This window comes from Ursus arctos, unplaced genomic scaffold (assembly GCF_023065955.2).
Source record: "Ursus arctos isolate Adak ecotype North America unplaced genomic scaffold, UrsArc2.0 scaffold_9, whole genome shotgun sequence".
NCBI classification, from domain to species: Eukaryota; Metazoa; Chordata; class Mammalia; order Carnivora; family Ursidae; genus Ursus; species Ursus arctos.
In genome coordinates, this window is record NW_026623111.1 from 60,065,557 (window position 1) to 60,209,735 (window position 144,179).

General features: G+C 36.9%; 1 protein-coding gene across 3 annotated transcripts; it reads left to right on the top strand.

Moving 5' to 3' along the window:
- The first annotated feature begins 2,626 nt into the window (after window positions 1-2,626).
- On the top strand, window positions 2,627-111,463 carry MRPL1 (mitochondrial ribosomal protein L1). Of its 3 annotated transcripts, XM_044388142.3 has the most exons (11): window positions 2,756-2,863; window positions 18,884-18,995; window positions 28,840-29,098; window positions 31,859-31,942; window positions 33,312-33,383; window positions 37,054-37,165; window positions 47,238-47,344; window positions 84,671-84,752; window positions 99,435-99,479; window positions 101,779-101,822; window positions 104,859-111,463. In XM_044388142.3, the coding sequence occupies exons 1-10, from the start codon at window positions 2,824-2,826 to the stop codon at window positions 101,811-101,813; spliced, it is 948 nt and encodes a 315-aa protein (XP_044244077.1). In that variant the 5' UTR covers window positions 2,756-2,823; the 3' UTR covers window positions 101,814-101,822; window positions 104,859-111,463. The 3 variants fall into 3 exon arrangements, with proteins under 3 accessions (XP_048067910.1, XP_026365689.2, XP_044244077.1); XM_048211953.2 differs by lacking the exon at window positions 104,859-111,463 and having other exon boundaries at window positions 2,627-2,863; window positions 101,779-103,150; XM_026509904.4 differs by lacking the exons at window positions 101,779-101,822; window positions 104,859-111,463 and having other exon boundaries at window positions 2,627-2,863; window positions 99,435-99,625.
- The last annotated feature ends 32,716 nt before the right edge of the window (window positions 111,464-144,179 follow it).

Sequence of the window (144,179 nt, forward strand, 5' to 3'; positions counted from 1 at the left end):
ACCCAGGCCTACTGGATCAAAACTCTGGGGGATAGAGCCCAGCAATCTGTTTTAACAAGACTTCTGGGTGATTCTGATGCATACCATTGAAGGAGGAAATGTTATCGAGTTCCTTATTTTTGTCCAATGAGAGAATCCATTTTCAACTTGAACCCAGAATGGGAAGTGACTCTTCTTGCAAAGGAGTTTCCAGAACAACTGAAAGATGGTTGAAGAAAGCAAAGAGCACAGATCAAGGGAACTATAGGGCTAGGCAAATAATCAAAAGCTTTTCCCAGGAAAGTTAGTGAAGCAGGCAGGCAGCTGGCATGTTGCCAAGACTCCTGGAGAGTATAAACCTTCCTAGAAATCAACTGGGAAAAGTTGCGTTAAAGTGAACTTTAAGGAAGTGCATAAACAACAGCCTAAAGACTTCCTGCAAATACTAATCAAAGTTCTGATATAAAGAATGTGACATCCTAGCACATGTATCATACATGTATCAGCATGTATTATAGTAAGAATTTAGCAGATAATGGAAAAAAGGTACTAGTACAACTTATTCATTTTGCCTCTCTGGTTAAGAGCTCTCACTGGTTCCTCACTAATGACAAGTTGTAGCATTTAATGAATGTTTACTCTGTGCCAGGTACTATAGTAAGTACCTCAATAAATTATCTCACCAGCTCTGTATCCCAGATAAGGAAACTGAGGCCCAAAGAGGTATAGTAACTTGCCCCAGGTCACACAGCTGGTAAGTGATGATACTGAGATTCAAACCCAGAAAGTCTGGTTCCAGAGCACCATTGCTTAACCAAGAGCTCTACTGCCCCTCTTTAGAGAGAACTTCATTACATATTAAATATTTAGAGGCCTGGAGTTCCCATTTTAGAGTGTGGATTTTTGTAGTTTTTAATAAGTCTCAAACTAAATAACCTCTTTACATATTGTTATATACGGATAACTGAATTCTGGACCCCATCTGACTAATGCCATCCAGTTCTGGTGGCCAAGTGGGCAATCAGAGAAGTTGCACCTCTACAGGACATGGCTTTAATACGGCCACTACTACAAGCATACTACATGTTACTCTGAGTCCCAATATTAAGTGTTTAAGTTATCTCATTATAACAGGAGGCATAAAGAAGTACACAGATGGGGGCCAAATGACCCTGGGTATAGAAAACGGGAATTGTAGAGGCTAAGGAAAAGCACCTTTAATCACCTTTTTTTGTCTGAAAATGGATTTGGTGGACTTGCCCCAATTCTTGAATTTACCCTCAAATGAAATTAGTCTTTTAAAAAAGATTTTATTTATTTATTTATTTGTCAGAGAGAGAGAGAGGGAGAGAGCGAGGGCACACACAAGCAGGGGGAGTGGCAGGCAGAGGGAGAAGCAGGCTCCCCGCTGAGCAAGGTTCCCCTGCAGGACTTGATCCTAGGGTTCCAGGATCATGACACAAGTGGAAGGCAGACGCTTAACAGACTAGCCACCCAGGTGTCCCTTGAAATTAGTTTTTAAGCACCATTAGAGCAATGGCTATGTTGGTTTTGTTTGCTGCATGTATGCATAGCCAACCAAGCACACTGCTTGACACATGTCAAACAGTCACATATTTGTGAAAAGGGAAGAGAAAAGAAAAGAAGGAGGGAGAAAAGGAAGACAGTTATAAAGGTAGATTCAAGTTCTTTGAGTGTGTGTGTGTGTAACAGTCATAAATGGGTATGGAACCTTTGAAGTAATTGCTTAGGTGTTAATTGGACAGGGGAATAAATTAGAAATCTTATTCTTCATTTAGTTGGGTACAATATATACATATGAAATAAATCATCTGGAAAATTCCTACTTTGATCCAGTCTAACTTCTCATGGGTAGCTTCATGGAGAAGGGAGCTCCAGTGTGTGTGCGTGTGTGTGCGCGCGCGCACGCGCGTATGTATGCGAGCGCGCTTATAGATGGACAGAGGGACGTTGGCGGTGTGTTGAGGCTGGGGAGATAAGCTGAGGCCAGAAAGAAGCTCCAGAAGCAGTTACTGGAGGGTTTTATTTAAACTGGGTAGAGATATAATCTGTAATAAGATTTTTTTTAGATTAAACTACGCTGACAACAGCTGTGACGTAATGGAAAGGATACTGATATTTTTTTTTTCAGTCCTAATAACCTGTGCGCAGGTCTCAAGACCTGCCATTTTAATACCAGAAGTTATATAACTTTTTTCAAGTATTATTCAATTGATCCTAATGGCCTAGCTTGCCAGTAGAGGGAAAATGTAGAGCTGATTAATATTACGATGAGCTTAAAACCACGCTGATCTCGCGTTGAGATGAAAAGAAAGTTTGTTAGTGAGTGGGGCACCCGCGTTGGGTGGTAGTGGAAAGTTTGGGGATTTTAAAGTTTTTGCAAGGCTGGAAATGGGGCGATGGAAGCTGGTGAGATTCTTCAGATTTTGTTTTTCATGCTTCCCTGGATACTCTCTCAATATATTAAAATTATCGTCCTGAGTACATACGAAGACTCAAAAAGGAAATAAAACAGGGCAACACCAACAGGACCGTCTATTCCACGAAGCGCAGATTTCTCTGAAGTTAGTTTAAACTGCCGTACCGGAACCACGAAACACAGGGTCCTAGCACGGGAGACTAGCACGGAAGACTGACTGTAACACCGCCACGGGGCACCCGCCTCGTTCGCGGTTCCCAGCCGGCTTGAAAGCCTATTTTGGTTCCCGCCCCTTTTCCTCTTGCTCTTTCTAACCCTTCCCCCTCTGCCAATTCCGGAGCGGAACCCTTTTTAAATTTGTTCTAAGTTGAAGCGTAGGACCAATTTCGTCAACACAATCCGGAATGGTCAGCATGGCGGCCGCCGTAAGATGCCTCGGTAGAGGTAAAGCAAGGAGTTTTTTGGGCTTGAGGGGAAAATAGCTCTGGTATGGAGTCTCCCGTTGTATGCTGGATTCTCCTAGGCACGGGTCTGCATTGGGTGCTCGAAAAGCTCAGGGCTCTACGTTCTTCAGGTCGCTTAAAAGCGACCTTATCAAATGCTTCACTCCTTTCTGGAGCTGTCTTTCCTAGGGGTAGAGTGGGAGGGGGATGTGGACCGCCAGTCCTCCAGCCACAGGTAGGGACGAAGGTGAAGACGCGGTTCTGTCTCCAATACTGGGGGTGTGGGCTGCGCGGGAGAGTGTGACAAGCCAAGTGAGTTCTGGTGTGGAAAAGGTGGTATATTTAAGTGATCTACGTCTATAAACTTCAACGCTTTACAGAATTCTTGTTGGTGCTTTGGGAGTACATCGTTGCAGGCAATTCTAATTCTTAAACGTCCAGACGTTGTTTAATTTGCATCAACATTTATCATTTGGAGACTAATTGTGTAGTACTTCTTGGTAGCAGCTCTTTCAGCAGTTAGTAAACTCCAATTTATTGTCTAGGAGGAAGCCCTTTTTTGGTACAATGCTGTTTTATGGTTTTTGTTTTTTTACAGTGCTTTTTAATTTTTGTTCTGTGTTTTTGAAACACTGATATTGTTATTTAATTAAGATAGCTCTTTAGGTGGAAGCAGCAGCCAGCATCACTCCCATTTTGCAGGGGAATAAACTGATCCTGTTAAAGTATGTGGTAATGAGCATATAACTAGTAAGTGGCGGCCGGGGGGGGGGGGGGACTGAAGCTTCACTCCTAGGCCAGTGATTTTTTTTTTTTTTTAATTTTAAACTACATACTAGTTTTCTCTTTGAGGTTCTTATAGGAACGTTTAGTGTCAAGACAGGATTCTGTTTTTGGGGTAGTTGTTTAAAAGAGTGGTGGCAAGAGATCACAGCAGACCTGATAACTACTAAGCGAGCAAACCAAAAAGTATATCTTTACTGAAGAGACTTACAGTATTTTCTTCATGTGTGACAGAAATAACATTATTTTAGATAAATCAAATAAACCAAAAAGAGAACTGAAGATTATCATTCTCTCCTTGCCACGTTTTCTTCTCTCGGCTTCTAGAATTCCTCACTCTTGATTTTCTTTTTATCTCACCTGTCATTTCTCACATTACTTTGCTGGTTCCTCCTCCTCTCCCCAATCTCTTACCTTGGAATGTCTCAGGAGCCAGGATCTTGTCTTTCATCTTCATGTCTATAAATTCACTCTGGTGATTTCATCCAAGTCTCATGGCTTTGACTATTTTCTATATCGTAATGGCTCTCAAATTTATATCTACAGTTGGGACCTCTTTTGAATTTTAAAGCTTCTTAAACTCATCTGCCAATTCTAGATCTCCACTTGTGTATCTCATTAGCAGTTAACACTTGTCTAAAATCAGACTCATCATAACCTGCAGTCTTCCTCATCTCATTTGATGGTAACTTCATCCTTTGAATTGTTTGGGCCAAAACCTCAGAACATCCTCAACTCCCCCTCTTTTTCCCCACACTTTACATTAAATACTTGACAAATCCCATTGGTTTTACCCTTGAAATAAATCCAAAATCTAACTTCTCACTACACTACTGCAACTACCTTGCATGTCATTACCATTCCTTACCTGAATTTCACTACATTCTCAACAAGTAATGAAATCGGTCCTTTAAGAACCTAAGTCTTGTTACTCTTATGCTTGAAACTCTGCAGGGCCTCCCCATTTTTCTTAGTCCTTAGAATGGCCTACAGTTGTGCTGTCTTTATTGTTATCCACTATTGAGCACTTCAGATGTGGTTAATCTGAATTGAGTGTGTCAAATACACATTAGATTTTGAGGACTTAATACCCGAAATAAAATACCTGAATTTTTTATATTGGTTAACTGTTGAAATGATAATATTTTGGGGTATTAGCTGTAATAAAATATGTTAATCTTTATTAATTAATTTCACTGGTTTCTTTTTTACCTTTTTAATGTGGCTATTAGAAAATTTAAAATTATACATGTAATTTACATTCTACTTCCATTGGACAGCACTGGCCTGGGGTCTTCACATCGTCTTGTGCCTACCTTGTTCCCGCCTCCCCTTACCCAGTTTACTTCTCTAACTTCTTCTCCAGCTACCCTCCCCCTCATTCTGTGTGCTCTAGCCACACTGGCTTCCTTGTTCCCTAATCAACACCAAGAACATTTATGCCTTGGAAGACTTTTTCTCCCAGTTAGGGTGAGTCTTGAACACTTTTTCTAGATATTTGTGTGACTTATTTTCTCATTTCCTTCAAGGCTTTGCTTAGGTGTCACCTTTTTGATGAAGTCTACCTTAACCATCTTACTTAAAATTACAACCCACTTTCCCCTTGACTCTCCATTTTACCCACTGGGTCCCCTCCATCACTACCATTTTGTGTTTATTAGCGTTGTCTCTCCCACTAGGATGTAAGCTCCACGAGGACAGGGATCTTTGTCAGTTTTGTTCACTAAATGTTTAAAGTGGTGCTAGCACATGTTTTTTTGGCATAGTGTGCTGAATAATGAATAAATCAATGGATCTTCAACGTGGTGCCACCCCTCTTCCATGTGTTGTAACAAATAATATTTAAAGTAATTTGAATCCAGTTTTTGCTTTCATTTGTTCATATTTCCTTCCTCCATTCAACCATGGTGAATAAGCTATACACATTCCCTCCCCGTGATGCTTATTATTTATGAGGAGCAGGCATGAACTGGTTGATTATTTTCTTTAATTACAGTTGTTCTAAGTGATGTGAGGGAAAAGTACAAGGTGCTGTAAGAGTGTCAGAGACCTAGTCTATTCTGAGTCTTCAGGGAAAACTTTTCTGAAGAAGTAGTTTAACAGAGTCCCTGAAAGATCACTAGCTAATTAGGAATTAGCTATGGAAGGGGGAGTGGGACGTGGCAGGGGAGAATATTATGGATGGCAGGGAGATTATATTTGAAATACCAAAGTGGTTAAGAAACACAATGTGTTTAAGAAACGGAAAGGTGGGAACACCTTTATGCCTCAGTCCGTGAAGCGTCTGCCTTCGGCTCAGGTCGTGATCCCAGGACCGAGCCTGCATTGATCTCTCTGCTCAGCTGGGAGCCTGCTTCTCCCTCTGCTCCTCCCCCCAGCTCGTGTGCTCGCGCTCTCTCTGTCTGTCTGTCTGTCTGAAATAAATAAATAAAATCTTAAAGAAAAAAAAAGAAACTGAAAGGAGACCAGTGTATTATTTGAAGTACGGCAAGCATGAGAGAGGGTAGTGTTAGATGCAGCTCACTATAGGTTAGGAGTAGCTCATGGAGGACCTTGTTAGGAATTTACTCTATTCAAAGAGCAAGATGAAGCCATCCAGGTGTTTTAGGGATGCGATGATATTTTCATTTTTAAATGATCCCTCCTACTAGTATGTAGAAAAGAAATGGAGGAGACCAAGAGTGGAAGATTGAATAGTTTGGAATTTGTTGCAGTAATCCATGTGGTAGATGATGGTGGCCTGGACTATGATGGGTGCAGTGGGAAGGCAAAGACTAGATGGATAAGACCTCGTAGGGAAATTGAGGATTATAGAACTCTAAGCTTTCAGTATCAGCCATAAGAATAAGCTAGGAAAGGAGATGGAGTAATTTCCATCTCACTGCCAAGGGGTGGGATTGGAGATGGGGGTGAGAGAGACTTTTGAGAACGAGTACAGATTCAGGTAGGCTCCTAAGTCGTTGAGATAATTCTGTTTCCTCTGAAGTAGCAAGTGAGGTTATCTGCTAAGAGTGAAGGGAGAAGAAATGTGTTAAATAAGTGTAATAATAACAGATAGACGAAATGACCTTAGAGGGATTGAAAATACAGATATTATGGTTTTACAGTGCTATTTAAATATAGTTAACCCTTGAACAATGTAGGGATTAGGGATGCCCCCCCCCCAATCCCATGCAGTTGAAAATCTGCATATATTTTTTTGAGTTTCTTTCTTTATTGAGTCTACCCCCAGCCAGGGAAACAGGGACAGACCATGATAACTGTCACACACCCACCCTCCCCACTCCCCCCCCCCATAATTTTTGACTCCTCAAAAACATAACTAACTAATAGCCTAATGTTGACTGGAAGCCTTACTGATAACAGTCGATTAACACATATTTTGTGTGCTATATGTGTTATGTTCTGTATTCTTACAATAAAGTAGAGAAAAATGTTATTGAGAAAATCATAAGGCAGAGAAAATACACTTAGTACTGTACTGTATTTATTGAAAAAACTCTGTATGAGTGGACCCACGCAGTTTAAACCCGTGTTCAAGGGTCAGCTATAGTGGTATTTTTGTGATTTAGTTTTTATTAGTCTGTCACAGTTTCATAGATTTCTGTTGAAAAGTTTAATTTCTGGTTGTCATGACTTGGGATTTTAAATAGTAGTGGTTGATTGCTTTATAGTAGGTTGCATTTGATGTATTCAAGAAGATTATTATTTTGAGGACCTTACCAAGGTTGTTGGGTTCTTGTTTAGTACAATTAGAATTATTGTTTATTGTTTGGAAGTGTTTGCCAAACCTTGAATGGATAATTGCTGTTCCTTCATTTACCATGTGTGATATTTTGAAGGTAGCTGGCTTCTTTGAAATGTGGAGGATCTCCTCTTAAATTGTTGCATACGAGCATAGCCCACTAAATTTGAGATTTTTGAGGGCAGGAACTAGATATCTTAGTCTAGTTCCCTCTTCTTCCTTAGCCTTTAAAACCCCTTGTGGCTATTGTACCACACAGAATTCCCAACATTAAACAGGTGTCTTACACTGCCCCAAATGTTATTCCTGTATGTTCATAGAATTCAGTTTTGGTGATTATCTTGTACTTCAACTTTTTCTTGAAAGATGAGGGATGAACTTAAGTTGTTAGGCATGTGACTTTGATGGCATTTGAACTGATGATAAGGAGTAGGCTAAGGTAATATATGAAGATGGTGTATCCCAGTCAAATGGAACATTAAATGCAATGGGACAAACACAGCAATTAACTTGAGGGATTCAAGGGTTAGAAAGTAGGATCATGGTAAACAAGTAGAAGAATGCTATTGAGGATAGGCAGGGGCCAGCTCACAGAAAGCCTTGTAGACCTCAGTAAGGAATTTGTACCTATTCTGCATGTACAGTGCTATGCACTTGGAAATTAACTAATGAAATGAATTCACTTGATGTGTAGACAAGTATTATAATTCCCATATTATTGGTTGTTGCATGGTTTTATATAATGAATGGATTTTAAGATTAGATTTTAAGTCATTTTATATGAAAATCTTGTTCTAGAGTACTAACTTAAAAAAATTGAGTTGAAGTTTGTTCAACAGAAAAGACAATATAGAAGGCCAAAAATATGGAAACTTACTCTAATGTATAAGAAAAATACAAATTAAGACAACTCTTCATACCATCTTTCATTTACTAGATTGGCAAAGACCAAAATGTTTGGTAACACACTATGTTGGCATAAGTGTGTGGAAATAAGCAACCTTTCCATTGCTGGGAGAAATGTATATGGTGCTATCATTATGGAGAGCAGTATTTATCAAAATTACAAACGTTCATATCCTTTGACTCAGCAAATTTACTTGAAATTTATTCCATAAATGTATTTGTCTGTGTACAAAATGATGTTTACATCAAGTTATTTAACACAGCACTGTTTATAATAGCAAAATATTATAAATGACCTAATGGTTGGTTACTGATTAAGTAAATTATACAACCATATAGTGGAGTGCTTTGCAGCTATAAGAAGATAAAGTCTTTATGAACTGATAGGAAATTATCACTGTAACATATACACGTACACACACTTTTATGAAAGGCCTATGTGAGATTATGTATGTATATCTCACATAAATGTATTTATATCTATGTGTGTGTGTGTGTGTGAAAATAGACTCTTAACTACCTTTAAATGAGAAAGTGAAGTGTATAGAATAGTGAGTAGAATGTATTACCATTTTATTGGAGAGGAGGGAAATAATATGTCCACAAAGAGGCACAAGAAATTGCTAACATGGGACGGGGGAATGCTGGGGGCTAGTGATGAGAGGAAGACTTTAGTTTTGAAGATTTTATTTATTTATTTGTCAGAGAGAAAGAGTGCGCACACAAGCAGGGGAGTGGCAGGCAGAGGGAGAAGCAGGCTCCCCGGGGAGCAAGGAGCCCGATGAGGAACTTGATCCCAGGAGCCTGGGATCGGGACCTGAGCCAAAGGTGACGCTTAACCAACTGAGCCACTCAGGCCTCCCAAAGACTTTTTGTGGGGTTTTTTTTTGTGGTTCTTAAATAAGGAGATTTTCCTCATATTTCTGCATGCAAAAGAATATAACCTATATAAAGAAAAATGTAAAATTCTGAATACTCACTATTAATCTTAAAGAAATAGAGCATTATTGATTCTTTAAATGCCCAAGTGTCTTTTTCTTTCATCTGCTTCTTCCCCAGTAGTAAGTACTTTCTCTGAATTTCTGTTTTATCCTTCCCTTGTTTTTCTGTATAGTTTTAATGCACACACATACATACAAATAGTATATATATATCCATAAATACAGTATTGATTAGTTATGTATGTTTTTGAACTTTAAGTAATACTAAATGAATTCTTCTGCTACTTACTTTTTTTGCTCAAAATTATGTTTGTGAAATTCATCCATATAATACATAGTTTAGTCATTTTTACACCTCTCTAGCTTTCCTTTATAGGAATATACCACAATTTATTTATCCATCCTACTGTAGATAAATGTTTGGGTTCTCTTCTGTAGTTTTGCCATTTACAAAGATGTTATGATGATGGTGATGATGATTTAATTCCAGTATAGTTGACATACAGTGTTATATAAATGTTTCAGGTATACAATTTAGTGATCCAGCAATTCTGTATATTGCTCAGTGCTCATCGTGATAAGTGCACTCTTAATCCCCTTCACCTATTTCATCCATCCCCCCATCTACCTCCCCTCTGGTAACTATTTGTTCGTTCTGTATAGTTAAGAGTCTGGTTTTTTTTTTTTTTTCTTTTTTTCTGGTTTGTCTCTTTTTTTCTTTGTTCATTTGTTTTGTTTCTTAAATTCCACATTGGGTGAAATCATATGTTATTTGCCATTATAATTTTTAAATCCATCCATGTTGTTGCATATGTCAAGATTTCATTCTTTTTTATGGCTGAGTAATATTTCATTGTATGTGTACACATGCACACACGCACATACACAAACCCCACATCTTTTTTATCCATTGACTGATTGATGGACACTTGGGCTATTCCCAAAATTTGGCTCTTGTAAATAATGCTGCAGTCAACATAGGGGTACATATATCTTTTCAAATTAGTGTTTTCATATTCTTTGGGTAAATTCCCGGTAGTGGAATTAGTGGATCATATGATAATTCTATTTTTAATTTTTTTTTCTATTTTTAATTTTTTGAGGAATCTCCACACAGTCTTCACAGTGGCTACACCAGTTTACATTCACCAGTAGTGCTTGAAGTTTCCTTTGTCTTTGTATCCTTGCCAACACTTCTTTCTTGTGTTGTTGATTTTAGCGATTCTGGCAGGTGTGAGGTGCTATCTCATTATGGTTGCGATTTGCATTTCCCTGATGATGAGTGATTTTGAGCATCTTTTCATGTGTCTGTTTTATGTCTGTTTTGGAGAAATGTCTGGTTATGTCTACTACCCATTTTTTAATTGAATTATTATTGTGGGTTTTTTAAAATTCTTTATATGTTTTGGATATAACTCTTTATTGGCTATGCCATTTGAAAATATCTTCTCCCATTTTGTAGGTCATCTTTTAGTTTAGGTATTTCTTTTGCTGTGCAGAAGCTTTTTATTTTGATGTAGTGTCAATAGTTTTTTTGCTTGTGTTTCCCTTGCCTCAGGAGATATATCTAGAAAAATGTTGCTATAGCTGATGTCAGAGAAACCACTGCCTGTTCTCTCTACTAAGATTTTTATGGTTTCTGGTCTCACATTTAGTGGTTTTTTGTTTTATGTTTTTTTTTTTAAGGTTTATTTATTTTAGATAAGAGTGTGTGAGCAACAGGAGAGGCAGTGGGAGGAGGAGAGGAGAGAAAGAAAGTCAAGCAGGCTCCCCTCTGAGCGTGGAGCCTGATGCGGGGCTTGATTCCACGACCATGAGATCATGATCTTAGCTGAAACCAAGAGTTGAACATTAAACCGACTGAGCCACCCAGACACCCCTCACATTTAGGTTTTTAATCTATTCTGAATTTTTTTGTATGTATGGTGACGTAAGATAGTGGTCCAGTTTCATTCTTTTGCATGTAGCTATCCAGTTTTCGCTGCACCATTTGTTGAAGACATTGTCGTTTTCCCATTGCATATTCTTTTTTCTTTTTTCTAAAGATTTTATTTCAGAGAGAGTGCAGAGTGAGAGAGAGTATGTGCGCATGCACACACACGAGTGGGGGGCAGGGATTGGCAAAGAGAGAGTGAAAAGCAGGTTCCCCACCAAGCTGGGAGCCCAATATGGGGCTCGATCCCAGGACCCTGGGATCATGACCTGAGCCGAAGGCAGATGCTTAACTGACTGAGCTGCCCAGGTGCCCCCCATTGCATATTCTTGCCTCCTTTGTCAAAGATTAATTGATCATATAATTATGGGTTTATTTCTGGGCTTTCTATTCTGTTCCATTGATCTATGTGTCTGTTTTCGTGCCAGTACCATACTGTTTTGATTACTGCAGATTTGTAGCATATCTTGAAATCTGGGATTGTAATACCTCCAATTTTGTTTTTCTTTTTCAAGATTGCTTTGGCTATTCAAGGTCTTTTGTGGTTCCATACAAATTTTAGGATTATTTGTTCTAGTTATGTGAAAAATGCTGTTGATATTTTGAGAGGGATTGCATTAAATCTGTAGATTGCTTTGGGTAGTATGGACATTTTAACAATATTTGTTCTCCCAACCCATAAGCATGGAATATCTTTCCTTTGTGTCATCTTCAATTTTCTTTCTTCAGTGTTTTATAGTTTTCTGAGTACATGTTTTTCACCTCCTATGTTAAGTTTATTCCTTCATATTTAATTATTTTTGGTGCAGTTGTAAATGGGATTGTTTTCTTAATTTCTCTTTGTGCTATGTCATTATTAGTGTAAAGAAATGCTGTGGATTTCTGTGTATTGATTTTGTGTCCTGCAACCTTACTGAATTCATTTATCAGTTATAGTAGTTTTTTTAGTGGAGCCTTTCCTGTTTGCTTTATATAGTATCATGTTATCTGCAAATAATGAAAGTATGACTTCTTCTTTACTGATTTGGATCCTTTTATTTCTTATTGTTGTCTGATTTCTGTGGCCAGGACTTCTAGTACTATGTTGAATAAAAGTCATGAGAGTGAACATCTTTGTCTTGTTCCTGATCTTAGCAGAAAAGCTCTGGTTTTCCTCACTGAGAATGATGTTAGCTGTGGATTTTTCATATATGGCATTTATTATGTTGAGGCATGTTCCTTCTAAACCTACTTTGTTGGGGGTTTTTATCTTGAATGATGTTGTGCTTTGTCAAATCCTTTTTCTGCATTTATTGAAATGATACTGTGTTTTTTTGTTCTTTCTTATTGATGTGATGTATCACATTGATTGAATATCGAACCACCCTTTCATCACAGGAATAAATCCCACTTAATTGTGGTAGATGAGTTTTTTAATGTATTCTTGGATTCAGTTTACTAATATTTTGTTGGTGATTTTTGCATCTATGTTCAGAGATACTGACCTTTAGTTCTTTTTCTTTGTAGTATCTTCTTTCAGCATCAGGGTAATGCTGGCCTCATAAAATGAATTTGGAAGCATTACTTTCTTTTATATTTTTTGAAATAGTTTGAGAAGAATAGGTAACGGTTCTTTAAATGTTTGGTAGAATTTTTCTCTGAAGCCATCTGGTCCTGGATTTTTTTTTTGTTGGTTGGACTTTTGGTTACTGATTCACCTTCGTTGTTAGTAATCGATCCATTCATTTTCTGTTTCTTTCTGCAGTTTTGGTAGATTATGTGTTTCTAGGAATTTACCTATTTCTTCCAGGTTGTCCAATTTGTTGGCATATAATTTTTCATAATATTCTCTTATAATGCTTTGTATTTCTGTGGTGTCAGTTGTTATTTCTCCTCTTCCATTTCTGATTTTGTTTATTTGAGTCTCTGCCTCTCTGCCTCTCTCTCTCTCTCTCTCTCTCTCTCTCGTTGAGTCTGGCTCAAGGTTTATCAATTTCATTGCTCTTTTCAAAGAACTAGTTCCTGGTTTCATTGATCTGTTCTATTGTTTGTTTTTAGTTTCATTTATTTCTGCTCTAATTTTTGTTATTTCCTTCCTTCTACTGGTTTGGAGTTTTGTTTGTTCTTTTTCTAGCTCCTTTAGGTGTAAGGTTAGGTTGTTTATTTGAGATTTTTCTTGCTTCTTGACATAGGCCTGTATTGCTATGTACTTTCCTCTTAGAATAGCTTTTGCTGGCTCCCAGAGATTTTGACCACTCTGTTTTCATTTTCATTTGCATGTATTTTTTAATTTCCTCTTTGATTTCTTGGTGACCCATTCATTGTTTAGTAGCATGTTATTTAACCTTCATATATTTGTGTTTTTCCCAGATTTTTTCTTGTGTTTGATTTCCAGTTTCATAGTGTTTTGATAGGAAAAGATGCATGGGATGACTCTGATCCTCTTGAATTTGTTGAGACTTGTTTTGTGACCTAATATGTGATCTATTCTGTAGAATGTTCCATGTGCAGTTGAGAAGAATATGTAGCCTTTTGTTCTGTTCTGAATATATCTGTTAGATACATCTTGTCCAGTGTGTCATTCAAAACTGCTGTTTCCTTTTTGATTTTCTGTTTGGATGATCTATCCATTGATATAAGTGGGGTTTCAAAGTCTCCTACTATTATTGTATTACTATTGATTACTCCCTTTATGTTTATTATTAGCTGCTTTGTATATTGAGTCCTCCCATGTTGGGTGCATAAATATTTACAATCACTATATCTTCTTGTTTTGTTTTTCCCTTTATGATTATATAGTGTCCTTTTTTTTTTTCTCTTGTTACAGTCTTTGTTTTAAAGTCTATTTTGTCCATTATAAGTATTGCTACCATGGCTTGCTTTTCACTTCCATTTGCATGATAAATGCTTTTCCATCCTTTCATTTTCAATTTGCATGTGTCTCTTTTTTTTTCTTTTTAAAGTAAACTCTACCCCAGATCAAGAGTTTCGTGCTTTACTGACTGAGCCAGCCAGGCACCTCAATCTGCATGTGTCTTTAGGTCTGAAATGAGTCTCTTATAGGCAGCATATAGATGGGTGTTGCTTTTTTATCCATTTTTTCACTCTGTGTTTTTTGACTGGAGCGTATAGTCCATTTATTCAAAGTAATTATTGATAGGTATGTACTTATTGCTGTTTTGTTACTTATTTTATGGTTGTTTTTGGAGTTCTCTGTATTTTTCTTCTCTTCCTCTCTTCAGTCATGGTTTGTTGGCTTTCTGCAGTGATATACTTGGATTCCTTTTTCTTTTTGTTTTTGCATAGCTATTACTGGTTTTTGATTTGGTTACTATTGGGTTTGTATATGACATCTTATGCATATAGCAGTCTAAATTAAGTTGATGGTTGTTTAAGTTTGAATCCATTCTTTACTCCTCTCCTCCCCATGTTATAGGTATGTGGTGTCATACTTTACATCTTTTTATTTTTGTGAATCCCTTGACTGATTTTTATAGATATACTTATTTTTACAGCTTTTGTGTTTCCTACTTTTCATACTCCCACTTATGGTCTTTCCCTTTCACTCAAAGAGTCCCCTTTAACATTCCTGTTGTGCTGGTTTACTGGTCATAACTTCCTTTAACTTTTGTTTGTCTGGGAAACTCTCTTCCTCTATTTTGAATGATTGCTTTGCTGGATACTGTATTCTTGGCTGCAGGCTTTTTTCTTTCAGCACTTTGAGTATATCATCCCACTCCCTTCTGACCTGCAAATCTTGCGCTGAAAAGTTTGTGCTGCAAAGTTTGTGCTGAAAGCTTTCCCTTATATGTAACTCTTCTGTTGCTGCTTTTAAAATTCTTTGTTAATAACTACTTTTTGTCACTATAATTGGTATATGTTTTGGTGTGGACTGCCTTAGTTTGATTTTGATGGGGGATCTCTGTACATCCTGTATCTGGATTTCTGTTTTTTTTCCCAGATTTAGAAATTTTCAGCTATTATTTCTTCAAGTAAATTTTCTGCTCCCTTTTCTTTTTCTTCTTCTTCTGGGATCCCTGTAATGCAAATGTCATTATGCTTGATGGTGTTACTGAGTTTCCTAAGTCTATTTTCATATTTATTATTACTTTTTCTTTCTCTTGTTTAGCTTGACTGCTTTCTATTATTCTGCCCTCCAGGTCACTACTGTTTATTCTACCTAGTGTATTTTTAATTTCAGTTATTGAGTTCTTCATCATTATTTTATGCTTTCCACCCATTTGTTAAGGGCCTTACTAAGATTCTCTTCTTTTTCTTAAGTCCAGTGAGTTATCTTTATGATCGTTACTTTACATTCTCTATCAGGTGTATTATTTATCTCCATTTCATTTAGGTCTCTTGTGATTTTGTCCTGTACTTTCATTTGGGACATATTGATCTGTTTCCTCATTTTGTCTAACTCTCTATGTCGTTTCTCTTTGTTAGAAAAGTCAGCTATGTCTTCTGCTCTTGAATGTAGTGGCCTTATGAAGAATAGGTCCTGTAGTGTGCTGCAGTGCAATGTCCCCTGTTCATCAGAACCTGTCCCTTCAGGATGTCTCCTCTGAGTGTTGCATGTGCCCTGTGATTGTGGCTGAGCCATGTTTGCCTTCAGTCCAGTCATCTGCAATGGCTCCCTTTGCCTGTTGTGGGCAAGGTTTGGTCCCTGTGTTGTTAGTGGTCCAGTCTGGGGACACCTTGGGCTTTAGTTAAGTCAGACCAGGCATTTGCCAGAGATGCAGTAGCACCGAACTGCAGGTGAATGTGGGGGCAGGGTGCTTGGTGCCAGCAAGGTCCAGATTGACAGGACTGGACCTCCAGCACTGGAGAGTGAGGCAGGTTGTGTTGGAGGGGGCAGATCTGCAGAAGTGCTCTGGGTTGGGATGCATGGTGTTAGCAAGGTTTACATGGGTTTCTTCTGGAAGACCTGGATCAGAGGCCTGGCTGGAGGGGGCATGTCAGCTGGAGAATGGGGGGGGGGGGTGCACTGTTAGCAAGTTAGTTACCAAGTATTGGTGCTGCACTGGTTACCAGATGTGTTGGTGTGTTTATGCTGGGGGTGAGTCATGAGAATGGTGCCTGACGGTAATTTTGTTCCTGGAGAAGTCTCCCAAAGATCCCTGCCTCTCCAGCACATGCTCTGAGATTTGTATAAACAAGTCTCCTTCTTGTCACTGCAAGCATTTTTCAAACTGCTGCTTTTGTGCTGTATCTCCATGGGGGCTGTTTGTTTTGCTGTCTCTTTAAGGGTGGGGACTCAGTTTCTCTTGCCCTCCTGGCTCCCTCCTGTCTTTCTCCCTCCTGTCTGCTGATTTTTAAAGTTCCAGATGGTAAATCTTACTGATTGTTAAGAACTCCTAAAATTCAGCTCCTCTGGTTTTCAAAGCCAAATGTTGTGGGGATTGGTCTTCCCTGTGTGAGCTCCGTGGTGTGAGGTTCTCTTTCTCTCTCCTCTCGAGCCCATGGTGTCCCTCCCTCCTGTGGACAGTCCTGCAAGTCCATTTACCTCCCAGCCACATCTCTGTCCTTCTTACCTTCTTCGAAGTGGCCTCTCCTCTACATTTAGTTGTGGAGAATATGTTCTGCCAGCCTTTGGGTCATTTTCTGGGTTATTTATACTGAATTGGCTGTTGTCTAGTTGTGTCCCTGGGATGAGGTGAGCTTATGGTCCTCTTACTTTGCCATCTTCCCAGAAGTCTCCTGATGTTATGATGTTGTTATTTTTGTGTATGTTTCTTAGTACACATGTGCAGGAGTTCCTCTAGGGCATATTCCCAGAAGTGGAATTACTGCATCATTGATATGTATATGCCCAGCTCATTGAATTATGCCATATTGTTTTCCAAAGTGGTATTCCAATTCATACTCTTATCTACGATGTGTAAAATTTACCCTTACTTAACATTTTCAGCAATCCCAGACTTTTTTTAAAAAGTTGCCAATCTGACGTATGTAAAACATTGCTACTTAAGTGCTTGCATCTAGAAACTGTTACCTGTCCACAATTTAGTCAAAGCACTGCTTGCTTTACTGAGGAAGTCTTGTGAAAAAAAATATTTTCAGCTGCAGTAAATAATACACTTAGTGATGTGGTTGATTTACATGCTGGTGTAGTTTTAATTTATGGGCCAACTGACCACTCTTTAAATAGCACTGTGGAATGATATTTTATTGTGGTTTAAATTAATATTTACCTGATTACTAATGAGATTTTGCATTTTCCCATCATTCATGTATCATTTATGTTTCCTTTTAAATTAGAAGCTTGTTCATCTCTTTTGTTTTTAATTGGTTTGATCTTGCATATTCTGGATATTAATCCTTTGTTATATAGGTTGCTATTCTGTTCTCCCGGTTTTTGGCTCGTCTTTCACTTTCTTTAATAAACAGAAGTACTTAACACTAATAAGTCACTTTTTGGCTAGTGCTTTTGGATTTTGTTTGTGAAATTGTTCCCTCCCAAACAGTCAAAAAGATATTTTCCTGTATTCTAAAAGCCTTTAGTTGTACCATTCAAATGTAAATCCTTAGTCCACCTAGATTTGATGTTTGAGTGTGTGTGTGTGTGGTGTGAGATAGGGATTTAAATATACTCTTTTCCCTATGGATAATCCCTTTCCTTAACACCACTTAATTGAATTATTCACACAAATGTAGTAACATTTGTCATATTTCAGATATCCATATGTGTATGGGTTTGTTGCTGGGCTGTTTTTGTTTTATTAGTTTGTCTTTCTATATTTGTGCCAATAGCCAAATGTCTTAATTACCATAGCTTCATAACAAGTTTATATCTGGTAAGGCAATTCCCTCCACTTTGCTGTTATTCTTCAGAAGTACCTTAGGCAACTCTGTGAATGTATATGTTTATATATGTAAGTAAAGAATAAATTTAAATTATAATTTTTTTTTTTTTTAGATTTTATTTGTTTGATAGAGAGACAGCAAGAGAGGGAACACAAGCAGGGGGAGTGGGAGAGGGAGAAGCAGGCTTCCCGCTGAGCAAGGGAGCCCGATGCAGGACTCTATCCCAGGACTCTGGGATCATGACCTGAGCTAAAAGGCAGATGCTTAATGACTGAGCCACCCAGGCACCCCTAAAATTTAAATTATTAAAAAGAAATTCAGGATATGTATACATATTCCATAACAGTAGAGCTAACATACTCTGTTGAACCTGAATTGGATTAAGTTAAAAATAAGTGAAGACAGGGGTGCCTGACAGGCTCAGTTGGTAGAGCATGTGACTTTTGATCTTGGGGTTGTAAGTTCGAGCCCCATGTTGGGTGTAGATATTACTTAAACATAAAATTAAAAAAAAATAAATGAAGACAGAATAATTCAGTTAGATGTTTAATTGGCTTTAGTTTCAAGAATTGCAGTTTCTGCTCTTAAACTTTTTTGTTTTTAAGATTTATTTATTTATTTGTGAAAGAGCACAAGTGGGAGGGGTAGAGGTAGGGGGAAAGAGTATCCCAAGCAGACTCCACGCTGAGCACAGAGCCCAACGCTGGACTTGATCCTGCGACCCTGAGATCACGACCTGAACTGAAATCAAGAGTTGGACGCTTAACTGACTGGGCCACCCAGGCACCCCTACTATTATGCTTTTTAAAGAATGGTTGAGACTCATAAAAAATTGACTATTTTTATTTTGGACAACATTGATTAAGAATGTAAAATTGATGGATGTAATGGTTAATATTAATATTTTACATGTTTTTTTCTCTCAAGTCTTGATACATCATCAAAAGCATAGTCTTTCCAAGATGGCTTATCAGACACCTCTTTATCCTTGCTCTGTATGTGTTCACGTGCCCAGCAGACATTTTGCTGCTGCTACAAAGTAAGTATTTTTTTTATTAATTTTGTTTGCTTTCATTTAAAGTTTTGATTAAAGAACATTATGCTTTGTCCCATAAAGATGTACAGAGACATACAGTTGTGAAGTTTATCGTCTCTGCTTTTTTGACCTTTTATAGTTGTAAAGGAAAATATGACTTATTATAGTAATGCTTAACATTTATTGAACACTGACATTCAATGACTGATCTGATTTAGTCTCCACAGCTACTTTATGTGGAAGCTGTTGTTATTATGTTCTTTTTTGAGTTGAAAAGCATGGCATTGAAAGATGATGTAACTTGCCTAGGTTCACAGAGGTAGTAAGTGTTGGAGTTATGACTTGTGACATAATAAGAAATATTTATATTCGTCTCTGCCTCCAGTTCCTGATACAGAGCTCCTAAACTTCTGTAATCTTCTGAGTGATAGGGATACTAGGAGCATCTATTATTCTAATATTTGGTCTTTGACCCAGTTCCTGATACAGAGCTCCTAAAACCCTTGTAATTTTCTGGGTGATAGGAGCATCTTTTGTTCCAATAAGGCACTCTTGGTGGGCTCCTAGATGGAGGCTGGTCACCAGAACGACCAAACCATGATTAGAAGTTTTCAGCCCCACCTGTCATCCAGAAGGGTGAGAGGAGCTAGAGATTGAATTCATAATTGATCATGCCCCCATAAAAATCCCTGTACTGTGAGGTTCTGAAAGTTTCTGGATTGGTGAACATATACATATGCCCAAAGGGTGGTGCACCCAGACCCAACGGGGACAGACACTCTTGTACTCCAGACTTCTGGACCTTGCCCTATGTACCTATTCATCTGTATCCTTTATCATATATTTTATTATATAATAAACTGATAAATGTTATATAAGTGTTTCTCTGAGTTCTGTGAGCTATTCTGGCAAATTATGAAGTCTGTGGAGGGGGTCATGTGACCCTTTGATTTATAGCCAGTTGGCCAGAAATAGCCAGAGGCCTTGAAATGCGATTGGCATCTGAAGTGGGGGCAGTCTTATGGAACTGTGTCCTTAACTTGTGGGATCTGATGCTAAATCCAGGTAGGTAGTATCAGAACTGTCTTCAATTGTTGGATACCCGGCTTGTGTCAGATAGTTAGTTGGTATGGGGGAAATAATCCACATATTTAGTGTCAGAATTGTTATTTCTTATTTAACTGTATACCCTGTTCTCCATCTTGCTTCTTATTATATTGTTAAGTTTTAACTTAAGTTAAAACTTAACAATATAACTTGGAGATTGTTTCAGATGGAGCTGTCTAGTTATTTTTTTTTGATTGCGATATAACTGAAATATATTAGTGTCAGGTGTACAACATAATGATTCAGTATTTGTATGTTTTGGGAAATGCTCACCACAGTAAGTCTGGTTAATATCTGTCACTATACAGAGCTACAGTTTATTTTCTTGTGATGAGAACTTTAGAAGACTTACTCTCTTAGTAGCTTTCGGGTAGACAATATAGTATTATTAACTATAGTCACCATGCTGTACGTCACATCCCCATGATTATTTATTTTATAACTGGAAGTTTGTACTTTTGACCACTTTCGCCCACCCCCACCCCTGCCTCTGGTAACCACCAATCTATTCCCTGCGTCTGTGAGGGTTTTTTTTTTTTTTTTTAATATTTCATGTATAAGTGAGATCATATGGCATTTGTTATTCTCTGACTTATTTCACTTAGCATAATGCCTTTAAGGTCATCCATATTGTCTCAAGTGGCAAGATTTCATTTTTTTTGTGGCTGAATAATACTTCATTATGTATCTATACCATATTTTCTTTATCCATTCATTCGTTGATGGACACTTAGGTTGTTTCCCTGTTTTGGCTGTTGTAAATAATGCTATAGTGAACATGCATATAATATTTCATTGTGTGAATATACCGTAATTTATTTAACCATTTCCCTGTTTCCCCCTATGGTACACATTTATCTTTTTAATCATTTGCTATTATAAAAGAATAATCATGTACATAGATCTTGTCAAAGATTATGAATGTATTTGTAGTATAAACTCTGAGAGAGAGAATTTTTGAATCAAAAGATATGTGCATTTATAATTTTGGTAGGTAATACTAAATTTGCCTTCATAGAGATAGTGTCAGTTTATATCCTTACCAGTAAATTGTATTAGAATGTCTATTTCTCCATATACAGTATAGTTAAAATTTTTGAACTTTCCAATTTGATAGGTAATAAATGGTATCATCAAGTTTTAATTTATATTTTTTGTTATTATTGAGGTTGTATATCTTTTCATGTGTTTAAGAGCCATGTATATTTTGTTAACTGAATTTTCCTCTCTGTATTATTCCAGCTTTAGTATATGTACTGCTGAAGTGAGCACTGATGACTGTGAATTTTTTGTTCATGTCCTATTCCAATTCTTTGTGGTTGATTAGTAAGACTTCTTTATATATAATAAATTAGCACATATCTGCACTATAATTTTATATTTTAACTGTTATGGTAGAGAAATGGAAGAAGTGCTATGGGATCACAGATGAAACGTAAATTAATTCTACCTGGAAGAGGGTATCGCAAGAAGTACTTGAGCTGGGTCCTAAAAGAATTTTGCAGGGGGATTGAAAGAAACATATTTCAGTAGTGCAGAAGCATGAAAGTGAATGATGGACAAAATACAGTCGGCCATGGCTTGAGTATAGGATGAAGAGGGAGGTGGCAGAAATGTTACCTTCCTTTGAGTGTGCATATTATCTGGATTCTTTTTTGTTTTTGAGAAGTTGGAGGCATATTAGTTGTACCAGTTTACATTCCCATCCCCATCCAGCAGTGAGTGTCTGCATTCCTAAAAACTCTGAGTAGCATCAGTCTTTATGTTTCCTCATCGTATTTCTTATTTATATCTTTTGCCTGTTTTTCTGTTGGAATATTTGGTTTTTTTTCCTGCTTTTTGAAAATATTTATTAGGGATATTAATTACTTTGAGAATATTTTATCTTTAAATGTTTCTTTTATCCAGCAGAAATTTTTCATTTTATGTCTTCCCCATGTTCTATTCCAGTGCAACTTTTAAAAGCAATTTCACTCACCTAAAAAGTATAAGAAATACGCATACTTAAAAAGACCTGAAAAGTTTTTAGCAATTTTTTTCATATCTGACAATGAGAGTTATTCAGTAGGTTGAGAGAATCATAGAATTTATAATTTTAGTTGTGATTTTTTAAAGATTATTTATTTATTTATTTATTTATTTATTTGAAAGAGTGCCCAAGCATGCATGCACGCTGGGGGGGTGGGGGCAGAGGGACAGAGGAAAGAGAATCCCAAGCAGACTCCATGCTGTAGAACCTGATGTGGGGCTTGATCTCATGACTCTAGATCACAACCTGAGCTGAAATCAAGAGTTGGATACTTAACTGACTGTGCCACCCAGGCGCCCCTGTGGTTTTGATTTTTTAATATGCTGACTTTATAATATACTAAAAAATAGTTTTTGTATGGCAATTTTTTTTTTTATCAGGATCTAAGACAGGATGGAGAGGCTTGTGCTTGCTTCTCTCTTTTCTCTTGTCATTTTGAATCTCTTCATTTGTCCATGTATGTGCATATACTCGTGGTTTGCCAGTGACAAATGCTGATAAAAAAGGCCACTTTGGTCATCTCTGACTTTGGTTCTGTTTCTCTGTTGATAATAGGTTCTTTTTCTTCTTCACGTATCTCAGAAATTTTTACTGACTGTCAAACATCTTGTGTAGAACAGTTGAAACTGAAGTACCTAGTATTCATGCCCAGGAATCCTGTTGTCACAGTGTTGAATCAGTCCACTAAGAAGTTGAGCTAGGTTTTGGTTTTGTTGTTGCTATGGTTACCGCCAGCTTCAAATTTCTTTATCTTATGTGTAGGATGGGGGCTGGGTTGGTGGACGTTTTTTCTCAGTGTTCCTGTTTTATGCTCTGTTTTCTGCTTACCCATGCAGCTGTGCCCCAGAGGCGGCGGTGGGGGGGGGGGTGTTCTCTCTTTATACAATTGCTCCTTCTCTAGAGTAGATTGCTGTTGCTTATTAGTGCTTGCTAGTCTGGAGATGGATGCAGGAGGGATTCTATTTTCCAAACCAGCCTTTATCTTAAGTGGGCCCAGTGTGGCTGGACCATCAGGATGGGGTTTTCTCAGTATTTCTGTCCCTTCTCCCCGTGGTATTTATCTACTGCTGGTCTTTGCCAGAGTATCCAGGCCCTTCCCCAGGTTTACTCTACTGGTAGAGGATACTGTGCTCCGGATGGTTTCCTGATCTACGCCTAAGGGTAGAAGTTTTTGTGTTTTTTCCTTCTTTCCTTTCCCTATACATATGGGTGTTTATCTGTGCCCTACATGGTTTCAGGGTTACATGCCTTCCTGGCAGCAGTGGCTAATCTCTGTGCCTATACTCTTTAGGGAGGCTTTCTAGTCTCCTGGCCTGCTTCAGTCTTTCCCAGGAGCATCTGGTGGAGGTCTGTGGAAAGGGCCTACAAACTGTGAACTCCCGTTGTGTGTGGATGTCTCAGGGGCTTTCTAGTAGCCCTAACATTCTTACTTGTTTGCCTTCTCTTATACTCTGCTACAGATGAGAGTGTCCTGAGTATGCATGCATGTGGAGTGGGAGTAGGGAATGCGGGCTGATTCTTCTTAGATTTAAGGCTACTTGGTTGCTCTGTGATCTCAGCTTTGTGATGCATTCAAAAAAAGTGGTTTTATCTACTCTCTATTGTTAATACTCTTCACAGGTTTTATTTTTAAATTTTCATTTATTTGTATTGTTGAGTGGGTTTTATTCTTTTGCCTTTCATGGTGTAAGCATAAGCAGAACCTCTGCATTTAGTTTCATGAATAAACCAGTGTCAGAGATATTAGTTAATTTATTCACAGGATTGTACTGAGAAATGAGATGTCCAGATGTTTGCATTCCATTAATAATTACATGCCCTAGCCATTTTCTCTTTAGTTCTGTTTAGTTCAGTTTAGTTTGACAGAAGTTGTGTATCACCATGCGCCCCCAACTTCCATCCCCCTATTTCTCAATGTAAAGGGTTTTTCAGCCTCAAAGGGACTTGAATCTCGGGTCACAGATCTTCAAAGGTCTTGAAGTGAGCTTTATTGTAGCACTGATTTTTTTTTTGTTTGAGTATGACGATGGGATTATTTTTCCTTTCATGCTTTTGGAGTTAAGGGACAGGTGAGGCGGGGGGAAAGTTATTATCTGAGTATAATCTCTTACTACTCATTTAATCTATGTAATTTAGGTACGCAGGTAATCGCAGCAAAATTCTCTTTGATTCAGACTGCCAGGTATTTTTCCCTAACCTTTGCAAAAACCTTTTTATTTTATTTTATTTTATTTTATTTTGCTTTATTATTTTTTTAAGATTTTATTTATTTGTCAGAGAGAGAGAGCACAAGCGGGGGGAGCTGCAGGCAGAGGGAGAGGGAGAAGCAGGCTCACTGAGCAGGGAGCCTGATGCGGGGCTGAATCCCAGACATGGGGCTTGATCCCAGAACCCTGAGATCATGACCTGAGCTGAAGACAGAAGCTTAACCAACTGAGCCACCCAGGCGCTCCTTGGCAAAAACCTTTTTACTGTGATTTATTTTTATTCCCCAAGAATCATAGTATTTAGGCTCTCCTGATAGGGCCTTACATAATTGCATGAACAACATAGATCTTCTGGATATGATTCTAATGAATAAAGATAGACATTTTTTGGAGGGTCATGGAAAACTGGCAGTGGGTATATAAAATTAATTATTGACAGATTTTGTTCAGTTGTGTTTTTTTTTTAATTTTGGAAGAAAGTGTTTTTTAGAGTCCTATTTGATCTGTTATAATATTATGCTTTTTTTCCCCCTTTAAAACAGTGTTCCATTTGTAACTTAAAAGTATTTTTACTGAATCACCTCAAATATTTTGTGAAACAAGGAGCAAAGTATAAATAAATTCCTGTATACTCAGCTCATTCTGTATATCAGACTTCTTTTGGGTGTTGCATATATTTATTAATTTAAAAATCATATTTCAGTCCCTGGGAATTTGATATTAATTATAATTTATATGGACAGGTTTGGCCATGATTAAAAATTTCATGCTGAAATCAGCGTTTATGTAAAGTAAGTCTGTAGGTTACAGCTAGGACATTTATTTGTTTTGTTTATTTTAGATGGAGAGTATTTTACCAACACATGCTCTTTAGGCTCCTTCTTTTATTGGCCTCCCTATTCTTTTACTAAATGTAAAATGAAAATGTGATTTCTCCAGTTGGGAAGATTCGAAATTTTGTGGAGTACTTCCAAAGTAGCTATTGGGGCATGTTGCATCCATCCGCTTGGACACCTGCTTAGACTTGTTGTCATCAGTCCAGAAGGACACCTGTGTCCCATTAAAAATGAGCATTGTCATTATCTGCAATTCTGTTGAATTGCTTATCAGCTGGGAGGATGCTGTTATTTGTGGTAATAAGGATTCTTTGAGAGTGAGTGAGAATGGAATTATACATTCAATTGGATTTTTGAGTTTCTTTTTTAAAAATTTATTTTACTGTCATCTATTTCTTTCCCATACATTTTATAGGACCCCGTATTTGTTTTCTGTTAACAAATTATCACAAACTTTGTGGTTTAAAACATCAAAAGTTTGTTATCTTGCAGTTCTGTAGGTCAAGTCTGTCATGGATCTCACTGGGCTAAAATCAAGGTGTCAGCAGGGTTTCCTTCCTCTCTAGAAGCTCTAGGGGAAAATCTGTTTCTTTTCCATTCCCACTTTTGAGAGGCTACCCACATTCCTCAGCTTGTGGCTCTCTTCCTCCATCTTCAAAGCCAGGAATGGCAGATTCCCTTTCATGCTCCAATTTCTTCTCTTTCTTCCCATCTCTTTCAGATGTAGGTGGGAAAGGGGAGAGTTTCTCTGCTTTCAAGGACTTGTGTGATTAGATTGGCCCCCTGGATTTTCTAGATAACCTCCCCATCTCAGAGTCTTTAGCCCTAATAAGCACATCTGCAAAGCCTTTTTTGCCATGTAGATATAACATCTTCGGAAAATCATTATTCTGCGTACAACAGAACTCAAAACGTTTTTCTAGAAATATTACTTAACTAATTTAAAACTCTGTGGTTGAAAGATGATAGGTGTGATTTGAAATAGTGTTGAGAAAATACGTCATATTATCTCTAGCTCTTTTTTTTTCTGTCTTTTCTTCTTAGTTTCAAACTCTTATCTGGAATTATCAGTTGAACATGTTTTCCTAGATATTTTGTAAACACCTTGTTAGCTTTTGTTATATACCAAACCACTCAAGAATTCTTCATCATTGCACATACATCTGTGGGTCAACTGATCTAAGCTGGGTTTGGGTGGGTGTCTCTTAGGACCTTGGCTGGGCTTGCTGCACATCTGTGAGCCTGCACATCAGTTGTGAATTGTCCAATCTAGCCTGGGGCTTTGTGGGGGCAACTCTGTTTCACATATCCCTTATTCTCCTGCCTTTAGGGTGGCACAAGCATGTTCTTATGGAAATGGCAGAAATACAGGCATGCAAGTGGAAACATGAAACTTCTTATTGGCCTAAGCTTAGAGCAGAGGAACTGTTACTTTTCCTTTATTAAGTGCTTTGGCCAAACTAGTCACATGACCAGTCAAAGTACTGGAAAACATGTGCTACCCCTTTAAATGAGAGGAACTGCAAAGTAACTCAGCAAAGGGACTTGATGAAAAGAGGGGATAAAGAACTGGGGCCAGTGCTACCCCACACTCAAACTCTGTATTGCCCTAAATTGAACTCATCTCTGTGAATACCTCTCTTACAAAAAACTGTTTTGCCTTCTTTATTTCTGGTCTTAATGATATTACTCTATACCTAGTCACCCAAGCCAGAAACGTAGGACATATTGCGTATAGTCTTCTTTTTCCATCTTTCTTCTTCTGCAGTATTTACTTTATAAATATCTAATCTCTCATCTTCTCTGGCCTATTACCACCACTGCTCTAGAGGCTGTCATATCTCCTTGAGAAGAAAGGGAGGGATTAGTCTTTATATTGTCTCCAGTCCAGCTTCCTTCAAATCTATCTCTTATATTGTAGCTGGAATACTCTACTGGAAATACAGATGTTACTCCTATTCTGTGGCTTCTCATTGCCTCTAGTGAAGGCATCTATGATCTAGATTCTCCAGCCCCATCTTCTGATGTTTCTTGCCTTCTGTTTTGTCCTGTAGTTCAGGAGTCAGCAATATATGTCCAGGGGGCCAAAAAATGTGTTCAGCCATCTATTTTTGTATGATTCATGAACATGGTTCTTACATTTTTAAGTGATTGGATTAAAAAAGAAAAAACAGTATTTTGTGACACATGAAAATTATGAAATTTAAGCCATTTGTTCATAAATAAAGTTTTATTGGAACATGGCTACTCTCATTCATTTTTCAATGTCTGTGGCTGCTTTCACATTACAGTGGCATAATTGAAATATTGAGATAAGAGACTATAAAATATTTGCTCTCTGGTCCCTTAGGAAAATTTTGCCCCCCTCTGCTCTCGTCAGTTAGAATTTATAATAACTCTCCTTATGTACTTGTATTCTGTTTCATGACTCAATACTTTTATTATGTTGTTTCTTTGCCTGGCTAACTGTACTTTTTAAGATAATAGCTTTATTGAGCTATAATTTACATACCATACAATTCACCCATTTAAAGTGTACAATTCAGTGGTTTTTAGTATATTCACACTTTTGCCACCACTACGGTGTCATTTTTAGAACATTTTTGTTAGCTTCCCCTAAAACCTCATGCCCATTGGCAGTTACACCCCATTTTTCTAACCTCCTCTCCCAGCCTTGGACAGTCACTAAATCTACTTTCAGTTTCTATGAATTTGCCCATTCTTGATGTTTCATACAAATGGAACCATAAAATATCTAGTCTTTTGTAACTGGCTTCTTTTACTGGCATGATGTTTTAAAAGTTTATACTTACTATAGCTTGTATCAGTACTTCATTCCTTTTCACTGCTGATTAATATTTTATTGTATGGATATATCACATTTATGTATTCATTCATCTGGGTTATTGGACATTTGGGTTGTTTTTACTTTTTGATTGTTATGAGTAATGCTGCAATGAACATTTGTGTACATGCTTTCGTGCGGTCATATGTTTTCGTCTCTCTTGGGTATATACTTGGGCTAACTCTTCCTTATCCTTCAAGAATTGATGTTAGGGTCATCTCCTCTAGAACACTTCCCTAGCTTCCCAGACTGGATTAAATGTCTTCCCAACAACACTGTGTCAAAGTACTTACCCATTGTATTGAAATTATCCGTTTGCATGTCTGTCTCCTCCATTCCTCTAAATTTTTGGAGGGCAGCATCAATGCTTTATCCAACTTTGCATCAACTGAAAATGGTACAAAAGTTCACTTAATATTTGTTCAAATAGAAATGTTGTAAAGCAGTCTATGCTTTTTAGTTAAACTTAAAAAAATAAAAATAAAATAAACTTTATTTTTATTTTTTCTATCTTATGTACTTTGGCTTTTTTTTTATTTTTTAAAAGATTTTATTTATTTATTTGAGAGAGATAGACCAAGGTAGCGACAGAGATAGCCAGAGAGAGCGTGAATGGGGAGAAGAGGGAGAAGCAGGCTCCCAGCTGAGCAGGGAGCCTGATGCAGGGCCGGATCCCAGGATCCTGAGATCACGACTTGAGCCAAAGGCAGATGCTTAACTGACTGAGCCACCCAGATGCCCCTACATTGGCTTTAAAAAGAAAAAAAAAAGTTTCTTAGAATATGTATTGAGATAACTGATCTTGAATTTGTCTCTTTTTAAGGCCTGGAAAGAAAACAAAAAAAGGTGTGAAAGACAAAGCATCAGATGAGAAAAAAGATGAGATAGAAAAAATAAAGTCATACTCCTTTATGGAAGGCGAACCTGAGGATGATGTCTACTTAAAGCGCTTATATCCAAGGCAGATATATGAGGTGGAGAAAGCTATTCAGTTACTTAAAAAATTTCAAGCTCTAGACTTTACTAATCCAAAGCAAGGTGTTTATCTTGATCTGACACTGGATATGGCACTGGGGAAGAAGGTAGGTAGACTCAACTAACATAAATTTATTTGTGAACAGTGGCTGTATGAATTGCTGTTTCTTAATTTTTAAAGTTCCTTGTTTCCTGTAATAATTTTTGGGAAATCTTATGCTCTTTCAATACTGTGGGATGAAAAACTTTGTTTTTATTTTCCAAATGTAAAAATATAATGTTGAACATACTCTGCAGTGTCAATGGACATGTATCTCCTACTCACCTGAAAATCACTGGTATAAATTTCAGCAAAAGTAGTGTTAAAATTAACTGAGGAATTACTGTAACTTTGAAAAATGACTTAAGCTGCCTGGGTGTCAAAAATACAGAAAAGTATTCCTTTTCTGTAAATGAGGGTTTGGGATTAGAGGTATGTTCCTTAGAGTCCTGCTTTGAGACTGTTTGCAGGTGCCAAGCCCTTTACTCTTGCTTCAACCAAAACTTTTCTGCTTTATCTGTTTATATGCAGTTCCTTGGATGACTTTTGTTTATAAACCTCTAAAAGTAGTAAAAAAATACTGAATTAGAGTTGAGGTCCATTACAGGCTAAATTTTGTATCTCATTTAAGAAATCTGATTTTCTTGGAAATGGTATTTTCATTTTTATTCTGAGGATGTCTTTTTTTGGTCAGACTAGAAGGTACAAATTTTTGAATACAATTTAACAACCTCAATAACAACAATAGTTGAACACTTAGGAGGAGGCAGTACAGTGTAGTACTTAGGATCATGGGCTCTGGAGTCAGATTACAGTACAGACCAGAATCCTGGTGTCACCACCACTTACTTGCTCTTTGACTTTGGGTTTCTGGTTTAACCTCTTCAGATCTATTTTTCCACCTCTTTATAAAGGGAGATAAAATACTTAGTTCATACGGTTTTTAAGAGGATTAAATGAGATAATGCATGTGAAGTACTTGGTAAGAGTTTAATAATCACAATCAACATTTACTGGAAACTTTCTGTGTACCAGCCACAATGCTAAGTGCTTTGCATGCATTTTCTCATTTAATCCTATAATAACCTCAAAAGAGGAAGCTGAGACAGAAAAACTGAAGTAACTTGTTCAAGGTCACAGAATATGAGGTGAAGTTAGGATTTGAATCAAGGTCTATCTCATTTCTTAGTTCTTATTTATTAGAAATAGTTTATACCAGCCATGCTGTAATTTTATGTAATAGTACAGTGTTACTGTTCGTTCTTTTATTTTAAAAATGTTGTAGTATCTAAGATGATCACTTTCTCAGTCAGCCGTTAATGTACTGTTGACCCTTGAACAACACAGGTTTGAACTGTGAGGATCCACTTGCGCAGTTTTTTTGATAAATACAGTAGACTACTGTAATATATTTTCTCTTCCTTATTTTAATAACATTTTCTCTTCTCCAGCTTTCTTCGTTTTAAGACTACAGTATCTAATTCATACATACCAAATATGTGTTGGTTGGCTGTTTATAGTTATTGGTAAGGCTTTTGGTCAATAGTAGGCTATTAGTAGTTAAGTTTTGGGGGTGTCAAAAGTTTATGCAGATTTTCCACTGTGCTGGGGGTGGTGCCCCAACCCCTGAATTCCTTAGCAGTCAACTGTGGTTCATAATGAAGAGTTGTAGGACCACAGGCTTCATTTCATAAATGAAAGCCACTTGTAAACTATTAACATTGAAAGGGTACTGTTGTCTTTCTAAGACATTTTTTGTTTTTGATAGAGTGCTTTGCAAGAAGCCAATATTCCCCCAGGGGATACTTTTATTGTGATTACTTGCCACTGAAAAATTTACTGAAACCCATTGTGACATGTTAATGGCAAAGGAATGCCAGTCAATAAAATTGAGTTGCCTGTCTGGTGTCAAGTGTGCTTAAGAGTTTGTGCCTTCTTGTCTGAAAAGAAATCCTCAGGAGGTTATCTCTACTCAAAATAAAGTTTTGCTAAAAATTTAACCTTTCAATCAGTTTTAATTAGGGAACATCCCTAATTCCCTTTCTTCTAGACCTTAGTGCACCAAAACTATGGGGTTAGACCTTCCATGTGAAGTCTCTCTAAGTGATATGAGCCACAGGGCTAGACAGGTCCTTAGCTAGATAACTGAACAAAGAAGTTCTGAGGCCCTGTAAATCTCTATCCATATTTGGGTGCCTTAATGCATGCCATTATATGTTTTGGATTTTCCAGCTGACTTCCCAGGTATCTTTGAAAGTGGCGGGCAGTTCATGTTGTTTCAAAATAAACTCACTCAGAAGAGCCTTTCAGGCTTTGCATTCTGTCTTAGGTTTAGAGTTAATAGTGACCTACTGAGCAGATTAGCTGGATATTTTCTGTCATCTGTTATGCATAGCTGTGCTCATGTCCTCCTTGATGGTGTCAAAAAATTACATGTTCTTTTGAATTTAATTAGAGTAGTAAACTTTTATTGATATCCATCATGTAGATAGCATTGTACTAGGTGCTGAGGAAGATATGGATATGCAAACAGATCACTTAATATATGAGAGATTGTGATGAATGATATAGAGATAGAAGCCAAGTGCTGTGGCAGTACGGAGGTGGGGAGAGAGGTGCAGATTTTCATTATGATTTCTTAGGAAAGAAATATAGTCTCTTATGCTTTAAATTGTAATCACTGAATAGTTCTAGATTAATTAGAGGACATATGGTAGAATTAAAACATTGAAAACAAAACCTACCAGTTTTGTTTTTTATAGATGTGACAGATACAGAAAAGATGAATGAATTTTTCATAATTATTTTTTCATTGTTGTGTATTTAGAAAAAAGTGGAGCCATTTGCCAGTGTTCTTCGCTTTCCATACCCGTTTGTTTCAGAAATCAATAAAGTTGCTGTATTTACAGGGGTGAGTAACCTTTTTCAACTTTTCATATCATTTAATTTTTTTTACATATCACATTAATCAGTGCTTAGATTAATTGAATGAGTGGACTATTCATGTAGTCTTATTTTCCCCATCTGAAGCAGTTAAATGACTTATTTGAGGTTATGTCATTTGAGAAAGCTAAACTAGAATATTAATTTCATCATTATTAATCACTACATTATGTTTCTCATAAGAAACTGAAGAGAAATAGAGAATTTGTCCTACTAGCTCCTGCTTCCTACTCAAAGTACTCTCTTCAAACAAAAACAATAAAATTATTATTTTTAAAGATTTTTATTTATTTATTTGACAGAGGGAGAGAGGAAGAGCGTGCGCCTGTGCGCAGGCACACAAGCAGGGGGAGTGGCAGAGGGAGAGGGAGAAGCAGACTCCCCGCTGGGTGGGAGCCTGATGCAGGACTTGATCCCAGGACTACAGGGATTGTGACCTGAGCCAAAGGCAGACGCTTAACCGACTGATACACCCAGGTGCCCAGTAAAATTGTTTTAAAGCCATGGATCCATTTAGTGCTTGAAGACACAGAAACCACACTTAAAAATATCTATAGTCTGGAAAACCAGGAAGGTTGAGGCTGTAACAAATAGAGTCATATGGCTCTTTGTCAGTCTTTTTGTATCATAAACGTTTGTTTGTAATGTATTTATGAATTTCTTTTTTAGAGAGTTTTCATTTTTCTGTATCTGCCTCACTTTCAAGGAAGAGATTCTTTACTTTTTTTTTCTAGAAAAGTGGAGAATATAGCTGTTGGAATGCTACAGAACTTGAGTGACTTAAGGAAGTGATACATTTTCACAGTAAAACCAAATGGCATAAGTGGAGCATAGAAAATAACTAATACTGTGTATTTTTCTTTTGAATTTTCAGACAACTGGCTAAATTTTTTTAAGTTTTTAATTCTGGTTAGTTGATTAGTTTCAGGCATACAATATAGTTATGATTCTATCATTTCTTATGTAATTTCTTCTCTTTAGTTTGTTAAGATGTCTCCAGTTAAGTTAGCAAAACTAAATATATTTTATTCTTTTACCTCTGGAAGATGATGTATTGATGGCATTGAAGAGCTAGATTGAGCCACTTCTTAGGTTCATAATATGTCATTTCAATATATTTCCTCATGTGTTAGTCAAGAAACACCTTACTCACCTACAAAGTAAACTTGTTCATGATACAGTATCTCTGATACATCTGATTGAGAAATGATGCATTTTCAGTTAAAAGTAGAAACCACAATTTTTACTTTGAACTGTGATAAATTTTTTGTACAAAATACTTGAAATCAGACTGAATTTGTTTAAAGATTGATGTTCAAACTATTGTATTTTTGTAGAATGCATCAGAGATTAAAATAGCAGAAGAAAATGGAGCTGCGTTTGCAGGAGGAACTAATCTGATTCAGAAGGTACAATGTTGTTTTCATGTTCATTAGTTATAGAAATTGTTCTCTTTGCCATCCATTGATTTTTTTCATGTGGAACATAACCACTATGCCTAGATCTTTTGACAAATGGTTAGTAAAGCTTTGTAGAACAGTGAAAAATTTTCCTACTCTTTTGAGTCTCAAAGTCAAGCTAAGAAAAAACTATCCAGACAGTCTGATACTAATTATGCTTGATTTATATCATGATTTCCCCCCCTTGCTTCCTACATGTTAATGTGAGTTTTTGTGGGTAGACTGGATAGGGCAATGTGAGTTTTTGTGTGTAGACTGGAAAGGGCAATATGACTCTTTGTGGTTTTGAATGCAAGATTTAAAATGAAATATAAAAGGTAGCACTCATGAATATCACTGTTCATGTTTTGAAGATCAAATATTTGTTTTGCCTTCTTGGAGTGAAAAATGTGATTAACTTTACAGGTCACAAAGGATAGTATCTGACCTCTGTACCTTTAACTTTTACTCTTCAGCCACTTCAGAGTGGTGTAGGCTCAGCATGAGGCAACAAGTGGTTATGTAGTCTGTGTTGAGAAAGTAACAAAGAATTTGTGGAGCTGGTTTGCGACCAGAATGTTTTTTTTGTTTGTTTGTTTTGTTTTGTTTTTTAAGAGGTAGAAAGAAGAGGCACGTCTGTTGAATTTTGGGCGTTATTTCTGAAATTACAAGAGATTTTCCTTAACAGTTTCTAAAATCTTCTAAATTTAATTGTTTAAGTTATAGAATACCTTTTTGGTTTTAGAACAGGAGAAAGTGATTTGAAAATTTCTCTTTGTTTCATATCCAGATTTTTTTTTTGAAGATTTTATTTATTTATTTGACAGAGAGAGAGGCAGCGAGAAAGGGAACACAAGCAGGGGGAGTGAGAGAGGGAGAAGCAGGCTTTCCGCTGAGCAGGGAGCCTGATGCGGGACTCGATCCCAGAACCCTGGGATCATGACCTGAGCCAAAGGCAGACACTTAATGACTGAGCCACCCAGGCGCCCTCCGTACCCAGATTTTGACTTGGGGAAAGTTTGAACTGGGCCCTTCCTTTAGGATGTACAAGAGTGCTGTTTGTTTTTTTTCCCACCCCAATCGTACTCCAAATGTGGGGGGCATTCTGGATTTTTAAGGAGAGTTTCCAGGATGATTTTTGGAAGTAGCACTAATGGAAAATACAAAGAAATTATGCTTTCATGCAGACTCTGGGTCAAAGTCAGAGGGTGGTACCCAGTTCTTTCTAATGTATCGTAAACTTTAATTTAATAAAATTATTAAAATTCTTTTAATTTTTTAAAAATAAGCAATACCACAGATTCTTTGGAATTAGAGAATAGGAGCTTAGTTTCTGGAGCCAGAGAACTAACTATTCTTATTAAATTAGTGTACCGCCTTCCATCTGTTTTTTTTTTTTTTTTTCTGAAAGCATAAGAGTGTCTTTTAGAACTGTCAAAACAACAATAGAGTTTAAATGAAGTTAAATGTTAAGCAAGAAATTACTTCTCAAGAAAGAAATGGTAAGGGAGCAGAAAGTGTTCTGTAGCATTAAGCTTATTAAATAAAACATATTTGAAAAAGTAACCCAAATAAGGAAACCAAGTACATTTTGAAATTATTTGGTAAATAAAATATTACAGGTACAGAATTTCTCTTTAAGGATGCCAGCAGTGATTGGTTACTAGAGGGAAAATGCCAGCTGTATAAGGCATCACTAGCACATTCTTGCAAGTTACTCCATGGAATCTTTCAAAGCTTATCCATGTTATTTTTATTTTATTGTTTTAAAGATGTATTTTTTTACCTGAGAGAGAGAGAGTGGAGGGGAGGGGCAGAGGCAGAGGGAAAGAATCCTCAAGCAGAGTCCGCTCTGAGCTTAAGACCTGAGGCAAAACCAAGAGTCAGCCCTCCAGCTGGCTGAGCCACCCAGGCATCCCTCATCCATGTTATTTTTAGAAGACATTCAGATTATGAAATAAATTCAAGATGGTTTTGGTAAATAGTATCATGGCTGTAATTTTTTTGTACACATTTCTTTTAGTTAGGTTAAATACTATTTTACTTAGCACTTATAAAAGGTAAATGGAGGGTAAATTTAGTGAACTAATAGTCCTTTCTTAAGTAAGGCCTTTAATAAGTTCATTTTGTTTCATTTTGAAATATCAAATATATTTGGTTCTGAGAGATTTTAAAATAACTTCATTTTTACTTGCCTCTAAAGCATGGTTTTCATTTATGTAGTTTTGTATTATTCCAAGAGGTGATCTTAAGGTTAACTATAACATAACTTTTAAACATAATTTTAAATTTAAAGGAACATGTCATAAAATCTGTATTGGAAGGTCTTAGAGTAGAAATTTCACATGCAGTTCTTTGACATTTCAAAAATGCCTCTGTTTTCATATTTCTATGAATGAGAGCCCCGGGTTCTGGAACCACATTGCATGTGTTTGAAATCTGTGTCTGCTCTTTATAAGTGCACAGACTGACTAATCTGCCCTAAGCCCTCAGTTTCCTGATCTGGGTGAGATGTATGGTCAATATTAGTACTGGCCTCATAGAGTTATTGTAAAGACTGAATGAACTAAATCATTTGACATGTTTAGCAGAATGCTTGGTACATGTAGTAATTGCTCATTTAATGCATGTTGTTATTGTTAAGGGGACCACAGTAAGTTATATAGGGAATAAAGAATTTGGAAAAATAAGAACAGTAACAGGAAGGTAAAATTCTAGAATCACTGCTTAATTTTACCGTGGTACAAGATTTTAGGGTTCACTGTGAAACCCCAAACCACGTCTTTGAATGACACATATTGTGGTAATATATGTAAAAAGAATCATTGGTAAAATATTTATTGTCCAGGCAGTATTATTCTAAAAAGTTGCTTTTTTGTAATCAACTAAATGTTTTTGTAATCATTTTATAATCAACTAAATGTTTAAATGGAGTATATTTTAGTAGTCTAATAATTATTTTGGATGTTTGCCTGAATTAATTAAAACTGTCTTTTAAAATTGAATATTATTCTTTTTGCTATTAAAATGGAATTAGAGTGTGGATAAATAAATTACAAATGAATTTGTCTTTGACTATCCCACTCCTCTTTTATTTTTAGTTATTGGAGGCAAATATAGAATTGTAGTTTCAGTTCTTTGTGAAAATAATTATAGATTAGTTCTCTTGATGCTCTAAATTTAGCAAAGTATTGTGGTTGCTAGTGATTGGTTGCTAGTGATTTGAGTGTTATTAATTTTACATATGATATGTTGCAAAATTTTCAGCATTGTTTCTTCAGTTTTAATGGACATATGAATTCAACTTTGTAGGATTATATGAGCCATGTACACATCAGTGCTATCTTCTAGTTTATTACACTTTTGCCTAACATAACCCCACAGAAGAATTAAACCCAGTAAATGTTTTTTTTTTTTTTTTAAAGAATGTGGCTATTTTTAAAAGAACATCAGAAAATGTTTTGGTTCTAATGGTTTTCATAATTGGTAAATGTGTTTGTAGGATCTTTCTTTGAAGGAAAGAATTGTGCTTAATGTCTGTTTTCTAAATTATAAGGGAAATTACTACATTATACTTTATTTTCAGAAGGATAAAGCTTTTCATGTAATCTAAGGTTATCTTTTTTCCCTTGATTTTCAGATTTTGGATGATGAAATTCAATCAGACTTTTATGTAGCTGTTCCAGAAATAATGCCTGAGCTTAATCCATTAAAGAAAAAGCTGAAAAAAAGATTTCCAAAACTAACTCGAAGTAAGGGAGAATTCTTTTTACTATTTTAATATATGTCAACAACTTTCTAATATGTATGTTTAGTTATAAAACAAAACTAATATATATGTAGAGTAAATAATATGTTCTGGTATTTAAATTTCATGTTGTGTAAGAACATGTGGATTTGATTTTTTTTCCTTTGGCATTTATATTGGTAATCTAATAATTTGAAAACCCAGTTACTTTATAATACCAGTTCTTTAAATTTAGGCTTAAAATTAAATTAAATTCAGGTTTGAAATTAATGGCACATATTACCCACTAGGTATGTTATCATACTGCTTTATACCTCTTTATCGATATAATACATGTGGTTATTGTGTCAGCATTCAACATATATATTTATATATTATGTATACACACATATTTATATACATACATGTATATATATACACACACACGCATATATGTATATATATAAATGCTTACTGTGTACATGGCTCTATAGATATATCCCTTAAGGAACTTTCCTCTTATGGATATTTCCCCCTTATGAAATCTAGTAAGAGGTAATGTCACTATGTAAATAGCCATAGTGTGGAGTATTATATGATAAATTCACAGGATGCTGAAGGTATTTAGTAGAGGAGGAATTTACACATTGGTGGGGAAATCAGAGAAGGCATGCTGAAGGAGATAACATTTAAACTATAACTTGAGGGGCTCCTGGCTGGCTCAGTCGGTGGAGCGTGGGACTCTTGATCTTGGGGTTGTGAATTGAGGCCCCACATTGGGTGTGGAGCCTCCTTAAAAAAACAAACAACAAACATAAAAACTGTACCTTGAAAAATTAAACGAGTGGATTAAGGGTGATATTATTTTAAATAGAAGGAATCTATTAATTTTATACGTTGAAGTAAGTAAGAATAGGCCATGTACAAAAAATATCAGTTAATTCTCTTTAGCTTATAGTGAATGGTACCCCTACATTGAAGTGAAAGAGAATAATGGGAATCATATTGGATGATTGATAACCATATTGAGAAGGATCTTGAATAAGACCTTAGAAGCTTGGACTTTTATTTTGTTTTTAGCAGGAATTTCTTAAAAGTTTTTAAAGTGGGGAGTTCCTTAGAGCTTTAATCTAGAGAGAACTCGTAACATGTATTGGCATGAATCAAAACTGGAAGTGGGGAAACTAGTTTAAGTGCAATTGCCAGAGTCTGATAAAGGTAATATTTAAACTAAAGTCTTCATAATGAGACTGGAGTAAGGAGATAAATGTCAAAGACACTAGGTCTTTGTGCTAACAGTTAGGAATGGACAGGTTGAGGGGGAAAAAGGGGGAGTCATGATGCTGGGATTTTTGAAGCCTAGGGATCTCCTAATAAGTTGATTATTAATGGAAACGGAATAGATTTGGGAGGAAAAATAAGTTCATTTGCTGAGATAGTTTGTTTTAGGTGTGCTGGATTTGGGATAAATTTTATAGTATAAACAGAACAAGTATTTCAAAATTGTTTTAGTAGATTCGTGTTCAAATTTTAATTCAAGTTAAACTAATTCATCATACATGATAGCCACTAATACTTAACCTGAGTTATAGATCGTGTTCTGTACTTTAAGCAAATTCAAATGTCCTCTCCGATTCTTTTGTCATAGAGTTTTATTTGTTTATTTTTGGTAACCTGCATTGAATAACACATCCTCATTAGGTATCTGACTGAGGTTTGTTGCTTTTTATTATGGATATCCGTTATGGGAGTGTTTGTTGTAATGGAATCAGACTTATACTCTTTCCTAAGTAAAACCTGAAACTGAACATTATTTTAAAATTTAAACCAGAATTACAGTTGAATTTGATGAAAATATTTCTCATAATTTTTTTTGTTTCTAATTAAATTCAAGCTCACTAAAACCAAACAATACTAAATATAGTCAATTAAAAGTGAAACTGAATACCGAATGTATCAGTATCCCGTCATCTCCTTGCTTGCTTGGCACAGTGAAATGATTTTTCACAGAAATTAACTCTGTCACCTTTGCTACTTTTCCATTCTTTGAATAATCCTTTTGCCCTCTATTTTCTTTATTCTTTAGCCTCGAGTTTTTTTACTACGATTTTCATCATAAAACTTGAGACTATTGTTTTTTAGCCTGAAAGGTTTTCAAATAATGTATTTCTTTATTTCAAATAAGAAAAGTGTCCCTTTAAAATATTTATTTTTTTTAATTGACTTTATTTGTACTTTCATAATGACTCATAGCTTCCGTATACCATGGTCAGATTTCCTAGGTACGAGTCCCCGTGCCTCCATTTGCTTTAACAAAGCATCTTGAAAAAATAGACCTTTCTGGAATTTTACATCAAAAAATTGGGATGTACTGTATGGTGATTAACATAACATAATAAAAAATTATTATAAAAAAAATAGACCTTTCTCCTTCTCTAACATTGTCTTTTCACCCCCTCCACCCCCCACCCCAGGATCTGTTTAACAGCACTGGCAAAACATTTGTGTTCTTTAAACATGAAGACAAACGATTAACCTGTCAAAAATGTTGAAACTGAATACACCAGATGTGCATTAGAACAAATGAGGCTTGTATTATGCATTTTCAGAGCTTATTCTGATTTTTGTTTAGGAACATTTGATTCCCCTTATATCCAACAAAAGACTTTAGGGTAAAATAGAAACTACGTTTTGAGCAAATGGATGAAATTAAAAAACAAACAAACAAGCCCCTGCAGCTGAGCTCATTCGTTTCCCATTTTGTCTTACATTTTGTTTTACTAATGGGAGTGGGTGTAACTGTCTTGGCTGGATTGAGTGTGCACATTGTGCAGCATGTTTAATGCTGCATTTTTATTCATTTTAATTGCTTACGTAACTGTAGGCAAGTTCTCTGTTTTTCAAATGCACATTTGGCTTCTTTTCCTAGTATTATTTCTTTTTTATTTAAAAAAAAAGGCATTTAAAACTTGCTTTTTAAATTTCTTGAAAGAAGTTGGGCTTCATTTTGCTTGTCAGCTAGCTTTTTTCTTCCAATGTAAGTGCCTTCTGAAATTTTCATCTCTAATATATATATATATTTTATTGACAAATTAGATTTTTAAATTGCTAACATATCTTTTAGCACTTACTAAACAAAAAATACGAGTATGAAAAATACCTTGACTTAATGGAATTAGTTTTTTATTACATATTAACCCATGGGTGGGTATTATGGCGTATATGGAGAAAGTTGAATTCTTTTAAACCATGCTTAGTTATTGGCAGGTAGGTGAAAAAGGAACATGATTGGGAAATTGGACTCACTAATGGGTATTCCTCTTAATGCATAGAATTGAACATCAGTGCTCAGTTGGAGTCTTGTCAAAAGGATGTGGTAGCAGTCTTGTCCAAAGAGTATTCACATCTACCGCTTTCTGTATGGAAGTATCGTATTTGAGACTAGTGGATGTGAACTTACTGAAACCTAATGTGAAATATTTTTAACTCATTGACATGCTGTACTTAAGAGTATTGCTTGGATTATTGAAACAATTAGAACTCTGGTTATATAAAGAAAAATACTAAGACATAGAGAATTTTTGCACAGTAATGAATTTGAAATTTTTCCAAATTTCTCCCCTCATGTATTAGTTTAAAAACTATGTGTGAAAGATTCCAATGATTATTATGAATAATTACAATTATTAGAGATGAATTATTGATATATTACAGATGGTTCTATTACTCTTTCCTTCATTTCCTTTACTCTAGCTATAGTGGCCTCCTTGCCCTTCCTCACACACACTAAGTGTTCTTCCTTCTCTGATCTTTGGACTTATTGTCCCATCTGTCTATAATGTTCTTTGCTTATTAGCCTGGTTCACTTTCTCATTCAAATATCACCTACACAGAGAGGCCTTCTATAACTATCCTATATAAACTGTTATCCCCTACATTCCCTTATCACTGTATTTTTCATTATTGTGGTTTTTATATTTTTTAGGACTTAACAGTCTTAGCATCTTACTCTGGCAACCACCATATTGTTCTCAGTATTTATAGGTCATTTTTGCCTTTTTGTTTGTTCATTTGTTTTGTTTTTTAGATTACATATGTAAGTGAAATCATGCAGTATTTTCCTTTCTCTATCTGTCTTATTTCATTTAGTATAATAATACCCCCTGGGTCCATCCATGCAGTCACAAATGGCAAGGTCTCATACTTGTTTATGGCTGAGTAACATTCCATTGCATATATATGTACACCACATCTTTTTTTTTATCCATTTATCTATTGATGGACACTTGGGTTGCTTCTGTATGTTGGCTATTGTAAATAATGCTGCAGTAAACATTGGGGTGCATATATATATATTTTTTTGATTTAGTCTTTTCATTTTCTTTGGGTAAATAGCCTGCAGTGCAATTACTGGATTGTATGGTATTTCTGTCTTTGAGGAACCTCCATATTGTTTCACACAGTGGCTGCAACAATTCACATACCTATCAACAGTGCACAAGGGTTCCTTTTTCACCACATCCTCACCAGCGCTTGTTATTTCTTGTGTTTTTGATACTAGTCATTCTGGCCAGGTGTAAGGTGTTGTCTCATTGTGGTTTTGATTTTCATTTCCGTATGATTAGTGATGTTGAGCATCTTTTCATTTGTCTTTTGGCCCTCTGCATATCTTTTTTGTAAAAATGTCTATTTAGATCCTCTGCCCATTTTTAATTGGATTGTTTTTCTGGTGTTGAGTTGTGTAAGTTCTTTATATATTTTGGCTATTAACCCACTATCTGATATATCATTTGCACATATCTTCTCCCACTCAGTAGGTTACCTTTTTGTTTTGTTGATGATTTTCTTCACTGTGCAAAAGCTTTTTATTTTTTTGTGGAAGTCCCATTAGATTATTTTGCTTTTGTTTCCCTTGCCTGAGGAGACATATCCAGAAAAATGTTGCTAAGGCTGATGTCTGAGATTACTGCCTATGTTCTAGGAGTTTCATGGTTTTAGGTCCCGCATTTAGGTCTTTAACCCATTTTGAGTTTATTTTTGTATCTGGTGTAACAGTGGTCCAGTTTCATTCCTTTGCAGGTAGCTTTCCAGTTTTCCCAGCACTATTTATTGAAGAGACTGTCTTTTCTCCATTGTATATTCTTGCCCCCTTTGTCAAAGATTAATTGACCATGTAAGTGTAGGTTTATTTCTGGGTTCTCTGTCTTGTTCCATTGATCCATGTGTCTGTTTTTGTGCCAGTACCATACTTTTCTGATTACTACAGCTTTGTAGTATATCTTGAAATCTGGGATTATGATATCTCCAGCTGTGTTCTTTTTTTTTCAAGATTGCTTTGGATATTCAGGGTCTTTGTGGTTCCATACAAATTTTAGGATTATTTGTTCTAGTTCTGTGAAAAATGTTGTTGGTATTGATAGGTATTCTATTGAATCTGTAAATTGCTTTGGGTAGTATAGATATTTTAACATAATACTTAATTTTAACATAATATTCATTCCTTCAGTCCATGAGCATGAAGTATCTTTCCATTTGTTTGTGTCATCTTCAGTTTCTTTCACCCATGTTTTACAATTCTCAGTCTTTCACCTCCTTGGTCAAATTTATTCCTAGGTATTTTAATCTCTTTTGGTGTAATCATAAATGGGATTATTTTCTTAATTTCTCTTTCTTCTAATTTATTGTTAGTGTATAGAAATGCAACAGAGTTCTGTGTACTAATTTTGTACCCTGCAAGCCTACTGAATTCATGTATTTTTTTAAAGATTTTATTTATTTGTTTGAGAGAGAGAGAGAGAGAGAAAGAGAGAGGGAGCTAGCAGTGGGAAGAGGCAAAGGAAGAGGGAGAAGCAGACTTCCCACTGAATGCAGAGCCCAATGTGGGGCTTGATCCCAGGACCCTGCAGTCATGACCTGAGCCGAAGTCAGGCACTTAACCAACTGAGCCATCCAGGCAACCCTCATTTATTACTTTTAATAGTTTTTGGTGGTCTTTAGAGTATTCTGTATAGTATTATATCATCTGCAAATAGTAACAGTTTTATTTCTTCCTTACCAGTTTAGATGCCATTTATTTATTTATTTTTTTCTTGTCTGATTACTGTGGCTAGGACTTCTAGTAGGTGTTGAATGAAAGTGGCAAGAGTGGACATCCTTATCTTATTCCTGATTTTTGAGGAAAAACTCCCAGTTTGTCACCACTGAGAATAGTGTTGACTGTAGTTTTGTCAAATTCAGCCTTTATTAGGTTGAAGTATATTCCTTCTGTATCGATGTTGAGAGTTTTTATCATGAGCAGATGTTGAAATTTGTCATTGCTTTTTCTGTATCTACTAAGATGATCATATGATTTCCATCTTTCATTTTATATTTTTTGTTGTGGATGTGTATTTGATTCTTCTCATTAGAGAATGAGCATTTTTTGGTTTTGTTCACTATTCTATTCCCATGGCCTAGAGTATGTGGCACATAGTGGGACTCAACAAATATTTGTACAATGAATGCACATTTAATGCAACATTCAGTTGATAGAAGATACAGCATTAAATTAATCAACTGAGGAATGAATTATCTATAATTTATAGATTTTTTGGATTAGAATAACTGTATGTGTAGTTATTGAGTATCTAGTACATCCAAGCCTTGAGTGTGGTGAGTATGAACAACACAGACAAGGTCCTTGCCGTCACAGAACTAACAGTTTTTGGTTTTCGCAGCAGGCAAACTGGTTTAATTTAATATTTAATCATGTTCAGATTCTCTAGTTAAACAAAGGAACAAAAACCAAAACACATACCCCCAAAACCTTTGATTTAGCTATCCTTTCTAGCTATGATCTTCTCTTTTCTGTTGTTTTATACCAAGTTTTTTAAATAAGTGGTCTTCACTGGTTGGATGTCTCCATTTCTTTACCAAGTCTTATTCTTTCTTACATCCTTTTCTCTCATAATTCAACTAAAATGTTACTCTCAGTAATAATCATCAGTCTTTCTTTTGCCACAAAGATCTCTTCTTAGTTTTTTTTGTTTCTTGAAACTTTCTTTTACACTGTACGATCTTTAGTCACCTCCTTTCTTACTAACTGTTCCTACTTTGTCGTCCCTGTATTGTTTTATTCTACTTGCTTCTTCCCTATGGTATTCTTGGGTAGAGAAGAAAAGAGAATATTAGGGTGAAATACCTGATCATATAGTTTAGTGCTGATTATGTTCATTATGGAAATTGATAGAATTAGAGGAAGAGAAAGGGAAAGGAAGAAAGAACAAGGAGAGAGAAGTAGAAGAACATAAAAGTACAGAGAAAAGAGAAAGTGAAGAAGAGCGCAATTACATAGCAGTAAGGGCTAGGAGAGGCCTAGAAATAGCAGTGAAGGTTTAACATTGGGCTATATTGAAAAGCAGAATAGAACAGTAGTTAATATAAACCTCTCTTGTCTTGGGTTTGTTGCTTACTATGACCTTGAACCAGTTTTTTAAAATATTTTTGTGCCTCTGTTTATTCTTCTGCAAAATGGGTTTCATGGTAACATCTCTCTGTAGTGTTTTTGTTATAGTGTATGTAAGAGCTAGCACAGGCTGGGTAATAAGTACATAATATAAATGAACTGCAATTATTATTGACTCCCTGCAATTCCTAAGGTAGCTATTTATTCTCTGCAATTAATTTAGGAGTATTCATTCTTTTTCATGCCTTCATATATCATTTCTACTTTCGTAATTTATTTCTTGAATAAGCACATAACAATTGAGTACCTACTATGTGCCAGGCAGTACACTTAGTACTGAGGGTTGAAAGATGAAAAGATAGTTCCCATTTTTAAGGAGATAGAAATTGAGAGGTGAGAGTGATAAGAACAAACTGCTGCACTACAATGCAGAAAGTGTACCGAGTACAGTGTACAGAGTGCTGAGAGGAGTGAGGGACTACTTTGTAGAATCAGATTATATAAAGAAGATAGCAGCTAAGTTGAGAGGTTAAGCATGAGTATTTTCTTTTCTGACATGCATGGGGAGAACATTCCAGGTAGAAGAAATGGCCTATACTAATGCACAAAAGTATGAGAAACTCAGTTGTGTTTAGGAAATTATAAATACCTTTCTATCATTTGGCACATAATGTTTTATCAGATAGTGGTGGTCAGTGGGGTTAGACAGTGATAGGCAGTGGGCCAGATCACCAAGGGCTTTGCGTGACGTACTGTGGAGATTAGATTTTATCCTTTATGCAGTTAGGAGCCATTGGAAAATGTTGCTCAGAAGAATGATGTAAGAGTTTATATTAGAATGACTATATGTGGGAGCTGTCTAAGTGACAGTGTGCTAATGGGGAAATGGTGAAACTTAAACAGCGACCAGTAGGAGGCTAATGCAGTAGTCTAAGTAAAAGATGAATAAAGACAGAATCTGAGCAGTGGCAATAAAGACTGAGAGGAGGAAAACTGTTGTGGGATATTGAGTTTAAGTTTAAGTAGAGATATAAATGATTTAACCAGGTTCCTATTTTTTGTATACCACTGTTAGCATTCATTGTTTGTATTATACTATTTTTCATAACTGTTTAGTACTAGTTACATCAAAATGTGATACTAAGAAAAAGTAGCGTTTTTTTAGTAGTTGTTCTATCTGCAAGTCCCTTTTCTCCCCATCAATTACAATTAGATTGTAACTTCCTTGTGGATAATTGCTTTCATTTATAGTGAAATGCTCCTGAGCCATACTGAACAACTCCCCAGATGATCCTTGGAAGTAATGTATGCTGAAGATATACTGTACTCTATTTAATGAGATCTTCACGTTGACTTATCATGGGAAGAATTATTGGAGATGTATAAGAGTGGTGTGTCTTTAGTAGCACATCCCTTATTGTATTTCTTACTCTTCAAATAATTCATATTTTCTATGTACAAAATTAAAAAATTTTCAAGTTCAGGTATGGTGTCATGAAATATTAAAAACTTGTATTTTTGTGTATTAAATTTGAGTTAAATGTTAATGACTAATATTTGGAAGGTACAGTTTATTTTTGAAGTCTTCTGTGTGGTCCTTTGAAAATTCTTAATTTTTACCTTTACTTCATTTTTTTCCTTTCTGTATTCAGTTGTACTTCTTTTTCTACCATAATGGAGGACAAAGTGACATTAGAATCCAATAAATTGAGTTTCAATTCTTAACTCTTTTTCATGCCAGCTTCTGTAGCCATTTATGCCATAATGAACTGCCTCTAGACTATCAGTCACTGTGATTATTATTTCTACTGCTAAATCTTGTGACTTCTAGTTTCTTTCCCTTTTTTTATGGTAAGGCAGGTCAGGTGAGTTTCACATGAAAGTAGGTAAAAACTTCATAAAAGATTTCAAAACTGTGCTGTTTGCTTTTATCACAGAAAATCTTACAGATTTTAATTTGTCCTTAATTAGGTTTCTAAAGTGTGATAAACATCATCCTTGCATATACTTATTTATTGGTTATCTATTAGTGTGCAACAATACTACCATAAATTCAATGGTGTAAAACAACACACATTTATTATCTCATAGTTTCTGTATGTTAGGAATGTGTGTACAGCTAAGTTGGGTCCTACAGTAAAGCTTCAGTGTCTCATAAAGCTTTGATCAAGGCATCAGTCAGGACTGTGGTTTCATCTGAGACTTGACTGGGGAAGGATCCACTTCTGGACTCATGTGGCTTTGGGGCAGGATTCAGTTCCTTGTAGGCTGCTAGGTTGAGGGCATCAGTTTCTTGTCTTGGGGCCCTTTTCCTATGTCAGCTTCAAACATTGCAGCTGCTTCTGCTAAAACCAGTAAAGAAGAGAGTCTCCTCCAAGATGGGCATTATAGTTTTATGTAATGTAATCATGTACCTATAAGCATCCTGTCTCTTGGTTAGAAGCAAGCTGTAGCTCCCATCCACAGTCAAGGGGAGGGGGTCATGAAAAGGACATGAAACCAGGAAATGGGCATCATGGGGGCCACTCTAAAGTCTGTGCGCCACGACTTGTGTGCTATATCTTAATATAGGATGAATGTTTCTCTTACTCAGTAATTTTTGTTACTTGTTTATATGTAGTAATAACTTTGGATTTTTAATTTTTCTAACCAGATTCCATTGGCCGTGACATCCCCAAAATGCTTGAATTATTTAAAACTGGACATGAAATTAAGGTAGATGAAGAAAGGGAGAACTTTCTCAAGACCAAAATAGCAACAGTAAGTTACAGTTGAAATTATTAAATAACCATCTTTGTTTTTTGCTTGAGTGACTGATAATTTATAATATAATATGCCAGTCCTTTGAACTTGTTCTTGGCACTGGTGTCAGGAGTAGCACTAAATATACGGAGATAATTTTTTAATTCTTTAGATTGAACTCATAAATTTTAACGGTATTTGAGAATTCCTTCATGTGCCACTCAGTGATATTGTATTTTGTTTTATTTGATTATTCTGAGTATGTATTTTTTGCTCTCTAATATTCTTAGTTTATTGAGAGTAGGGTTAGATCTGGTATATCCCCTGTGAAACATTGCCTATTGCTGAGCCCATAGTAGGTATTTAATGCTATAATGGAATTGAGTAATTTGCTTTATTTTTATGAACTGTTTGACTATCCTTGCTTGTGTTTTAAAAACTGCCTACTTATAGAATATGTCAGGTTTATAGGACTGTGTTTTTAGATACATAGTTATTTGCTAATATCTTCTTTATGATAAGGAATCTCTAAAGTACTTTTTCCTGTTCAGTAACCATAAGAATAGTAGTGATATTGATAATAAGATTTAAACAGTGCCTCACAAGTGCCAGGTACTATTCTAAAGTCTCTTCATTTCATATATTCTCTCTCTTAATCTTCAACACTATGAGAGGACGAATTATCATCCCCATTTTATGCTTGAAGGCCAAAGAGGTTAAATAATTTTTCCAAGGTTTCACAGCTACTATGAGGCAGAATAGGTATTTGAATGTTGGCAGTCTTTTCAAGAGTCCAGGCTCTTTGCCCAGCACCATCTTGCCTCAGGCCTGGAATTATTTGAATAGCTGTTACTCCTTTTCCCATCCTGCTCTTAAGAGGAATTCCGCATTATAGCCAACAGCTAGTAGTCCAGGCTAATTAAGCTATGCCCACTATAGATGATCAGAAGTAGAGACAAGGCACTCAGCTAGTTTTATGGAAGGAAAACTTGCTTTAGAAAGAGGGCAAAACAGTTTAATTCAGTCAGGGATTGGGAAAGCCTTCATTGCTGTCATTACGTCAGAGCTCAGCACCAATTGTGTGGCATTGTGTCCTGCTAAAATCTGATGTTGCACTTCCCTTATTTCCAAAAGGCCCTTGGCAGTGCTTCTTGTTTGTTAAGAATGATAACATTGTAATGTAAAAAGCAAATGAAAAAAATGGAAATTTTAAGAAAACATTCTAGAGCTGTAGAGACCGAGGTTTGAATACCTATTCTGCTACTTATGGGATGGCAGACTTTAAACAGGTTTCTTAATGTTGTGTCTTGAGTTCCTGAGCTATAGAATTTTTAATATTTAATATTTATTTCACAATGTGGTTTTGAAGATTAAATAAAAATTTGAAATGGTAGCAGCAGTTGTTACTGTTTTTTGTTTTTAGAGATGCATTTTATTTTATTTTAGAGAGAGAAAGAGAGCAGAGGGAGGGAGAGAGGGAGAGAATCTTCAAGCAGATTCCCCGTTGAGCAGGGAGCTTGACACAGGGCTGGATCCCACAACCCATGAGATCATGAATTGAGCCAAACCAAGTCGGATGCTTGACTCACTGAGCCACCCAGGTTCCCCATTGTTACTGTTTTGATTGGACTTTTGGGGACTGTAGGACATCTTTATAAAACTATTTCTTTTCAGCTGGATCTTTTCTTTTTACTGAGTAATGTTTTCAGTATATTCAGTAGTTAATAGTTTATATGGATCCTGACTCAGTATATAGGAAACTGTGGCATCTCATTTATTCTTCTCAACAAATACCATAGTTCTTAAGTGATTACATGGGCCCCAGGTCAGACTGCTTGTATCATTTAGAGGGAGAATGCTTTTTCTTAATGAAAAATAAATTAATTTCTGTGTTTAAAGAGAATCTTTTTGAATACAACTTAAATATTATAGTATTATATAGTATAGCAGATTAAGAGAGTGGATTTTAGATTTATGCTGTCTGGATTCAAATCCTAGTTCCAGACTGGAATTGTGTTCCCTTGCTCTCTGGGCCTCAGTTTTCCCCCATTCCCCATTTCCCCTAAATGCAAAATGAAGTTAATAATGATGCATACTTACTAGGCTAGGAAAGAGTGATTGAAATAATGATTATAAAACAGACTTCTACTTCTGGCTAACGTGGATTAACAGGGGCCTGATTTACTCTTTCACCTAATGATAATCAGCATTACCTTGATACCAAAACCAGGCAAAGAAAGATATAGTCCAGTATCATTCCTGAAAATACATGTTAAGATTATAAACTAAATTTTAGCCAATAAAATCCAGCAATATATATAAAAAAGGATAACATGTCATCACCAAGTAGGGTTTATCCTAGGTATACTAGTTAGTTTAACATTCAATGATCAATCATTAAAATTCACCATATTAACAAAGTATAAACCAAAAGCCATCTGATCATCTCAGTAGATACAAAGAAAGCATTTGACAGAATCTAACATTCATTCCTGATTAAAAAGTCTCAGCAAACTAGGAGTAGAAGTTAATGTCCTCAACCTGAAAAAAGGCATCTAAAAACAACAGCTAACATTATACTTAGAGGTAAAAGACTGAATACTTTTCTTCTAACACCAGGAACAAGTTAGGGATATCCACTTTCCCCACTTCTGTTCAGCATTGATCTAGGGATTCTAGGCAGTGAGATCAGGCAAAAAAGAAGCATCCTGATGAGAAAGGAGAAAGTAAAATAGTTATTATTCGCGGTTGATATGATCTAGCTACTAAAACAAAGAAGTAAGTTAGGGTTGCAGGATACAAATATACAAAAATCAGTTTTGCTTCTATGTAACAGCGACAATTAGAAATTAATTTAAAAAAAATTAAAATTTAAAAATAATAATTCATAGTAATATCAGTACTCAGAGGATGAATCTGACAAAAGATGTGAAAGATCCATACACTGAAAATTTCAAGACATAGTTGAGGGAAATTAAAGACGATCTAATAAATGATGAGGGGTATGATGTTTATGGATCAGTAAATCCAGTATTGTTAAGATGTCAGTTGTCCCCAAAGTAATGTATGGATTCATCACATTCTTTATTTATTTATTTATTTATTTATTTATTTTTTATTTTTTATTTTTTTAATGATTTTTTATTATATTATGTTAGTCACCATACAGTACATCCCCGATTTCCGATGTAAGGCTCGATGATTCATTAGTTGTGTATAACACCCAGTGCACCATGCAATACGTGCCCTCCTTACTACCCATCACCGGTCTATCCCATTCCCCCACCCCCCTCCCCTCTGAAGTCCTCAGTTTGTTTCTCATAGTCCATAGTCTCTCATGTTTCATTCCCCCTTCTGATTACCCCCCCCTTTCTTTATCCCTTTCTTCCCCTACTGATCATCCTAGTTCTTATGTTCCATAGATGAGAGAAATCATATGATAGTTGTCTTTCTCTGCTTGACTTATTTCACTTAGCATTATCTCCTCCAGTGCCGTCCATGTTGTAGCAAATGTTGAGAATTTGTTCTTTCTAATAGCTGAGTAATATTCCATTGTATATATGGACCACAACTTCTTAATCCAGTCATCTGTTGAAGGGCATCTCGGCTCCTTCCACGATTTAGCTATTGTGGACATTGCTGCTATGAACATTGGGGTGCATATGGCCCTTCTCTTCACTACGTCTGTATCCTTGGGGTAAATACCCAGTAGTGCAATGGCTGGATCATAGGGTAGCTCAATTTTTAACTTTTTAAGGGACCTCCACACTGTTTTCCAGAGTGGCTGTACCAACTTGCATTCCCACCAACAATGTAGGAGGGATCTCCTTTCTCCACATCCTCTCCAACAATTGTTGTTTCTTGCCTTGTCTATTTTTGCCATTCTAACTGGCGTAAGGTGGTATCTCAGTGTGGTTTTGATTTGAATTTCCTTGATGGCTAATGATTTTGAACATTTTTTCATGTGTCTGTTAGCCATTTGTATGTCTTCATTGGAAAAGTGTCTGTTCATATCTTCTGCCCATTTTTTGATTTGTTTATTTGTTCATCGTGTATTGAGTTTGAGAAGTTCTTTGTAGATCTTGGATACCAGTCCTTTATCTGTAGTGTCATTTGCAAATATATTCTCCCATTCTGTGGGCTGCCTCTTAGTTTTTCTGACTGTTTCCTTGGCTGTGCAGAAACTTTTAATCTTGATGAAGTCCCATAAATTCATTTTATCTTTTGTTTCTCTTGCCTTTGGGGATGTGTCATGAAAAAGGTTGCTTTGGCCGATGTCGTAGAGGTTGTTGCCTATGTTCTCCTCTAGAATTTTGATAGATTCCTGTCTCACACTGAGGTCTTTCATCCATTTGGAGTTTATTTTTGTGTATGGTGTGAGATAGTGGTCAAGTTTCATTCTTTTGCATGTAGCTGTCCAATTTTCCCGGCACCATTTATTGAAGAGACTGTCTTTTTCCCACCGGATTTTTTTTCCTGCTTTATCAAATATTAGTTGCCCAAAGAGCCGAGGGTCCATTTCTGGGCTCTCTATTCTGTTCCATTGGTCTATGTGTCTGTTTTTGTGCCAGTACCATGCTGTCTTTGTGATCACAGCTTTGTAGTACAGCTCGAAATCCGGCATTGTGATGCCCCCAGCTTTGTTTTTCCTTTTCAACAGTTCCTTGGAGATTCGGGGCCTTTTCTGTTTCCATACAAATTTAAGGACTGTTTGTTCCAGTTCTTTGAAAAATGTCCTTGGTATTTTGATCGGGATAGCATTGAAAGTGTAGATTGCTCTGGGTAGCATGGACATTTTAACTATGTTAATTCTTCCGATCCATGAGCATGGAATATCTTTCCATCTTTTTATGTCTTCCTCAATGTCTTTCAAGAGTGATTTATAGTTTCTAGAATATAGGTCCTTTACGTCTCTGGTTAAGTTAATTCCAAGGTAACGTATGGTTTTTGGTGCTATTGTAAATGGGATGGATTCCCTAATTTCTCTTTCTTCGGTCTCGTTATTCGTGTATAGAAATGCAACTGATTTCTGAGCATTTATTTTGTATCCTGCCACGTTACTGAATTGCTCTATAACTTCTAATAATTTGGGAGTGGCTTCTTTTGGGTTTTCCATATAGAGTATCATGTCATCTGCAAAGAGAGACATTTTGACTTCTTCTTTGCCAATTTGAATACCTTTGATCCCTTTTTGTCGTCTGATTGCTGTTGCAAGGACTTCTAGTACTATGTTGAATAATAGTGGCGAGAGTGGGCATCCTTGTCGAGTTCCTGATCTTAAGGGAAAGGCTTCCAGCTTTTCTCCATTGAGAATAATATTTGTAGTAGGCTTTTCATAGATGGCTTTTATGAGATTGAGAAATGTACCTTCTATTCCTACACTCTGAAGGGTTTTAATCAGGAAAGGATGCTGTATTTTGTCAAATGCTTTTTCGGCATCGATTGAGAGGATCATATGGTTCCTGAGTCTTTTCTTGTTGATATGATGTATCACGCTGATTGATTTGCGAATATTGAACCACGCTTGCATCCCAGGTATGAATCCCACTTGATCGTGATGGATAATCCTTTTAATGTACTGTTGGATTCTATTAGCAAGTATCTTGTTGAGGATTTTGGCGTCCATATTCATTAGGGAAATCGGTCTGTAATTCTCCTTTTTGAGGGGGTCTTTGCCTGGTTTGGGGATCAAGGTAATATTGGCCTCATAGAATGAGTTTGGTAGCTTTCCTTCTGTTTCTATTTTTTGAAATAGCTTTAGGAGAATAGGTATTATTTCTTCTTTGAATGTTTGGTAGAATTCCCCAGGAAAACCGTCCGGGCCTGGAGTTTTGTTATTTGGAAGGTTGTTTATCACTGACTCAATTTCTTCATAATTAATTGGCCTGTTTAAGGAATCAATTTCTTCCTGTTTCAATCTTGGTAGTTTATAGGTTTCCAGGAAGGATTCCATCTCTTCCAGATTGCTTAGTTTATTGGCATATAGCTGTTGATAAAAATTTCTAATAATCCTTCCAATTTCAATGGTGCTCGTCGTGACCTCTCCTTTTTCATTCATAATTTTAATAATCTGGGTCCTTTCTCTTTTCTTTTGGATAAGTCTTGCCAGTGGTCTGTCAATTTTATTGATTCTCTCAAAGAACCAGCTTCTAGTCCTGTTGATCTGCTCTACTGTACTTCTGGTTTCTGCTTGATTGATTTCAGCTCTAATTTTGGTCAACTGCTTCCTCGTGCGTGGATTAGGCCTGTCCCTCTGTTGCTGTTCCAGCTTCTTGAGGTGAGAATATAAAAACTGCATTTTAGATTTTTCTATTCTTTTGAGTGAGGCTTGGATGGCTATGTATTTCCCCCTTAGGACTGCCTTTGCAGTATCCCATAGGTTTTGGACTGTTGTATTTTCATTCTCATTGGTCTCCATAAATTGTTTAATTTGATTTTTGATTTCCTGGTTTATCGAGTCATTCCTGAGCAGGATGGTTCTTAGTCTCCAAGTGTTTGAGTTTCTTCCAAATTTTTCCTTGTGGTTGAGTTCCAATTTCAGAGCGTTGTGGTCTGAGAATATGCAGGGGATCATTTCAATCTTTTGGTATCGGTTGAGACCTGTTTTGTGTCCCAGAACATGGTCTATTCTTGAGAATGTTCCATGGGCATTAGAATAGAATGAGTATTCTTTGGTTCTGGGGTGTAGTGTTCTATATATATCTATGAGGTCCAACTCGTCGAGTATGGCATTCAAAGCCTTTGATTCTTTGCTTAGTTTTTGCCAGGGTGTTCTGTCTATTTCTGAGAGTGGAGTGTTGAGGTCCCCTACTATTAATGTATTTTCATTTATATGTCTCTTTATTCTGGTTAAGAGTTGGCTTGTGTATCTTGCTGCTCCCCTGTTGGGGGCATATATATTTATAATTGTCATATCCACTTGTTGAATACTTCCCTTAAGAATAATATAGTGCCCTTCTGCGTCTCTAACTATAGTCTGTAGTTTAAAATCCAATTTATCTGATATGAGAATTGCTACCCCAGCTTTCTTTTGAGGTCCATTTGCGTGAAAGATGGTACTCCATCCCCTTACTCTCAGTCTGAATGCATCTTTGGGTTTGAAATGAGTCTCTTGTAGACAGCAAATGGATGGGTCATTTCTTTTTATCCAATCTGCAACCCTGTGGCGTTTTATGGGATGGTTCAAACCATTTACATTAAGACTGATTACTGAGAGATATGATTTTAATGTTGCCATGTTGCCAGTAAAGTCTTTGTTTGTATTGCCTGTGACTTTCTGTTCTGTATCACTCTTGGGGCCTTTTGACTTTTATAGAACCCCCCGTAATATCTCCTGTAGGGCTGGTTTCGTAGTTACAAAATTGGTTAGTGACTGGCGATTCTGAAATGTCTTTATTTCTCCATCAATTCTGAATGACAGCCTTGCTGGATAAAGGATCCTTGGCTGCATGTTTTTCTCTGAAAGAGCTTTAAATATGCTCCCCCAACCCTTTCTCTCATTCCAGGTCTGTGTAGACAGGTCTGACGTAATTCTGATGCTTTTGCCTTGGTACGTGAGAAATTTCTTTGCCCTGGCCGCTTTCAATACTGTATCCTTGCATCTAATATTTGCGAAATGCACTATGACGTGACGTGGCGTAGGTTTGTCGTGGTTGAGCTTGGGAGGGGTCCTCTCTGCCTCTTGGACACGAATGTTTGTTTCCCTTGCTAGATTAGGGAAGTTTTCAGCTACAATTTGTTCAAATATCTCTTCTAGACCTCTGTTTTTCTCCACCCCCTCGGGGATGCCGATGATTCTAACATTGGATCGTTTCATTGAGTCAGTAATCTCCCGTAACCTACATTCGTGGGCGTGGATTTTTTTAAGACCATCTTCTATTTTCATTTTTTCCTCTATTAACCCATCCTCCAATTCACTAACCCGTTCCTCTGCTTCTGTGACCCTGGCTGTCAGAGCCTCTAGTTTTGCCTGCATTTGGCTCATAGAATTTTTAATTTCTGTCAGATTCGCTCTCATTTCTGTCCTTAGGGATTCTATATTCTCAGTAACCTTTTCGTTAATACTTTTTTCAATTCTACTCATCATTTTGACCATCGTTACTCTGAATTCCATTTCTGATAATTTGGTTACATCCATATCCATTATTTCTGTGGCAGAGGCCACAGTCTCACTGTCTTTTCTTTGCTGGGGGGGGCTTCTCCTTCTTGTCATTCTGATGAAGAGAGGTTGCGGGGTTTCCAGAGCCCAAATTATTGACTGGGTCCCAGGCCGTGCCCCTTGTTTTATAGGGATCTTAGGGATGTGGGCTTTTTCTTTAAAGATTTTATTTATTTATGTGGCAGCCAACCAGCGAGAGAGGGAACAGAAGCAGGGGAGTGGGAGAGGAAGAAGCAGGCTCCCAGCGGAGGAGCCCGATGAGGGACTCCTTTCCAGAACGCTGGGATCACGCCCTAAGCCGAAGGCAGGCGCTCAATGACTGCGCCACCCAGGCGCCCGGGTTGTGGGCTTCTTGATTTTTCAGCCTGCCTTCTGGGGGAGGGGCCTGCCGCGCCGATACTCAGGCAGCCCTGTTTGGGTAGAGTCTCCGTGTCCCCTGCGAGGGGGGATGGGGATGGGCACTCCCTGAGCCGGTATTTCCAGGCTTTTGTTCTCTGGCGGCTTTCCCTGGCGGTTTGCTGTGCCTCTTCTGAGAGTCAGAGCAGCAGCGGCCAAATTTCAGCCTCTGTCACGGAACAGAAGGATTGCGGCCCGTTCTCCACTGATGTTCTGGCCACTTTAACTCTGTTACTGTTGGTGCTGCTCAACTCTGCAGCGTCCCGGGATGTGCGCCCACACCCGGTGTCCCAGCCCTCACTTCCAGGGCCGGCGCGTCTCTGTCCTTTGTGTTTCTAATGCCGCCAGCCGCCCTGCGCGCGCTCCCGGATCTCCCGGTCTCAGTCTGGATCCAGTGAGCGCACCAGGATTCCGGGGTTCCGCGAGATGCCTGGTGGCGCGCGCCCCCGGCTCACGGTCTCAGTCTGCTGTTTTGCGGGTGCCGACCTCGAGCCCGCCCGCTCCCCCGTGCAAGTGGCTGCCGCTTCCCGGCACCCGAACGCGGCGGCTCCCTCCCCCTTCCGTTTATCTTCCGATATCTGTGCACAGTTTCATGGCTCCCCGCTTCGTACCTCAATACTCAGCACTGGAGATGTTCATTTGTAGAGATCCAGATGCGTCTTCCTGCGTCTCAGGCTGGTTCCGTGGTTGTTTAGGCTGGTCTGGTACCTATCCAGCTCGACTCGGAGGACCGGCTGAAAACGGTGTCTCCTACTCCTCCGCCATCTTAACTCCTCCTCCGATTCATCACATTCTTGATCAAAATCCCATATAGCCATTTTTTTGGTAGAAACTGGCAAGCTGTTTCTAAAATTCATATGGAAATGCAAAGGATCCAGAATAACTAAAACAACTTTGACAAATAGCAAAGTTAGAGGTTTATGGAATTTCAAGATTTATAAAGCTACAGTATTTAAGACATTGTAGTATTGACGTCAAAAAAGACAAAATAATAATGAAATAGAATAAAGTCCCCAAAAACCAAAACAAAACATATATGGACAACTGATTTAAAACATGTTGCAAAGTCATTTTTAATGGAGAAACATTAGTCTTTTTGAGAAATGGTACCAGAACTGTTGAATATCTAAATACAGTAAAATGAATTTTGACCCATAACTTCATACCACATATAATTAGCTCTAAATGTATCCCAAGACCTAAACGTAAAGCCTAAAATTATAAAATTTGTGGAAGAAAAAGTTGAGTTAGAGAGGTTTTTTTTTTTTTTTTAGATGTGAAATGAAAAGTATAGCATGATTCACAAAAAACTGATAAATTGCACTGTATAAAAAGTAAAAGCATTTGCTCTTTAAAAGACATTGTTAAGAGAAGATAAATCACAGACCGGGGTAAAATATTTACAAATCATATAACTGATAAATCCATAATAAATGAAGAGCTCTTAAATCTCAGTAATTTAAAAAACCCAGTTTTAAAAATCAAAAGATTTAAACATACCTCATCAAGGTGTGACAAACACATGACAGGCAAACAAATGACAAACACATTGAAAGATGCTCAACATTATTAGTTGTTACAGAAATACAAATTAAAACCACAGTGAGATATCACTACACATCTGTTGGAATGATTAAAATTAAAAAGACTGACCATAGCAAGTATTGGTAAGGATGTGGAGAGACTGGAACACTTACACTACTGTGGCAGTGTAAAATGATACAACCTCTTTGACAAACAATTTGGCAGTTTAAGAAATTTAACATCCAGGGGTTCCTGGGTGGCTTAGTCGGTTGAGCGGCCAACTCTTGATTTTGGCTCAGGTCATGATCTCAGGGTCCTGGGACTGAGCCCCACATCGGGCTCTGCACATAGCAGGGAGTCTGCTTCAGGATTCTCCCTCTCCCTCTGCCCCTTCTCCCACTTGCTTGCTCACTCTCTCTCTCTAAATTAAATGCATACATCTTTAAAAAAAAAAAAAAAGAAATTTAACATCCACCTGCTAGATGATCCACCATTCCACTTTTAGATATTTATCCAAGAGAAATGAAAACATATGTCCATACAAAAGACTTAGGAACAAATGCTTATAACAGATTTATTTGTAATAGCTAAAAACCAGAAACATTCCACATGTCCATTGACAGGTGAATGTATAAACAATGTATAAAAATGTATAAACAATCTTTGTTATATCTATATAATAGAATATTCTTTAGTAATAAAAAATAATTGATGCTTTAATGTGGTTGAATTTAAAAATGATTATACTGAGTGAAAGCTAGAGGAGTACATACTGTATGATTCTATTTACATAAAATTCTGGCAAATGTAAATTTATATAGTGTCACTAATGTATAGTGATAGAAAGCAGACCAGTCATTGCTATGGGCATAAGTGGTTGGGGAGGGGTGGGAAGGAGGGATTATAAAGGAGCACACGGAATTTTGGAGAATGATTGACATGTTTGTTATTTTTTTTTTTTAAAGATTTTATTTATTCATTCGACAGAGATAGAGACAGCCAGCGAGAGAGGGAACACAAGCAGGGGGAGGAAGAAGCAGGCTCATAGCAGAGGAGCCTGATGTGGGGCTTGATCCCACAACGCCGGGATCACGCCCTGAGCCGAAGGCAGACGCTTAACTGCTGTGCCATCCAGGCGCCCCCCCCCCTTTTTTTTTTAAAGATTTTATTTATTCATTCGACAGAGATAGAGACAGCCAGCGAGAGAGGGAACACAAGCAGGGGAAGTGGGAGAGGAAGAAGCAGGCTCATAGCAGAGGAGCCTGATGGACATGTTTGTTATTTTGACTGGTGAGGTGTTCATGAGTATATGCATATGTCAAAACTTAATAAGTTGACACTTCAGGAATGTGCAACATATCCTGTGGAATACTATTCAGCAATGAAAAGGAAATGAACTATGGGTACCTGCTCTGGTGTGGATGATTCACAAAAGCATTATGCTCAGTGAAAAATCAGACATAGAAACCACATACTATGTGATACCATTTATGTGAAAAGGCAAAACTATGAAGACAAAAATAGATAGGTGGCTGCTTTGAGCGGGGGGGGGGAAGCAGTAAGTGTAGGCATTAACAGTAAATGCATGAGGGATCATAGTGGGGTGATGAAGATGTTTTAAAACTGACTTATGGTGATTGTTGCACAATCTGATAAGCTTACTAAAAAATCAAACATAAATTAGAAAATGATAAATAATATGATATGCAAAATATACCTCAATCAAGTTAAAAATGTTCATTTTTTCAAGTATACCTCAATATAGTTATTTAAAAAGGAATAAAAATGCGTTTATAATTGTATCTAATATAAGTATTACATGAATTTTATTTATAATTATTAGAGGAAAAAAAGATTTTAAAGCAAAGTAATACATCTTTCTCAAAAGTTTGAGATTTGTATGAGTGATGTTGGTTTTTTTAAGATTTATTTATTTATTTATTTGAGAGAGAGAACACAAGTGGAGGGGTGCAGAGGGAGAAAGAATCCCTAAGCAGACTCCTCACTGAGCATGGAGCTCCGCATGGGGCTCGATCCCAGGACCCTGAGATCGTGATCTGAGCCGAAACCAAGAATTGTTCGCCCAACTGACTGAGCCACCTAGGTGCCTGAGTGATGTTATTCTTACTATACAGTTGGAAATATTGAAGATGTTGGGGTTTTTATTTGTTTTTGCCACCTGTATGATATGAGGACTGGATTTAGAAGGAGTATGCAGATGAAGGAGCACTGACAGTACATGCCTATTAGGGGTCCTCATTTTGGTATATAGAAGGAAAGCAGGTATCTAGATTGAGGGGGTCAAAAAACTATAGCCCATGGGCCAAATCCAATTGCAGACAGTTTTTGTACAGCCTGTGAGCTAAGAATGCTTTTTACAACTTTAAAGGTTGTAAAAAATAAAGAATTTGCGACAAAGATTATATGTAGCCTGCAAAACCTGAAATATTTACTTTCAGGCTCTTTAGAGAAAAAGTTTGCTGACCCCTGATCTAAAAAGTTGTTTTTTGGAAGAGCGAAATGTATTAATTTTGCGTTTCTATTTGCCTGTAGAAAAGAGACTGTCTTACTTCAATTAAATCATTTTGATATCCCTTGTTACAGTTCTCAAAGGGTCTGTACTGCCACATGGCTTCAAGATCCATTTCTAGTATTGATGTAATATAAAATTGATCTTGATTAGTTTAAGCTGGCTTTCCTTCTGTATCAAAGTGATAAGTACAATCAGTGTAATGATCTTTCTTAGTTATCTGACTTGAAGATTAGTGTCTTGGGTATTAGAACTCGATGCTAATGCCCCTGTATATCAAACCTGTACAAATGCTCTTATAGCCAGCCAATATCTAACATTTGTCAGTAGTGTTACTTATAGGTAAATTAGTTTTTTTGCTAATCTTTTCTACCATTTGTGCCTATAATTTTCATATTCATGATATTGGTTATGGCTGCATGCTGTCAGATCAGATGCTTATTATCAGTGAAAATGCTATTTACTTTTTGAGAGAAAAAATATTTTTATATATTTTTTCCTTCACTTTTGGCTCAATATTCTTTATTTTTTATTTTTTCAAGTTTTTATTTATGAAAATGCCATTTAAGTGATACGTTGAACATCATGCAGACACAACAGGTTATCATTGGAATATTTTATTTTTCAGTCAACTGACTGTCAAGTAGTCACCATTTATTTTTTCTCAGCGTGAAGAATATGTTGGTTGGGATAAAAGTAAATTGCTAAGTGACCAAATTTAAGGGAAAGATTTTAAAGCATGAAACTAAAAATAAAGATTCACATAGGAGAAAAACACATTTAACTGGACCCTAACTTACTTTAAAATTATGGTTCTTTCCATGAAAAAGAGATGAAACTAAGGTAGATTCTCTAAAAATGTTGAGACATAATTATGTACCTGGCTAGCCTGGCTAGTATATATATTCTAAATAGCAGTTCAATAAGAACTAGGATGATCGGTAGGGGAAGAAAGGGATAAAGAAAGGGGGGGTAATCAGAAGGGGGAATGAAACATGAGAGACTATGGACTATGAGAAACAAACTGAGGACTTCAGAGGGGAGAGGGGTGGGGGAATGGGATAGACCGGTGATGGGTAGTAAGGAGGGCACGTATTGCATGGTGCACTGGGTGTTATACACAACTAATGAATCATCGAGCCTTACATCGGAAACCGGGGATGTACTGTATGGTGACTAACATAATATAATAAAAAATCATGAAAAAAAATAATAATAAAAATAAATAAATAAATAGCAGTTCAATTTCAGATAATAATTAGATAATTTTAAAAGTTTATCTGAGTTTATAATATAGAAAACAATATAATAGTCATAATTTTCCTGTCCAGATAACTCTGCTGACATTTTAAAATTTTCAAATTAATATATGCACTTGGTTAAATTCGAGCAGTTTACAAAAAGAACACACTAAAGCCCCTCTCCCTGCAATGTTTTCTCCTAGAACAAGTTATTAATAGTTTTTTGTTGGGGTGCCTGGCTGGCTCAGTCAGAAGAGTACCCAATTCTTGATCCCAGGATCATGAGTTCAAGCCCCACATTGGGTGTAGAGATTACTAAAAATAAATGCACTTTTTAAAATGGATTTTTAAAAATTTATTATTTTAGAGAGAGCATGTGAGCATGGGGAGGGGCAGAAGGAGAGGGAGAGATAATCTCTAGTAGACACTCTACTGAGCGTGGAGCCCAACATGGGGCTCCATCTCCGTGAGATCATGACCTCAGTTGGAATCAGGAGCTGGAAGCCCAACTGACTGAGCTATCCAGGCGCCCCTAAACTAAATACATTTAAAAAAATAGTTTGTCCTTCTAGAAATGTTAAGGCATAACATAAACACCTTTATAAAAATTCACTCACATACAAGATAAGCCACACACACTGTTTCATACCTTTCTTTTCCGCTTAAAATAGCATGGATGTCTTCAAAGCTGCAAAGAAATCTGTTCTGTTCTTTTTAATGGTTGCGTAGAGTTGTATTCCCTTGTGTGCATGTATAATAATCATTTCCTGTTGATGGACATTTAGATCATGTCCAGTTTTTTGCTATTACAAATAATATTTTAATGACAGTCTTACAAATACATATTGCCAGTTTTTTTCAAGTATACCCCGAAGGCAAATTTCCAGAAATAGAATGTATATTGAAAATGTTATTGGGGCGCATGGGTGGCTCAGTAGTTAAGCATCTGCCTTCGGCTTAGGGCATGATCCCAGAGTCCTGGGATCGAGCCCCACATCAGGCTTCTCTGCTCGGAGTCTGCTTCTTCCTTTCCCACTCCCCCTACCTGTGTTCCCTCTCTCTCTGTCAAATAAATAAATAAAATCTTTAAAAAAAAAAAAAGAAAAAATGTTATTGTAAGTATCGCTAAATTGCTCTCTAAAATGTTCATATTAACTTATAATTCATCCAGTATTGTGTTATGGTGCCTCACATACTCACCAGAATTAGGTATTGTCAAATGTAATCATTTTATCAGTTTGTTGGTGATAACTGATAACTGATTTTATCCGTTACTGGTGTGTGTGTGAGTGTGTGTACTTTTAATAGCTTAAAAATTCCAAGGTAAATTATTACCATTGTTTTCTTCTTTGGTTGCAGTCTTCTTCTGTTCTACTTAAGATTCGGGGTTTCCTCATCTGTTCCCCCCCCCCCATTCTTCTGTATTTCTCACATTTCTAGGCCTGCTATGATTCTCCACCACTCTCTTTTTTTTTCCGTGTGGGCTCCTGTGACTCCCTTTACTGTAGACCCTGTCTGACTCACCTCTACCATGAGTTGCTTTGTTTACTAGTGCCTACTAAATGAAATTGATAAGAACTATGGTCACTGAAAGTGCTTGTAAACTGAAGTGTTCACATACACTGAGATTGCATGGGATCTGCTAATTACTGAAAATAAGGCCTTTTCTACCCAATGTTTTTTTTTTGAGCCATAATGTATTAGAGATTTTCACTGCATCCTATATAAAAAATATCTTCATTTATTGATTTTTCTTAAACTTTATTCTTTGAATAGGAAAAATTAGTAGTTCATTTATAACCTAACCAAAAAAAGAAAAGAAAAGAAAAAACAAAACAAAAAACCAATCAATTTAATGTGTTTTATTTAATAAATATTAAGTACTCTGTGCCAGACATAGTGTAATACAAAAAAGAATAAGACCTTTTTTCTTAAGAAAGATTCATCTAATAGTGAGATAAATATGGAAATAAAGTATAGTAGAGTGTGATAAGTGTAATAATAGAGATACATGTAAAATATGAAGAAGTTGCACAAAAGAAGCAGTGATTAATGTAATCATGGCATGGAGTAGATCAAGGATGGCTTCTATGAGGAGTCTGAAAATACATACCAGGTAAATTAAGGGTCATTATTCATATTTTAAAATAATACACAAAATGATGAGTGGACTCCTGCACATCTATATTAGTTTAGCTGTTTTAAAGGGACCACATAACAGTGTCTTAACCATGGTAGAAAGTTATTTTTCTCCCAAGTTTGAGCTAGTGGGCAATTTAGGGCTATTCTGCTCCAGAGTCATCCAGGGGTCAAGGTTCTTCCCCCTGACCCTTTTATTTTTTATCATTTCCTAGGGTGTTTTATTCTGTGTGGCTGAATCTTGCTGGTACCATGTCTGATTTGTAGCCTGTGTAAAGGAGGCAAGAAGGGGGTGGAGAGCAAGCAGCTAGCTTTCTTTCAAGCATGTGAACCATTGACCTCCTCATGTCTGCCCCCATACCATGGTTCAGAGCTTATGCAATTGGCTTAGCTGAAAATCTGTGCTAGCTGAGTTGCCATGAGTCCAGAAAAACTTTATTTAAAAGAAAACCGGCTGGACTTGAGGAACGATTCAGGCTTTGGCACAGCTGAGGAGGAGCCAAGAAACCTAAAAGAATAAAAAAATAAAAGGCATTTTTGTTCATTTTGTTTATTGCTCTATCTCTAGTTCTTAGAATAAATAGTAGGTGCTCAATAAGTAATTGTTGAAGGAATGAATATACAGATGTATGAATAACAAAAGCTACTGTCAATTGAAGATCAGTTAGAAATAAAGACATTTTAAATGTATATATAGTGAATCGATGTTTTATAAAAATTTGATTTATACCAAACTTTTCAAACAGTACTAATGGAGTAATATTGAAAGTGAAAATTTTAATTCCTGGAATTTCTCAGAATGAGGGAATTAAGAATCCTCTCCTTTATTCGTAGAAATGCTTAGCCAGGTGTATATTTTGATATTAAACAAGAAAATGAAACTATGTCCAGATATTATAGCATAAACCTGCCAGAATAAAGACTTTGAAGTAATTTTCAAAGGGTGCCCATTAGTATTTTATAACATACCACAAATTCATTTTATGTTAGCTGTGAGGCTTTCAGAACATGCCTTGTTTTTTTTCTCACTGATAGATTTCTTGTGTGATTTAAGATACTTGGCCTCCAGCCTACATTTTTTCGGACTTCTAAGTGTAATTATAGAGCAGCTGCATTGTTGGTTGCCTTTCTTATTATTTTCCTTTATTTCTTATTGTTTTCCTTTTTTATAAGGTAAAAGTTCTAATTTTCTATTAATACGGGATTTCCCATTTTACAGAGATACACATAATACTTTTATATTTGTCAAATACTAAAATGTCTCTCTTTGTCTCCTTTCACTTTGGTTGATGTTGACTGCCTCACATATTTCAAAAACAGGTGTGGTAATGTAGTTGCTGAGAATGGTGGAGATTAAGGGACAGAACTTTTCATTAGGAAAAAATTACTAGAGCTATAAAATATGGTACATTAAGACTTGAAGTAGGAAGCATTTATCCGGAACTGAGGACATGCGCTGTAGTTTAAAGGAAAATTTGCAGTGTGCTTACTTGGTGTATTTAGCCTAGCATAGTATTTAAAACCATAATAAATTATATTACTCTCGTGGCCTGTTATATATACGCCTTACAGAGCCTATAAATCAGCCCCATGTTTCTGTATGTATGTTTTCAACTAACAACTAAGCTAACTTTTTTTTTTTTTAACCTGGCCCCCTCAACTAAGCTAAGTTTTATGTCTGAATCCAGTTTATTAGAATCTCACATATGTAGAAGTCCTCATTGTAGTTTCCATGGATTTTAGGCTTTGATTTTCAAATCAGTTCTAATTGAAAAATCTTTTGTGATTAACAAAGTTGGATAAAGTTTGAGGATAAAGACATAGATTTGCATTGTAATGCACGCTGGACCTTTTAAAGTGTGCAATGTACTGTGAATCTACTTAATTTCAGATAATTTTTTTAATAGTCTTGTTTCCTTTATTAAGTGTTTTGCTGTTAGCACAGCAACTTGTCAGAATTTTCCACACTTTATAAATAAAGTGTTTGGCCTTTGGAAAATGGTTAGTGAAGACCTGCTATATTTCCGGTCAACGGTTTCTGTTTTAATTTTTCACTTCGAAGGAATTCAAGTATAATGTACATAAAGTGAGGATTTTTAAAATGACTTTTCATTATAGTATTTTCTGAAAAACCATAAAATTAGGAATCTTGATGTTTTATCTTCATTTTCTCTTAGAACAATGGGGTCCTGGATTCATAGCACTTTAGAAAAGAAAATCTGAATTGCACTTAAACCATATTCATTATGTTTCTGGTAAGAAAGTAAAGAAATTAAATACCACACATTTTCTTGGAATTTATTGCTTTATAAATTCTTACCTCTAGTTAAGCTCCTATTTATAAATGTCCTCAATGTCTGCTTATTTTCTTCAGTTTTTTTATTCTGAAAAATTTTAAATGAATAGAAAAGTTGAAAGAATAGTGCAGTGAAAACACCTATATACTATATTCTCATCACTTAGATTCACTAATTTTGCCACATTTGCTTAGAAGAACTAGTAAAAGTAGTTTGCTTAGAGAAAGTAATAGATACCTTTTTTATTTTCTGAAGCACAGAAGAACATTCTCCTGTACGTGTTTTTCAAAGTAGTTTTATTTTTTTAGTACGGCTTTTGTAATTTGTTTTTTGGTACCTTTTTCTATATATAATTTATTGATTTGCTCTTTTTCTTTATCCTGTTACCCTAAGATTTTTGCTGTTGTTGGTTTTCTAATTTTCTAAGTTTTATATCAGATTTGTTCTTTTTTTGTTTGTTTCAGGTTTTTATTTAAATTCTAGTTGTTTAACATATAGGATAGTATTGATTTCAGGAGTAGAATTCAGTGATTCATCACTTACATATAACACCCAGTGCTCATCCCAACAAGTGCCCTCCTCAATAGCCATCACTCGTTTAGCCCTTACCCCTACCCACCACCTCCAGCAACCCTCAGTTTGTTCTCTATAATTAAGAATGTCTTATGGTTTGCTTCCCTCTCTTTTTTTCCACCTTTCTCTATGTTCATCTCCTTTGTTTCTTAGATTCCAAAGAGTTTAAATCTGTGAATTTGCCTTTCGTTATATGTCTTGATATTTAGCTTTCTTGTCATTACTTTTTAAATAATGTGACATGGTACTTTTTAATCTTATTTGGCACAGTTTTTTAAAATTTGGAATCTTTTTAAAAAATATCAGGAAACTTTTTTGACTTGTTTAAGTTTTAGTTATATTCTAGTTTGCCTTATTGTTGAAGAATGCACTGTTTGTAGTTTCTACTTTTAAAAATTTCTGGAGTCTTTCATTATGGCCTGTGGTGTAAGATTGGTATTCTTTTTTTCAAGTATAACAGTGACATTTGAAAATAACATGTATTGTGAGGCTTCCAGGTCAAGATAGTATATTGAACATTGCAGTGATAACTGATTAGAAAATGCCAAATCTAAGCAATGGAGAAAGCCAAAAAATTAGTCTACATTTCAGGATCTTGCACAAGGCACAGGATCTCCCTCTAGATACCTCTGAAACTGGGTGTTAGTGGTATGTCTGGGGATGGGACAAAAACCCTCTGAAATAGGGAGCGTTATTTAAAACTGTTGAAGATTCTTAAATACTTCATGACACTGGGTAACTGCCCTTTCCCATGCTGGCAGGTGGATGGAAAGATTAAAACAGAGAGTTTCTAACCTGGGGGAGTTTGGGAGTTGAGAAAATTGAAAATGAAGAATAAGTGAATCTGTGTATACTGAATGCTGAGAAATCTTTCCCTTATCACTTGTCCCTCCCTCCCCTGATTTGGCTTTCAGAACTCTGGCAGGAGGGAATTAGATGAGGCTTGGTTCAGTAATAATAATAATAATAATAATAATAATAATAATAATAATGGCAGGAGGGGGATTAGATGAGGCTTGGCTCAGTAATAATAACAATAATAACAACAACAGCAGCAGCAGCAGCAGCAGCAACAGTAGTAGTGTTTGTTTTCAGGTTCCCCTTTCCCTTCTTTCTTCTTCCCCTCTTTCGCTTTCCTTTTTTTTTTCTTTTTTAATAGCTCTTTGGTTTTTTTTTTTTAAGATTTTATTTATTTATTTGACAGAGAGAGAGACAGCCAGTGAGAGAGGGAACACAAGCAGGGGGAGTGGGAGAGGAAGAAGCAGGCTTCCAGCAGAGGAGCCTGATGTGGGGCTCGATCCCATAACGCCAGGATCACGCCCTGAACCGAAGGCAGATTCTTAATGACTGAGCCACCCAGGCGCCCCATCTTTTAATAGCTCTTTGAAGTTTTTCTTTTCTATTTTCTTCCTCTACTTTTTGCTTTTCTTTTTTTTACTTTCTTTTCTACTCATCCCTCCCTCTTTGTCCACCTACATATTGGAAAGACGAAAATATAATTAAATTTATGGGAAAATTAGTATGAATTCGTGGGAAGTGAATACCACAGAAGAGTTTTTCAATAGCATTCAAGTTAATTAACTTTGATTACATAGGGTATCTAATCACGGAATGTTGCCTGGTAGATGCTACCTGAGTTAATAATGCTATATCATTAATAAATCACAAACATCTATTTAAAAATGTTTTTAATATAAAAGTTTATTCTCAAAAGATGTTTAAATGTTTTCCTGTAATCTTATATTATTCATATGTTACATTATAAACTTTTTAAAAGCGTATTTGACGGTCTGTGAATTATTACTAATTTCCAGATTAGTGGCATCAGTAAATTTATTATGAAATATTGATTCCTCCTGTGAGTGACTGGAGTCCTACTCTTCCTATTTATTTTCTTATATTACAGGACAAGATACCAGTAGTATACTATAAAACCAAGTAAATAAAAAAGAGTATTCTAAAGCAACTATATACTTTAAAAATATGTGTGCCATTTGTTCTATTTCAGTTTAGAAACTGTTTCTAGTCTTTTAATTTATTAATATGTACCCCTTCAAATCACTGTGTTTGTATCCTTTGGATAATTAGAACATAAAATCTTGAATGATTTGGAATGAAGAGACTTGTAAAAACTTCACTAAATAGGATTGAAATTTTGAAGAATATCTTTAAAATATGCATTATGTAATAGACTGGCTTTGACATGAGCAGTTATCATAGCATTAAAGAAAAACAGCTATAGCCCTTTTATAGTCATATAAATAACCAGATTTTGAAGACTTGTAAATGATAAAGGTATCAGCAAATAAGAATTATGCTCATTTTCTAAAAGGGAAAAAACAGGGTAAGACAGCTCAGATTTACATTTATACCAAATCATGTCAAGACCTGATTTAACTAGTGTTTCTTGTTCAGCTTTCAAAAATACTTGGATCTTTGACACAATTAATTTAAATGCAGTTTCTTTGATGTGCTTTTTTTCTCCTTTTTAAAGTTGTAGACATGGTTCATTCATAGGCTTGTATCACTATGCTTTGCTTATGTAATAGTGAATTGTTTTGCAGCAAGAAATATAGTTAACCTGGCAGCTGATAAAAGCTGAAGTATATTGTAACAAAAATAAACAAGTTCAGGGTAAGGGAATATAAACATAGTAAAATCTTGTGTTGATATCAGAGCCTCCAGTTTTAGCGAACATGTTACAACAGGAAAAGTGGATGTGTTGAAGTTCAGTTCAACAAGATGTGGACAATATAGTACGTGGAAATTGAAGGCTTATTATTTTAAAGCTACGAGGCTCATAAGTTGTGCAATTGGCAAGCAAAGAATATTGCTTAAAGCAGTTAGATACAAACAATAGTTGGTTAAAGGTGGTAGCGCATTGGCTCATAGCTCACTGCCACTTCCGCTCCTCCTTTTCCTCCATTCCTTCCAGTTGATAATTAACTTTTCATTTGTTGCATTATTTTTGGTATACTACAGTATGCCGTCTCATAGGTAAGGGAATTATAAAGAGAAGAAAATAAACTGTAGAATGTAAAAGTCAAATTCTGTACTTGTTAGTTCTCATTAAAAAAGAAGGAAGTAGATTGATGGTAGATCTTAGATCTTCAAGAGTATGGGGCTAAGAAAGAGGAGAGAGAAACTAATATTTATCCACAACCCAATATGTGCCAGCATTCTGCTTGATACTTTATTGTGAGAGATGTGTATTTAAATGGGATGAATAATCCTTGTAGTAGGTTATGTTACATCCCTTGAATGGATATTCATCAGTGTTATTACCAGTAAGAGTATTAGGTCAAGAATCGTTTATCATCATTTCCAATTTTCTTACCTATGTTGTCATGAAAGTAGAGGATAATTTCCCAGAACTTTTGGGAATTGAAGGTGTGACTTTCCTCTTCTATCAGATATAAATAATAGCATAAGAAAAACCATACCATTTGGAAAAAACCGCTAACTTTTCTTTTTAATTCATTGCATTAACTCAATAATGTAGTGTGGTCATTGATTAATAGAATAACATGATGAAAAATATGAGTGTGTCATAACATGTAAAAGGGGAGTACACTGATTTGCTTTCCTTTGTTAATCCATTTGTTAATAAGTAGTTGTCAGTATACTGCACACACAGCTTTCTTGTGTTAACTTTATTTCAAAGAAATAGTGATAAGTTTGATAGCTTTTATTGCAATCTGTTTTTATCCAAATGCTGGGAGAGGAAATTGAATGGATCTGAAAGATGATTACTTGTGAGTTTCATCAGTGTTACTTTCAAACAAATAACATTCACTAATATAGTATATATAGTAAACAGTAAAATACCAATAAGACCCTATTATGAATTATTAAATAGAAACAAAAAATTAAGCATTTTCTGAATAACTTTCGCATAAGCAGTGATGAAAGCTGCTATTGCCTGAGAGCACCCTCCTTCCCCCATTTAGATTTTGGTAAAATTAGGAATTTCTTTCTAAAGATTTTACTTATTTATTTGAGAAAGAGAGAGAGCACGAGCAGGGCAGGGAAGGTCAGAGGGAGAGGGACAAGCACTCTCCTTACTGAGCAGGGAGCCCGACATGGGGCTCGATCCCAGGACCCTGAGATCATGACCTGAGCCAAAGGCAGATGCTTAACTGACTGAGCCACCCAGGTGTCCTGAAAGTTAGGAATTTGTTAAAGTGATGTCAAGCATAACTCATACTACAACTTGTCTTTTGCATGAATTTTTATATATTTGGAGACAAATAGTGTATTCTAATACAGGAGTTGGCAAACAGTGGCTCTGTGAATCTGTTTTTTGTACTACTTGAGAGCTTAGAGTGATCTTTTAAAGGTTTATGGGGGAAAAAAAGGAATATGCAGCAAAAATCATATGTGGCCTTAAAAGCCTAAAATATTTACCATCTGGTTCTTTGCAGAAAAAAATTTGCCAACCCTAAAATATAAAAACATAACACATAAGCCTGAAGATCTGCTTCCAGGTGATATGGTGTAATCACATGACAACTTGCCTCTTGTACTGAATGCAGCTATTATAAAACCTGGACAGAATGCATGGAGTAGCAATTTGGAGACTCTGAAAAGTAAACAATAGCAGGCAAATTAGGGAAGACCAGAATTTGAAGTGCCACCACTCACTACTGGTGGTGAGTTTGCCATTTTTCTCCTTGTGTTGTCACATGAACTGGTCTCACCATAGTCTGAAACTGGGAAGTGGACATTGGTGCAGGCAGAGAGAGCTTCAGGAGAAGCCCTTTACTTCAGGCTTGAGAAGTAGAGATCATGGATCCTAGTGGGGACAGTTGGTGCAGGAAAGGGTACAGGTATCTAAATTTAATTTGAGAAGGGGGAACCTTCCTTTCCAACTGGAGGATCTGTGGTCACAAGGGGGGGCACACTATCTTTGCTTCTTTTCTCTGTCCTGCCAGTTGGTCCCCAATGTAGGAACAGTTACAGAGAGTAAATGGCAAAATGGGGTATATAAAGCCCCAGCTTTCTGGCCAGCGTTCCAAAAGGAGAGCCTTAGGAAATGAGAAGGTACTGGGAAGATCAAGGAGAGAGGGGAACCTGGGAAAGGGACCTCATAAAAATTATTTTGATGAAATTAATGGAGATGACAGAGGAAAGAAAGAACTTGAAGATAGATCATAGGAATTATCCAATCTGAAAAACAAAGACAAAAAATTGGAAAAAAAAGAGAAAGCCTTAGTCCTACGGACCAATAACAGAGATCTAATTTTCCTCTTACTGGTGTCCCAGAAGGAGAGGAAGGCCAATATGGGGCTTGAACTCATGACCCTAAAATCAAGAACTGAGCTGAGATCAAGAGTCAGATGGTTAACTGACTGAGCCACCCAAGTGCCCAAGAGTTGAAACATTTAAAGTGAAATAAAAATTTACATTCACACAAATATCTGAACACATGTTTATAGGAACTGCATTGGAAATCATCAAAGCTGGAAAAAACTCAGTTGTCCTTCTACATATGAATAGATTAAAAAAACCCATCTGGTATATCATACAGTGGAATACTACTCAGTGATAAAAAAAAGGGGTATGAACTATTGATAGAACAACTTAAGTGAATCTCAAAAGGTTACATTCTATAACCCAAGTGAAAGTAGTCTCAAAAGGTCACATACTAACACCAAAAGCACAGGCAACAAAAGAGATAAATGGAACTTCATCAAAATTTAAAACTTTTGTGCATCTAAGATCACTATCAACACAGTAAAAAGGCAACCAACAGAGTGGCAGAAAATATCTACAAATCATATATATGGTAAGGGACTTGTATCTAGAATATATGAAGACCTCTTATACAATGGTCCCCCCCCCCCACCCCAGTCTGTGGTTTCACTTCCCACAGTTTCAGTCGCCCACAGTCAACTGCGTTCTGGAAGTAGATGGCCTTCCTGACACATTGTCAGGAGGTCAGTAACAGTCTAACGCTATGTCACAATGCCTGTGTCACTCACCTCACTTCATCTCACCATGTAGGCATTCTTTAAAAGATTTATTTATTTGAGAGAGAAAGAGACAGTGGGCAGTGGGGAGAAGCAAAGGGAGAGGGAGAGAGAGAATCTCAAGTAAACTCCCCACTGAGTGTGGAGCCCGGTTCAGGGCTTGATCTCACAACCCTGAGATCATGACCTGAACTGAAATCAAGAGTTGGACACTTAACTGACTGAGCCACCTAGGTGCCCCACCATTAGGCATTTTATCATCTCACATCATCACAAGAAGGGTGAGCATAGTACAGTAAGAGGGAGAGATCACATTCACATAACTTTTATTACAGTATATTATAATTATTCTATCTTATTAATTTCTTACTGTGCCTAATTTATAAGTTAAACTTTATCACAGATGTGTATATATAGGAGAAAACATAATATAGAGGTTTGGTACTATCTGCAGTTTCAGGCATCCACTGGGGGTCTTGGAATATATCCCCCATTGATAAGGTGGGGACCACTGTATCTCAATAATAAAATGATAAATAATTCAAAAAATAAGCAAAGGATCTTAGTACACATTTCTCAAATAAGATATACAAATGGCCAATAAAGACACAAAAAGAGGCTTAGCGTCATTAGCCAACAGGCAAATGCAAATTAAAACCAAAATGAGATACTGCTTCACACTTATTGGGATGGCTATTATAAAAAAAAAAAAAAAGGAAGGAAATGTTGACGAGGATACAGAGAAATTGGGACCCTTGTGCATTGGTAGTGGGGATGTAAAGTGGTGCAGTTGTGGGAAATAACATGACAGTTCCTCAAAAAACTAAACATAGAATTACCATATATCTATAGATTCTAGTTATAGATAATGTACCCAAAAGAATTGAAAGCAGGAACTCAAACAGGTGTATGTATAGCCATTTTCATAGCAGCATTATTCAAATAGCCAAAAAGTGGAAGTAACCCAAGTGTCCATGACAGATGAATGGATAAACAAAATGTATACTCAGGTGTACTTTGGAGATACTGCAGGTTCAGTTCTAGACCACTGCAATAAAGTAAATACTGCAGTCAAGTGGGTCAAATGAATTTTTTGGTTTCCTACTGCATATAAACGTTACATTTATACTATACTGTAGTCTGTTAAAGTGTGAAATAGCATTATGTCTAAAAGAAGAATGTACATACCTTAATTAAGAATTACATTATTGCAAGAAATCCTAACCATCATCTGAGCTTTCAGTGAGTTGTAATCTTTTTGCTGTTAGAGGGTCTTGCCTTTGTGGGTGATGGCTGCTGACTGATCAGGGCAGTGGTTGCTAACGGTGAGGTGGCTGTGGAAATTCCTTAAAATCTGTCAGCAGTGAAGTTTGTTGTATCAGTCGACTCCATAACAAATATAATAGTGAAAAAGTTTGAAATATTGTGAAAATTACCAAAATATGACAGATATGAATTGAGCAAATGCTGTTGGGAAAATGTTGCCAGTAGACTTGTTGGACAGAAGGTTGCCACAAACCTGCAATTAGCGAAAAATGCAATATCTGTGAAGAAAATAAAGTGAAACTCAAGAAAATGAGGTGTACCTGTATGTGCAATGGAATATTATTGTCTTAAAAAGGAAGGAAATTCTGATACATGCTATATGTATGTATGAACCTTGAAGACATTAAGCTAAGTGAAGTAAACCAGTTGACAAAAGATAAATATTCTGATTCCACTTGCTTGAGGTACCTAGAGCAGTCATATTCATAGAGACAGTAGGATGGTGGTTGCCAGGGGCTGGGGGAAGGGGAGAATGGAGAATTAGCGTTCAGGGGGTATGGTTTTAGATGAGGAAGATGGAAAAAGTTCTGGAGGTGGATGGTGTTGAGAGTTGCACAACAGTGAATATGTACTGAATGCCACTGAGCCACATACTTCAAAACAGTTAAAATGGTAAATTTTATGCTATGTATATTTTACCTACCACACTTCTAAAAAATTACAAAGGAAAACACAGAGATTGCATACTGTTACTCCATTTATATGACATTTTTGAGAAGATAATGTGATAGTGACACCAGGGTTGCAGGGGTTAGGAGTGGCTAAGAGAGATCAGATGAAGTTGTTTTGGTTGTTTATCATGTATTATGGTGGTGGTTCCTCAAATATATGTGTGAGTTAAAATTCATGGAACTGTACACCTAAAAAAGGCCAATGTAACTGCCTTTTAATCTTGAAAATACAATTAAAAAGTATCTAAGCTGTAACAACATAATTAGCCTGTTGCAGCTGTGGTAGTGGTGAGGGTGGGGGTTTTGCTCTTTCCTCTATTACCGCTATGAATGAGTCTCATTTCAAAAAAACATTAAGAAGTAAAGTATGCCTTGTAATTTGTAGCATCATAAAGGACTGGTTTTGTAATTTTAAATGCTAAACTGTAACTAATTTTTTTTTTTACTAACAGTGCATAACAAAATATTTGAAAAATATTAAATAGCAGAAGAATATAAAATTTATTCAAAGATTGCCTTTGGTAACATTTTAGTACTTTTCATTACTGCTCTGTCTCTGCTTGTATTTTTTGTTTATGTAGTCGCTATCATACTATATATTAACTTTTGTATTCTCTTTTTCCTTAAATACTGTTTCTTGAATACTTTTCCAAATTATTAAAATTCTTGCAAGATATAATTTTTTTTTAAAGATTTTATTTGTTTATTTGACAGAGATAGAGACAGCCAGTGAGAGAGGGAACACAAGCAGGGGGAGTGGGAGAGGAAGAAGCAGGCTCATAGTGGAGGAGCCTGATGTGGGGCCCGATCCCATAACGCCAGGATCACGCCCTGAGCCGAAGGCAGACGCTTAACCGCTGTGCCACCCAGGTGCCCCGCAAGATATAATTTTAATAGCTATATCATGTCATGTAGATATATCATAATTTATTCAACCATATTCCTTTTCTTGGGCATTTAGACTGTTTCTGGTATCTCTCATTATATACATCATTCCTGTGAATGTAAGTTCACGTCTTTCATATGTACAGAAATACAGTTCTGTGTATAAATGTGTAACTCTTTATTAAAAACTCTGAATTTAGTGGTTTACAAACATGGAATGGTTTTCTCCGTTCTCTGATTCTAGCTGTGCCATGTGTACGATTTCCTTTCTCTGTTCCCTTTTCTGGCACATTAGATAGATCTCATAATTCCAGTGACTGACAATAATTAAAAGTGCAATCTGATCCAGTTAAGAACTCTAATCTCCTATGCAAAGATTTCCCTTGCTCACTTTGGAACCAGGCTTTTATGGCTCCTGTGATCTGAAGTAAGGAGGGCTTTAAGTTTTGGGTTTTTTTTTAAAGATTTTATTTTATTTATTTGACAGAGAGAGACAGCCAGTGAGAGAGGGAACACAAGCAGGGGGAGTGGGAGAGGAAGAAGCAGGCTCCCAGAGGAGGAGCCTGATGTGGGGCTCGATCCCAGAACGCCAGGATCACGCCCTGAGCCGAAGGCAGATGCTTAATGACTGAGCCACGCAGGCGCCCCAAGTTTTTACTCTCACCTCCTCCCACTCTAGACATGAAGAATGCTGCAGTGACTTGATTCAGTTCTGAAATACCTTGCCCCAATCGCTTCTCAGGCTTGACAACTCTGGGGTAGAGGCCTGATGAAGGGAATAAGGGCGAAAAGGCACATGCCTCTGCTTACCTACCTATGTTTCTTGTCCCTACTTTGATTATTGCTACTTCTCTTTGATTATTGCTACATCACAGCTTATTGGTGTGATGTCCTTCATAGCACATGTTCAGCCAGCTAGTCTACCCTCCTGACAGGTGCCCCCTATCTCTACAGAGTAGCTTCTTGGAGTCTTGCCTCTTCGCTTGGCCTGCTTCTGCTCAGATGGATGTTAATTATAATGGAATCTTTTTGGCGCCTTTAATTTTTGGCATCTTTCTTTAGAGTATAGGGTACTACATGCCCTTTTTTTGCTTTCAGATTTAGGACCTAATCATCAGTCCTGAAGAAGCTTCCAGAAAAGCTCCATACAACATCTTCTTCCAAACACATATCTAAGCTTAGGACAGCTGTTAAAACAGTTGCTAAGCTTTTTTCCTACTGTTACTTTAAATGGCAATGCAATACTTAGCCTGACAAAACATTTTTTTTACTTCATCTGCATAGTAGACAGATACATAGTAAAAGTCTCTCAGCACGCAACAAAGCTTTCTGTTAACAAAACAAAATTTTTTTTTGATCTAGCAAAAATTAATGGCTGTTTTTGCCCGTTCACTCCCTCAAACATCCTTCAGTCTGTCTTCCACACCAGAAGCTCGCAAGCTGGCCTGTGCGCCATTTCTAGCTCTTTACCTGTTTTTGTAAGGCAAGTCTCATTGGAACACAGTTGCAGTCATTCATTCATGTGTTGTCCATGGCTTCTTTCTTGCTAAAAGGAAAGTATTGTTGAGTATTTGCAACACAGACTGTTTGGCCTGCAAAGCCCAAAATATTTGCTGTCTGACCATTTATAGAGAAAGTTTGCCACCTTCTGTATAGACCCTTCCTGTAGAATTCTTTCTAAAACCTAGATCAGATATACCATTTGTCTGCTGAGAAACAGTAGTTTCTCCCTGCTTGCAGTTCTAAATAAAATCTTCAGCTTTACATTCAGATATTTCTGTGGTGTCCAATCACTATGTCAAGTTCAAATTCAGTATTTCTTGCTATTCTCAGTGATGCAGGCTGAAGATTGGCAGCTTTCAGGCTGAATTTGGTCCCCATGCTTATTGGGTACAAATAGTGGTTTTGTTTTGTTTTCCTGAATCAGCATTTAAAAACTAGATGCTTTCACAAAGAAATTCAGATTTCTAGTTCTTGACAAGTCAGGAATTCTGTTAACATTGGCTCCACAGCCCTCAGTGTAACAGTCCATTAGTGCTAAGTAGCTTCCTGCCTCCCCTTTATGGAGTGGTGCTGTCCACCTCTGCACAGCCTGTGTCACATAGGTGTTACAAGAATATGCACACTAACCTAGTCCTGAATCCTGCACATTACCTGCTCTGGCCACTGTAGGCATTTGTTTGCAATGCTGGGCCTAGATATAGTGAGCCACCTTATGTTCACCTCTTCTGCCTTGCTATCACATTACCTCATGCTGCTCCTCTCTCCTAGAAGATCCTCATTGTTCCTCAAAACTCTTCATCCTCTAAGACTCAGTTAATCATTAAGACTCATGTGTCCCCTTCTTTGGGTAGCCTTCTCCATCAACATCAATCACTACTTCCTCTGTGCCCTTGTACTACGCCGTTCATATAGTTAAAGTGGCACCTGTGATGTTGTATTTTAGCTACCAGATTGTAAGTTCCTTGAGGGCAAGGTTTGTATCTTACTCATCTTTTATTCCTAGTTCCCAGCATGATGATGGATAGAGTGGGAACCAAGAAAGGGTTGCTGGATTACATGGTGTTACCACCTAAAACCTGGGGAGGTAGTAAAGGATTCATTTGGCAGAAAGAAAAATTCATATTTTTCCCACTTAAATGCATCTTCTTTTCCGTTAAGCATTTCACTTCATTTCCTCTCTTTCTACCCTATGTTTATAACAAGTTGATTGTGTTTTCCAGGCAATTGCTACTTAATTTTTCATAAGGGTTACCAATACTTAAAAACTGTGTCCAGGGTCAGAAGCTAGTAAGTAGTGTAAGTGGGCTTCAGATTCAAATTTCTCTGCCTTTAGAGCTCATGCACACAGCTGCTGAGCCGCTCCTTACCAGGGGTGTGAACCCTTGGATGAGTTACAAAGTTTTCCAAGTCTCAGTTTCTAATGGTAAAAAAGGAATCGAAGTAGTTCCTATCTCAAAGGATTCTTGGGAGAAATGAATGAGAATATTTACGTAATGCTTAGAGTAGAGCTTGGCGCAGAGTATTTGCTCAATAAATAGAGCTGCTCAGTCAGTTATTCTTATTATTACCTTCCTTAATGTTGTATAGGAGACACACAGATTATCTTCCCTTTTCTTGGTTGTGACTCTTAGGAGTCATGGTGATTAAGACCATTGGCTCATCTGCAGAAACTGTATGCTAGGGCATCCTTTATTTAATCTTAGAACATTACATTTGGAAGAGATTTTGGAGATCAGATGTTCTAACAGGTGCTTGCCAAAGGAGCAGTCCTCTCTCCAGTTTCCAGTTAGAGATCTCATTCATCTACGGGCTGTCAGAACATTTACAGTGACAGCAGCTGGCCACTTTGGGGAGGATCATGTGATTGTTAAAAAATCATGTGTAAATACTTTGCCTGTCATCGTTTGTTTTTTAGTTTTATTCCCCTGTAAAAGGTAAAAAATCAAGTCAAATCCTTTTCCTATACTGTAGTCGTTAGTCCTCCAAAATATTTTAAGACTTACTTTTTGTCTAGCAGTTCTCAAAGTGTGACTAGGGATCCTGAAGCCTTTCTTCCCTCTTCCCCTTTCTTTTAATCAGAGAATCCATGAAGACCCTGAAAACGTAGGCTAATTTTTTTGTGTGCCTGTGTAGTTTTCTGGAGTGAGGTTTGATAACCCAAAAAAAGTTTAAGAATCATTGCCTTTGAGAGAGATAGCTAAAATGGTGGTGTAGTCGGAAGACCCTAGGCTTGCCTTGTGCCTCGGACATGGCTAGATAACTGTCAGATCGTTCTGAGTACTCAAGAAATCAGCATGAGGACTGAGAACAAACAGCACAGCTAGAGGGAGAGAAGAGGCCACTTCAAGGAAGGTAGAAAGTGCCAAGACATGGTTTGGGGGAGACACGGATTGCGGGTGCTGGGGAGGGAGCGGAGCCCTGGTCACAGAGAAAGGCAAGAGAGTGGAGCACACAAGGATAGGTACAAGGAGAACACTTCCCCAAAGCCATTGTCTGGGAAGCAGAGGGGGGCTGAATTTTGTGAGTTTTTGCAACCAGCAGGGCTCAATGGAGTTTCAGAAGTTCCCCGGCTGGGCTGTGATAGAGACCTGAGGACACTGTCCTACTCGTGGAGTGGTGGCAGGCAAACAGCTCTGGTACAGACTATCTGAGAATTGCTATCTAACTGAGAATTGGGCTCTCTGAGAATTGCCTAAGGGCTGTGGGGAGAGACTGTACTTTTTGGAGCGCATCCCTGAGAGGTGGCATTGCTTCTCTATGGATGAAAGAACTGGTGGGTGCCATTAACCTCCCCCACCCTTCAGCAGAGGTGCAGAGACACCTGCTGAGGGCAGCTAACTGGGACACTCCTGTTGCCTGCTTGCTCCAAATCCCATGCCCCTGCAGTCTGGTGCCACTGCCCTTCTGGACAAACCTGTATCAGTCCCAGCGTGGTGAGACCATTTCCCAGAACACCAGTGCAGGTCCCTGCCACACCAGTCTCTGAAGTTTGGAATTTTAAAGGTCAGCAGGCCTGATTAAATTAGAGCCCAAAATGTGCTGTGCTGCTCCAGGCAGGCAAGCCACCCAGAGACAGGCAATGTGAAATCAGTGATCTGAAAAATGCCTGTGACACATGAGGGGAAATTATTCACTCCTCCAAAAGTGCTTTCCTAAGAGTAGCAAGCACAGACTCCTTTCTCCAGGGACAAAGGAGCAGGCTGGTGCCATTTCCTTCCCCTGCCCCTTGGCACAAACCAACTTCAGTAAACAGCACAGCGCCAACACTGGCTGCCTCACCTGCTTGTACCAAGCCCTGCCCGCCCTCCCCCCTGTGCCACCATGCTCCACTGGTACTACTTTTCTAAAACAAGTGTGCCTGAAGACCAGCGCAGTGGGCCCTTCCCCCAGAAGACCAGCACAAACCCGCAAGTGTACCGTATCTGCTGACCATAGAGTGCTGCAAAGCTTCAATTCTAGTGGAAATAGCATCAGGTCTCTTTAAGTAAGTTGACCAGAGCATGCCTCATTAAAACTTGCCACACTCTGGTCAAGGTCCAAACACTCCCCACTGTAGGCAGGGAGAAATTCTGCAGGGGACTGACCTGAGGGATAGAGCAGCCATAACACAGCAGCAGGGTGCACACAGCACACACCAGAGACACTTCTTGAAGTGCCAGGCCCTGGACATTATATTACCTCTTTTTCATAAAGCCATTACTCTCAGGTTCAGGAAACATAACAGGCTTTCCTCACAGAAGACAGAAACCTAGACAAGATACCAAGACGGAGGAATTCACCTCAAAAGAAAGGACAAGAAAAGGTCATGGCCAGGGAACTAATACTTCTGAGGCAAGGGAAACAAAAGCAAAAATAAACTATTGGGCCTTTGTCAAGATAAAAAGCTTCTGCACAGTGAAGGAAACAACAAAACTAAAAGACAACCTTCAGAATGGGAGAAGATATTGGCAAGTGACATATTTGATAATGGCTTAATATCCAAAATATATAAAGAACTTATAAACTCAACACCCAACAAACAAATACTCCAGTTTAAAAATGGGCAGAAGACACGAATAGACATTTTTCCAAAGAAGATATCCAGATGGCGAACAAACACATGAAAAGATGCTCAACATCCTCATCATCAGGGAAATACAAATCAAAACCACAATATCACTTCACATCTGTCAGAATGTCTAGAATTAACAACACAGGAAACAGTAGATGTTGGCGAGGATGTGGAGAAAGGGGAACACTCTTACACTGTTGGTGGGAATGCAAACTGGTGCAGCTACTCTGGAAAACAGTATGGAGATTCCTTAAAAAGTTAAAAATAGGACTACCCTACCATCCAGCATTGCACTACTAGGTATTTACCTAAAGGATAACAGATATACTGATTCGAAGGGATACATGCATCCCAATGTTTGTAGCAGCATTATCAACAATAGCCAAATTATGGAGAGAGGCCAAATGTCCATCAACTGATGAATGGATAAAGAAGATATGGTAAATATATACACTGAAATATTACTCAGCCATAAAAAAGAATGAAATGTTGTCATTTGGAAAGACATGGATGGAGCTAGAGAACAGTATTATGTTAAGTGAAATAAATCAGAGAAAGACAAATATCATATGATTTCACTCATGTGGAATTTAAGAAACAGACGAACATAGGAGTAAAAAAAGAGGCAAACCAGAAAACAGACTCTTTAAAAAAAAAGATTTATTTTAGAGAGAGAGACAGCACAAGCAGGAGGGGTAAAAAGAGAGGGAGAGAAAATCTCAAGCAGACTCTGCACTGAGCTTGGAGCCCAACGCGGGGCTCAGTCTCACAATCCCAAGATTACGACCTGAGCTGAAACCAAGAGTTGGATGCTTAATAGACTGTGCCACCCAGATGCCCCTACAGACTCTTAACTATAGAGAACAAATTGAGGGTTGCTGGAGAGGAGGTGGGTGGGGGGATGGGTTAAATGAGTGATGGATATTAAGGAGCGCACTTGTTGAGATGAGCAGTGGGTATTTTATGTAAGTGATGAATCACTAAATTCTACATCTGAAACTAGTATTACACTGTATGTTAACTAACTGGAATTTAAATAAAAACTTGGGGGAAAAAGAATCATTGTGTTAGACACTCATGACTACAGTTTTCTTTGCATACATCTGCATCTCAAAGGGCTGAAAAAATGGTCGGGAACCACTAATTTTTAGTTTTCTTGTAATTGTAAAAACTGGTTGAAGACAAAGGTTAGGATTTGCATGGAAAGAGGAAAATCTGAGAGTTAAAGCAAAGGGGAACATAGAGTTCACCTGTATCCACTGAGCCTCCACCCAAACATCTTTGGTAAGTTTTCCATGTAGTCTGCTTAGGGAATTGTTTCTTTTTTCTTTAAATTTAATTAACCAACATGTAGTATATCATTAGTTTCAGATGTTCAGTAATTCATCAGTTGCGTATAACACCCAGCGCTTATCACATCATGTGCCCTTCTTAATGCCCATCACCCAGTTGCTCCATCCCCCGCCTCCTTCCACAACCCTCAGAGTGTTTCCCAGAGTCAAGAGTCTCTTATGGTTTGTCTCCCTCTCTGATTTCTTCCCATTCAGTTTTCCCTCCCTTCCGCTGTGATCCTCTGCACTATTTCTTATATTTCCACATATGAGTGAAACCATATGATAATTGTCTTTCTCAGATTGACTTATTTCACTTAGCATAATACCCTCCAGTTCCATCCACATTGATGTAAGTGGTAGGTGTTCATTTAGGGAATTATTTCTGACATAATAAGGGATGTTAAGCAGAAGGTAGGATTCAGTAAGGTAGTCTTTTCTTGAAACCGTATCTGCTACAAAATGAAGAATAACTATCTTGTCCTGGAGTGGGCAGTCACTTTAGCTAAACATAAGTAGTATTGTAACTATTAGATATGCAAATGCACACATGCAGATATGCAAATACGATGCTTACCATAATTCAGGGTCCACCAATCCCAGTTTTTTTTTTTCTTTCCCGGTGTACCAAGTCTTATGCTCTGGTACTGAGAATCTAATAGATAATATCATCTCAAAATGGTCCATCCTTACCTTCGTAAGACTATAAAATGTTATTGCATGAGAGCACCATGGAAATGCAGAGTAACTGAGATGTAGGTAGAGAAGCTTGCATGTTTCTTTCCTGAGTTATCTCTAGGTTATTGTCAGCCCAAATACATTTCCTATGTAAGTTGTGATAAAATTTATGCATGCTTTTTTGACCATAATTAGCACCAGTAGCCAATTAAATAATCACAGTTACTATATAAACCATAAAATATATAGATTTTTCATAATTTTGTATATTATCTTTAAAAAAGATAAAATGAAGTATTATGGTTATAAATATTTTAAAATTCAACAGAGGACACTGTACTAAAGATTAGAGGTGCTAAAATTGGGACAAAAATGTGAACTGTGTTTAAAAACACTTTTATATATTTTAGAACTTAATGAAATCCTTGAAGTCATCCTAATAATGAAAGTCACAGAGGAAGTATTTCCTCCGTATTTCTTAAGCATATGTTGTATGTGTTTAGCATCTTATTTGAGCTAACTGTTGGCAGTATAAGTCCACAAAAGTATAGTTGAGTTTAGTATATTATTTAGTACATTATAGTATAACAGTGTAGAGCATAACTTAATAGTAAATAGTGAAAGCATATATTGGACATTTTGCTTTTTCTTGCATCTATTACTTTCCCAAATTTAAGGTAGCTATAGGTCTTTAACAAAGGGTAGAGGAACTTACTAGAGCTGTGGTGGGTACTTCAGTTGATAATAGAAAAAGGGCAATTTGATTAATGTGGAGAATTAAGAGAGGAATGAAGGGAGACACGTTGATACCCTTAGTTTTTGTTTTATTTTGTTTTGTTTTCTAACATAGCAAATGTAAGGTGCCTTTTCTGCCAGTGAACTACTTGATTAAATCCTTTAAGTTCTCTGGACTTAAGAAGGTGAATTTAAGCATTGCTTGATTTTTTTTTTTTTTTCCTCTCAAAACTCCCACTTATGGATTGGCTTAAGTGAAAATTCCTTCAGTAATGTCCAGACCTTCTCATTTAGGGTTTGGTATTGCATCATGTCCAAGTCAGTGTCAAATAAATGTTGTCTGGTGATGATGAGAATAATTTTTTTTCATGAGGACTTCTCTTCATGCTTACACAGCACATTTTTCACAGGGGTCTCAGAGTCACTGGAAAATAGAAACCTTGCTTGAACTTGAACTATTACCATGTTCATTATGAATTTTACATGAATTTTTAAAAATTGATTCATTTGGCAAAGTGTAAAATCCTTTAAACTTTGGGATGTAATATAACTGATTTTAACTGGTGTATTTTAGAAGAGTAACATGCATTGAATTTGAATGATAAACATAAGGACTTTCCAAAGTTGTGAGCTAGGTTTTGGAGTTTTATGAATAGGGCTTATTCACTATATATTTACTTACTATAATTTTTTGTTGAATAGCAGGATATTTGGTATTGCATCGAGTGTTACGATAGCATCCTGAAAATGTCTCTATATCAGATATGTGTTGTGTCAATGTGTGGGCGCGCCTGAATGGTTCAGTTGGTTAAGGGTCTGACTTCTGCTTAGGTCATGATCTCTGGGCCCCACGTCGGGCTCTGCTCTCAGCGTGGCGTCTGCTTGTCCCTCTCCCCCAACTCCCTCTGCTCTCTCTCTAAAATAGATAAAATCTTAAAAAAAAAAAAAGTAAAAAATAAAAGTAAATCAACAAAAAACTTCAAGAGGAACTATCCCTAAATCCTTGGGTGTAGAGATCAGGAGATGTGCTTTGGGGAAAATACTTGGAAATCAAGGAATCTCAAGTAGAGCAACTTCAAAATACTTTACTATGACATGTTCCATAAGGTAATTAAGTCTTGACATGTAAAGACGTGTGAAGGTAGCATTCTAAATGAAGAGTTACAGAAGTTTTTTCTTTCACAGTAGGGTCTCTTAATAGTTTGCATTAGATTTGATTTGCATTAGTTGAATATTTGAAAAATACTGTCTAAAATAAATACTTATACAGTTACCAGAAGTTGTATTATCTTCTCACTTTCACATTGTCAATGTTATATGTCCTTTTCTTTCAGCTGGAAATGCCAGGTGACCAGATAGCTGCAAATCTGCAAGCAGTTATCAGTGAAGCTTGTAAGCACAGACCACTCAGTTTGGGTAAGTGATTTGGTGGGGTAGACTTCCCCATAGCTCTGGGATTCTTTAAAAATGTAAAATATTAAGGAAACAATCAAGTTAATAGCAAGTACAATATAAATTGCAGCAGTATTTTCAGGGATTAAATAAATAAAATTTAACTATCCAAAGGATTCATAATTACCTTATTAAAAAGTTGTAGTTGTTTGGAGAGGAGACCTCTGTAACGTTAATAAGGAATACATCCTGAAATCTTTGTAAATTCCATTATTTCTATCATTAAATGTAATAGACTTTGAAAGAAAACTGTAACTGATTGCCTTAAACTTGCAATAGTGTTAAATAGCAACTAAAATCATTTATGAAATATTTTCGGGCTAGACCATTCACTTTGTCACTGTCATTAACAATTGTCTTTCTTATTCTTATTTATTTTTCAAAAAAAGGAAAGTTTTTAATCATGTCATGAGAGTCACTTCTTATAAACAGGGTGATTCATGGAGAACAGTGAAACTTGATTGAGATGCGGAAGCTGTTTCATTGGCTACGAACACATAGCCAGACCCTTCGTGTCACGTTATGTACCATGCATGTTCTCTCCTCAGACGAACTTCACCCCTGGCCGGTTGTAGCCCAAAAAGGGTTCATTATCCTCAGTAGACTCTTCATTTATAGACTTACCATGACAGGACTCTGTCAGGTTGAGATTTATAACCAAATGTATAATTAAAACACAGTCTTAACCAATTTTTACCTTCTTTGGGAGTGAAGCACACTGGTGAATAAATACTTTGTTAGTTCTGCTGCTGTAGTTATGGCCACAGTACTTAGTAATTGTGTGTGTGTGCATTCTTACATTCCATGGGGCACTTTGATTTCAGTATAGGATCTTCTGAGACCATGGCAGGAGTGAAATGATAGATAGCAAATCTCTAAAAGCAGCGGGTCCTCTTTTTGCCATTTTTAAACTTGAAGTGTAATTAACATACAGTATCTTTTAGTTTCAGGTGTACAACGTAATAATTCAACATTTGTATGTATTGCAAATTGATCACCACCATAAGTTTATTTACCATCGGTCACCATACAAAGTTAATACAATAATACTGACTGTACTCCCTGTGCTGTACATTACATCCCCTTGGCTTATCTATTTCATAACTGAATGTTTGTACCTCTTCATTCCCTTCACCCATTTTGTCGCCTCCCCCAACTCTCTTCGCCCTTGGCATCCACCACTTTGTTCTCTGTATTTATGACACTGGGTTTGGTTTGGTTATATTAGTTTGTTTTGTATTTTAGATTTCACTTATAAATGGAATCATTGATATTTGTCTTTCTCTTTCTGACTTATTTCACTTAGCATAGTATCCTCAAGGTCCATTAACATCACAAGTAGTAAGATTTCATTCTTTAATATGCCTGAGTAGTATTCCATTGTGTGTGTATGTGTGTGTACACCACATCTTCTTTATTCATTCATGTATAAATGGACACTTAGGTTGTTTCCATATCTTGGCTATTGTAAATATGCTGCAAGGAACATAGGGTGCATGTATCTTTTCAAACTAGTGTGTTCATTTTCTTCTGATATATACCCAAAAGTGGAATTGCTGGGTCATATGGTCATTCTCTTTGTGATTTTTTGAGGAATTCTCATACTGTTTTCCAGTGTCTGCACTAATTTACATTCCCACTAACAGTGTATGAGGGTTCTCTTTTTCTCCACATCCTTGCCAACATGTTGTTTTTGATAATAGCCACTCTGACAGGTGTGAGGTGATTACTCATTGTGGTTCTGATTTGCATTTCCCTGGTGATTAATGATGTTGAGCTTCTTTTCATGGGCCTGTTGTCCACCTGTATGTCTTTGGGAAAATGTCTATTTAAATTCTCTGCCCCATTTTAAATTGGATTTTTTTTTGTTATTGAGTTGTATGAGTTCTTTATAAATTTTGGATATTAATCCCTTATCAGTTATATGATTTGCAGATACCTTCTTCTGTTCACCAGGTTACCTTTTCATTTTGTTGATGGTTTTCTTTGCTGTGCAGAGCTTTTTAGTTTGATGTAGTCCCATTTGTTTATTTTTATTTTTGTTGCCCTTTGTAGTCATCCAAAAAAAACAAAACAAAACTGCTAAGACCAATGTTGAGGAGCTTACCAAATGTGTTTTCTTCTAGGATTTTTATGGTTTCAAGTTTTACTTTCAAGTGTTTAATCTTTTTAAGTTAATTTTTGTATGTGGTGTGAGGTATCGGTTCAGTTTCCCTCTTTTGCATGTAGCTCTTCAGTTTTCCCAACTGAACCATTTATTAAAGAGACTATCCTTCCTCCGTTGTATATCCTTGCCTCCTTTGTTGTGAGTTAATTGGCTATATATATGTGGCTTTATTTCTGGGTTCTGTATTCTGTTCCACCAATCTATATGTCTTTTTATGTCAATACTATACTCTTTTAATTACTGTAGCTTTGTAGTGTTGTTTAAAATCAGGAAGCTTGATATCTCTGGTTTTGTTCTTTCTCGAGATTGCTTTGTCTGTTCAGGGTCTTTTGTGCTTCCATACAAATTTTGGAATTATTTGTTCTATTTCTGTGAGCAATACTATTGGAATTTTGATAAGGATTGCATTGAATTTGTAGATAGCTTTGGGTAATATGTACATCCTAACAATATTCTGCTAATCCATGAGCATGGAATATCTATTTCTTTGTATCATCCTCAGTTTCATCACTGTCTTACAGTGTTCAGTGTGCTAATCTTTCACCTTCTTTATTAGATTTATTCCTAGGTATTTTATTCTTTTCAATGCAATTGTAAATGGGATTGTTTTCTTAATTTTTCTTTCTTTCTTTCTTTTTTTTTTTTTTTAATGATTTTTTATTATATTATGTTAGTCACCATACAGTACATCCCCGGTTTCCGATGTAAGGCTCAATGATTCATTAGTTCTGTATAACACCCAGTGCACCATGCAATACGTGCCCTCTTTACTACCCATCACCGGTCTATCCCATTCCCCCACCCCCCTCCCCTCTGAAGTCCTCAGTTTGTTTCTCATAGTCCATAGTCTCTCATGTTTCATTCCCCCTTCTGATTACCCCCCCTTTCTTTATCCCTTTCTTCCCCTACTGATCATCCTAGTTCTTATGTTCCATAGATGAGAGAAATCATATGATAGTTGTCTTTCTCTGCTTGACTTATTTCACTTAGCATTATCTCCTCCAGTGCCGTCCATGTTGTAGCAAATGTTGAGAACTCGTTCTTTCTGATAGCTGAGTAATATTCCATTGTATATATGGACCACAACTTCTTAATCCAGTCATCTGTTGAAGGGCATCTCGGCTCCTTCCACGATTTAGCTATTGTGGACATTGCTGCTATGAACATTGGGGCGCATATGGCCCTTCTCTTCACTACGTCTGTATCTTTGGGGTAAATACCCAGTAGTGCAATGGCTGGATCATAGGGTAGCTCAATTTTTAACTTTTTAAGGGACCTCCACACTGTTTTCCAGAGTGGCTGTACCAACTTGCATTCCCACCAACAATGTAGGAGGGATCCCCTTTCTCCACATCCTCTCCAACAATTGTTGTTTCTTGCCTTGTCTATTTTTGCCATTGTAACTGGCGTAAGGTGGTATCTCAGTGTGGTTTTGATTTGAATTTCCTTGATGGCTAATGATTTTGAACATTTTTTCATGTGTCTGTTAGCCATTTGTATGTCTTCATTGGCAAAGTGTCTGTTCATATCTTCTGCCCATTTTTTGATTTGTTTATTTGTTTCTCGTGTATTGAGTTTGAGAAGTTCTTTGTAGATCTTGGATACCAGTCCTTTATCTGTAGTGTCATTTGCAAATATATTCGCCCATTCCGTGGGCTGCCTCTTAGTTTTTCTGACTGTTTCCTTGGCTGTGCAGAAACTTTTAATCTTGATGAAGTCCCATAAATTCATTTTATCTTTTGTTTCTCTTGCCTTTGGGGATGTGTCATGAAAAAGGTTGCTTTGGCCGATGTCGTAGAGGTTGTTGCCTATGTTCTCCTCTAGAATTTTGATGGATTCCTGTCTCACATCGAGGTCTTTCATCCATTTGGAGTTTATTTTTGTGTATGGTGTGAGATAGTGGTCAAGTTTCATTCTCTTGCATGTAGCTGTCCAATTTTCCCAGCACCATTTATTGAAGAGACTGTCTTTTTCCCACTGGATGTTTTTTCCTGCTTTATCAAATATTAGTTGCCCAAAGAGCCGAGGGTCCATTTCTGGGCTCTCTATTCTGTTCCATTGGTCTATGTGTCTGTTTTTGTGCCAGTACCATGCTGTCTTTGTGATCACAGCTTTGTAGTACAGCTCGAAATCCGGCATTGTGATGCCCCCAGCTTTGTTTTTCCTTTTCAACAGTTCCTTGGAGATTCGGGGCCTTTTCTGTTTCCATACAAATTTAAGGACTGTTTGTTCCAGTTCTTTGAAAAATGTCTTTGGTATTTTGATCGGGATAGCATTGAAAGTGTAGATTGCTCTGGGTAGCATGGACATTTTAACTATGTTAATTCTTCCGATCCATGAGCATGGAATATCTTTCCATCTTTTTATGTCTTCCTCAATGTCTTTCAAGAGTGATTTATAGTTTCTAGAATATAGGTCCTTTACGTCTCTGGTTAAGTTAATTCCAAGGTAACGTATGGTTTTTGGTGCTATTGTAAATGGGATGGATTCCCTAATTTCTCTTTCTTCGGTCTCGTTATTCGTGTATAGAAATGCAACTGATTTCTGAGCATTTATTTTGTATCCTGCCACGTTACTGAATTGCTCTATAACTTCTAATAGTTTGGGAGTGGCTTCTTTTGGGTTTTCCATATAGAGTATCATGTCATCTGCGAAGAGAGACATTTTGACTTCTTCTTTGCCAATTTGAATACCTTTGATCCCTTTTTGTCGTCTGATTGCTGTTGCAAGGACTTCTAGTACTATGTTGAATAATAGTGGCGAGAGTGGGCATCCTTGTCGTGTTCCTGATCTTAAGGGAAAGGCTTCCAGCTTTTCCCCATTGAGAATAATATTTGCAGTAGGCTTTTCATAGATGGCTTTTATGAGATTGAGAAATGTACCTTCTATTCCTACACTCTGAAGGGTTTTAATCAGGAAAGGATGCTGTATTTTGTCAAATGCTTTTTCGGCATCGATTGAGAGGATCATATGGTTCCTGAGTCTTTTCTTGTTGATATGATGTATCACGCTGATTGATTTGCGAATATTGAACCACGCTTGCATCCCAGGTATGAATCCCACTTGATCGTGATGGATAATCCTTTTAATGTATTGTTGGATTCTATTAGCAAGTATCTTGTTGAGGATTTTGGCGTCCATATTCATTAGGGAAATCGGTCTGTAATTCTCCTTTTTGATGGGGTCTTTGCCTGGTTTGGGGATCAAGGTAATATTGGCCTCATAGAATGAGTTTGGTAGCTTTCCTTCTGTTTCTATTTTTTGAAATAGCTTTAGGAGAATAGGTATTATTTCTTCTTTGAATGTTTGGTAGAATTCCCCAGGAAAACCGTCCGGGCCTGGAGTTTTGTTATTTGGAATGTTGTTTATCACTGACTCAATTTCTTCATAATTAATTGGCCTGTTTAAGGAATCAATTTCTTCCGGTTTCAATCTTGGTAGTTTATAGGTTTCCAGGAAGGATTCCATCTCTTCCAGATTGCTTAGTTTATTGGCATATAGCTGTTGATAAAAATTTCTAATAATCCTTCCAATTTCAATGGTGCTCGTCGTGACCTCTCCTTTTTCATTCATAATTTTAATAATCTGGGTCCTTTCTCTTTTCTTTTGGATAAGTCTTGCCAGTGGTCTGTCAATTTTATTGATTCTCTCAAAGAACCAGCTTCTAGTCCTGTTGATCTGCTCTACTGTACTTCTGGTTTCTGCTTGATTGATTTCAGCTCTAATTTTGGTCAACTGCTTCCTCGTGCGTGGATTAGGCCTGTCCCTCTGTTGCTGTTCCAGCTTCTTGAGGTGAGAATATAAAAACTGCATTTTAGATTTTTCTATTCTTTTGAGTGAGGCTTGGATGGCTATGTATTTCCCCCTTAGGACTGCCTTTGCAGTATCCCATAGGTTTTGGACTGTTGTATTTTCATTCTCATTGGTCTCCATAAATTGTTTAATTTGATTTTTGATTTCCTGGTTTATCGAGTCATTCCTGAGCAGGATGGTTCTTAGTCTCCAAGTGTTTGAGTTTCTTCCAAATTTTTCCTTGTGGTTGAGTTCCAATTTCAGAGCGTTGTGGTCTGAGAATATGCAGGGGATCATTTCAATCTTTTGGTATCGGTTGAGACCTGTTTTGTGTCCCAGAACATGGTCTATTCTTGAGAATGTTCCATGGGCATTAGAATAGAATGAGTATTCTTTGGTTCTGGGGTGTAGTGTTCTATATATATCTATGAGGTCCAACTCGTCGAGTATGACATTCAAAGCCTTTGATTCTTTGCTTAGTTTTTGCCAGGGTGTTCTGTCTATTTCTGATAGTGGAGTGTTGAGGTCCCCTACTATTAATGTATTTTTATCTATATGTCTCTTTATTCTGGTTAAGAGTTGGCTTGTGTATCTTGCTGCTCCCCTGTTGGGGGCATATATATTTATAATTGTCATATCCACTTGTTGAATACTTCCCTTAAGAATAATATAGTGCCCTTCTGCATCTCTAACTATAGTCTGTAGTTTAAAATCCAATTTATCTGATATGAGAATTGCTACCCCAGCTTTCTTTTGAGGTCCATTTGCGTGAAAGATGGTACTCCATCCCCTTACTCTCAGTCTGAATGCATCTTTGGGTTTGAAATGAGTCTCTTGTAGACAGCAAATGGATGGGTCATTTCTTTTTATCCAATCTGCAACCCTGTGGCGTTTTATGGGATGGTTCAAACCATTTACATTAAGACTGATTACTGAGAGATATGATTTTAATGTTGCCATGTTGCCAGTAAAGTCTTTGTTTGTATTGCCTGTGACTTTCTGTTCTGTATCACTCTTGGGGCCTTTTGACTTTTATAGAACCCCCCGTAATATCTCCTGTAGGGCTGGTTTCGTAGTTACAAAATTGGTTAGTGACTGGCGATTCTGAAATGTCTTTATTTCTCCATCAATTCTGAATGACAGCCTTGCTGGATAAAGGATCCTTGGCTGCATGTTTTTCTCTGAAAGAGCTTTAAATATGCTCCCCCAACCCTTTCTCTCATTCCAGGTCTGTGTAGACAGGTCTGACGTAATTCTGATGCTTTTGCCTTGGTACGTGAGAAATTTCTTTGCCCTGGCCGCTTTCAATACTGTATCCTTGCATCTAATATTTGCGAATTTCACTATGACGTGACGTGGCGTAGGTTTGTCATGGTTGAGCTTGGGAGGGGTCCTCTCTGCCTCTTGGACACGAATGTTTGTTTCCCTTGCTAGATTAGGGAAGTTTTCAGCTACAATTTGTTCAAATATCTCTTCTAGACCTCTGTTTTTCTCCACCCCCTCGGGGATGCCGATGATTCTAACATTGGATCGTTTCATTGAGTCAGTAATTTCCCGTAACCTACATTCATGGGCGTGGATTTTTTTAAGACCATCTTCTATTTTCATTTTTTCCTCTATTAACCCATCCTCCAATTCACTAACCCGTTCCTCTGCTTCTGCGACCCTGGCCGTCAGAGCCTCTAGTTTTGCCTGCATTTGGCTCATAGAATTTTTAATTTCTGTCAGGTTCGCTCTCATTTCTGTCCTTAAGGATTCTATATTCTCAGTAACCTTTTCGTTAATAGTTTTTTCAATTCTACTCATCATTTTGACCATCGTTACTCTGAATTCCATTTCTGATAATTTGGTTACATCCATATCCATTATTTCTGTGGCAGAGGCCACAGACTCACTGTCTTTTCTTTGCTGGGGGGGGCTTCTCCTTCTTGTCATTCTGATGAAGAGAGGTTGCGGGGTTTCCAGAGCCCAAATTCTTGACTGGGTCCCAGGCCGTGCCCCTTGTTTTATAGGGATCTTAGGGATGTGGGCTTCTTCTTTAAAGATATTATTTATTTATTTATGTGGCAGCCAACCAGCGAGAGAGGGAACAGAAGCAGGGGAGTGGGAGAGGAAGAAGCAGGCTCCCAGCGGAGGAGCCCGATGAGGGACTCCTTTCCGGAACGCCGGGATCACGCCCTAAGCCGAAGGCAGGCGCTCAATGACTGCGCCACCCAGGCGCCCGGGTTGTGGGCTTCTTGATTTTTCAGCCTGTGTTCTGGGGGAGGGGCCTGCCGCGCCGATACTCAGGCAGCCATGTTTGGGTAGAGTCTCCGCGTCCCCTGCGAGGGAGGATGGGGATAGGCACTCCCTGAGCCGGTATTTCCAGGCTTTTGTTCTCTGGCGGCTTTCCCTGGCGGTTTGCTGTGCCTCTTCTGAGAGTCAGAGCAGCAGCGGCCGAATTTCAGCCTCTGTCACAGAACAGAGGGATTGCGGCCCGTTACTAATGTTCTGGCCACTTTAACTCTGTTTCTGTTGGTGCTGCTCAACCCTGCAGCGTCCCGGGATGTGCGCCCCACACCCGGTGTCCCAGCCCTCACTTCCAGGGCCGGCGTCTCTGTCCTTTGTGTTTCTAATGCCGCCAGCCGCCAGCCGCCAACCGCCCGGCGCGCGCTCCGGAAGCTCCCGGTCTCAGTCTGGATCCAGTGAGCGCACCGGGATTCCGGTGTTCCGCGAGATGCCTGGTGGCGCGCGCCCCCGGCTCACGGTCTCAGTCTGCTGTTTTGCGGGTGCCGACCTCGAGCCCGCCTGCTCCCCCGTGCAAGTGGCTGCCGCTTCCCGGCGCCAGAACGCGGCGGCTCCCTCCCCCTTCCGTTTATCTTCCGATATCTGTGCACGGTTTCATGGCTCCCCGCTTCGTACCTCAATACTCAGCGCTGGAGATGTTCATTTGTAGAGATCCAGATGCGTCTTCCTGCGTCTCAGGCTGGTTCCGTGGTTGTTTAGGCTGGTCTGGTACCTATCCAGCTCGACTCGGAGGACCGGCTGAAAACGGTATCTCCTACTCCTCCGCCATCTTAACTCCTCCCTTTACCCTTAATTTTTCTTTCTGATAATTTGTTTTAGTGTATAGAAACAACTGATTTTTGTATATTGATTTTATACCCTGCCACTTTACTGAATTTGTTTATTGGTTCTAACAGTTTTTTGGTGTAGTCTTCATGTTTTTTAAATATATAGTATCATGTCTTCTGCAAACAGGGACAATTTTAGATCTTCTTTCCTATTTGGGTGACTTTTTTTTTTTTTTTTTTGGGACTAAGTGCTGTGACTAGGACTTCCAGTACTATGTTGAGTAATAGTAGGGAGAGTGGGCATCCTTGTCTTGTTCCTGATCTTAGAGGAAAAGCTTTGAGCTTTTCATCATTTAGTATGATAGTGATTGTGCGTTTGTATATGATCTTTATTATGTTGAGGTGTGTATATTCTCTCTTTAACCGCTTTGTTGAACGTTTTTATTGTAAGTGGATGTGACTTTTGTCAGATGCTTTTTCTGCATCTGTTGAGGTGATCATATGATTTTTATTTTTCATTTTGTTAATCTGTATCACATCGATTGATGTGCACATGTTGAACCATCCTTTCATCCCTGGAATAAATCCCACTTGATCATGGTGTATGATTCTTTTAATGTATATTTGAATTTGGTTTGCTAATATTTTATTGAGAATTTTTGCATATGTGTTCATCAGGGTTATTGACCTGTAATTTTTTTCTTTTTTTTGTGGCAGTGTTGTCTAATTTTGGTATCAGGGTAATAATACTTACCTCATAAAATGAGTTTGGAAGCATTCTGTCATCTTTAGTTTTTTTGGGAGAGTTTAAGAAGGTTAGGTACTAAATCTTCCTTGAATGTCTGTTAGAATTTACCAGTCAAGCCATCTGGTCTTAGATTTTTGTTTGTTGGGAAGTTTTTAATTACTGATTCATTCAGTCTCTTTGCTATTATCAGTCTGTTGAGATTTTTTGTTCTTCCTGATTCAGTCTTGGATGTTTGTTTGTTTCTCAATATTTGGTAATTTTTGCTAGCTTGTGTAGTTTGTTGGCATATAATTGTTCATAGTAGTCTCTTATGATCCTTTGTATTTCTGTGGTATCAGTTATAATTCTCTTTCATTTCTGATTTTATTTATTTGAGCCTGCCCTCTCTTTTTCTTGCTGAGTCTAATTAATGGTTTGTCAATTTTGTTTATCTTTTCAAAGAACCAGCTCTTAGTTTCATTCATCTTTTCTGTTGTCCTTTTAGGTCTGTTTCATTTCTTTCTTTCTTTTTTTTCCATTTATTTCCACTCTGATCTTTATTATCTCATTCCTTCTACTAACTTTGTGTTTCATTTGTTCTTCGTTTTATAGTTCCTTTAGGTTTCAAGTTAAATTGAGATTTTTCTTGTGTTTTTGATGTAGGCCTGTTGCCATGAGCTTCTCTCTTACAACTGCTTCTGATGCATCCCCTAGATTTTTGTATGTTGTATTTCTGTTTTCATATGTCTCTAGGTATTTTTAAATTTTTCCTTTTATTTCTTTGATGTCCCATTGTTGTAGCATGTTATTTAATCTCCATGTTTTTGTGGTTTTTCCGGTCTTCTTCTTGTAATTGATTTCTAGTTTCATACCATTGTGGTCAGAAAAGATTCTTGATAGGGTTTCAGTCTTAAATTTACTGAGAGCTGTTTTGTGGCCTAATCCATGATCTGTCCTGGAGAATGTTCCATGTGACTTGACAAGAATGTGTGTTCTGTTTTGGGTGGAATGTTCTATATAAATCTGTGAAGTTCATCTGGTCTCATGTGTTGTTTAAGGGTGTGTCCTTATAGATTATCTATTTAGATGATCTCTCCATTGATGTAAGTGGAGCGTTAAAATCCCCTACTCTTGCTGTCAGTCTCTTCCTCTAGGTCTGTTAATATTAGCTTTATTTTTTTTTAAAGATTTTATTTATTTATTTGACAGAGATAGAGACAGCCAGCAAGAGAGGGAACACAAGCAGGGGGAGTGGGAGAGGAAGAAGCAGGCTCCTAGTGGAGAAGCCTGATGTGGGGCTCGATCCCGTAATGCCGGGATCACGCCCTGAGCCGAAGGCAGACACTTAACCGCTGTGCCACCCAGGTGCCCCAATATTTGCTTTATATATTTTGGTGCTCCCATGTTGTACCTGGTATATCTTCTTGCCAGGATGACCCTTTTATCATTATGTAATGCCCTTCTTTGTCTTCAGTTATAGTCTGTTTTAAAATCTATTTTGTTGGGTAAATTTAGCTATACCAGCTTTTTGTTTGTTTGTTTCCATTTGCATGGAATATCTTTTTTCATCGCTTTACTCTCAGTCCTTACTTTTTTTTTTTTTTTTTTTTTTTAGATTTTATGTATTTATTTGATAGGGAGAGCACACAAGCAGGGGGAGCAGCAGAGGGAGAGAGAGAAGCAGGCTCTCTGCAGAGCAGGGAGCCCGATTTGGGGCTTGATCCCAGGATGCTGGGATCATGACCTGAGCCGAAGGCAGTCTCTTAACTTACTGAGCCACCCAGGTGCGCCTCAGTCCTTACTTCTGAGCTGAGTCTCTTATAGGCAGGGTATAGATGAATCTTGTGGTGTTTCTTTTTTTTTTTTTTTTTTTAAAGATTTTATTTTATTTGTCAGAGAGAGAGTGTGAGCATAAGCAGGGGTGCGGCAGGTAGAGGGAGAAGCTGGCTTCCTGCTGAGCAAGGAGCGCAATGTGGGGCTCGATACCAGAACCCTGGGATCATGACCTGAGCCAAAGGCAGATGCTTAACCAGGTCAGCCACCCAGGTGTCCCTTGTTTTTGTTTTTAAATCCATTCAGCTACTCTCTGTTTTTTGATTGAAGGATTTAGTCTATTTACATTTGAAGTAATTATTGATAGGTGTGTACTTATTGCCATTTTGTTCATTGTTTTCTGGGTGTTTTTCTTCCTCTCTGTTTCTTTCTTTCTTTCCTTCTGGTTTGATAATTTCCTTTAGTGTTATGTTTAGATTCCTTTCTCATTTTCTTTTTATATTCGTGATAAGTTTTTCTCTTTGTGGTTACCATGAGGTTCACATAGTGAATGAACCATGCCATTCTATGGCAGTCTGTTTTCAGTTGGTAGCAACTTAATTGAAACTCATTCCGGAACTCGACATTTTTATTCCACCCTCTGTATTTTATGGTTTGTATGTCACATTTTACACTTTTTCATTTTATGTAACCCTTAACTAATTATTATAGTTTTAGTTTTACTACTTTTGTCTTTTATGCTAGCTTTATAAGTGAGTAAATTTACTACCTTTACAATGTATTTCCAGTGAGATTTTTACTTTAGTATGTTTTCTTGTCATTAGTACTATTTGCTTTCAGCTTTAAGAAGTCTCTTTGACATTTCTTGTAAGGTTGGTTTAGTGATCATGAACTCCTTCAGATTTTACTTGTCTAAAAAACTCTCTCTCTCCTTCTATTTTGAATGATAACCTTCTTGGTAGAGTATTCTTGGTTGTATGTTTTTTCCTTTAAAATATGTCCCACCAGCACTTTTGGCCTTCAAAGTTACTTCTGAAAAATTTTCTGAAAGCTTTATGGGATTTCCTTTGTATGTATCAAGTTGTTTTTTTCCTGCTGCTTTTAAGACTGTCTATTTAACTTTTGACATTTTAATTATATCTTGGCGTGAATCTCTTTGGTTTCATCTTATTTGGAGCTTTCTGACCCTTTTGGATCTGGATGTTGATTTCCTCCCGCAAGTTAGGGTTTTCAGTTATTATTTCTTTGTGTAAGCTTTCTGCCCCTTTCTTTTCCTTCTGGGACCCCCAGAATGAGAATGTTATTCTGCTCGATGTTGTCCTGTGTTTTCCTTAAGCTATTTTCACTATTTAAAACTCTTCTTTCTTTCTGTTTCCCTGTCTGGGTAAGTCCATTGCTGTGTCTTCCAGGTTACCGATCTGTTCTTCATTCAGTCTGCTGTTGAACCCCTCCCATGTAGTTGTCAGTTCAGTAATTTTATTCTTCAGCTCTGTGATTTTTGTTTGGTACTTTCATATATTTTTTTCTCTTTGTTGAAGTTCTCCTTGTGTTTGTTCATTCTTCTCCTGAGTGAGCATCTTTATGACCATTAGTACTTTGATCTCTTTATCAGGTAGATTACTTATCTCCATTTCATTAAGGTCTTTTTCCCAGGTTTTGCCTTGTTCTTTCATTTGGAACAAATTCCTGTCTCCTAATTTGGCTTGATTCTGTGTATTTCTGTGTATTGAAATAGCTCCCTCTCCCAGTCTTGAGGGAGTGGCCCTGTGTACAAGATTTTCCGTTGGGCTTAGAAGTAGGAGGGAGCCATGCACTCAAGGTGCATCCCCTGTGTGGGCTTCACACACCTGCCAGCTCTGTGTGGGGTGGGGTGGGGTGGGATGGGTGTGGGGTACTTGTCTGTCTGTGGCACAGTAGGAATGAGGGAGCAGGGGTGGGGTCTCACCTGGCTGGCTGTGCAACAGGTTGCATTTTTGGGTGGGGCTGCTCACCTGGCTGGTTGGGGTTTGGCTGCAGCCCAGCAGGGTAATAGTACATGGGGCTCTTGCCCACCAGCTGTGCTGTGGCTGTGGCATGGGGATGCAGAGCATGCCCAGTGGCATTAGCAGGTTAGAGTGGGATTGCCAACATGCTCCAGCACTGGCATTAGAAAGGTTGAATGAGATTGCAAAAATGGCATCCACCTGCACTTTTATCCCCAAGAGAGTCTCAACAGGTTCCTGCTTTCCAGCTGTTGCTTTAAGATTAATAAGGGGGTTTCCTTCACATATGGTCTAGAGGCTTTTCAAACTGCTTTTGAACCGGATTGTGGAGTGAGTTTGTGTGTGAGCCCTTTAAGAGTAATTTCTCTGTTCTTTCCAGTTCTGTGGTCCTCCTGGATGCACTCTGTTGGTTTTCAAAGCCATATATTTTGGGAGCTCATCTCTCTGGTACAGGACACAGTGGTTGGGGTGCCTGGTGTGGGAGACAAAACCCTTGGTCCTCAGGGAAAAGTTCTGTATTTTTGAGATCCCTCCTGATTGTCGGTCACCTTACCTGGGGTGGGGTTTTTGCAGAGAGTGTCATCTCTGACTTTCCTGCCCGTCTCAGTGCAGCCCTTGTATGTAGATTTGCTGTGTCTGTGGGAGGAGGTGAGTTAGGGATCTTATGCTGCCATCTTGAACTATCCATCTTTTTTTTTGCCATTTTAAATGAAGTCCCTTAATTGTTCTTATGAAAGCTTTTTAATTTTTAGGGAATTTTACTAAATGTTCGGTAACACAGACATAGCATCAGTGCTATTTCAAATAAATATTTAGAATATTGCCATCAAATGTAAATATTACCACCTGCTCCCTTCACTTTCAGCTTTGCAGTAAAATAAATTCTAGGTGGTCATCTTCTGGAAGAGAGAAATGAATTATTATAGAATATGTAGTTTTAAGGATAAATTTCTAATATACTAGAGTACAGTTGGTTTGTCTTCTCTAGACATGAGATGATATTCCTTATGATTCAAAATATTAGTTCAGTAATATCAATACTTTTCAAGGGGAAAATATAGCATGAGTTTTATAAGATTTGTTGTTGTATGTTTCTATTTGCTCATATATTTATGGAATAAAATAAAAGTTGATTCTTGTCTTTGTTTCCAGGACCTTTCGTGGTACGAGCTTTCCTTCGTACTTCAACAAGTGAAGGTTTGTTACTAAAGATCCAGCCATTGTTGCCTAAAGAAGTAGAAACTGAAGAAAGTAACAGAGAAGATGCCTAAAAATGTTATATTATGAAATTATTTTCAGTTTATTAAGAAGCAACAGAGAAAATTATAAAACTGTAATTTCTACATTTGGTGTGTTGTTATTTCTCAGTCATCGTACTTGACAGTGAATTTTAACACTTGGAATATCCTACAATAACGCTTTATTTTTTTTTCTTCTCTCTCTCTTTTTTTTTTAAAAGGTCTTATTTATTTATTTGAGAGAGAGAGAGCACGAGCAGGTGAGGGGCAGAGGGAGAAGCAGACTCCCCACTGAGCAGGGAACCTGATGCGGGGTTCGATCTTGGAACTCCAGGATCATGACCTCAGCCAAAGGCAGACACTTAACTGATTGAGCCACCCAGACACCCCACAACAACACTTTCAAAAATAAGAAAATAAAATTTTCTCTGTCTGAACCTATATTTTAAATCCTATTAAAAATTATCTTCCTTAGAATTCAGATTCTGCATGCTGGTAATTATAGCAGCAATTTCTAGCTTAATAACTTTCCCTTGAGAACCATACCATCTGAGGGAAAAGTAATATTCTCAATTTTCATAAGACAGAGAATGACAGAGTCATGAGCTATATCACAAATATGATTATTTTCTAAAAAAATGTGTGGCAAGTGTTCATTCTAAAGATTCTAAATGTCGTTTGTGATAACATGAATATAGAAAATGACTAAGACATTAAAACATGTGGGTGGGAAATCTTTTTTCATTTTAGGAATTAATTTATAATATTTGTGGTTTTTTATAATAACCATACTATATAACTTAATGGTGCTTTGCAATATACATATAGTGTATCGTGTTTTCATATACTTAACCTCATTTGAGCTTGAATTCCTTTGCTTAATAGCAAGTAATAGGTTAACCTTGGTTAGTGTTTGTTGAATGAACATCCCATGATGTAGATAGAAAAACTTCATTTAATGGAGAAGAATCAGACTAGGAAGTTGAGTGTCTTTCATCAAATGTCAGTTTACAAACTGTTGTTGGTCTAAGTATGTACTGGTAGGTGACAAAATGGAAAACATAAGGATAATTTAGGCACGCAGTTGCCCACTGCCCTTTCTTTGGAATGATTTCCTTTACTCAGAGACTGCTTTTTTTTTTTTTTTTTTTAGCAGATGTTCAAATGCTGCTTCTTCATGAAACAATAGTGTTGATAAATTTGTTGGTGGGTTTTAGTAACACCCACTTTGTAAAGAGTATTTGGGCAGCTCCCAAATTGGTTTTGAAATAGAAGTGGTTGGAGGAGTCCAAATGATTGTGAGCAACCACTGTACCTCATTTTTTCCCACAGGAAACCACTGTACCTCATTTTTTCCCACAGGAAGATTAAAATTTGAGGGCTGTTTATCAAAAAGAACTTCTTAAAAAGAAGAATTTATTTATTTGAGAGAGAGCAAGAGAGCACATGCAGGCAGAGGGACAAGCAGACTCCCTGGTGAGCAGGGAGCCTGACACAGAGCTCGATCCTAGGACCCTGAGATCATGACCCAAGCCGAAGGCAGATGCTTAACCGACTGAGCCACCCAGGCACCCACCAGAAACAATCTTAACATTAACTACAAAACAGTAATAGCAGTTACCTCCTGATGAGTGCCTACTACTATCTTACGCTTTACACGCATCCTCTCATTTCACCCTCATAGCAGTTCAGTGAGGGAGGATTGGTACTCCCACTTACAGGTTAAGGAAATTGAAACCTGTGTGGGCTCCCCTAAAGTATGACTCAAACCTAGATATGTCTGTTCTCTTAACCATTGGGGCATTGATCTCCTTTTTACATATTCTAAGATAAATCAGACCATTTAGCCAAACAGTTTAAAATTGTAAAAACATTGGATAATTATACTTCAGTGTCTTCGTATCTCTAGTTACAGGGTTATGGCAGAGCTGATGTGAAGAAAGTACAAATAAAAGGGTTAGAAGGAGTGGTATGAGAAAACAGTAGTGTAGGATAGGGAGAGGAAAAAGATACTTGTTTTCCCCAGTTACTCTTTTGAAAGCTTACTGATTAGTCATTATTTGAAGATCCTAATTCAGAGTAAAAGCTCTTATTATTATATTTGTAGATCTTCTGATTAGTAGATTAAGTGTACTCTTATGATGGGAAGTTTTAGAAACATTAATAAATATAAAAAATTAATCTATTCATAATCCTATTACTCAGAGATAACCAGCATTAATATTTTGGTGCTCTTCATTGTCTTTTTCAATTGACAGGGAGACAGAAAGAGAGAGAACATACACACACATGATGCTATAAAGTAAGCATTTTTCCATATTATTTAAAATCTCATTTGGAAAGCATCATTTTAATGGTTGAGCAATATTCCGTCTTGTTGATGCTGTAATTTATGGATTCGTTTCTTAACTGTTGGGCATTTAACTTGCTTTCAGATCCCCCTCCTCTATTATTTACAGAGCTTTGGAGAAGATCGTTGAGTATAATTTATTTTCTTCTCTATTCCTAGCAGTGACATTCCTGGGTTAAAAGGTATGATATGGCTAGAAGTCTTAATTATGTCTTAGAAAGGTGCCTTTGTGATCAGACCAAACCAGAACAAGGAAATATATGGTTGGAAAACTTGCTCTGGGCAAGAACATTCCAGGGTTTTATTAACTGGCCTGTTGATAAATTATTCCTTACCCTTCCATTAAGCATTTTTCCTATTGGCTAACTAGAACTAATGTTGAGTGTTTATATGGTTTATTTTTGGAAATAGAACTGTACTAGATTATCCTTAATGTAAATATCTTTCTCTTTTGTATTATTATATTTTCTTCTTAGAGAACAGAAAATTAAATCTTGTATTTAAAGAGATTAAAAACTTAATAATTTTGTATTAAGTACCAGTGATATTCAAACTTTAGCCTGGATCCAAATCACCTGGTAGGCTCACAATCATATATTTCTGGGCTCTGCTTAGCAGTCTTGGGTGGCCCTTGAAAATTAACATTTCTCACAAATTCCCATATGATGATATTGCTGTTCCATGACAACATTTTGAGAACCTCTGTTATTTACTAATGGCTCGTTTAATCCTGGCTAGATTAAAAAAAAAAAAAATCTCTGGCTGTGGTACCAGCAACAGTTTATTTAAAAATTCCAGGGGCACCTGGCTGGCTCAGTCAGTAGAGCACACAACTCTTAATTTCAGGGTCCTGAGTTCAAGCCCCATGTTGGGCATGGAGCCGACTTACCAAAAACAAAAACAAATAAAAAATTCCGCAGGTAATTCTAATGCACCACGATTGAGAATCACTGGTATATGCAATTAGCTAGGTTATAAAGAAAAGTAAAATTTGCAGTTAAAAGTTCTGAGTGATTTTTAAAACTGAGATAATAAAAAGATAATGCACCAAATTTAAGAGCCAGGACTAATTTATAGGTTTCTGGTCTATCTCTATGAGAAAATAATTTAAATTCTGGGTTCTCTGTGAGAAAGCAGTTCAAAATCTGGAATCTTCCATAAAATAAGGACATCATAAAATGATCACTGTAATTTCTGACAAAATTTTATATTATATTTTTTTGCAGGTGGCATTTCATGTTGTTAGAAGTTATATAATAAACACTATTAATTAATATTACTAATATACATGTGAACATAAACTTAATGGTATTATTAGGATTATCTTGTGAAGGACCAGGTGCTTGGCAGGAGATGGGTGCGCTTAATAGTGATCGTTTTTCTGTAGCAAGCAGTTAATCACAGTGTCCAGTAGGTGGCGATCATAACCTATCATACAACTTTTAAATAGCCTTGTGCTTATTGGTAAACACTTGTTTTTTCATTTGACTAGAAAGATAAAGAAGCAAAATTACTATATAGACCAGTTGGAGCTTTGTTTTCTAATGGGTCTTTTCTATTTGTTCATTTTATTCTGTTTTGGACGTACCATGGAGTTTGCTTTAGTTGTCATTGTAAATAGTGCATTTAGAATTCTTTTATTCCTGTTTTAACTTTTACCATAGGATTTTTCAAACATACAGTAAATTTTTAAAAATAACACCCTATTAATCACCCAGCCTCAGCAATTATCAATATTATGCAGCTCTGCTAGTTACATCTATCCCTTTCATCTGTCCACCAGACCCCACTTTGTCCTTATGCCTGCTAGAGTAATTAAAAGCAAATCCCATATATCCGAAGTCAGACGCTTTATCCATTAGGCTACATGGCTCTCTGAAAAATTCTATATGTCATATCTCTTAACTATAGTGTTTTAAGAATAATCAAGCAATAATTACAAGAAGATTTTTTATAATTATAGCTATAATTACAACAAGAATGGGTCTCAGAACCCATTGTTTTTGTGTTCTACTCTGGCCATTGAGAGCATTTAGTTTTTATTATATTTTTCATGTAATACTGGGCAGATACCTATATATTTTTCATGTAATAATGGGCGATATCTATTTCTCTTGCTCTGAGAACTCAGTGCATAGTAACATAATTAGCTATAAAAGGTTGTATATAAATATCAATACTTCAAAAATAAGGAAGAAGTTGATATCTTCACTTTAATTTTTATTTTATTTTTTTGTTTATTTTTTTTTTTTAAGATTTATTTATTTATTTATTTATTTGACAGAGATAGAGACAGCCAGCGAGAGAGGGAACACAAGCAGGGGGAGTGGGAGAGGAAGAAGCAGGCTCCTAGTGGAGGAGCCTGATGTGGGGCTCGATCCCAGAACGCCGGGATCACGCCCTGAGCCGAAGGCAGGCGCTTAGCCGCTGTGCCACCCAGGCGCCCCTAATTTTTATTTTTGAATCAAAATATAAAATCAGAAAGGTAACTATTGTAAGGAATAGGTTGAAGTAATATTTTCGTCAGAACGTATCCAAAGGAACAAAAAGTTTTACTATATTGTTTTATTTTAAAAAATAGAAGCGTCTTAAATTTGGCAAAGTAGAGAGAGTAAGAACAACAGTGAAAAATTTAAAGAAAACAATGACCCATAATTCCTTAAATAATCACTTAACATCTTGTTATACTTCCTTTTTTTTCCTTTTCTCTATGTGGACGTCACCTTTTTCCCTGAAATAGAGTGGCTGTGGCCATATTGGGTTCAGAGTAGAAGGGAGACTTCTTGGCTCTGGCAGTTTCCCACATCACCAGCTCTTTAGTCACTTCCTTTTGGAAAAAGGCAACCAAAAACAATTACTAAGTATTTGCTGAATGAAAGGTCTAACACTTTCTGTATCTCATTATACGTTACATAAATTTTATATTATTGTTTCCTAAGTTGATAATGACTTTAATGAAAACTAATTTATACATTTTTTTTTAAATAGAAAAAATCCAGCATTTCCCAAAGGGCAATAAGTATATACCATTTAGTGGCACAAAAAATGAATTTTAATGGTAAGTGAACCACATTTTAAATTAATAGTAAAGTATACCGTTACTGTATCATAGAAAAATGTAACATATAAAGACCATGATTTTATGGGTATCATGACATGGATGACATTACAATAGGTGATTATTTGTAAAGCCCATTTAACAACATTAAGTAAATTGTATAAATATGTAAACTGCTTTCCAAAGCGGCTATCCCTATTTTACATTCCCCTCTAGCAGGGTAAGAAGTTTCCAGTTTCTCCACATTCTTGTCAACATTTGGAACTGTCTGTCTTTTTTTATTAAAGCTATTTCTAGTGAGTGTTTAGTAGTCATACATATTTTAATTGAGAAAATGAGTTTTTTGCTGAGAAAGTATTTAGGTATAAATGATAGTAGTTTTTAAATACGATTGCAAGCTGGAGCTTGGATACTATGAAGCTCTACAGGTAGAGCTAGAACTAATGCAGATTTTAAAAAGAAGCAAATTCTGGCACAAAGTTAAACAAAATTTCAATGCTGTGGACTCTATTGAGTGTGTTTACATCCAGCTGTGTCCATTACCATCAATGGAAATTGACTGACTTAACCAGAGAAGGAATGTGTCATAAGGATTTGGGATGATTCACAGAATCTAAGAAAAAGTCAAACAACTGGTATTGGGAAAGGATAGGAAGCAGCTTATGGAATCTAAGTGGCAGGAACCAATGGACAGTTTCCTCAGAGAGCTACTAAATCAGCTCTGTTTTCTGACCTTCTGTCATTCCACTCAAGATTTAAGTTCTCAAGGCAGAGCGTCTACTTGGCCTAGTTTAGTTTACATGCCCACTCCTTGGTCAGGAGAAGACAGAATTGATCATCTCACCTAAAGTGCATGCAGTAGGGTGAAAGAAATTCCCCAGAAGAACATCAAAGTGTTTTTACCAAAAGAAGCAGCTACTGCGTGCTGGGCAGGAAAACCAAATAGATGCCCACTACATTAAGTCACTACAGACTGGATGGATATTTAGGAAGAATTATGAGCACAGATCAGAGGGTCCACAAATCTCTAAGGCAGATTCATTCCTTGAATTTTTATTAAATGTCTCCTGTGATTTCTGTGAAATCAATAACTATTATCTCTATGAGCTCAGTATTTGTTAGTCAAAGTATTTTTACACACATAGCAAATATTTTTTGAATGCAGAAAAAAATGTTGCCCATTTATTTTTTTGGAGGGGAGAAATGTCAGTTTCATTGTGTTAAACATAAATATAAACACATGAACAGATTCCCATGGTAAAAATATTCAATCAGACCAAAACTGTGAATCCCCCACCCAACCTCTCTGGTGGCTCCATGTGAATCTTCTATACTTATGCAAATTCTCTTCTCACATCTAGACAGTTAACTGCCTGTTGACATATGGATAAAAATCGATCATATTATACTATATTTAATGTTTTACAATTAACTTTTGACTCAACAATCTCTGGAGCAACATAAAAACTTTTCAAAAATATAGTAGTCGTGGAATAAAGATGTATGTTACCAGTTCCTATTGATAGACATTTAGGTTGTTTTCCAATATGTCATATTGATGAACATCATTGTCATGTGTGTCTTTGTGAGTATGAGCAAATACTTCTCTAAGGTAGGTTGCTAAAATAATACAGTGATTAAGAGCACAGACCCTGGAGTCGAACTATAAGGATTCAAATTCCAACTCTGCTATATACCTGTACATTGTTGTTATTGCCCAGTATTTTTAAGGCAAGTTTTATTGACTTAAAACCTAAATTCAGAAATAGGAACACCTTGATGAATTTTCCCAAAGCGAGTATGTACCTGGCACATAGATCAAGAAATAGATAATACCAGCACCCCAGAAATCCCTTCATTCCTTCCATGGAAGCTACTATTCAAGGTGACCAATATTATGACTTCTAAGACCATGTATTTGTTTTATCAATTTTTAAACTATGTAAATGGAATAATAATTATGAGTATTTTGGGGGGAGGTCTGTGTTCATTCAACAGTATGTTTATGAACTTCATCATATTGTGTGTAGTTGTAATTTTGCTCACGTGCTAATTGCTGTAGAATATTCCATTGTGTGAATGTATCACAGTTTTTCCATTCTACTGTGATGCATATGTGGATTGTTTACCGTTCGGGGTATTACAAATAGTGCTGATATGAACATTCTTGTACATTCTAGTGAAGTTTTAGGGTTACGAATAATGCTTATTAATAGCCTTGTCCATTTCTTTTCGTGAACATATATATGCATTTCTGTTGGATATATACCTAAGAAGTGCATTTACTTGATCATAAGTTAGGTATGGCACAAAGCTAAACAAAATTTCAATGCTATGGACTCTTAAAAAGTAGTGGTGACCTTCTTATTGAGTGTATTTACGTCCAACTATATCCATTACCATCAATGGAAATTGACTGACTGACTGACTTAACCGGAGAAGGAATGTATCATAAGGATTTGGGATGATTCACAGAATCTAAGGAAAAGTCAAACAACTGGTATTGGGAAAGGATAGGAAGCAGCTCATGGACTACAAAGCAGCTTTATAGTCGATAATGCTCAACAGTTTTTCAAAGTAGTTGTGACAATATACACTCTGAACAACATGTAAGAGTTGTACCTCCTCCATGTCCTTGCCAATAATTGGTTTATCTTTTTCATTTCGACCATTTTGCTGAATGGACATTGTCTAGTAATATTTGAAGAATTTTTAAATTCCTTTAGTAGAGGAAACAATTTAGGATATCACTCTCCACAGATTAAAGTTGTAATTTGGTGATCTAGAGTTTGCTGGGATTTATAAAATAATTTTTTCTTAAAAGATTAAAAGGTGCTGGAAATAATGATTTTATGATTCCAACAATTTACTGGCTTCATGGGAAGGAATTAATTTTGTTTGGATTATCCTATGTAATGAAGGGTTCTCAGACTCTAGAACCTGGGTTTGAACATTGCCCCCCTTTAAATCTGAATCCCAATATTCAATAAAATTAGGCCTTTAAAATTTTAAAAGTGTTGTTTCTGGTACATTATGCAATTTCAAATATTACTATTCAACCTAGAATTAGGACTGCAAATTCATGGCTTACATTCTATCATCCCCCATCTCCAACCAGGCAAATTGTAACAGATGGTGTGAATCACAGAATTCATTCCCACTGACTTCTACATGGTCTCAGATTTTTTTTTTCTCAATCCAGTGCTCTACACAGTCACACTGTTGATTAGAAGTGTGGTAGAACATTAAGACACCTTTTTCATCCTGTATCTCAAGGTACGAGGTAATTTGCCGAGTCTTAAAATTTTCTCAAGTGCTGCCATATTTGTCAGCCCTATATTAGGCTAAAAGAAATGAGTCTCATTCTTAGAAAGCTGTAATTTAAATCTATTACTTAATCATAGTGATTGAGGAGCTGGCTGGCTTTTAGTTTAGTATTGTTTCATTTTTAAATTTTCTTTTGTCTTTCTATTTAATATTTAATCAAAAAAATTTTTTCCATTTGGACTAGTAAAAATTCTGAGAGGTTTGCTACAGCTTCATAGGTCAAATTAAGTTTTGCCTAGAGTCACTTTCCAGATCGGGTACAGAAGGGGGGAAACCAAGGAAAGCATGGCAGTTTCTGTGTAGAAGACACTGAAATCAGATTATGGGAGGTCTTTGGCAGCTTCAGTTTGTGGGACACAGCACCCAGAGATATAGGTGCTCTGTAGAGAAGCTCTAGGAATCTGCAGGGGTGTCAAAGGGCTTTTGCTGTTTGCTAAAGAGCACATGCATAGAATGAAATGCCATAAGGTCAGACAAAAAGCTGTTACTGGGGAACTGTAAATTGGACAATTCCCAGAGCTTACACATGGGGGAGAGACATTTGAATTTTCGCCACCAAGAGTGGCAAGACTTTATTGAAATCTTGGGTGCTCAGTAGGTGCCTCAGAGTCATGCCTTAGAATGGATCAAAAGGACTGTAAGTAAAGGCTACTCTAGACTAATACTAGCAAAGTTTAAAAACAACTTAAAAAGGATCAGGCTGATTAGCAAGTAACTGCCTGCCAAATTCAACACTTCAAATGAATAAAACAAAATCTAAAATCTTAACATAGGATTTATGGTGTCTGGTATCCAATAAAAAATATGACAAGCAAATAAGCAGGAAAATGCAAAGAAGAAAATCAATAGGAACTGATTTGAAATGACAGAGGTTAATGTAGTAGCAGATAACACTGAACTTTAACTGTTACACATATGTTCAAGTACGTAATGGGAAACATGAACATAGTAAGGAGAGAAGTGGAAGATATTAAACAGAAGCAAAGGGAATTTAGAGCTATAAAATTCGGTATCTGAGTGGGAAATTCACCTATGGATTATCAGCTGATTAGGCACTGCAGAAGAAAAGAATAGTGAACTTGAATATACTGCAATAGAAACTATTCAAATTGAGCTACAGGGAAAAAAAAAGTAGTAATGAAGAGAACACATTCTCAGTGACCTGAGAAATATTTCAAGTGATCTAATGTATATGTCATTGGAATTCCTGAAAAGAGCAGGGGAGAGAAGCAAGAAGAAAGAGTTGAAGGAACAATGGATTAATTTTTTTTCAAAAAAGGTGAAACCTGATTCCTAAATCTAAGAAACTCAACAAATTCCATGCAGGATAATAGAAAGGAAAACTTATAAGGCATATCATATTCAAATTGTTGAGAACGACTGACAAAGTGAAGCTCTGAAAAGCAGGCAGAGAAAAAAAAAACATTAAATACAGGGGTACCAAAATAAGAATTACTACTGATTTCTTGTCGGAAATAATCAAGCCAAAACAAGGAATGGAATGATAACTTTAATATGCTTTTTTAAAAAGTTAATCTAGGATTCCATATCAAGTGAAAATATCCTTTAAAAATGAGAGCAGCATAAAGACATTTTTGGGCAGACAAAAGCAAAGAGTTTATTTCCAGCAAACCCGAATTACAAGAGATGATAAAAGAAGTTCTGGAGGAAGAAAAATGATACCAGATACAAACCTAGTTCCATACAAATAAATGAAAAATGCCACAAATGGTAAGTATGTGGGAAAATATGAAAGATTTCATTTTTTAAAAAGATTTATTTGAGAGAGAGAGAGAGAGCACGAGCAGGGTGAGGAGCAGAGGGAGAAGCAGACTCCCTGTTGAGCAGAGAGCCCAATGCGGAGCTCTGTCCTGGTACTCCGGATCATGACCTGAGCCGAAGGCAGACACTTAACTGACTGAGCCACTCAGGTGCCCCTGATTTTTTTCATTTTTCGTTAAAAAAATTACCTTTTAAAAGCAAATGTAGTAACTGTATGGTGGGGTTTATGACAGCTGGAAGTAAAATATATGAAAGTAGTAGCGTAAATGTTGGCGAGTCCCATATACATGTTCACTTCAGCTGGGTACAATTTTCTGTGTTCATCTGGTGTTTTTTAGTACATGAAATAACACATAAAATCAAAATTTAAGTTATATTAAATTTTTTTGTACTGTGTTAGAACAAATTTGCATTGTCAAAAATAAGCATTATAGTAGAACTGACTGTACAGTTCACTGAGTATGACAAAAGTTTATACTCATGTGACCGTGATGAAAATTAAGATGCAGAACATTTTCATCACCTCAAAGGGTTTACTTAGTGCACTTTATACTAATTCCTGCCTTAGCGTCAAGCAACAGTAGATTTGCGTTCTGTCACTAGTTTTTCTTACTCTAGACTTTCATATAAATGGATCATATGATGTGATGCATGTATTTTATGTTTGGTTTCTTTTGCTTAGAATAATGTTTTGAAATTCATCCGTGTTGCTGTGTATATCAAATACATTGTTCTTTTTTTATTGCTGAAATATATTCCCTCATGTAGGTATGCCAAGTTTATTTATCCATTCAACAGATGGGTATTTGTGTTGTTTCCAGTTTGGGGCTATTATGAATAAAACTTGTGTGAATATTCATGTACAAGCTTTTTTTTTTTTTTTTTTTTTTTTCTTTGTGGACATTTGCTTTCATTTCTCTTGGATAAATAATGGAACTGCTAGGTCATATGATAACTGACAACTTTCTTAAGAAACAACCAAATAGGTCTACAAACTGACCTTACCATTTTATACTTCCACTGGCAACGCCTTAAAAGTTGAAATTACTTCATACACTTAGTTGGGTTTTTCATCTGTTTAATTTTAGCTATTCTAGTGGGTGTGTAGTGGTATCATTGTGATTTCAATTTGCATTTCTCTGGTGACTAATGATGTTGAGCTTCTTTTCGTGTGCTAATTAGATGTTCTCATATCTTCTTTTGTAATTAGAACAAGGTGTCTGTTCAAATGTTTTGCTCTTTAAAAATTGGGTTGTCTTACTGAGTTATAAGAGTATTTTATATAATCTGGTTTCAAGTCCCTTGTAATATATGTGTTGCAAATATTTTCTTCCAGTTGTGAACTGACTTTTCATTTTCTTAGTTATGTCTTTCAAAGAGTGGAATTTTACAATTTTCATATCTATTTTATTAAAGTCTTGTTTAGTTAATGCTTTCTGTTTCCTAAGATATCTTTTCCCTTCCCAAAGTTGCAAACATTTTCTTCTATATTTTGCTGTATTACATTTCATCTATAAGATTATAAGTTTTAAACTTCATTTTTAGGTTTCTGAGTTATTTCAAATAGATTTTTTTGCCTGATAAAATGATTGAAGTGCATTTTTTCCATGTAGATCTAATTTTTCTAGCACCATTTGTTGAAAAGACCATCTGTTCTCCCATCTTTGGCACCTTGGTCAAAATTAATCAATCATATATATATATATAAGTATATTTTTGAACTTTCCATTTTGTTCCACAGACCTGTTTGTACTAATACTGCACTCTCTTGATAACTGTAATTTATGGTAAGTCTTTAAAAGCAGATAATGTAAGCACTCCAACTTTATTTTTTAAAAAATTTGTTCTTGCTATTTTAGGCCATTCGTAGTCCTATATAAATTTTAGAATCAGCTTGCCAGTTTCTACAAAATGGGCTGTTGTATTTTGATTGAGATTTCATTGAATCTGCAGTTTAATTTAGAGAGAAGCAGTATGTTAAGAGTTTTGTCTTATAATCCATGATTGGTATCTCTCTCAGTTGATTTAAATTTTCTTTAATGGCTCTCAGAAAGAGAAAGATTGAGGAAGTTCTTTTCTATTTCCAGTTTGCTGAGAATTTTTTGTTATTGTTGTTCATGATAAGTGTTAAATTTTATCAAGCGCTTTTCCCACACTTACATAGAAAACCATATGGATTTTCTTTTTTAGTTTACATGATGAATTACATTGGTTGTTTTCAAATGTTAGACCAACTTTCTGCTTCTGAGATAAATCCTACTTGGTCATGCTGCATTATCTTTTTTATATGTTGCAATTTAGATTTGATAAGATTTTATTAGAAACTTTTCCAGCAAGGTTCAGGAAAGATATTGGTCTTTAATTAATTTATTTATTTTTTATTTTTTTGTAATAGCTTTATTTTTAGCATCAGGGTAATGCTGGATTCAAAATGAATTGGGAAGTACTCCTATTTTCCGAAACTTTCAGTAAGATAACTATTATGTCTTCCTCAAATATTGGATAAATGTTAACCAGTGAATCCATCTGAAACTAGGATATTTTTTGTGGGAACATTTTAAATGACTAATTTCATTTCTTCAAATGATGCAGGGCTATTCAGGGTTTTTTAAAAAATATTTTCTTGTGTCTGTTTTGGTTTTGTCTGTTTCTTCTAAATTACCAAATTTGTTGCAATAAATGTCTTTAAAGTATATCTTTATTATCTTTTTAATATTGATAGTATTTATGGTGATGCCCCTCTTTTCTATACTGGTAATTTGTGTTTTCTTTTTTTCTTGATTCTTCTAAGCTAGAAGTTTATTATTTTATTGATCTTTTTTAAAAAGCAGCTTTAGATTAATTGATTTTTCTCTGTTTATGCAGTTCATATTTAATTGAAAATTTTATAGCAGCTTTATTAAGATATAAGTGACATACCATACAATGCACCCATTTAAGTGTACAGGTTTTTTTAGTATATTCAGAGTTGTACAACCATTGCCAACATCAATTTGAAAAGAAATGTGTAACCCCCAAAGGCAATTTCCTATCCATTCATTCTTTGTTTTCCTAACATACTTTCTCCAGCCCTAGGTAACCACTAAACATTCTATCTTTAAAAAGTTTGCCTATTCTGGATATTTCATATAAATGGAATCATATAATACATGGTCTTTTGTGACTGGCTTTTTCATTTAGCATAATGTTTTTAAGGTTAATCTATGCTATAGCATGTATCAGTACTTTATTTTATTGTTGAGTAATGTCCCATTGTATGGCTACATCACTGTTTATTCATTCTTCAATTAATGGACATTTGGATTATTTCCATTGTTTGGCTGTTATGAACAATGGTACTATAAACATTTGTATACAGGTTTTTATATGGACATATTTTTTAATTCAATTTAATTAACATACAGTGTATTATTAGTTTCAGAGGTAGAATTTAGTGATTTATCATTTGCATATAACACACCCAGTCTCATCACATCAAGTACCCTCCTTAATGCCCATCACCCAGTTACTCCATCTCCCGACCTACCTCCCCTCCAGCAACCCTCAGTTTGTTTCCTATAGTTAAGAATTTCATAGGTATGGACACAGTTTTAATTTCTCCTGGATATTTACCTACCAGTGGAATTGCTGGACCAAATGGTTACTCTTTGTTTGGTCGCTATATCAGGCTGTTTTCCAAAATGGATGCATCATATTATAATACTACCGGTGGTGTGTGAGGATTCCAATTTCTCCACATCCTTACCAACACTTGTTATTATCTGGGTTTTTAAAATAATAGAGCCATTTTAGTGGGTGTGATTTGGTATCTCATTGTGGTTTTGATTTGCATTTCTTGGATACTTAAAGATGTGCTTATTGGAGATTTCTTCTTCTTTGGAGACATGTATATTCAAATTTTTGCTCATTTTTTAAACTGGGTTATTTGTTTTCTTTATTGATTTGTGGGGTGTCTTTATGTATTCTAGATACAAGTTTCTTATTAGATCAGTGTTTTGCAAAATTTCTCTCCCATTGTTTGAGTTGGCTTTTTCACTTTCTTGATGGTGTCCTTTGAAGCACAAACGTTTTTACTTTTGATGTCTGATTTGCTTGTTTTTGTTATTTTTGTGTTTTTGGTATCTTATCTTTTCCCAAGGTCATGAAAATTAACACCTTGTTTTCTTCTAACTGCATTAATAATTGTAACTCTTACATTTAGGTCTTTGATCCATTTTTAGTTAAATATTTATATAGTGTGAGGTAGGGGGTTCAACCTCATTCCTTTTGTGTATGAGTATTTGGTTGTTGCACCACCATGTATTACAAAAACTACTACTTTTCCCATGCTAATGGTCTTAGTACTCTTGTTACAGATCAAGTGACTAGAAGTGTGAGGGTTTATTTCTGGACTTATTTTGGATCTTTTAAGTTTCCATACAAATTATATAGTCAGTTTGTCAATTTTTGCAGAGCCAGCCGGAGTGTGTGTGTGTGTGTGTGTGTGTGTGTGTGTGACATGTGGGACATTTTTTAACTTTTGTTTTATTTTATTCTTAAACTTTTTTTTTGAAAGAGAGAGAAGAAGAGAGCACACAAGTGGGGGGAGAGAAGGACAGAGGGAGAGAATCTTAAGCAAGCTCCACTCAGTGTGGAGCCTGAGGTGGTGAGGTGGGACTTGATCTCAAGACCCTGAGATGGTGACCTGAGCTGAAATCAAGAGTCAGACATTTAACCAGCCGAGCCACTCAGGTGCCCCTGACACGTGGGACATTTTTTAAAAATTGAGATATAATTGACATACAACATTATGTTGGTTTTATGTGTACAGTATAATGATACGATATATGTATATATTGTGCAATGATTAGCACAATAAGTTTAGATAACATTCATCACCACACATAATTCATTTTTTTTTTTGTAATGGAACTTCTAAGATCTCTCTTGGCAACTTTCAAATATATAATATAATAACGTTAACTGTAATCACCATGCTGTGTATTACATCCCCAGAACTTATTCACCTTATGAATAGTTTGTACTCTTTCAGTTTGTACTGAAAGTTTGTACTTTTGACCATGTTCACCCATTTCAGCCACCCAACCTCTGGTAACCACTAATCTGTTCCTATTATGCATTTCTGTATGGTTGGTAGTAATGTCTACTCTGTCATTCCTGCTTTTGGTGATTTGAGTCTTCTCTTTGCTCGGATAATCTAGTTTAATTTAGTTTGTCAATTTTATTGATTTTTTTCAAAGAACCAAGTCTTGGTTTTATTAGTTGTCTTTATTGTTTTTTATTTTCTAGTGATTTATTACCAGTTTAATCTATTGTGTCCTTCTTTCTGCTCGCTTTAGGTTTAATTTACTCCTCTTTTTCTAGTGTTTTAAGGTAGAAGATTAGGTTATTGATTTGATATCTTTCTTTCTTTTTTAATTAAGGCACTTAAAACTATAAATTTTCCTTTAAGTGCTGCTCAGGCTGCACCTGTAAGTTTTGGTTTGTTGTATTTTTATTTTCATTCATCTTAAAGTATTTTCCAATTTCCCTTATGGTTTCTTCTTTGGCTCATTGGTTATTTAGTATGTTCTATGTGCATTTGAGAAGAATGTATATTCTGCTATTGTTGGGTAGAATTTTTCATAAATGTCCATTAGTTCTAGCTGGTTTAAAATTGTTCAAGTGTGCTACCTTTTTATTAAGGTTTATCTTTTTCTTCCCCTCCTCTCCCTTGCCCTCCTTCCTCCCCTTTTCCTGTTGTTAAAGACATAGTCCTTGACTCTTGCTTTCCTAACCCCATTTTCCCTCTGGGCCCTTTGTTTTTTATTGTGGGAATTTGCACAGCACTGATTTTTAGGAATATTTATGCTGAGTTATAGAAGAAATGACTGCTTAAGATGGGTGCATTTTATTTTATGTAAATTATTTCTCAAAGTTGATTTAAACAGAAATAAATAATTCTGGGAAAAAGTTATTTAAGGTGGTAAATTATAATTTCTTAGAGTTAACAAACTATTTTGTTTAACAGAAGGCTTCTGAAAACTTACCCTTACAAGAGATTTTTAAAAATCTATCATTTCTTTTCTAATGAGTAGTTACATCCATTTTTCTACCAATCTACTAGTCTTGGCATATAAATCCATTTTTTTCCCACAAAGGCTTAATTACTCTTTTCTCTTAAATTGTTTAGTAAAATGATTCTGCCTTCAGTATTATTTTTTTAAGGTTTCAAAAAGTTACTGATAATTGGCAATATCTGACCTTAAAATTTTAGCTGTCAACCATGTCAGGCTAAGGGAGCATATTTACCAACAGTTGCTCTTTAATCCTAAATACAATGTTCCCTTTATATTTATTTTAAAATAAAGGGTTGATTTCAACTCTTGCTCTTCTCCCAATATTGCCTACAAGGTAGAAAGCAATTTTAGATTAATGTAGATTAAATGTAGATTAGATTAATGTAGATAATGTAGATTAAAAGCCTAAACCCTTAAAAGCAGGTGGATTTATCAAGTCATCTCAATAGATTCATTGATAAATCAAAGGAATAATAAATCAGAGCCTTCATTACACGTCTTTAGTTTGGGAGAAATCCTTTTTCAATGAGAAAGCTAATCATTTAACAAATATGTGTTCCCATGGGAAAATAATGTTTGACTATAATGGTGATAACCCTCGATATTTTAAAAGAATAAAATTCAAAACAACGGAATCCTTTGAGTTCATACTAAAAGTAAGGAATTGTGTAAGTTTGTTTTTAGGATAGTTTATAATTCTGAAGACATGTTTTGAGACTTATAGCCAAGTTTTATATTGAGGTCAGCAAATATTGAGCATCTAGTTGTGAGAACTAAAATGACAGGAGTGAATGAATAATGCTGTCGTCATTTTTCCAAATTTTTATTTTAATAGATCTGTCTTGGATGGTTAATTCTAGATGATACTAAGTGTCTCCTGATTTGGTGATAGCTAGAAATAGTGATATGTATAAAAAATGAATGAACATTCTCTTAAAATATACATCTTATCAAAATGAACTGCTTTTGTTGATAAGTTTTAGCTTAAACTTTTAGTCTAGATGTAAATTAGGAAACCCTCTCATTCTCTCATCAGATGCTGTTCTTTCTTTATAGCCCTTGTTAAAATTTATTTGTATGTTCATCTATTTAATGCCTATGTCCCTATTTGTTTTTTACTACTATATATTCTGTACCGAGCACCTTGCTTGGCATATAGTATGCACTCTAAAAAAATTGTTGAATGACCAGATAAATAAAATGCCTAGACCTTGAAAGTCAGCCTTAACTCCATTCTGACTTAGGAAATAATTTGAGCAATTACTTACCCTCTTTCTGCCTTTTTTGCCTTCCACAGTTTAGTGAATAATAATGATATCTTACATATAATACATTACATCTCTATAACAGTCAAAATGTTTTTATAGCATTCATTGAGTGTTCACCATGTGCCAGGTACACTTCTAGGTATTAAGGATACCTGCTGCTCCCCTCTGCTTGTGCTCTCTCAAATAAATAAATAAATAAAATCTAAAAAAAAAAAAGATAAACAAAATCTGTTTCTTGGTTTGCCTCCCTCTCTCTTTTTTTCCCCTTTGCCCATTTGTTTTGTTTCTTAAGTGCCACATAAAAGTGGAATTGTGTGGCATTTGTCTTTCTCTGACTTACTTCACTTAGCATTATACTCTCTAGTTCCATCCATGTCATTGCAAATGTCAAGATTTCACTCTTTTTTATGGCTCAGTAATATCCCATTGTATATATATACCACATCTTCTTTATCCATTCATCAGTCAATGGACACTTGGGTGTTTCCATAATTTGGCTATTGTAAATAAGGCTGCTATAAACTGGGTGCATGTATCCCTTTGAATTAGTGTTTTTGTATCTTTTGGGTAAATACCCAGTAGTGTAATCACTGGATCGTAGGGTAGTTCTATTTTTAATTTTGAGGAACTCCATACTGTTTTCCAGAGTGGCTGTACCAGTTTGCATTCCCAACAACAGTGCATGAGAGTACCTTTTTTTCTCCACATCCTTGCCAACACTTGTTATTTCTTGTGCTTTTGATTTTAGCCATTCTGACAGGTGGGAGGTGATACCTCATTGTGGTTTTGATTTGCATTTCCCTGATGAATTCTGTTGAGCATCTTTTCACGTGTCTGTTGGCCATCTGTATGTCATCTTCGGAGAAATGTCTGTTCATGTCTTCTGTCCATTTTTTAACTGGAATATTTGTTTTTTGGGTGTTGAGTTGTATAAATTCTTTATTTTGGATACTAAACCTTTATCAGATATATCGTTTGTGAGGATCTTCTCCCATTCCTTAAGTTGCCTTAGTTTTTTTGATTGTTTCCTTTGCTGTGCAGAACATTTTTATTTTTATGAAGTCCCAATATTTTATTTTTGCTTTTGTTTCCTGTGCATCAGGAGACCTATCTAGAAAAAAAGTTGCTACAGCCAATTCAGAGAAGTTACTGACTGTATTTTCTTCTAGGATTTTTATGGATTCAGGTCTCACATTTAGGTCTTTAATCCATTTTGAATTTATTTTTGTATGGTGTAAGAAAGTGGTTCAGTTTCATTCTTTTGCATGTTGCTGTCCAGTTTTCCCAACACCATTTGTTGAAGAGACTGTTTTTTTCCCATTGGATATTCTTTTCTGCTTTGTAAAAGATTAATTGACCCTATAGTTTTGGGTTCATTTCTGGGTTTTTTATTCTGTTCCATTGATCCATGTGTCTATTTTTGTGCTAGTACCATATTGTTTTGATTAATATACAGCTTTGTAATATAACTTGAAGTTTGGAATTGTGATGCCTCCAGCTTTGCTGTTCTCTTCCAATGTTGTTTTGATTATTCAGGGTCTTTTGTGGTCCCATACACATTTTAGGATTATTTCTAGTATACTGCTGTTGGTGTTTTGATAGGGATTGCATTAAATGTGTAGATTGCTTTGGGTGGTATAGACATTTTAACAACGTTTGTTCTTCCAATCCATGAGCATGGAATGTTTTTCCATTCTTTGGTGTGTCATTTTCAATTTCTTTCATCGGTGTTTTATAGTTTTCAGAGTACAGGTCTTTTACCACTTTGATTAGGTCTATTCCTAGGTATCTTATTGGTTTTTGGTGCAATTGTAAATGGGATTGATTCCTTAATTATTCTTTCTGCTGCTTCATTATTGGTCTATAGAAAAGCAACCAATTTCTGTACATTGATTTTGTATCCTGTGACTTTACTGAATTTGTTTATCAGTTTTTGGTGGTGTCTTTCAGGTTTTTTAGATAGGGTATCATGTCATCTGCAAATAGTGAACGTTTGACTTCTTCCTTGCCAATTTGGATGCCTTTTATTTCTTTTTGTTGTCTGATTGCTATGGCTAGGAATTCCAGTACTATGTTATATTAAGTGGTGAGAATAGATATCCCTGTCTTGTTCTTGACCATAGAGGAAAAGCTTTCAGTTTTTCCCCGTTGAGGGTGATATTAGCTGTGGGTTTTTCATATATGGCCTTTATTGTGTTGAGTTATGTTCCCTCTAAACCTGCTTTGTTAAGGGTTTTTGTCATGAATGGATATTATACTTTGTCAAATGCTTTTTGTGCATCTATTGAAAGGATCATATGGTTCTTTTATTAATGTGATGTATCACAATGATTGATTTGAGAATACTGAACTACCCTTGTATCCCAGGAAAAAATCCCACTTGATCGTGGTTAATGATTTTTTAAATGTATTGTTGGATTTGGTTTTCTAGTATTTAATTGAGGCGTTTTGCATCTATGTTCATCAGGGATATTGGCCTGTTGTTCTCTTTTATAGTATAGTCTTTTTTTTTAAAGATTTTATTTACTTATTTATTTATCAGAGAGAGAGAGAGAGAGAAAGAGAGAGAGCACAAGCAGGGAGAGCTGCAGGCAGAGCAGGCAGAGGGAGAAGCAGGCTCCCAGCTGAGCAAGGAACCTAATGCAGGACTCGATCATGACCTGGGATCATGATCTGAGCTGAAGGCAGACGCTTAACCAACTGAGCCACCCAGGTGTCCCTGTAGTATAGTCTTTGTCTGGTTTTGGTATCAGGGTAATGCTGGCCTCATACAATGAATTTGGAAGTTTTCCTTCCTTTTCTGTTTTTTTGAATTGTTTGAAAAGAATAGGTATTAACTCTTCTTTAAATGTTTGGTAGAATTCCCCTGTGAAGCCATCTGGCTCTGGACTTTTGTTTGTTGGGAGATTTTTTATTTCAGATTCAATTTCTTTGCTGGTTATGGGTCTATTCAAGGTTTCTGTTTTCTCCTGCTTCAGTTTTGGTAGTTTATATGTTTCTAGGAATTTATCTATTTCTTCCAGGTTGTCCAATTTGTTGGCATATAGTTTTTCATAATATTCTCTGATAGTTGTATTTCTGTGGTGTTGGTTGTTATTTCTCCTCTCTCATTTGTGATTTTATTTCTTTGGGTCCTTTCTCTCTCTTTCTCTCTCTCTTTCTCTCTCTCTCTTTTGATAAGTCTGGCTAGAGATTTATTTATTTATTTAAATGATTTTTTTATTATATTATGTTAGTCACCATACAGTACATCCCCAGTTTCCGATATAAAGTTCGATGATTCATTAGTTGCGTATAGCACCCAGTGCACCATGCAATACATGCCCTCCTTACTACCCATCACCGGTCTATCCCATTCCCCCACCGCCCTTCCCTCTGAGGCCCTCAGTTTGTTTCTCATAGTCCATAGTCTCTCATGTTTCATTCCCCCTTCTGATTACTCCCCCTTTCTTTATCCCTTTCTTCCCCTACCGATCATCCTAGTTCTTATGTTCCATAGATGGGAGAAATCATATGATAATTGTCTTTCTCTGCTTGACTTATTTCACTTAGCATTATCTCCTCCAGTGCCGTCCATGTTGTAGCAAATATTGAGAACTTGTTCTTTCTGATAGCTGAGTAATATTCCATTGTATATATGGACCACAACTTTTTTAACATTTTATTTATTTGACAGATAGAGACAGCCAGCGAGAGAGGGAACACAAGCAGGGGGAGTGGGAGAGGAAGAAGCAGGCTCATAGCGGAGGAGCCTGATGTGGGGCTCGATCCCAGAACACCGGGATCATGCCCTGAGCCAAACGAAGGCAGACGCTTAACCGCTGTGCCACCCAGGTGCCCCTGGACCACAACTTCTTAATCCAGTCATCTGTTGAAGGGCATCTTGGCTCCTTCCACAATTTAGCTATTGTGGACAATGCTGCTATGAACATTGAGGTGCATATGGCCCTTCTCTTCACTACGTCTGTATCTTTGGGGTAAATACCCAGTAGTGCAATGGCTGGGTCATAGGGTAGCTCAATTTTTATCTTTTTAAGGGACCTCCACACTGTTTTCCAGAGTGGCTGTACCAACTTGCATTCCCACCAACAATGTAGGAGGGATCCCCTTTCTCCACATCCTCTCCAACAATTGTTGTTTCTTGCCTTGTCTATTTTTGCCATTCTAACTGGCGTAAGGTGGTATCTCAGTGTGGTTTTGATTTGAATTTCCTTGATGGCTAATGATTTTGAACATTTTTTCATGTGTCTGTTAGCCATTTGTATGTCTTCATTGGCAAAGTGTCTGTTCATATCTTCTGCCCATTTTTTGATTTATTTGTTTCTCGTGTATTAAGTTTGAGAAGTGCTTTGTAGATCTTGGATACCAGTCTTTTATCTGTAGTGTCACTTGCAAATATATTCTCCCATTCCGTGGGCTGCCTCTTAGTTTTTTTGACTGTTTCCTTGGCTGTGCAGAAGCTATTTATCTTGATGAAGTCCCATAAGTTCATTTTATCTTTTGTTTCTCTTGCTTTTGGAGATGTGTCATGAAAAAGATTGCTTTGGCCGATGTCGTAGAGGTTGCTGCCTATGTTCTCTTCTAGAATTTTGATGGATTCCTGTCTCACATTGAGGTCTTTCATCCATTTGGAGTTTATTAAGGGGGGTTCTATAAAGGTAAAAAGGCCCCAAGAGTGATACAGAACAGAAAGTCACAACTGATACAAGCAAAGACTTCACTGGCAACATGGCATCATTAAAATCATATCTCTCAATAATCACTCTCAATGCAAATGGCTTGAATGCTCCCATAAATCGCCACAGGGTTGCAGATTGGATAAAAAGAAATGACCCATCCATTCACTGTCTGAAAGAGACTCATTTTGAACCCAAAGATACATTCAGACTGACAGTAAAGGGATGGAGTACCATCTTTCACGCAAATGGACCTCAAAAGAAAGCTGGGGTAGCAATTCTCATATCAGATAGATTGGATTTTAAACTACAGACCATAGTTAGAGACACAGAAGGGCACTACATTATTCTTAAAGGTTGTATCCAACAAGTGGATATGACAATTATAAATATATATGCCCCCAACAGGGGAGCAGCAAGATACACAAGCCAACTCTTAACCAGAATAAAGAGACATATAGATAAAAATACATTAATAGTAGGGGACCTCAACACCCCACTATCAGAAATAGAACACCCTGGCAAAAACTAAGCAAAGAATCAAAGGCTTTAAATGCCATACTCGACAAGTTGGACCTCATAGATAGAACACTACACCCCAGAACCAAAGAATACTCATTCTATTCTAATACCCATGGAACATTCTCAAGAATAGACCATGTTCTGGGACACAAAACAGGTCTCAACCGATACCAAAATATTGAAATTATCCCCTGCATATTCTCAGACCACAACGCTCTGAAATTGGAACTCAACCACAAGGAAAAATTTGGAAGAAACTGAAACACTTGGAGACTAAGAACCGTCCTGCTCAGGAATGACTCGATAAACCAGGAAATCAGAAATCAATTTAAACAATTTATGGAGACCAACAAGAATGAAAATACAATGGTCCAAAACCTATGGGATACTGCAAAGGCAGTCCTAAGGGGGAAATACATAGCCATCCAAGCCTCACTCAAAAGAATAGAAAAATCTGAAATGCAGTTTTTATATTCTCAACCTCAAGAAGCTGGAACAGCAACAGAGGGACAGGCCTAATCCACGCACGAGGAAGCAGTTGACCAAAATTAGAGCTGAAATCAATCAAGCAGAAACCGGAAGTACAGTAGAGCAGATCAACAGGACTAGAAGCTGGTTCTTAGGGATTTATTAATTTTATTAATTTTTTCAAAGAACCAGCTCCTGATTTCATTAATCTGTTCTTTTTTTTTTTTTTTTTTGGTTTCTGTATCATTTATTTCTGCTCTTAACCTTTATTATTTCCTTCGTTCTGCTGGCTTTAGACTTTGTTTATTGTTCTTTTTCTAGTTCCTTTAGCTATAAGTTTAGTTGTTTGAGATTTTTCTTGTTTCTTGAGGTAGGCCTGTATTGCTATATACTTCCCTCTCTTAGGACAGATTTTGCTGCATCCCAAAGGTTTTAGACTGTTGTGTTTTCATTTTCATTTGTTTCCATGTAAGTTTTTATTTCTTCTTTGATTTCTTGGTTGACCTATTCATTGTTTAGTTAGCATGTTGTTTAACCTCTATGTATTTATGGCCTTTTCCAAATTTTTTCTTATGTTGACTTCTAGTTTCATAGTGTTATGGTCCAAAAAGGTGCATGGTTTCATTTAAATCTTTTTATATTTGTTGAAGCCTGTTTTGTGGCCTAATATGTGATCTCTTCTGGAGAATGTTCCATGTGCACTTGAAAAGAATCTGTATTCTGTTTTAGGATGGAATTTTCTGCATATATCTCTTAAGTGCATCTGGTCCAGTGTGTCATTGAAAGCCATTATTTCCTTGCTTATTTTCTCTTTAGGTGATCTGTCCATTGATGTAAGCAAGGTGTTAAAGTCCCCTACTATTATTATGTTATTATCAATTAGTTCCTTTATGTTTGTTACTAATTGCTTTATATATTTGGGTGCCTCCATGTTGATTGCCTGAATATTTGCAATTGTTATATCTTCTTGTTGGATTGTCCCCTTTATGATTATATAATGTCTTTCATTGTCTTTTTTTACAGTCTTTGTTTTAAATTCAGTTTGTATAAATTTTTCTACTCCGACTTTCTTTTGATGTCCATTTGCATGATAAATGTTTCTCTACCCCCTCACTTTCAATCTGCAGGTGTCTTTAGGTCAAAAATCAGTCTCTTGTAGGCAGTGTATAGATGGGTCTTGGTTTTTTTTTTTGTTCTGTTTTTTCTAATCCATTCTGACTCCCTTATCTTTTGATTGGAGCATTTTAGTCCCTTTACATTCAAAGTGATTATTGATAGATATACATTTCTTGCCATATTATTATTTGTTTTCTTGTTATTTCTGGAGATTTTCTCTGATCCTTTCTGGTTTTTGTCACTTTTGGTCTCTCCTATGCACTTAAAGAGTTCCCTTTAATATTTCTTGTAGGCTTAGTGGTCATGAGCTTGTTTAGTTTTTGTTTGTCTGGGAAACTCTTCATCTCTTCTGTTTGAATGGATAGAGGATAGAGGATTCCTAGCCACAGATTTTTCCCATTCAGCACTATGAGTAGATCATGCCACTCTCTTCTGACTTGCCAAGTTTCTGTGGAGAAATTTCTAGCTAGCCTTATGGGTTTTCCCTTATACGTTAAGCACTTCTTTTGTCTTCCTGCTTTTACGATTTTTTTCTCTATCATTATATTTTGCAAATTTAATTACAGTAGGTCTTGGTGTTGGCCTGCTTTTGTTGATTTTGATGGGAGTTTTCTGTGTCTCCTCATCTGGATGTTTATTTCCTTTCCCACATTAGGGAAGTTTTCTCCTATTATTTCTTGAAATAAAGTTTCTGCTCCCTTTCTGTCTCTTCTTCTTCTGGGATTCTTATAATAGGAATGTTATTATGTTTGATGGAGTCACTTAGTTCCCTATGTTTATTATCATGTTTTATAATTCTTCTTTCTTTCTTTTGTTCAGCTTCATTATTTTCCATTATTTTGTGTTCTAGGTCACTAATTAATTCCTCTGCTTCTTCTCACCTTGTATTCATTGCATCAAGTCTGTTTCCAATCTTGTTTATTGCATTCTTTATTGATTGATTCTTTTTTAACTCTTATCTCTGTAGTGAGGGTCGCCCTGATGTCTTCTATTCTTTTCTCAAGCCTAGTGAGTGTATGATTGTTGCTTTAAATTTTCCATCAGGCATGTTACTTATATCTGTTTTGCTTAGATCTCTGGCCATGGCCTTATCTCGTTCTTTCATTTGGGATAAATTCCTCTCTCTTCACATTTTGTCTAATCTCTGCCTTCTTTTCTGTGTTAGAAAAGCCAGTTATGTCTCCTGCTCCTGAAAGTAATGTCCTTATGAAGAAGAGGTCATATAGTGCCCAGGGTCTGGTGCTTCAGGGAATGTTTCTGGAGTGTGTTGTAGATACTCTGCTATTGTGTTGTCGCTGCTGTATCCTTCAAGCCAGTCAACTGCAGAGGCTCTCCATGTGGCAGTGTTTGGTTCGAGGCCTGATTGTGGTGAGTTTTAACTAGGTATGCTCTGGTTTGCTTTTGAAATGAGATCTGACACCAGTTCTACCAGAACCGAAGCCCTGCAGAACTCTCTGGTCAGGAGACATGGTGTAGGCCAGGGTTTGCGCTGGTTTCTGGCAGAGGGGCCTACCATGTTGGGACTGAAGCAAGCTTGATTTAGAAGGGCAGTCCTGGCAGAGCATAGGGGGTTGGGGTTTGGTGTTAGCAAGTTAGGCAGCCAGTTTCCATGCTAAGCTGCTTTTGTCAGGTGGCTGTGTGTTTATGCCCAGGAGAGGAGTGGGGGGGTGGTGGTGGTGGAGAAAATGGCACAGACAGCTCCTTTGTTCTCCTAGAATGCTGCCTCCCAGGGATGTGCTCTGAGAAGAGCGAATAATCTCCCTCATTGTGCCCTAAGTGTTTTTCAGATTGCTCTTTTCTTGCTGTCTGCCCTTGGGTTGTTTGCCTGCCTTCTTTCCTGGAGAAGCGCAGTGCCCTTGGGGCTCTATCCCAGCCAAGCAGGCTGACCTTTAAAACTCCGGGCTTTAAACCCTGCTCATTGCAAGAACTGATGAAATTCAGCCCCTCTCATTTTCTAAGCCAGTGGCTTTGGGGAAACGTTCTCCTTGTGCATTCCCTTGTGTGCTCCTCTCTAGCCCTTCTCTGTGACTACGGCTCCCTGCCCTCTGCAGCACACATGATCTATTTCTCCCCTAAACCATGTCTCCACACTTCCTACCTTCTTCAATGTGACCTCATTTATCCCTTTCATTATGGAGTTTGTTCTATCAGTCTTTAGGTTGATTTCTGGGGTATTTAGGATGATTTGATAGTGATTGTGTTTGTGGGACAAGATGAGCCTAGCATCCTCCTGCTCCACCACTATCCAGGAATAGGTTCATTCTGCAAATATTGCTTTTTCTGCTGTGTGTCAAGCACTGGGCTAGGTATTTCCTGGCATTGTGGGAAATAGCATGCCTTATAAATCAAAAGTAATACATTCTTTTTATGTTATGTGATCGTATGATGGCCATAAATCAGCATGCATCAAAGAATTATCCTGAGTTAAAATTCTGTGATTATAGGAAACAGACCTATTTCTGATTAACATAACAAATACGAGGGGGGGGGTATTGGAAAGATGCTGGAGGTAGGCCGCAAAATAGAAGGAAGAACCGAACAGCCAAACTTTAGGAATCTTTGGAAAGGACAAGAAACAAGATAGCTCCAGATGTCTAGCCTCAGGAGCTCACAAATATGGTTATCAATTATGTTTCCATCAGATTACTTGGGTAAGTTCTAAGTGTATTTGCTCAAGAGTCAAATTCTTAGGAGGAAAAAAAACTGGGCCACACTTTAAAAAAGAAAAAGAAAACTAAAGCTGGTCTAGGATCACATATCTATCTCTTTGGTCAAGATCAGGAAGAAGGTGGTATTAGGAAAGTATTCTGGGAAGACAAAAACTATACCTTCTACAGTTATGAAAATATCTCTCAGGGACTAAGTGTCATGGAGTGGGCACCTAAAAGGGCTTAGTCAACTTCTTAATGATTATTATTTTAATTATCTATTTATCGTGTAGAAGATCCAATAATCCAAGATTTCAGTCTTTGTATCTGATTCATTCATTTATAATTTATATTCATTTATTCAAACATAGAAGATCTATCATGCACTGCTAAGTGACAGGGTTATAAAGATGAATTAAACATAGTCCCTGCCTACAGAGAACTTGATTTTATATGAAAATTGTCATGGTTGGATAGTATGGAGAAATTGGAGGAAGCTTCATAAAAGAGTTTGTGGTAGGATGAAATTACCCACTGGACAGGCAGTGGGAAAGAATTCTAGAAATCCAACAGGGGGAATGGCAGATGAGCAGTAATGAAAACAGAAGAGAGATTTATATGTTTAAGAACTACATGTAATTCAGAATTTCAATAAAATGTGTCCTTATATATGTTTGTTGGGAGGGTTGGGGCAGAGAAAATGGTCAGTGATGAGACTGGACTGGTAAGCAGGAGCGAGAGATTGTGAAGAGCTTTGTATAATAGGATCAGGGATTTAAATTTCATTTTTATACAGTGGGAATGCATGAAGAGTCTGGAGCAAGGAACTGTAATGATCAGATTTCCATATTAAAATGAGTATCTGGTGGCTGTGTAATCAACAGATTGAATGGAAGAGAAATTAAAGTCAAAGAAACTTGCTAAGTATTATAGTGTAAAATCAAGAAGAGTGATAAGGCTTGACCATGAGCAACGTCAATTGGGAAAGGAGAGAAGGAGGCAGATAAAGAACATAGTTAGGAGCTGCTGTGTAAGACGTTATGATGTGAAGTTGTCCTTTTTTTTAATTGATGAGTAGTAACAGAAGACTGAATTCAAATAATAGGGGAGTTCATTGGCTCACATACCTGGGAAGTTCAGAGGAGAACAGGTGTTAGTCTCAATAGTGTCATCTAAAAAGTTTGTTTTTACCTTGCAATTCTGCCTTCTCTAGTGTCAGATTATTTTAAGCCTAGTTTCCTTCATGGTGACAAAATGACTGCAGCAATGACTCAAAATACCACAAGATCCAGAAAGAGAAAGAATGTGGGTGGCCTTTTCAAGGTTTTCTTAGAAGAGAGAGAAAACCAAAAGTTATCTTCCCATTCCTGACCTAATTGTTACCGCCAGGAGATTTCAAATTTGCCTAAACTTGTTTATCTGAACCTAATCACTTTAGCAAGGAGTATGAGTCAACCTTTGGGAATAGGATCAACTTCCCACAGACATAGGACTCTAAGGAGTGGGATAGATCCCAAAGTGAAAGCTTAGACAGGAGAAGATGAGTGCTAGGTAAGTCAGTTCAGGAGATTGTTTACTGTGGGGTGTGAATTCTTTCCAGAATATTGATGGTGAGAGGAAGAATATATAGAGACATGCAGGATTGAAGGAAATGATTTTTTTCTTCCTACTTTTCCTTCTTTCCTTCCCCCATCTTTTCCCCTCTCCTCCCTTCCTCCTTCTCCTCCTTCCTTCTTTCCAAGATATGCGTTTATAAGCTCATACATTAATTTACATCTCACTGGACAACACTGTGTCACAGGGCTATACCAGCTTCAAGGGGTGCTGAGAAAAGTATATACTGGCTATGTAGTAGAAGGCAGAAAGGAAGAAAGAAAATGGGAACAGCTGGTGAGTTAGCTAAACATAAGAAATTGCTATACTAGTTCTTTTGAAGTCTTTTTGTCCCCAACTCCCATGATTTGGGGTGTGTTTTCTTTTTGTGTTTGAGATATTAAAATTATATGACAGTGCTGTAGGTCTTATAAAGTCAGAGGTCAACAATGTAGGGGAAAGGAAATGCATTCCCTTCCTTTCTTTTGTACAAAGATTATAAAGTGGATGGAATGGGAATTGGAAGCACATGCCCCAGATTTTACTTTACAAGAATGTGCTGAGGCAGGGATTTTGTCTTCTTGGATGGACCTCCAGGTAGCAGAAAGTGAATGGCTCCATGGGATAGATATGAACACTTGAGTCATAGAGCATTAAGTCTTAGCAATCAATGTATGACACAGTAACTCTTTGATCCGGCACAATAAGAAGTGTCAGCTTATAGATGATACTCTTATACCAGTATTATGACAGCTGATTCAGATTCTATGTGATCCCAAATTGCTGAGCTGTTTCTTCAATCAGAGATAGCATCAGAAATGAAGATGAATCAAAATTGATCAATAATGTAAAATAGATGATCCAGCCGGAGCAGACTGCCTTCTCACTGGCAGGAGTGCTGCTCTGTCTGTGGTTCTGCTTTATAAGACAGCTTTTTGAACAGCAGCCCTCAAGTAAGGGTATGATGCAAAAGCGTCTGTGGATCCTGCCAGGATCTATTGACTTACCATGATTCATTTTTCATCACTCGCTTCCTGATAATAGAAACAAAGTCAGAACGATTGAATGCCTTGAAGGGGTCAGTGTTTATGGCTCTGGAAATACACACTGCTTCACTTCCTCATTTATTTCTCATCAGTGGATTTGCTTCAGTAGTTATCCAGCAGCAGGGAGACCATTATTGCATGAAAATGTTCCATGACAGTGACATTCATTCAATTATCTTAGCTAAGCATGGACCCTGGACTTCCTGGATCCCTCTAAAAATGTAAGACAGGCAGGTTACATTTGAATAGTGATTAAACATCTTATAATTTTGGATAAGCTTATTCATATTTAGTGACAGCAATAGCTAAATTTCCATTCTTCAGGTAAAAAGGCCTGTAAGTATCAGAGGCGCCTGGGTGGCTCAGCTAGTTAAGCTTCCGACTCTTGATTTTGGCTCAGGTCATGATCTTAGGGTCTTGGGATTGAGCCCTGCGTGGGGCTCCACGCTCTGTGGGGACTCTACTTGAGAATTCTCTCTCTCCCTCTCCCTCTGCTCTTTCCCACTCACATGCATGTGCATGCTCTCTCTCTCAAATAAATAAATAAATAAATAAATAAATATTTTCCTTTTAAAGGCCTGGCAGTTATCAAAAACAATGAAAATGCCCTGAAAATTTCCAAACATCATTTGTATTGTTTTATATACGTCAGTATTATCTTCTATCAAACCCTTTTATTGGAACTGCTATGGAGTAGCAACACTGATGTTTGACCTTACCTTTCTGACTCTCTTCAGGTGCAGGTGAAAAGAGTAAATAGCAAATGGGGAAGACCTGAGTATCTTGAGGAAGAGAAAAGGGAGGAAAAGGAAGCATCCAGACAACCCACAAGCTCTAGTCTATCACTGAAGTAGCTAGCATTGACTATTTCCCTAAGGCATTTGTAATTGAAAACAGCTCTGCCCATTTCAATCTGTCCTTCTTGGACAGTATCTTGAGTGACATGATATTATTCTATTATGTGAACAAAGACACTGATTTTAATTACATGGAAATTGATGTTTACTGTGAGCTTTTATGAAGAGTAATTATTATGTTGAAAAAGATCCAAAGAGTATTCATCTTTATGAGCTTTGATTTGGGTGTAAATGCATCTTATATCTAGCGTTCAATAGTGAGAATGAATTTGTTCATTAGATCCACATTTACATGTCTTTTTTTTTTTTTTTTTTTTTCAGATTCCTAGTGCATGCGTAGTTTTTGCCTCTCCACAAAAGTTGACTTCAAGGCTTTGTTTAGCTTACTTCCTTCTCAATATATTACTGCTTTTATTTTTTCCTAAGTATGCTTGGGCACATTATCAGAATTTTTGCTTCCATGACTAGATGTTGCCTCTCTCAAGGTCAGAGATCTTGTCTTCATCAGTTTTGTAGATCTCCCAACAAAGCACAAAGTTTGGCTTGTAGGAGGCATTCAAATAAAAGTTGAAGGAAATGAATCTAGCTTAAATAGATGATTTGAGACAAAGGAAATAATCTGTCTGCATTGCTTTATCTGAAAAAGTTTGATTTACATCACAGGTATATATGTATTTTGAGAATCAGTATATAAGGGTAGGAGATTAATTGCACAGAAGATGATTGTTGTACAAAATTCAAGAAAAAAAAATCACCCTCTGGTTCTCTGCTGTGATGTGTCTGCATAAAATCCTACTCTCTTTGTTTTGCTTATGTTGCAAGTACCTGAGCAATTTGCTGTTCCCACCTTCCTGGATCTATATGGTATTAATGCTTTACAGATTTTTCATTTCCATTGAATAGCTGCTCTTCAGATTTAGTATAATTTCAGAATTTAATTAGGAATCAGAGCAAAGGTCAATTGGTGTCTCACTGTGTGGGCTGAAAGAGGTGTGTACAAGATGATTACATTTTTGTCTGGTGCCCATTGCTCATTTTAAAGGAGAACTTGAAGCTAACAATGGTGTGAGGCCAGGTGTGTTTACCCATCTGCCATCCCTGATAGCTGAAGCTACTTCATCAATACTGATTAACATGCTCAGGCAGGTGCAGGTCTTTAGAAATCAGTTTAAATGATTAAACACCTTACTAGGCGGGGGCAGGGGCGGGGTGGGGAGAGGTTGTTCTGTTTTAGAACATAGCCCCCAGCCTTATTTCCTGCCTTTGGGCAGGGGATCCCGAGGGACTGGACAATCTTCTGTGACTCTTTTCATTCCCATTGGGATTTGGAGTCTTTGTTTAAAGACTCTCAGCCTGCCTTAAATATGCTTCTACGCTTTGACCCAGTAATTCCCTTTCTAGGAATTTAATAGAATGAAATTTTCAGAGATCCATTTGGATATTCACGTGTAGATCATTTTAAAAACATATTTATGATATCAAAAACCTGGAGGGGTGCCTGGGTGGCTCAATCGTTAGGTGTCTGCCTTCGGCTCAGGGCGTGATCCTGGCGTTCTGGGATGGAGCCCCGCATCGGGCTCTTCCGCAGGGAGCCTGCTTCTTCCTCTCCCACTCCCCCTGCTTGTGTTCCCTCTCTCGCTGGCTGTCTCTCTCCCTGTCAAATAAATAAATAAAATCTTTAAAAAAAAAACCTGGAAATAATCAAAATGCTTAAATAGGAGATTGATTAAATAATGATATAACTGCACAATGGAATTCTATGAAGCCACTAAAAATAATTTATTTAAAAAGTTGGAAAAACACTCATTATATAACATGAAGTGAAAAAAACAGAATTCAAATATAGATATACATAGTTGTAATTTTGTAAAACTAACTATATATTTTCCAGTTAATCTCTGTATTTTCCAGATTTTCAGAGTTAATTTTTCAATAATAACCAAAAGGCAGTGATCATATACAAAAAGTGTGGGAACCAACTAGGAAGGAGATATTGTAGAGGTAAGACACAGGGATGACAAAATCAACAGGGTCAAGATACCAGTGTGGGAGAAGGTCATTCTGGCCTGGGGTTCTCTGAGAAAAAGGTAACCACTCCATTCCAAGTCAAACATATACAGAGCTCAATACTGCTTCCAGATGATAAATGGTTAATACTTGGTTGTTGTTAAGGATGACAGCCAGGTCTGGCTCTGTTGGCTGCGGTGAAGTAGACAAGAAGGGCAAAGTTTGGGTCAGCAGGTAGAACAGCCCGCCTGGCTATGGAGGGGTCTGGAAGCAGAAACGGAGGGACAGAGCTTGTAAAATGGTGAGGGAGAAGAAGTAAGCCCAGTAGGCAGAGCATGAATAAGATTTCCTGCCAGAATTGGCAGAACAAGCAATGGGAAATATAGGGCTGGGTAGTATTTGGAGATCCAGATACAGCAGAGGGAGCCTTAAAAAGTTCAGTCTCCTTTGTCAGTCCTCTGCTTAAAACCCTCCAGGAGCAACTCCGTTCACTCAGAGTAAAAGCCATAGTTGTAAAGTCTAAATTTTCAAAGTGTGGAATTTGGCTCAAGGTATCCCACTGCCCTCTTCCCCATGGTTCTTGGATTTTGCAAGGATGACAGACTCTTCCAAACCCTCAAAGAGCCACACTACTGAACCTGGAAACTTGGAGTTTACAGCAGATGTAATCCAGAAGGGGGCCTAGAAGGGGAAACCTTGTTAAATAGATGCAAGTTGGAATCTAGGTCTGGAAGACTGTGGGGAGTACAGTGAAACTGAGGATTATCGTGCCCTTGGGGTAATTGCCTTGGTCAGAAGTGCTGCTATTAGAGTTTTGAGTGAACATTCTTACTGTGCACCCAGGAGCCCTTGGTCTAAATCAACCCCAACTCTTCAGAGGTCAAAGATAGAGTCAGTGAGAGCTCTGAGAATAGAAACCCTATGTACCTGATGCCTGCGTGTGACCTATCTGTGAAACCACACAGAGCAAGGTGTGTGCATGCAAAGCATTTTTTTTCAAATCTTTTTTATTGGCAATGGGGTACAGGGCTTGACGGTTTGGAAACTTCTTTCAAACCAGAGAGGTTCAGCCTTAGCAACTTGAACACTGGCACCTACACAAAACATGTATTCCTTTTTCTTCTTCGGGAAAAGGACTTTTTCACGTAATAGAAGATTCAAAGATGTTTTCATAGACGTGAATGGTTGTTTTAAAGCAGCACCTTTTTCTTATTTATATGTAAATGGATCTGAAAGCACTAGATTTTAAATGTTACATTAATTTCTAAATCACCCTCTCCTCCACCTGTCTAAGCCAACACGGAAATCCAACACTGAAAGTCTATATTCAAAGCTCATCAAAAACAAAGACCAAGGTAACCACACAGGGTTCTTGGTTCCATCTACCTGTTTTTGCCGGGTCTTGACTTTGAGTCAACTAAAAGAAACGCCTTAGACAGTGCTTGGCATGGGGCTGACCCAAGCCATGTGGTTTCCCAGCTAGGCTAATGATTTTGAGTATCCACCAGCTGTTACTACATAAATACTTCCCCAGCTGAGTGTGGCAAGTAGTAAGAGGACATTTGTGGCAGTACTTGGCATTTTTTATCTTGTGCTGTCCAATACTGTAGCTATTAGACACATGTGGCTATTTAAATTTAAGTGCAAATTAATTAAATGTAATTTAAAATTTAGTTATTTACTCACAGTAACCACTTTTCAAGTGTCCAGTAGCCAGCCACATGTGGTGTATAGGATAGTACTGATTTAGAACCTTTCCACCATTGCAGAAAGTTTTTCTGGACAGACATCTATGCCCCTTAGAGCATAGCAAGAACCTGGCAGTTTGTCTACTGACAAGGCAGTTGAATAGCAATCTATTATACTCTAAAATTCACTCGTTCAGCAAATATTTATCGAGCACCTGCTATATTTTCTGGTGTTGCTTGCCAATGGGCCAAGTAGGTACCTGTGGCTTCAGATTTCAAAGAAGGCCCTGAGATAGAGAATGGAAATGACTGATGGTGGGGTTTGTGGTGAGGCAGTTGATGGTCACTGGCAGTCAGAAGTGTGCTCAGGGGACATTACCTAGGGCACCAAAAGTGTCTGCTACAAAGCTTTGTAACTGTAATTATTTTGTCTTTATTTTAACATTTGCTGTTATTATGACTTAAAATGTTTTTAGTATCCAATAGTAATACCATCTAAACATTCATTTGAATGTGGTCCAAATGATAGTGTTAAAAAATGGGCATGAAAATCAGTATCTTTGGAATAGAAGTTTGATGTGTTAAAATAAGGCCAAAAAACCCTAATACACCAGGCTGTTGTTTTGGGGGAAAGCATGCTATGATATATTAGAGATAATTTTGAGAAAATATACAGCAAAAATAGGCAACAGTAGTGGTAGATATATGTGCAGTGAGAATTCGTCTCTCCCTAGTTTCCATTTTTCCCTATAAGAACATTAGTATGGAATTATGCAAGGCTAAAGAATACAATGACCCTCACATAGCGTGGCCCTGAACAACTTTCTTCACCTAGGTACATTTCCAGTGAAGGCTCCCTACAGATTGTCGCCCTAAGCAACTGACCAGTAGCCCACCCTAGATGGCTATGTTCAGTCTGGCACATGATAATAATAATAAAAAAAATCATGCCTGCCTCTATAATACAAATTTCACCCTCTTGCTTTGGGTAGAAACCACATGGCTAGGTGAGGTCAACTTCTTCCCTATCTCTAGAGATGAGTTCTCATTAGTCTTCTCTGGCTGTGTTATTGGCTCAGGCACAGGTTCATTTTCCCATGGCTGAAATTACTGTGGTGTGTGACTTTCCTGGCCACAGTAATTTTTTTCAGAGGCACGAAAGTCTAGGCAGTGTGAAGTGTAAGAATTTGATTTTATGGTGGGAAGGAAAGGAAGCCCCTCTTTCCCCCATGTATATGAGAAAATTTTGGTCCTGGGAGCTGCCGATAGCCACCTTGACACCATGGGGAAGCTAGCCCAACTGAAAAACCGCTACAAGAAGGAGGGCACAACCAAAGGAATTGCAAAAAATGGGAAGCAATGGCTCTGATGATCTTACAAACCTTTGGCTCAACTGACACTAAAGTTTGCTCTCTTTCTGGTTATGTGAGTCAATAGATGCTCTTATTCTCTAAGTCAGTTTAAATTTTGATTGTCCTAAGAAAGCTTCCTGACTGAGGACTTAACAGGCTTTTAGAAATAAATGTTCCTTTTCCTTCTATTCCATCAGTGGTATCTTCAGAGCAATTAGGACTTAAAACAAAAAGTCATACATGAAGCCAGTAGAAGACTCTGCTTTTTTTTCATGACCCAAATCAAATGTTCTGGTCTTTTCCCACTCAAACTTTCTTTTGGCATAACCTTATTATTTTATTATTAATCCCTGATCACTGGCGATTCACTTCTAAATGGATTTACATTGCTTATGAAGTGAAACATCATCTACTACTCAGTTTAATTACTGAATTCTGATTGCTTACATAAATAAACTACTCTCTGCATGTGACAGTCTGGCCATTGCTGACCTCAAATTGGTCAAGTCACTTGTGGTCCCAGTGGTGGTCAATGATGTGCATGTATAGGAGTTCTGATTGTAATAATGCTCTGGAGAAACAAAGTAATGTTACACAGTTTCATATTTTACAAAGTACATAATTGCTTCCTAGATATATATCTAACAATGTCTATTTCAACACATTCTGAAAATTATCTCCTAATAGAAATGGCTGAAAATACAAATGCATTTATATTTTGTAGTTTACACGGTGACATTTGTGTAAATGAAATGCACAACAGTTTGGACTCTTTCTGTTGCCAGTGATGGAAGACCCAACTTAAATTAGTTTAACAGAGATGGGGAATTTATTGGCCTCTATAACTGAAAAATCAAGGGTTTTCAGCTGGGGCAGGATTTGAGGTTCAAGCAGTGCAGTCAGAATTCAGCTTCTTTCTGTGTCCACCTCTGAGCTCTTCTCTCTACTGTATTGGCTCCAGGCTGAGACTGAGTTTCCACACAGGGTCCTCTTGACAGCTCTAGATTCCCTCATATCTCAAAGTCCAACAGAAGGAATAGTCTTCTCCCACAAAATCTCAGAGAGGTTCCAGAATGTACAGTTGTTGGTATTGATTGGCCTGAACCAATTATTGTGATCAAGGGATAGAACACACAGATTGGCTTAGAATAGGTCATATTCTCAACCCCTGCATTCGATGGAAGAGGTAGTTCTCTGGAACCACATTCCCAGCTAAGGAGAATCCTAAATATGTGTACACTGTATATTCTTATCTCAAAAAAGGGGGTGTGAAGGATGGGATGTGAAACAACCATGAACCATCAGAAAGTGAGGCCATGTACCATTCTTGTGGTTGGTTTTCACAGAACCTATGGTGGTCTAGCTGAGACCTTTACCACTCACTGTATCTTTTCACATTTGGATTCTTAGGAAGTAACCAAGTTACCCTTTACTAGGGCTTCTTTGCCTTTCCTTCTGACCATTCTAGTCCCATCTGAGCACTGCTTTCTCTGGGAGCTCAGTTCATGTCAGCCGAAGTTCATGGTTGTACAAGGAACTATTAAATCCATTGGTTGTTTTCTTTCCTTTCTTTTCTTTTTTCTTTTTTTCTTTTTTCTTTTCTTTTCTTTTTTTTTTAAGATTTTATTTATTTGACAGAGATAGAGACAGCCAGCGAGAGAGGGAACACAAGCAGGGGGAGTGGGAGAGGAAGAAGCAGGCTCATATTGGAGGAGCCTGATGTGGGGCTCGATCCCATAACGCCGGGATTACGCCCAGAGCCGAAGGCAGACACCCAACCGCTGTGCCACCTAGGCGCCCCTCTTTTCTTTTTTTTTTAAAGCCAATTTCATTAGCCTCACTGTAGGATTTATGGCTTAAGCCAACAATGGCTAAGAAGAGAAGGAATATTCTGCTTGATAGGTTTCTGAGGCAACTAATTTTGATAAATAGAAAATAACTAGTCTAGAGGCGCCTGGGTGGGTCAGTCGGTTAAGCATTTGTCTTCTGCTCAGGTCATGATCCCAGGATCCTGGGACTGAGCCCTGAAGCAGGGAGCCTGCTTCTCCCTCTCCCTCCGCCCCTCCACCCCAGTCCTGTGATCGCTCTCTCTCTCTCTCTCAAATAAATAAATAAAATCTTAAAAAAAAAAAAAAGAATTAGCCTAAGAGAGCAGGGAAAGTACATTGGAGCCATCTAATATGTGTAGACTTGTTTTGTTCTTGATTATGGTTGAATTTGTTCTGGTATTTTTAGAGGTCTTAAGATGTTTCTGGATGATCTCTCTTGGGACTAGTGTCCTGAAGAAGGGTTGGTTTCATTTTTAGAGGATAGTGGATATGCAAGGGCATTTCCAAATCTGGAAGGTTAAAATTGCCCATCCAGAAATTTGCTGAGCTTCTAATTTGGCTGTTAATCAAACAATCTAAAAATAAGGGCTGCTGTAAATAAAAGACCAAAATAAATCACTCAAAGAGTCAGTCCCATATCTGATCCTGTCCAGTAGGCTAATTATACCACCAAATCACTTATTTATTCCCCCTTAAAGCTACCATGGTTGCATTTTTTTTTTGTACCTAACCAATCTGAATCCCCCCCCCCCTTTTAAGTTCTGTGAAGAAATATACATCCTGCTTTTTGCCCATTAAGAGAGCATATTTTGTTACGATTTTTTGCCAAGGGAGATGTTGCTTAGAGTGAATTCAAAGAGTCCAAAGAAACCACTGTAATAATAGGAGGCACGTGGGAGATGTTGAGATAAAGTAATGAACTTGGAGCAAAAAAATCCTGGGGTTTAAATAAGTCCAACCATTACTGTGTTACCTTGACCAATTTGCCTAACTTTTCTGAGCTTCAGTTACTGAAGAAAACAGAGAACAAGTTAAAGGGGATCAAAAGCACCATAGTAATTTGACCCTCCTTAGAGCTGGAAGGAATCAGGTGGCCTTTATAAACATTCTCTAAATACTTACACCATTGTGGGTAGATGGACCCCTTAAAACTGTAACAATAATACCTTCAATTTATGTAATTTCGTCCTAGGAGAACTTGTCTAAAAAAGGAATAATTTATTCTAAAATATTTAAATGACTAGAATAAATGACACCTATTTATATCTGCCAGTGTTTTATCATAATGTTATGATGATAAGCATTCTAAGAACTGAATATACACCAACTACTACTGAGATCATAGGTTCTCATAGGTACAAAACCACATCTAATTTGGATCACATCCAGAACTGATGAGCTTTCTTGCCCAGTGTTAATGCGGAGACAGAGAAAAGAATCTGATGGGCTTGGGAGGAGAAAGCATTCAAATGCCAAGTTGAGATGTTTTACATTCCAGGTCCCACACAAGGCATTTTAAAATTAGCCTCTTTATTTTAAAGAAAGGGAGAGTTTTTCTGACTCTATTGTATGATTCTTAACTCACTATTTCTTGACATTTTGCTTCTTGTATATTGTTACCCATATGAAAGAAAATAATATTTGACAAATATTAATTTCCCAAAAAATTTTTTTTACCTAGTCAAAGTTTTTTGTTTAATTTTTTTTTAATTTTTACCTAATCAGATTTAATCCAAGCCAATCTAAACTTCAAACCCAAATCACAGAAAAAAGAGGGAAAAAAAACCCTGAAAAATCTTTCTTTTAAGCTAGCTTTCCTTTCATTAAAAAAGTAAGTTCAGTTTTGTTGGAAACCTTTCCATACCACTTTTTAAAAATATAATTCTACTCATGATGATCCAGGTTGGAATAATAGTTTCAAAGCCATTTGGAGTGATACGAGCAATCCTGGTTAATTTTGTAACTTTTCCTTCCTCTTTATTTCCTTCATATTCTGTATCCTTTTTTTTAATATCACATATCACATACACAATATTAACTTATTGTAACTTATTTTATTTTTAAGGTTAATTCACATATCATGCAATTCACCCTTTTAAAGTGCACAATTCAGTGTTTTAATATATCCACAAAGTTGTGCAATCATCAACCACTAATTCCAGAACATTTTTATCACTTCCCCCCCTCAAAGAAACTCTACCCATTAGCATTCACTCCCCATGCTCCTCTCTCCCCGGCCCTGGCTACCACTACTCTACTTTCTGTTTCTTTGGATTTGCTATCTTGACAAATTTATTTATATTTCATATAAATGGAATTATACAATTTGTGGTTTTCTTGTGTCTGGCTTCTTTCATTGTTAGAAACTTTTTAAGGTTCCATCCATGTTGTAACATATATCAGTATTTCATTTCTTTTTATTACCTAATAATATTGCATTGTATGGGTATACCACATTTTATTTGTTCATTTATCAGTTTATGGACACTTGGGTTGTTTCTACTATTAGGCTATTATGTTGCTATGAATATTCGTGTGCAAGTTTTTGTGGGGACATATGTTTTCAATTCTCTCTGGTTGTACCTAGGGATGGAATTACTGAGTTATATGGGAACTCTATAGTTAACTTTTTGACGAACTGCCAACCTGTTTTCCAAAGTGGCTACACCATTTTACATTCTTACCAGCTGTGTACAAGGGTCTAATTTCTCCACATCCTTGCCAAAACTTGTTATTGTCTCTCTTTTTTGTTATAGCCATCCTAGTATGTGTAAACTAGTATCTGATTGTGGTTTTGAGTTAAATGTATTTTGATTTGCAAGCATTTTTCAGAATTTTGTGATATTCTTTATGATGAATGGCCATAGTTAGCATTTTTTGAACACCTTTCTAAACAATATCTCATCTTGTGGGTATAATTCTTCTCATTCCACAAAGAGACCAAAGTAAGGAAAATGTTGTTTGTGGTTTTAGTTAAAAGTGGAGTCAGTATTTGCACCCAGGGCTGTCTGACACCGATCTCTTTATTGCTATGCAAATTCACTATATGCTGCTGAGACACATGCCAAATCAGATCTTCAAAGACACAGGCTTTGAATTTCTAATTTGGAACATCAAATCCCAATGACTTACTCTCTTCATCAGAGAGACTTTTGGGAGCACCATGTTGGGGTCCTGGTCCTAAGTCCTGAAGAAGGATCAAAAGACCCTCAGCTGAGGAGCAGCTTGTCTCACTTTTTTCTTCTTGCCCACCTCAATCAGATTTGTCTGATTCTCTGACTATTCAGCGGGATGATGTAGCCCTTTGTGCAACAGAGAGACTAAAATTTCTTGTCCTGATATAAATAATTTCCTGCTTCAAATGCATAATTGATTACATTATCTAGTCGACAGTCCTTTAAAGCCAGAAAATCCTGCGTTATGGGAAGAGTAAATCCAATACCTTGGAGAAGGAGAGCCAGAGAAGGGTAGCTATAGCTGCCCTCAAAAAACTACCCTTGTTTCTATGACTTCCTCTCTTTCCAATGATCTTGACACATTAATCTTACGAACTCCATGTTGCCCGACTATGCCTTCAAAAAAATGAGTCCAGTCTGTTTACCTTTTAATCTATTATTCTATCTATACATAATTTTTTTTTCAAGTAATATGGGCACATGGCTAAGAGAAATAATTCCTTGCCCCATCCATTCCATCTTAACCCCATTCTCAAGAGTCAATCACTGATAACAAATATCTGGTAATGCTTATATGTCTTTAAATATGCTTTTTCTATCATTGTTTGATTTATCAATTTTAGATGTTACATAAATTTGCTTCTTATAATAAAAGCGATATGAGATATTAATTCAGTGATACCACTCCCCACTTTCCTAGTAACTTTAAGAGGTATTACCACACCTTAATTTTTTATTTCATCAACTATAGGTATTGTCCTTCATTGCGCATCTTGTAGTATGAGGATATTAGTGACTCTATCCATGCATTTAGTTCTTCTCCACTCCTTCCTCTTCCCAACTAACTTCTATACTTTCTCATTTGCAGTGTCAAAGTTGATAACATTATGGTCCATATGTTGACTATAGGTTGAGATTAAATGCTGAAAGGCAATGAAATGTTGTCATTATTGTGATTTTATGAAAATTATGAACTGATACAGTATTATACTATGATAACATTTTTCCTAGTATAATTTTTTCCCCATGCAGTTTTGAAAAATCCTCTTTTTCTTGAACCATTTACCTTTAGAATAGTCTTCCTTATTCTATACATAATATCAAATGTGGTATTGTGTGCAGCTTTTTCCTGGAGTCTTCCCCACCATCTCAGGCAAGACCTTCTGTCCATCTTTTCCAATTTGAACTGCCTCAAGGCCAGATGCACAGCTGTCATCCTGAGACTTCTCTTTACCTTCTTGATTTGTTCTCATGTTTTACCGGAATACATCAAGAAATTTTTAAAGAAATGGGGTGTGGGAGGTAAATTTTCTAAGTTGTTGCATATCTGAACACGGATTTAGTCTATATCACATTTGATTGATAGTTTGTGGGGGCATATAGAATTCCAGGTTCAAAATTATTTTTTCATTAGAACTTTAACAATATTGTTCCCCTGTTTTCTGGCAACTCATATTGTCATTGAGAAGCCCAATGCTATTCTCAGTCAAATTGCTTGCTAGGTAGCAGTTTTGCTTTTCTGGAAGATTTTAGGATTTTGTCTTTGTTCTTTGTGTTCACAATTGTCTATAGGGACATAGGTTTTTTTGTCCTTCATTGTGCTGGTCAATTGGGGAGTTTTTTAATATGGAGACATATGTCTTTCATCTGTAAATTTTCTTATTTATTTGAAAATGTCCTTATTTCTTTTTTTCTGTTCCTTCTTGTAACTACTATTAACTGATGTTGGGTCTTTTGGATTGATCTTATTTAATTTCTTTAGAAGAGAGCCCTTTATATTTTCTTTAAGATAGATTCTAAAAATTCTTCAGGAGAGCTGGAGACGGGAACGTCTCTGAAAACATGCTTTAAAAAAAATTAATTTCTGGGGGCACCCGGGTGGCTCAGTTGGTTAAGCTTCCAACTCTTGGTTTTGCCTCATGTCATGATCTCAGGGTCATGAGATTCTTGAGATCAAGCCCTGTGTCTGCCTCCGCACTCAGCATGGAGTTGGCTTGATATTCTTTCTCTCTCCCCCTCTGCTCCTCCCCCCCACTTACATGCAATCTCTCTCACAAATAAATAAATAAATAAAAATTGTTTAAAAAATTAATTTCTGTTTTTTGCCCAGTTTTATTGAGATATTATTGACATACATAACTGTATAAGTTTAAGGTCTATAGCATAACAGTTTGACTTATATATATTGTGAAAAAATATATATATTTTTTGTAGTGAGAACTCTTAGGGCTTACTCTCTTAACAACTTTCATATATATCACGCAACATTAGCTATAGTCATCATGTTGTATATTATATCCCTAGTACTTATTTATCTTACAGGTGGAAGTATGTACTTTTTGACCACCTTCCTCCTGTTCCTCCTGCCCTCATCCTTCACCTCTGGTAACCATAGGTCTGATCTTTCTCTCTCTCTCTCCCTCTTTTTCTTTTTCTTTTCTTTCTTTCTTTCTTTTTTCTTTTTTTTTTTTTTTCGTTTCACATACAAATGAAATCATACAGTATTTGTCTCTCTGTCTGACTTATCTCACTTAGCATAATGCCTCAAGGTCCATCAATATTATCACAAATGGCAGGATTTCCTTGTTTTTTTTTTTTTTATGGTGGGATAATATTGCATTGTATGTATATACCACAACTTCTTTATCCATTTATTCATCAGTGGACATTTAGGTGATTTCCATGTCTTGGCTGTTATAAATAATGCTGCTATGAACATGGGAATACTTATGTTTATAGTCCAACAGCTCAATGCCACCATTTGTTATACCTGGAATATCTGTGTCTTGTGCCTCTCTTGTGTTCTTCAGATTGTTTTTCTCCTTATTTGTATTCCCTGCCCCATCCCCAATTCTTACATGTACACAGACACTTCCTCCCTCTCTCTCTGTATAGACTGAGGCTTCTTCTTTCTTTCTTCATCAGTAAACACGTCATTGTCAGATCTTAGTCTTCCAGAAATTGATCTAATCTGTTGTTCACCAATGGAGCCCTTCCTCTTTTGGTATTAAAATTATTCCTTTTATGTTCTATTTCTGTCATTTTAATAGCATCTCAAGAGGAAGAGGAGAAACACATATGTGATTTTTTTACCAAATTAATCTAATAAATCAAGCTCTTCATCAGAACCTGGCTGCCTTTGCTGTGCCCAGGTCCTTGTTACTCATTGTCATTAACTCAGCATTTTTTGGATTGCCTGATTTTGCTCTACATGATCCATTATCTTGACTCAATTGCTCTGGTTTGTCATTATTCTTCTTGGTACAGAGAGATTCCTTGTTATATTATAAAACGGGTCTGAGAATCACTGTTTAGTGTTTAGGATTAGTGATTATTATACCAAGAACTGTAACCAACTATAGTAAAATTATTAGTTCCTTTATATCCTCTTAGAGAAATGAAAGTGGTGGAATAATTAGCCGTGTGTTTGGGGTGGGGTCTAGGGGAGTGAGAAAGGAAGGGGACTACCAAGTCATAATTTTTATCAAGTGGAACATCTAGAAGGTTACTAAAGAAAAGTGATAAACTTTATTTAAAAAAAAATATTTATTTGAGAGAGAGGATGAGCGGGAGGGACAAAGAGAGAGGAAGAGGGAGAGAGAATCTCAAGTGGACTCTGCACTGAGCTTCGAGCCCTACATGGGGCTCAGTCTCACGACCCTGAGATCACGACCTGAGCTGACACCAAGAGTCGGATGCTTACAGACTGTGCTACCCAGGTGCCTTGATCAACTTTTCTTCATCATCAGTAAAGATAGTCAAGAAGAAAAAGGCTTCTGTTGCAATATGATCAGTTTTTAGAAAAACTAGAAAACATTTCTGAGTGAGAAAGAAATT

Coding starts and splice junctions, on each gene's coding strand:
- MRPL1 (XM_026509904.4), top strand. CDS start 2,824: ATGGTCAGCATGGCGGCCGCCGTAAGATGCCTCGGTAGAG. Junction 33,384..37,053: donor GAACTAATCTGATTCAGAAG/GTACAATGTTGT, acceptor CTTGATTTTCAG/ATTTTGGATGATGAAATTCA. Junction 37,166..47,237: donor ATTTCCAAAACTAACTCGAA/GTAAGGGAGAAT, acceptor TTTTCTAACCAG/ATTCCATTGGCCGTGACATC.